Source organism: Lipophrys pholis (assembly GCF_963383615.2).
Source record: "Lipophrys pholis genome assembly, chromosome: 7".
Taxonomy (NCBI): Eukaryota; Metazoa; Chordata; class Actinopteri; order Blenniiformes; family Blenniidae; genus Lipophrys; species Lipophrys pholis.
Genome location: NC_137638.1, coordinates 22,236,596 through 22,358,491, shown reverse-complemented (window position 1 = coordinate 22,358,491; position 121,896 = coordinate 22,236,596). Strand labels below are relative to the sequence as shown.

The following is a 121,896-nucleotide window of genomic DNA, read 5'->3' as shown; positions in this document are numbered from 1 at the left end:
TCCCCCTTGTCCTGTCACTCTAGAGTATTTTGGTTCAAGTTCCACTGCAGCATCCGGCTATGTTGCGGTCTCAGCTTCACCTCCCACTTCCTTTTTTTGGCCCTGACGTGTTTCCGCCCCTGAATTAGAATAAACTCTTTCCACGCTGAAGTTGTGATATCAGGTCGTCTTCCTCCTCTTGTCAGCAGTGTTTGGAAACTAATGAGAGTTCCCCGATGAAGTCAAAAACCTATCTACGAAACCCTCCGTTCCAGACCACGTGACGAAGATACAGAGCAACATCAAAACCAAGCAGAGGAAATGATGAGATCGAAACCAGGGAGGATAACCTATGCAATCTTTAGAGAGTTTATTCTGCTTGAATGACAAGTGAGAATACACATTTATATAATATTGCATTTTGATGAGTCTTCTTTAACTTCAGGTGCCTCAGGATCCCTCAGTCATTGTAGTTCTTTGTGAGGAACTGCACAGTGGCCACAGGCTCTCCCAAATCAAACCTTGTGATGAAAGCCTGCAAATCCCATTTACCTAATGAAGCAAGGGGACACGAACATGATAGATTTTAGTATTTGCAGCAATTTAGACAGGACCGACAAAAGAGCTTGAAGCATCTAAATCCCTCAATTATAACACATTAATATTTCCCTATAGTGAAAAATCCTACATAAACGTAGTCTGTCTCTGGTGCACTGTAAGAGCATTTCTTATGACTGCTCGGTCTGTGTTTAAAGGATCGGGGGCCTAACTGAGCAGCACATGGCTCTGGGATGTGAGTCACTGAGAGCAGCACTGCTGAAAATAAAACATGTTGCTGTAATGATGGAGGTGGGAACGCAAGGACGTATTGGCAAGAAGATATGATTCAATCGCCTGGACTGTTTTTTTTCTTCCCTCCCCTTTTAAACAAACACCAGACGGCCATCCGGCTGGTATGACAATATCACTTCTTAGATTTTGACAACCACTGATTCCCTGCAGCTTCTTCTCCCTTTACAAAAAAAAAAAAAAAGTCACAAATTCACAATTAACATTCCAAGGAAAGAAAAGCCTGCATGCTTTAAACTTGCAAACTTCAACAGATTCTAAAAAGAAAGAGTGTCTGTCTGTCTGCATCTTCATATGTTTGGGTGTGCGTAAGACAATGCTTCGCTGCTTCGCTCTGTAATCCAGGGAATCACTGACATTCTGGTATTTCCGTATGTGGCGTAATTACACTAACAGCTGTTCAAGAATAGCATTGGAAAGTTAATCTTTAAAAAAAAAAAAAAAAAGAAGCCAACTATTGAAATGGTCCAAATCTGCAGAGATTGGCCTCACAGTGAGGGGTCAAATCTGCCTGGATAGAGAAATTTCTGCTTCTGACCTCCTGCTTCAGCTGGTTTACAGGACCGCACTCTGGTTGTTTTTGCCATCAGGGAGACACATTTTATGTCCTCCGGCATCTTAAAGAAAATATTGGAACAGAAACATATATTTTGCCAGTGCAACGCATATAAACTTTAACTATCTCCAAAAGCAAATCAGAATCAGTTGTTCAGACTATATAATCAGAGCAATTCAATTCCATTAAATCCTAAAACATGTGTGTGTGTGTGTGTGTGTGTGTGTGTGTGTGTGTGTGTGTGTGTGTGTGTGTGTGTGTGTGTGTGTGTGTGTGTGTGTGTGTGTGTGTGTGTGTGTGTGTGTGTGTCTGTCCATACACCGGAAGGCTGAGAAGAAAAAGCTTTTCCAAATCATTACTCAACTGTTTTTGCTCACAGAGCATGTTTAGCTCATACGACTGACTCCTTAATATATCTGGATTTGCGATGAGTTCAGGTCAAATTCTGAGCTCAGCTGTGGAAGACGATGAATAATAACTCGGAGAAGAGCAGATGAGTACCCGAATTTCGCCAGTTCCTCTCTGTGAATGAGGATTTCCTGGAGAAAGGCCTCTAATAATCAGGAGAGGGCAATGGAGTCAAGTGACCCATCTGTATGACAGGGCATGGCCCCAGTGGCCCCTCTGGCCTGAGCTTCGGAAGCAGATATTGCACCGCCTCTGCAGATCTCCAAATTTTACTGCATGTTCAAAACAAGGTCCCTCAAGTTTAGTTGCAGTACTTCAAAGTAAGCTGAGGGCCAAACTTAATACTTAAAATAGGAGTGTAGTGGACAAGCCATGCAGCAGATTTTACTCTCACAATTATGCATGAAACACTCAGTCTGTTTGTTTTTTTTAACATGTAGATGGAGAACCTGCATTACTGTGGTGTCAGGCAACATTTCCTCTCACGGAAAATGTCACACTGAAGATCATTTTATTGTAGAATAACGATCAAACGGAGTTAAAACCAGGCGCTGCTTGTAAGGCTTTACACACATAATCCTGTCTAAAGCTGTGCAATCCTTGGGCACAATCCAAAATGAGGCAAATTCATAATATCTGGTTGCTATCACTTCTGGATGCTACCCTGCAAATGCCTAGACTTACAAGTGACCTTAAAATAGGCTGGTGTCTGTTTGTAGTGCAGAGACGTGTTTCCGCCTCTCCCATCTGCCTGCTCATGGAAAGGACAGATAGTGTGGGACCTGAGGGCGATGTTAAAGTCTTTCTGCCTCTCCTTTTGTTTCCACCTTGCTTTTACGTCTGGGTATGGCAGGAAGATCAGGACTGCTGTGAGGTGACACAGAACTGCTACATTTAGTGGTGTGGGCGGTGTCCCTGTTAAACCTCTTACAGTGTCTCAGAAATACTCAAAACCAAGTGATCTTCCTCATTGCGAGTCAAATGGGCTGCAAGGAGACTTTTGCTTAGTGCTCCACAAAAAATAAAAATGCAAGCATTATTTCACGAGGGGGGGGAAATTGTTTTGGGGCTGTCAGAGGCCAGAGGTCAGCCACTGAGCAGCGCCTCTGGAGCAGAGATGGGTCTCGCTCACAGATGCTCCCGGAGAGCTGCTCTGGAGGGCAACTTGGCGGAGGAACGGTGGCAAACTGCAGGGCTGGTAATCTCACAGCTCACAGCAAACTACCAATCTAACAAACATATTCAATAATAGAGTGATATTTTATATGTTGTATGCACGCTTTCACTGCCACATTACAGAAAAAAAAAGGTTTTCTGTTTTCTGTTTGTCCTTCAGTTCCTTTTTAATAGTTCATTTTCAAAGTTTGTCCCGATCAATTACAGAAAAGCATCTCACATCACAGAGCAGCATGCATTAGCAACAATTAGGGTTTTTAATTAACGGGCACAATAAGTAGCAGCTACTTGGCTTATTTTTCCCCCTATATATTTAATACGTTTGAAAAAAAACGGACAAATGTTTCTCAGAGTAGATCTTGGTACTGTGTGAAAATTCACAGCAATTCAACTTAAGCAGGGAGAATGATTGACTTTCTAGAGAAGCAGGAAAAAGTTATCAGAAGACTTGCTGATTAGCTTTCTGTCAATAGAAATACATTTTTATTGTGAATATCTCTGGGAATATCAGAAACAATAATAACTCACCATCTTTACCTTGGACACATTCATTCTTTTAAAATATTATTGGTCCTCGTAAACTTTAAAAAATACTTTGTTTATTGATCCCAGCCGAATGTAATGAAGCCATTAGATATTACCAGGTGGGGGAAGTCAAGAAAAAAAATTCCCAATCTTTCACCCCAAACCTGTCAAGACTCAAAAAAACAAACACATAAACACAAAATGATGCAACCAGCCAAAAAATTCAACACATATAAGTGTTCCTTTAAGGCAGCCGACTCCTGGCTGAAACTCAGGCCTGCTGTAGCAACCAAATCCTGGCTCTCTGACTCCACGCAGCTCTGATTAATGGTAGAGGCTGTGGGTGGGTGGTAGACATGGATCTGCCCATTACCACACTGCAACATTGCAAATGGCTTCAATTACTGTGGAGTGTGCTGAGCTGGCAGTAGGGGCTCTAGGAGGCAAGATGAGCAACGTGTACGATCCAGCAGCTAACACCGCTGCGATCCATTCATTCACACAATGCAATCGTCACATACATCCTCTCCTCTTACAAGTTACCACACACAATAAAAGGGTAAAAAAGTGGCGGTGATGACCAGTTTTTCCATTTTGATACTTCTGCTCTCATTTTCAGCCAATCAATGTGATTTTTTGCACTTGTGGTCCCCAGCACAGTTTTTGCTTCTGATTAAGCCGCAGTAGCTGCTGAGGTTCAAGTCATGAGACTGAGGACTGGATGTGTGAACAGCGTATGCGCAAACTAACGTGTAGGCTGAAACAACACTAGACGGCCTCTCGCAAGGCCTACGGGTTTCCCTCCCAGCATTGTAACACTGTTTCCCTTGACAAACTGACTCGTGGGCACTAAACAGTAGCAGGACATATTAAGGGCTTGCCAAGTGGCTGACAAGTATCACAAGGGCCTGAGCGCCCACGCCTGCCCCCCCCCCCCCCCCCCACCCCCCCTCACCCTGGCACAGGGGCAGCCTAGAATAAGGGACAGCCTTCCTGAGCCAGAGCATTGGGGATTCCCTATGATCACGCCCCTGTTCACGGTGCCAAGAGTGCAGCCCCCCTGTAGTTCCTTGTGTAACAAACCAGCTGTCTCCATCAGTTCACTGACCCACATTCATAACCTTAACGCAGGAGACACAGCAGACTCCCACGGTTCCTGACAACAGCCCTGCTCCACCTCTAATTGTTCACCCCCTTTATTACTTAAGTGATGGTCAGAGATGAAAAGAAAGAAGACAACAAATTTGACATGAAATTGAGTCAATGACTGCGCTACTGGAAGTGGAAAACGATCATTAGGAGTCTTCCACCCACGGCTAAATGCTCTCCCTTTGCAAATCACATCAATTAATGTCATGGGCTATGAGAAATGCTCTCTGTGTCATACCACATGGAGGGAAGACAGACGCTAATAAGTGAACATACTTAACGGAGGAGGTGGGGAGACATGGGATTCCCTCCTTTTCTCCTGTCTGCGCAGGAATACCACTCTCATGGCCATGTGGAGACCAATAATAAAGTAGCAGGTACACCAATGCATCTCACCAAACCAATAAAGACTGTGAACTCAAACATATGAGTTTATTCATGAAACATGACAATACATCAGAGAGCGTCTCTTTCCATGACGCTACATAACACTTATTCTTTTGAGAACTGACCGCACGAATAAAATATTTGATTATCCAAGAGTGAATTTCTGAATTTAATTTCTCAGAGGGAACAGTTTGCAGGAGAGAGGAAGTGCTACAGCGCGAGTTAAACTCATCCAGTCGATTAAGGATGGGTGGATCCACTCTGTTCAATTGCTTTATAATGTTGGGGAAACTACTGTACTGGAGCTGGGAGCAGAAAATGAGTACGCTCCGTTATATTTTGCACAAAAAAAATATTACCATATTCTAAATAGCAAGCTATTATTCATGTTATTGCCTCAGCTTAACCAGCTGTGACATAGGGAATACTCAAACAATGTGATAAGAGTTCATCTCAGTCTCCCCAAATGCGAGTTGCATGGGTATAAATATGACAAAGTACATCACTTCTGACATTTCTTTTGCCTAAAATCTCAACATCAAACAGAGCTCAACCTAATGTGCCTGGACTGTTTGCTGACAAAGCTGTCAAAACTTCAAACAGCCGAGACTGGCAGCTCCACTCATCGAGGGCCGCAGCGCTTGAAGTCTCGAACCGCCCTGATCTCCCCTCAAATCACTGACTGTGACCCGACGAGAGCAGACAGACAGACACGCCTCCTGCGAGGTTCCTGCACTGTGCATCCAAGTGCTCTTGCCCACCTTCCCACAGACTTCGGGGGATGGAAAGGAGTAAGGAAATGCAAAGTGCGAAGAAAACAATAACTCTGTGAGACAAACAGGATTGACTTTTGAGAGACGTGCAACAAAAAAAAAAAAAAAAGAAAATGAAAAAAGAAAAGAAACAACATCAACAGCAATTAAGGTTAAAAATAAATTGGCTGTTCATGCTCGCTGACATGGCTGATAGGGATTTCGGGTTTGGCGGAGGTTAACGAGACGTGGTCAGGCAGACTCGTGCAGGTGTGCGTGGGAGCCAGTAACACTTGTCTTGACCCTGCAGGCATTATCATTGCAGCAGACTTACTCACTAACCTCATTAACATTTCCCTTGTTAAGTTCAAGCTCTTGGAGGAAATTATCTTCCTCAAGCATCTCCAAAAGCTTCAATTAAAATCCTATAATCTTGAAATACCCAAAATGACATGTCCAGACAAAACAAAGCAATCACAGTGAAATCTGGGCTTCCACACGGTGTCTATAATGATAATAATAATAATAAATCCAATCACTAGCAACAAAAGCTCCAGTTGTGTCACACACATGTTTGAATCTAAGGAGACACATAAAATCTATACCAATTTTAGAGGAACTGTTTAGTTTCAAGGCTTTTGCTGTAATCTTTCTATTGCTGATTCAACAACTAAGTGTTGGCAGTTGTGTTGGTCACTGCTGGTTTATGATAGATGATACTGCAGTGGCAAACAGTGCGTTGCAGGCTGAGGATGCTGGTGGAGTCATTACCGCGGGATGACTCCTTATCGATGAGTGACACTCGGGTATTTGGAGGTTGTTCAAACAACATGAACTGGTAGCGGTGAAGTCCGGATGCCTGCGGCGGAGTTGGAGGATGATAATCTGAGCAGGAAAACAAAGAATCAGAATCAGGACAACTTAAATTAGTGAGTGTTAAAATCTTGCAAGACCATATACCAGACCTGAGCATTATATGGTTTGTGACTCCAATTTGAATCACAATTATCATACAAAACATACCAAGTAATATAGACACTTGACGATTCAGAGTGGGTACAGTAAACTACCAGTCCTGTAATGTGATGCTTTTTGATGAGATATATTGAGTAGACAAGAGTTCTAGTTCTTCATATGAGCCCCCACGATAATATACTACGTATATTAAAGAAAAAAGTATCAAATATAAGCTGAATTCTCAGTATTAATCACTCAAGTCCCTGCCATACATAACATTTTTTTTTCTCCAGATTATATTAAACCAAATGCCAAATACATACAACTGTGAGCCTGTAATTTGAGCACTCCAAGGCACTCTGGGTTGTGTGTATAGAGTATAGTTTATAAGTTTCTTTAAGTGTTCAATAATAGGTGTTAAAGTGTGCTTTAATCATCACCGACATTGCAGTGAACATGCCCATCCGTAAAGTGAATTTAAACCAACAGGATGCTGCTAAGGGACCACACACAGATGTGATGGTTAATACTCTTGTCCCAAAGTGGGAATACAGCCCATTCATCTGTGAACCCGAGGGCTTTTTTGCGGGAAGTTTGCATGTTCCACCGATTTATGTTTTTTTCCCCTGTGCAATCTGATTTACTCGCACATTCAAAAAAAAACTGTGTTGGTTTGAATGTGTGTGGGACTGTGTGTCTCCTGTGTGTCTTCGCTGCCTTGGCCCACAGTCAGCTGGGATCAGCTCCAGCCGCGGCGACCATAAGTTAATAAGGCGGTGCAGAAGAGGAATGGATGAATGTAGCTGAAAAGTACACTCACCAGTGAGGGTTGTTCCTTGTATACATCCACTCCTGAGTGCATGTCCCTGGTAATTAAGACACAGAGTCAGCCAGGCAAGTTATGAATGACAGTTTACTTCTGGGACCAAACTTAGAGACCACGGTTTAAAAAAGTGGCCATGAAAAAAGAAACAGTACAATAGATAATTACAATGTTTTCTACAACATGACGCCGCTATTCCTTTAGTTTCCCTCCCCACACAAATACTGCACTCACATTGTTTGGTGGTCAGCCTTTTCAATCAGAGACAGGCTGGACAGGTTAAGTAAGTGGCAAGTAAATTTCATTTTTGAAACATTTCTAACTCTGTACTTCTGGATTTCAGCCACAATAGATCCAATAGATCATCGTGAAACATTTGATCCTGGTAATTAGAATTGTCATTGGCAAAAGTAGTTTTGATGAAGCATCAATATTGTTAGTTTAAAATATATCAGAATTGAATATATAAAAAGTTCTAATAGTAGACATGAGACAATTCCCAGACAGAAGACGGAGGCAAAATTAAAACCACTGAGAGGATTTCCAATTTCCCATATTATTAATTGTATATTAACTCCCTGTTGCCTAGAAACAGAGATCACATAACCTGATGTGAAGAAGAGATATTTTTTTCATAAGCAATCGCTACTGTGTATTTGTCTGGTTAAACTCCCTCATCCTCAGGAAGCACACAGTCAGGCACTTCACACTGCAAATTGCACACAGGCATGTTTGTTTAATAGACTCGGCTATTTACTGCAAGACGGCTGCATCCTTGAGTGGGAGGAAAAGGACTAAATATGTTGTCTGTGAAATGGCCCAAAACCCACTTGAGGTAAGCATGGAAGTCCCCATCACAGGCGCAGAGTATGTGGTCTCAGCACCTATTTCTGTCCTCCTTTTTGCACACACAGGCTCCCCCCTCAGGGTGACAAAGGTACTGTATTGCTCGACAGCAGACATGGACAAAAGACACGCAGGACAAGGGGCTTTGTTTCTCCTTGCTTTTAGATCTTCAGGCAGAAATTTGACTTTGCTTGAAGACAGAAACAGACTTAAGAAATATTCGTCCTCATTTTTCTCTTTGGAGAAGTGAGCATAATCACCAGGGGACTTTGTACAAACAGTAACAAGGCTTCACTTTTTCGTCTTAAAAAAGTTAAAGCATACTCTTTTTTTTTTGGCTTTTGTAACTCCTCTGGAACAATACAAATCTATCCATACCTATCTATCACACCTACCAACCTCTGTTGTAAATCTTTCCATCCAGTCATCCATCCATCTATCTGTCTGCTTATTTTTTCTAAATCCAACATGATGAAATGTAATTCAAGGATGATCACAGTGCATACATTAGTGCCAATTAAAATCCTAAAACACTAAACACATTGGGTCTGTGGAGCTATGCCAAAGTGACTGCAATGCACTCCTAAATTCATTACGACGCATTTGTTAATATAATTTTCCTTATTCATATCTTACTCTTTCCATAAAGAATCTACTCCAGTTGTGAAGCATATGTCGTCTACTGTGCCATCGTCTCATTTATAATCCTGTGACTGCTGCTCAGGACATTTAGCAGTAAGTGGTGGAGTGTTTACACTGACTGGAGAAATTCAGAAGATTAGTTTCAGCTGTGAGTATCTTCAACCACAGATCAGTGAGAAAAAAATCTTTATTTAGAAATAGCAAGAGTCCTGCAGCCTGCAGGATCCAAGCCATTGCCATAGCAACAGGTAGTCAACATTTGAGCGTGCAACATTTTCCCACATCTTAATGCTCGGTTTCTCAACCGTTCTCCATGCCATACCCTTGCCCTTTTAATTTCATTATAATACACTGAGTATAAACAACAGCAAATGAACACAGTATTGAAATTTAGCAAGACAATAAAAGAAAAGTCAACAATATGCAGAACAAACATTATGCATTAATATTCACAAGACATCAAACTCACAGAGAGTACTTTGTGTGCATGCAGGGGTCTGTCTGCTCCAGAGCAGAGCAGCTATCACAGGGCAGGGCAGTGCTCAGGTCATCGACGGCCTCACTCACACTAATCTACAGGACATTCTCACATGGTGGGCGGCCTCCCTCTGGGACCTTACCGTGGGGGTGGGACACACAGTATGAGGGGCTTTGACTACTAAATGATTGACAGCCACTTGCTGTGTTAATTGTGTTTATTAGGACAGGTTCAGCTTAAAGTATAGGCTTTGGCATGAATGTGAGCTTTTCCCCTGCTCGTTGATGAAAATAAAATGCCACAGTGGCACATGGAAACACTGGATGGATGATTGAAGTAAGTCAAACCATACTAATTAAATGCATCTAAAGGCTCTCCATTCAAAATGATTCCTTGTCTTTACAAATGTGGTGAACTGATATGATTTAATAGACCATCAATTTGCTTCTTAGAGCATAAATTTGTAGTGAAAATAAAAATCACACTGGCCACCCTTGTGGATATAAAGAATAAATATACCTTCTTAAATTTACAGCACACGCTTCCTAATGTTTTTTTATTTAAATTTTTTTACATTATAAGATATTGTTAACAGCAAGGATCAATATAAAAAATACTACTGTTTTTGTGCTAGTTGCTTTGAATTTATAACATCTTGCAAGTCTTTATAAGTAGTTTTTAACTGGTGCAACTGTCACACTTAGTTTTGGGCTCAAGCTTATTTAATCATTTAAATCATTTATTATACCTATTTTGTTTGTAAGTGTGCTCTAATTGTTTGTTTAGAATTATATCCTTCACTTAAAAAGAGAAAGCCTGAAAAAAAAAGGAAAATCCTCAGAGGATACCTGAAAAGTTCTGGCATATGATAAAATATATAAATATAATCAAATCAAAAATGATCCTAAAGACTTCAGTACAGACCTCATACACTAAGCGCATATACAACTGAAAATAAATATGATTGACTTGAGATCTTTTTTTGAGTAGATGATACCTAATAACCCAGAGTAATGTACACATGTAACGTATTTATGCCTGAGATCATTTTGAAAAACAGCGATCTTCTAAAAGCCTGGCTACTAAAAACAGTGTACCACCATTTTTGTGCAATATGTAATATTCAACATCAACTATATTTCTGGACTTTGTTTCTCGACCTGAAGATGAAGCCAAATGTTACATTACATAATACAGATATCAGAGGAATAGTAGTTTGTACCACAGTGCTGGACTCTGTGTCGTGGACATGCAGCCTATTAACTGAACATTAACACATGGCTCCCACAGCATCATCCGTTTTCACAATAAATGTGTTTAACTCGAAGCACGGAGTGGGAAAACCAGCATAGCAGCAAAATGAGTATCTTTGCTAGAAAGCTGAGCAGAGCACTCGCAGCTACTGTGTCAGTGTTTCAACTGTTGGAAATTTGCAAGTTATGTCATTTCAGCAGTTGAAAGTTAAAAAAGACGTCATCGCGGCTGTTACCAAGGAACGCTCTATCACCGTTTCACTGTAAAAATATTCTCATCTGGGGATTACAATTTAATTCTTCATGGGTATTAAACTAGTATTGTTTCTTCTATTTTATTATTGACTACACAACACACCACCTAACTTCAGTATAATATAGTTATAGACTGTTGTTTTCACATAGTTAAGCAATTCCGGTCCCAAAAAAGCTAATATGACGAATTTACTAAAATATAGTATGGCCTACATAAAGGTTCTCTCACTTTAGTCCCAATATGACTTCTATGTTCTGTAAAGGATAATGAAATAGTAAAAGTGCCAGTCCAAGTAGTACATACATGAAACACTTGCCTGTTTGTCATCAGAGAGAAACTGTGATTTTTGTTTTAGCAAAGTTTTGATTGTCCTTTACATTTCAAAAAATATGAGGAAAATTACTGCTGTCACATTTTAAAAGATCTGTGTTCTAACATCAATACAACTGAGGGACACCCTCAGTTTCTTTCAAATGCTGATAGATAAAATAACCAGAGTATGGCATAAATTACCTGGGCTGGGTTTTGTCTAACAGTTGTTGGAGGCTTATTTAGTCAAACAAAATGTGACTATGGCTTGGATCCTCATGCTAGGGGAATACCCATTCTTGTATCTGTGATAGTGAATCACACAGTGAGCAGTGTGGGAGAAGCAGCAACTGACGGAGAGATAAAAACTGAAAGCGTCAATATGATTTATGCTGAAGCATAAGGGTGTTTAAATCTCTCGAGTGGAGATGTCAGATAAAACTGGGACATTACTTCTGATACATAGTTAGAGACTACAAGCCAGTAAATGATCAAATGGCGGTGGCAGAGAAATAGTGGCTCTTGATATGTTGAGGCCTGGATGTTGTAGATTTCTTTTGTTGTCAATTCCCTTCTTTGTATGAATTCTAAATGTAGGTTCAACCAACTACGATCATTAAGAAAAATATCTTTCAAGTGTCAGGTTTATTGGAGGCTCTGTAGTTCAGAGTAACTCCAACAGTTCAACGATGTTGTACAAGTCGCTGGAATTTAGTCATGGAGTGAGCTTTCCTTTAAAGAGTACAGTCTTACTTTACGACTGACTTCAATGCACATAACCTTAGTAGGGAAAGTAACTCTTGCTTTCATCAACATGGATGTCTTCAAACGTTCACACAGCAGTATAAGCTCAGCTGAAAATACATCAGTTAGCTGGAAGAAGATGCTCTGTCGACGAATGGTTCCTGAAAAGATTTCTCAACACTACACCTAAGCAAAAATCTATTTAATGTAATAAATATAGCTACTGTGGATATATAATGTTAATATTAGGCACAGTCAGAAAATATTTACTGAGTTACTTCAGAATTAATGAGGTCCTCCCTCCTCCAGTAAACAAAAGTTTAATGAAATATTCTCAGAACAAGAATAACTATGCATCTGTTTTCACTTCTGATGATAGTCATGGACCTTTATAAACATCAGTAATTGTAACAATGCTACTAATATTTTAATAGGAATTAAATAATGGACAAACGTTAACACACCCTCTGGCAATTTTAAAGTCACCACTGAACCAAATCACACGTTTTTGGACTCTGCGAGGAAACTAAAGTATCAGGGGAAAAGTAGAACATGCAAACTCCACATAGAAAGGAACTGGACCTGGATACTCTTGGCGTGAGGGAACAATTCTAAATTCTACATCACCATGTTGCTTTACTACTTCATATGACATCACTGTCAAATATTACTTTAAAATGGCAACTGTAATTCCCAACAACAGCATGTAGATGATACTAAAACCTTTGGAGAGGAAAGTGGAAATCAAAACTGCCCTGTGGATTAAAATGAAAACACAAAGCAAAACAAAACAACAACAACAACAACAACAAGAAAACCCCAACACTCTATCCATCTGCGATATTGTTTTAAGATTATCAGCACTGGAACCAATCTCAGCTGACAATAGGTGAGATACACCATAAACAAGTTGCCAGGAGGAAATCCAGACACGCACAGCGAGAACATGCAAACTCCAAACAGAATCACAGTCTGGACTTAAAACGGGGATACTCTTATCATCTTCTAACCACTGAATCATCTATTGTTTTTTATCAAAAACACTGAAGTTTCTTCATTTGTCTTTGCTTTGTTTCGTGTAGGGACAAGTTACCTCTTCAGATACCAGATCTAAGTTTTCTGTATCCAGCTGTGGCGTTTGGAACGATTCATCCAGCCCCCTCCTTGTTGTTCACTGTGGTTCGGCTTCCCTTCATGTTTCACTGACTAGTTCACACTCTGACTCAAACAACGGCAGAACGCATCTCAAACAACCTACACATCATGAGCAATGAATAATTCTCAAAATCTAGAAAAAGCTGCGGCATAGCTTTCGCTCGCTCTCTCTCTCTCTCTCTCTCTCTCTCTCTCTCTGGGTCACATATCAGCCTGACACTTCAACTACCAATGTTCACTGCAAGAAATATGTCTCTCTCTTCCAAGAGAAGTGCTACCACAGCCGATCTGAACCAATAAATGTATCAAAATTATAATATAATACAAACACAATGAGTGCAGTGTTGACAGCAGCATTATTGTGATCGTAGAGAATTTAAATGTGATAATAAAGGTGGGTGTCAATGCGCCTCGAGCTGGTTCAAAAGTAGCTACAGCACCTGCAGGTTGTCATCGATGTAAAACTGCTCACTGTATGAACATGATCCTCACATTACACATGCATAGTTATCTTCCCTCAATCTTAGGGCAGAAGATGAGCACTGTGTTTGTATAATGTGCCTACATAACTTCCGCTAGGAATCCTCTGACAAGTGCCAATAGGTAGGACTCCACAAAGAGGTGGTGGGTGGGTGCAGGGGTGCGGTTTCAGCAGGAATACCCACTTGCCCAACAACCCTTCTCCTTCTCTGTGTGGGTGAGTGCTTCCCTTTGTCAGCAAGAGTTACTCATGCACCTCCTTGTATATCTACCGCCTCCCCCTCCCTTGCACACCCTGTAAACCCACACCTACGACAATCAGCACCCACGTCCTTCTAATGCAGTTCTGAGAGCATCATTCTCCCTTTTACTTGCAGTCAGGCTAACAGACGGGGAGAGAGAGCATGACAGATGGTGTTCACAGCTCTATTTCTGAGGCTGGACTTGTACCGCCACAGCCACCCCTCCCCTTCCCCCTCGCCTATTCCACTCAAGCCAAGAGCTTATGACTACCTCCTCATCTTCGCCTCAGTAATCAGCCCATTCATTTGCAGGGTTATTGTGAATTAAAACTCTGTGTCTCACAAGAAACCTTGTGGTTTACAGGTTAAACACAGTCCCCCCCCTCAAAGTGAAGCAAAGACTTGACTCACTGCTCAACTATCGCACTTCATTATCTTGAGAAAGAGAAAAAAAAAAAATACACACAATGTCTGCTCACTTTGAATGTACCAGTACAATGTGCAACTGTTTACAGACAAAAGATTACCAACATATAGAATGAGTAGGTATACGTAATGGCTGTTTTTATTCTTCTATCATGTCCAAGTGAACACAAAGAAAGAGGCTGAATGAACTTTGTACAGGTTAATAACAATCAAGCACAAAGTGGGAAGTTGACATTCATGATGGTTATGCAGGAGTTGCTTCGGTGTGAAAGTTAAACAACTGTGCAGTGTGTCAACTCCAGTTGTACAACAAAACAGGTGGCAGAGGGTAGTTTACTTCTGGTTCCTCATGTAAAAAAAAAAAAAAAAAAGAACAGCTCTCTGCTACTCTGGTTGCTTCCAAACTGTCTGGAAATGGGAAAAAGGCACTGTGGATTAAAATAAAAAGGTAACCTGTGGTGGTTTATCCAACACACACGCACGCACGCACGCACGCATGCACGCATGCACGCACGCACACACACAGGAGCCATTTAGAGCTGAGCCTTAAAGGAAATTAGAGTACCAGGAGAAAACCTCATGTTGATTCAATTACTTTGAGATGCTTCCTACCAGGTCAAATGATAATATGCATCCAGGTAGTTGGGGAGGGAACTCAAATAAATGGCTCGGAAAACTGCAGATTTCAGGAACCCTTATCAATAAGAGACACCTTGGGCCCGATGGTCAAATAACAAAATAAACCTAAAGCTATCAACATATGAAACCTTGGATGACACACCCAAAGAGCAATTTCAATACTTGAGTCCTGAACGATTTACAGCCTCGTTTGAAAAATACATCTTGGTAGTTCGGCACTGGCCCATTTCCAGTCCGGCCTTCCCTCGTTCAGCTCGTAGCCATGACAGGATTTCAACATGAGTTATTTAATAAATTGTTTAAAGTGATGTTATCGAAATGTTTTTTTGTTTTTTTTTTGTAATGTGTAATTGTTATCTTGATAGGAGTGTGATTTTCACCTTTTTTTCTGGACTTGCATTTGGCGCTGTTGTTTTTATATGAGCTAAACTAAGTAATGATCTAGGATGATTATCAGCAAATGCATTGCTGCTATCAACAGTAATAAATTTAATGAGGATCTAATCCTCGAGAAGTCTGCGGGAATCTCTTCTTAGTGCTATATGAGGGCACAAAGTGTAAAGTCATGATCACAGCCTTATAAGTTCCCATATGGCAGGCCTGATGTGATCCATACAGAGCATTACTGCATGGACAAATTGAAGCTGACACTATAGGAGACAAAGCCAGTTTGCCAGAGGATGTTAGTTCATCATCTCAGAAGAGCTGTGCAATTCTTCCTCAACCTGTCCAGACGCAAGGCCCCATGCCAGACACACAGCACTGATTCTATAGTCCCACAGGGTTATAGCATGTTCCTGCCAGCACAGGGGGCTCACTGAGCTCGATGTCTACCGCCTTGCTCAACTCTCCAAGTTCAGGCCATGATGCCAATCAAATTCCATGCAGCCTAACTTTGAGGATTCTAGGTTTTTCAGGCTGGTTTATCACAGTAACAACAAATGGTCGATCTGCACCGGTCCCAGATGCCTCTCAAATAATTAGCTTCTTCTCAGTACTGAAAGATATTTGTTGGCTATATGATTCAGGCAAACACAATTAATGAAGATTCTGCATGATTGAAACTGTGGCATTTCTCTTTCCAACCTGTAGACTAAAGGCAGAGAACAGACAACTTTGATCAGATAACTGGTCTATAACTTTCTTCAAAACAATTTCTTAAATGAGCTTTCAGAGTTGGGAAACAGGTCTTTTAATACTGCAGTTCAATTTGCAGAGAGACCTGAATCAGTTCTCGACAAGCATAACATATTGTGATAAGTGCCCATGTATGTAAGTAGACAGGAAGCGCTGAATAATGTTAATAAACCAAACCAGAAAATACCCATCTGAGGTTTTCTGTTATGGGAGCTGTGTTCATTAATTAAAGAAAAACAACAACAACAAATCCAATAATCATAACACCAAATTGACTCTTAAAACAACACAATCAATACTAAGTCTGTTGCTGTGTAGTAAGTTTGAAGAAATGTTACGAGGAGTGACAGTGAACTATACATTCGTTTAGCACATTGATCCAACATAGCTTCACTGTCTGCTGCAGTTAGTGCATTAACTTGCACCAGATTACAGTTTGCAGATTATAGAGAGGTTATTTTTGGCCATTGGAATTTTATCACCAAAGGTAAAACAGGTACTGAACCAAGTTCAGGTGAATTGACTGTTTCTCCTCCATCGCCACGGTGAACCAAGGGGCTCAAGACCTCGTCGCTGGCCTGAGCAAGTCTTTATTAACTTGTCCTCTTCCTCTCAAACACTGAAAGTGACGTCCAGTATTTTTCACTCTACATTGAGCATGTCAGGGAATTATAGCAATTACACGTTTGGTTTTACTTTAGTGTACAAGACCTGATGTGCTCGCCTTTCAAATGACATTAGCTTTAACGGTCCATTACATTGGTTTTTTGCTGTATTCCAATTTTCACACTGATCTTTGTGATTTCATTTTAATATCAACGTAATTAGATTAACAAAATGAACTGTTACATTTCCTGTTGAAATAGAAAAATAATGACCTCAACGGGACCAAACTTTTTGTTATGGTATTTGAGCCAGTGCTGTGTAAAAGCCTAATGGGCTGGAGTCTGGGGTGGATGACTGTTAGAAAAACCTAATGGTGATCAGTTGAGCTGGGTGGATGGGCCTCAGAATTACAGGGTGAAAGCCAGTGGGGGAGTCACCCATGATCTGCTCCAGTGCGTCAACAAATTAACCCACTTAACAATGGCCTGCTGGACTAATGGCTTCAGTAAAGAAACTCATTTGGCTTTAGTAATGAACCTGAGTCGGAAACACAAACAGTCCAGTTATTAAGTGAACTCCAGCCATCACTGACACAGTCTGACATACTAAACCTACACCCTCTCGGTCATGCTCATTAGTAGGGAGATATACTATTACTCAAGTCACTGACTTAAGAAACAGGCCAGCCAAACTCATTATCACACCCATCTATTCAGTCTAATTTGCATACATTACGAATGCATCTGAACAAAGTGGCCATGTTGGTTTGGTCGTCTTTTTCTCAGGGAGCAGATTGGGCCTAACGGGGCAGAGCACAGGCCACAGCGAGAGTCATTTAATAAGCTAATTTCATCCAACCTGGGTGCTGTTCGCCTCACACTGTGTGTGTGTGTGTGTGTGTGTGTGTGTGTGTGTGTGTGGGGGGAGATAAGTATGGGTGCTGATGAGTCTGTACTTTAGTAGTGTTGAGGGAAGCCCAAGCATGAGTTCCCAAGGTAACAGTTTGAGTGGGGGCTGGCTGACTCATTTGAAGGGAATCCTGGAACCTGAACAAGGCTGCCCACTCGCCCCACCCCCAGTTTCATCAGCACAACAAGCAAACAAGGCGCTGACATGTCCCCATGTAGGGCTTCCCACTGACGGGGGTGGCACTGGAAAATCCCAGCCTGAGCTTGCCTACGAAGTAGCAACACAAGACACACACACACACACACACACACACACACACACACACACACACACACACACACACACACACACACACACACACACACACACACACACACACACACACACACACACACACACACACACACACACAGAAAGAAAGAAGCGTGATGAGGCCCTGCTGCTCCATGGTTACAGTGGTTTCTGCCGGCAACGCTAGAAATCCATGGAGATCGTACATGGATGGCTTACAATAGAGCTGTATGCTCACAAACACATCCAGGCACATGCTTGATTTTGATTAATGCATCAAGGGACGCGGGAGCTGTAAGGGGGCAGGAGAGGACGTTTAAGCCTATTAAACAGTCAATATCGCAGAATTAAAATAGTTTCTGAGGTGTGAGCAGTGACACAAAATAAATGAGCATCAAAACGTTGTGGGCCCTGCGCAGGAAGGAGGAGGAAAAAGAAGTGAGAGGTAAAGGAGGAGGATGAAGGAGGAGTAGGAGTAGGTGGACAAGAGATTGAACTTCTTTGCCCACACAATTAATGCAATTATTAAGGAATTAAAAGGAATCAACAGGCGTGTAATTGACCACTTAATTAGTTCAAGGTCAGTCTGTTCTTTTGACTTTGACGCACCAAGGTGCAGCAAGACGGGATCATTTTGGTGTAAACCCTTTCATTTGCAGTAACTGATTAACTATTAAATCAGCAAAATGATTCAGTGGGAGGATGATATCAAAAAAGATAATAATCTGATGCACTTTTATTGAAATTGTGTATTATTCATAGAAACAGGGGCAACATCCCCTTAAAAAACAGATTCACAATTGTAGAAATGGTAGATTTTGCCCATCAAACAAAAAAAAAAAAAAGAGGACATGTACAGTCAGTTAAATTCCTGCTGTTAAGAGTGGCCATTTGATTTGCTTCCGCCACAGTTACATCTGTTGATAACTCTACGGTTCATTCAGTGTCTTTAGTCATTAACAACTGAGAGCGGGTACAAAGGGATTTAAGAGGCAGCATTACTGTTTTGAATCGCTGGATGTTTAATTCTTCTATTATAATTGAGGCAGGAGCGAGACAGAGGTTATGGTAACTGCTGGAAACCTGTCCCACTTCACAAAAAGGTTAATGAACCTTACAAGTCCTATGGGAGATGGAGTATGCTGTTAATTTGACAAACGTGGGAAATAAATGCTTTTATGCTTTTATTGACGGTGACCAATAGCGGCCTTTGCTGGAATGAAAGGTTTTAGTCTTTTAGGTGCTTTGCTATGAGGCAAAACAATAATGTGGAATGCATTTGTTGGAAGAAACTAAGTACATAATTGTTTGAATAGCAATTTCAGGCCAAAAAGCATCTTCATTATTAATTCCTACTTTTGGGGAACATATACTGTGTATAAAATGTACAGTAACCTAATTCATGTTATGAAACATTTGCCTTCATTCTGAATACATTTGTGGGAATGAGAGTTTTTAAAAGAGCTGTGTTTTTTTTTTTTTGGTTTTTTTTTTTTTAAATCTACATATTTCCACCTTCCATTTTATGCACCATTGGTCTGGGTTTCATTTTAAGAGGGCACAAGGGTATAATATACTGACAGCTGGAGAGGAACATGTGCAACAGCGTTGGCGCAAACCTGAATTAGTATGTGGGTTATAGAGGGAATCGTTGCAAAAGATAGCTGTGATACATCTGATCAGGACGGAGGTTTTAGGCACAGGAGCAACTATGTACACAGAGTGCACGATTAAGGAGATTAAAAGGATAATCTTCCCTCCCTGATTCAAAGACACTGACTGAGGCAGGCTTCACAGACTTTCAGTGCAGTTGTAAAAATCCAACCAACAGAGTTCAGACACACAAAATCTAAGTTCATCAGATCCTCCAAACTTCTTCAATCTGAGGTCACACAAAATTCATTACTAGGGTGAACTTTGAGTTAAAATATTGGAAATTATGGATGATCGCAGGAGATATACTCAACAAAACATAAGGTTTTCAATTTATTTCAAAGCAGTTTCCCTTTCTTACATTTGATTATTGTTGCATAATGGTGGCACACCGCAGCAGTGCAGTAGTTCTCACTCTCACCTCACAGCATGAAGAAACAGAATTCTTTCCAAGCTCAGGCCTTTTCTGTGTGGAATTTTCATGTTCTCCCTGTGTCACAATGGTTTTTTTTGTGTAGGGAATCGAGCTTCTTCCAACAACCTAAAGACATCCATGTTTAACTGGCGACTATAAATTTTCTATATGTGTGAGTGTGTGGGCGTCTGTCTCGCTTGGTGATGGACTTCATACTGTGTGCGCCGGGATTGGCTCCAGGCCTTGTGATTCTTACATGGTAGACAAAAAGAGGAATTGTCTTATTAGACCATTCAATTCAGCAAAAAAATATTTTCAGAGATTGATATGAGATACATTTATACAAAGTATGAATTATAAGGAACTGGGTTTCTCCGAAATACACAACCTTTGTTGGAATGAAGTATGATAAAATGGTTTTGGAATAACTGTAGTTTAAACTAAACATTAATTAAAAAATGACATGTTAAAATAATGAAGAGAAACTGATAAAGAGGATAAATATGTATAACAGTTGAAACAACTACCAACCTCAGTTCAGATTTTTAAACTTTACTTAAATATACATCAACCTAACCTATAAGGAGGCCACTTAAATACATGTGATATTTGTTCTTTAGCTTAAATAAATTATTGAATACGTCCTCCACAACTGATTTAAAGTCAGGGAAACTAGCAGATCAGATTATTTCCATTCAGCTTGCAGGAACGACTGCTGTTACGGTTAAAAGAAACCTACGTTGACTGCCTGTAGGAGGACATGAAAAGCAGACAAATTCAAGCACTTTTGAACACTTCATTTTTGTTTTTCCATTTAAGAAGATTAGACAAACATGGGTCCTTTTATAAGCGGATTGAATAAACACCCAGTGCTGTCATTTTTCTGGAGAGGACAGTGCCCATTTCCCAGCAGGTGCGATTGCCACAATCAGGACGGCTCATTTCAAGCTTAATATCAGCCTTCATTTGTGTGCAGTTGTCTGAATGGTATTAAAGCATCGCAGAGCGAGCCAAACAGATACCGTCCTAACCTCATAGACCTGTCTGACAAATCTCCACAAAACCAGCTCTGGTCTTGTTCTTTTCGATACCCCCTTCAGTACAGAGCCAACTCACCCTCTCTGTCTCTCACTCTCTCCCAGCGATACTATGGGCACTGTTTTCCGTGCACAATGTTTGCCAGAGGAACACACAAGTATCCGAGCTCCACAATCCCTCTTAACCTCTGACCTTGGCTTATTGTTACCTGTGAGCAGCACTGTGGCAAACATGTTGTACAAGCACTGTACAGCCCTGCAAGCTGTTTGTGTTCTGCAAGTATGGAGGGCAGGGGAGGAGGGAAGGAAGAGAGGGAGCTATTTAATCCCCCCCAAAGGAACTCCCCTCTCAACCCGTATCGTGAACTCGCAGGCAAATCGCGTTGCTGGAAGGCACACCACACACACACCGCTGTCTTTTTAATTTCATCAGCTGAAAGAAATCTATACAATGCTTTGGAATCCCACTGAGTAGCGGAGAGAAGTGAACTATACAGCACCCTGGAATGTAAACAGGTTTCTCACCAAGTGTAGCATAAAAATACCACAGTGTAACAAACCTCTTGGCTATGATAATGGTCAATAGTACAGATCAGAGGTCTTAGTAGATTTTATGGTTGTTAGTCCTACAGCATATCAATAAGAGCAAGTTGAACAAATCCAGAGAACAATTCAGAGAAAATGCAGCAGTCGCACTGAAATTATTCAAGTGTAACACAGATGAGACATTGGCTTCTGCTGCACGCTTTGTATTGATGGTTGCTTCTTTGCTTTGCCTTTACAAAAAGCATTATCTCCTGAGAATATTAGTGACGCTGTCATTAAATCCCTTGCAGTCACTGCTTGGTAGGGAACAGACAGGGGTTGTAATTAATAAAAGGACGGACTCCCCTATCGTACAATGTTAGTAACTGTCAACAACTTGGTATATTCACAGAAACACGCACAATAACATTTGTCTAATATCAGTGAAACAGTGCCAGGCTCTGAGAAATGATTATTATAAAACTGACAGATAATTGTCAAACTTTTCTTCGTAAACAGTGGTAACTACTCTGTATTGTAAATTCCAGCTTGAAGGTTCCTGGTAATTTGAGTACTTTACTATAATTACACCCAATTGGAGATAATCTACCAGTGACAATATTATGTTTTTTTTTCTTTTACAGTATGCGCGGCAGTATACTGTAGTTGTCGACTTTGATAGTTTAGCATAACTTTAGGGATTTGAACAATCCTAATAAGTACACCGAGTTAGACAGGCCACTATAATATGTGCCAACTTTGCATTCATAGCTGTCACACTTAATTATCATGCCAAAATACAAGAAAGTACATTGGCTGCAGGAGGTCTTTTGTGAAGTCTTTGTTTTTGTGTACAATTAACTGCCAAGCATGCTATATACTTAAGTAAGAGCTATTTTAGGTGAACATAATTGTTAGGGAGTTGTTTTTATCAGCATGCTTCACTCCCCTTCACCGTGCCCCATCAGGAGACACCCCTAAGAGGAAGCGTTGTCCACAGCCGCAGCCCCGAAAGCCCCCCACTAACCCTGACATTTGTTCATCTACCCGCCCCTCTTTCCCCCCCTCCTGATTTCCAAGCCTGCTCTTTTTTTTCCAGCTTCCCCTCTCCACCTCTACATGTCTGTCAGAATTGACCACTTTACAGGGGAACAGGTAGGCAGGCTCCGTCAGTCCCCCCCACCTGTACCCTGAAACACACAAATTTGCACGCAGGGCCGACTGCCAAAGATCCTGCTTTACTGACTGAAGTGGAGGGGAGGGGGGGTATGACAAAGACGACAGCTTGTGTGGGGGAACATTGTCTGCGGCTGCGACTAGAAATCTTTTCAGGAAAAACAGGATTTTATACACAATGGTCGTGGGTGTGAAGAAAGGGGGCACATATTAAAAGAAGTGCCTTTATGTGTGCAGAGCTACTGGTTTTTAAACTGTATTCACATGGATAAGGTCCAATCTGTTCTTTTTTTTTCCCTGTGCTCGGCTAAAGTGTGTCAGACTGGATCAAAGAGGGCTTTCCAGGTTGTCCTTGTTTTCTTGGAGAGTAACTGTGATACATCCAGGACATCATTTGGGCTAAAGAAATAATGTTCATCTACTTACTTAGATGTAGTAAATGTGTACGGGATGTCACATTTTCCTTCGCCATGACGGAGTGACTATATTCCCAGAAATCGATGGGATTTGGATTTCTCCAACACACCATCGGGCTACGTAAAAACTGTAAAATATGCATGATTATGTGACTGCTGCCAAAACAGCATCCACGATTTCTGAGAGAAAACCTTCATTTTCTTCACGCAGTGAAACCTCCTCAATCATCTCACCACAGAAACCACAGCAGGGAGGTCAGTTGTTATAGAGATGGCTTGGTAGGTTATCAGCTACAGTATTTCGTGTGCATGTATGCGAGCGCGCGGTGTGTGTTTGTTGTACGTGGACGGGGGATGGAGCTGACAACCGAGCGGAGGATTCTTATGTAATTCTCCCTTTAGGTGGCAGAGAACAGTGAGAGCAGCAGCCCACACTGAAGAAGAACCTGTTTGTTAATAAGCTGCATGTAAGATAAGATCAGTATTATTAGAGTGTTTGTACACAACACAGCGGCAGTCCAGATGTAGGAAAGTACCGGAGGTGACAAGTGGCAGCACGTTCAGTCAGGAAGTTGGTTCGTCAAATTTCTCTAGTGAGCCTTTCTCCATCTCTTTCACGCACAGTTTTATTTTCTGTGGACGCTGATAACCCACAAACACGCACAAATGAAAGTGTTTGACCTTGATAAAGGTCACACAGCAGCAGAGAGCCGAGAAAAAGCAACAAAAAAAATAAAAAATAAATCCAAACTAACAAAGACTTGCATGACAGAGAGGATGTGAGGAGAGTCTGATGAGGTTTAGTGAGGGGATGACTTCCAAATGCTGAACTCCCTTTAGTACCACCTCTGACATTTGTCTGGCTGAAGTTGACAGGATGAGCACATACTCTAAATGTTAAGCACCTCCAGCTGTGCTCCCATGTTAAGGGCTATTGTTGACTCGTATCGAGGGACATTTCTGATTGTTACAAAAAAAGGATAAATGACCTGCGTGTAAACTTCAGCAGGGCCGGGCCAATTCAAAAATACACCATGAAATATTCAATTCAACAAAAAATGTTTTATACTGATATTTGGCCCTTTATTGTTTCAGTTCAAATTCTATAGAAAGAAACCATTTTCTTTAAGTCCTAAATATATAAGCAGGTGATTCTCTAATATAAATTACTGACAGCAGTCTGTTCTGAACACATAACACAAAGAACATGTGTTTATCCTGCCAGTTTAACTCTAAACAAAGGATGATAACAGGTGTACCAAGTGGAGTTTAGATTGGATAAAGTTGCTTCATATGACTTGAAGCCAGGAGGCACTTCTGTGCAAAAGTTTGTGAAACCATAAACAAGCAAACTGTTAACCTGGGTTATGAGCATGTTTAGCAACTTTGGAGGGAAAAAAAAAAAAAATCACATTAAAAAGGAAAATTGTTCACTTCCTTTGCGCCCACCCCCTTGTCATAAGATATGGATGTCCCGTAAGGTTATTTGTGTTTGCTGGGAAATGAAGTGCTCAACTGGATTAAAAACATACTGCATATGTTTGGAAATCTGTTTCCCTGGGCGTATGAGTGGAGTGAGCGAGCGTGAAGCAGCAGCTTGCGTCTCCTCCAAGAGAGAGGGCAGACACTCTCATCATTAGCCGGGCTACAATGTGCTCCTCTACCTGCTCCAATCTGCACAGCCAGGCTCCACTCTGACGCCAGACAGATGTTCCCAGCACGAGGTGCAAAGTACCGAGAGGGGAAATGAGAGTGAGCAGGAGAGAGGCAGAAGAATGGAAATATTCAGCAGAGTACACAATAAGAGTTTAATTATGAATAATACCAATGGTTCTTTGTTCTCACAATGAAGCTAGCTATGGTTCGCCTGGCCTTTGGGAAATTGTTTTTGGCTTCCATATGGGGGCAGCTGTCTGTCAAAAAAAAGAAATGCTTGAATCGCAACATGCCACAGCACGGATAATTACAGGATAAAGAACAATGCAATTATGTAGGTTTATTTGCAATATTGGATATGTATTTTGCTAAACAAACTCTGGGGATGCTGCAGAGGTTAGAAATGTAATGCTGTCATTTGGTGCCTCTCAGACAGTAATGATCTTCAACTCAAGCTGTTTTTGTAAAACTTGACATGACTACAGATAAAGTGACACATTCAAGTCAGTAAGTGAATCTGCAGAAGAGTTTTCATAGCATACAGTAAAACTGTTCTTTGTGCACTTTTCAAAGATACCACGGTGATGCTTTTATCTCATTACTAACTGTGTTTGCAGCCACAAGTTGCTATATTATTGTTCTAACACTATAAAACACTACTAAAAGACCCATATTATGACAGCAGTTGGCTCGCAGTGTTTCTTAATAATAATTAGCAAAACAAACAACACTTTCCAACTCTGCATGTTTGTTAGGTTTTAGTCCGGTACCACGGTTTATAATATAACAAAAAGACACAATGTAACAACATGCTTTTCAGAACTAAACACTGAATGAAAGGCTGCAAGGCGTTTCACGTCTCCTAGCTCGCAGTTAAAGGACATCTTGAGGTGTGGAGCAGATGATCTCTGCAGGCCACAGAATTCACAAACACAAAGCCAGCTGGTCTGATACAGTCACAATAATTCACTGTTTGTATTTGCCTGAGCAGCAGCAGAACACAGGCTCGGTCCCCCATCGGGAGCTGCTACAACAGAGATGGATGTTAAAGTATGCGTATCCCACGATAACGAGTGCGCTCAACTGTCCAACTGGCCTTCAATTAGTCAGGGGGAGGAAGGTAAACATGTGATGGCTTCCAATCCACAGATCTTGTTATTAACTTTTGAAATCAAGAGGACACTGCCTGATCGGTCCTGTCTTTTTCCTGTTTTTGTTCAAACTATATCTCAGAATCAGAAGAAATATGTCGCAATGTCAAATTAAGAAGTACTATGAGAATGATGGCCGGCAAGCTTTTGCTCCAAGTGCATGCAAACAAACATATTCCACCCAGTATTTGATGATTAGAAAAGCCAATAATTGTCTTTAAAGTTCTTGAAGACTTTGATATTTTAGTCACATTTTATGGTGTCAAAGCCTCAGGAAAGAAATGCCATTCACTTATCAAATCCATAGAAATCTAAGGTGATACATCTTTATTTGAATGGGAATTTACAGCATCACCTTGGCTTTTATAAGAGGAGGAAAACGCGGTTAACTGCAGCACTACTTTACCACTACATATTGCATCATGTCGCCTCATCCAGCAACAAAACTATAACGAGAAAGTAAGTATCAGGAAGCAAAAGTAACACCCAGCGCTGTTTTGATATAAGCTAACTCCATTCAGCTACTAATGATCTGCTTGTTATAGTAATTATTGCTGCGAGAACATACCGGAACATCTGTATCGATTTAGGCTCTGGGAGAGCGGGGAGAGGGAGGGAGAGGCCCACAATCTGGAATACAACTTCGGGAGCGAGACAACAATCTGTTGATGGTTATTTTGGTAATTGTCCATAATTGATGTAAAAACACGGTGTGTTCTGCAGAAGATTTTAAATTACTGTCTCCGTAGCTCATGGGGTCAATGAAAATGGGCAGTTGCGATGAAAATGCATATACAGCATCTAATAATGTGAGCTCCAAAAGAAACTGGACAGCTGGTGAGAGAAGACAAGACACACAGCCACACAGTTTACACTTAATTGGAATAAACTGTTCTTGGCAACCAAAAGTAACAATGTGATAAGTGATACACACATGGGAATAAATACAAAGATTTAACATCTGACATAAACATCTAAATATGACCTGTATTTGTCGGTTACACTGCACAGTCATACATGTGTAAATGGTCATGTAAACACAAGGATAACGTCACTTTTGGTATTTACTGTATCAAGCAGAAGCAAAAATACAGACCCAGATGGACCGACAAAACAACAAACAAAAGACGAAGTAGCAAACATGCAGTGGCCACATATTTATATAAGCAGACATTTGTTTGAACATACACATTGAAAAGCCACTTTATGAGACACAATCTAATGTCATTATTTACAACAGCGCTGCCATCAATTTTGCAAGGTTTACAATATTTCAGTGTTTTCCTCAAAAGGGTGGTGAGTTTACTTTAATTACAGAGGTTGCAGTGGGTGTACCATATTGAAACGTATTCCTTACATTATTCCACACTCTTAGATGATGAAAGAGTTGTAAAATATTTGAATGAAATAAACAAAACTCTATAAACTACTATTCAGTTCAATGTCCCTGTAAATGAATAACTCAATATTAGAAGAGCACTTTTCTTTATTTTTTTTGTTTAAACTTAAATTAAAAATGTACTAACTTATTACTTTTCAAAGGAATACTTTACAGCAGATCATATTATATCGTCATTGTGCACTTGTACCTAATAGATCTTGGACCAATTAGAAACCAGGCAAAAGAAATCTTGTTTAAATTTCTCATTCGATCTGAACAGCAGGAAGAGCTAAAGCTAAGCTACAGGTTTTCTTTTGTTTAGTTTTTTTTTAATAGCATTTTATTTTCCTGTGGAAGGATTCTCTAAACACAGCCAAACCTGAAGTGTGGTGTTTAATTTCTTATCCCACATGAATAAGTATGAAGCTAAAACCTGTTAATTCCTAAGACCTGAAAGTAGTATGGTAATATATCCAGTTTTTAGGAAGTTACAGGTAAGCAGTGTTTTGTGGTTTAAAATGCCTAATTAAATGTAATAAGGGTATTTTGGGCTGCTCCATTTTACAGAGATCAGTACAGCAAGTCACTGCAATTTTCTGTATGCTCTTGTTTAGTTTTTATGCTTGATGCTTCGACCAGGCATCACTCAAGGTCAAGAATCAACACTTAATGAAGGACGCCTTTAAACACTTAGAAATTAAACATTTCAATTCTGGATATTTGGAGACATTCTGACCTATTCTAGAATTGTGAAGCCTTCTACAACTGACACAATCAACAACTCCTTCACCGTAATTAGAATTCTCGAACTCTTTCAAATTGTACAACTCTGACAGATTGTAGAACTTTGACAAAGATTAGAAGTCTAGTGAATTCTATAATTCTCACAAATGTCAGAATTCCAGAAGCACCTCAGTGTTTAACACACCGACGTCCCTCTGGATTCTGTGACTTCCATTAACTCATGGATGGGAGTTTCAAAGAGACAAAAAGGAATGTGAGAGTAACCAAATATGCTCACCTGACGAATAAAGGGTTAACTCAATGCGCCACCAAGGGTGGAACGCCTCCTCATATGTGATAAAGTGCTTGTTATAATTGTTTGTCAATACATCGCAGGGGAAAATCAAATCCAAGTGCAAAAGTAGATCCACACTAAACGTAAAAGCATAAAAAGTTTTAGAACGATTTTGTTGCTCTGCCTGAAGTTCCTCACATTAAATGTACCACTTAGACACAAAGAGTCAAAACCTTTTCTTTTTTAGGGAGGCAATTAGTTATTCCTGTGTTGAGAGCCAAATATAAGCTGGATACTCTTGTCCCCGTAAGGCCCTCACTTGGTAGTACTGCACAGTACAGACAAATACTTCTATCAGCAGGATTTTGGCACCACTGACCCACAGTGAGGAGACACTCAACATATGTTGTCATGGGTAAAGAGCTGCCTTCATAATGCAGCTCTTATACAGGAACTCTAGAGTATCCTTGTGTTAGTGCAGCCCGGTTTGACCAGGGCTGAATTAAAGAAACCCATACTTCTTAACTGTCGATATAGGAGAGGTACAGGCATTAATTATGGAAACATCTATAAACTGGAGCAACGCTGAGTAACCTTGGACTTAATGAATTTATATGAAAAGAAAAGGGCGGATGAAGCCTGCGTGATTTGATGGAGTGTAAATCAAAGTGCTGATCTAACTGACATTTGAACACATGACCCTAAAACCAGCAATGTAAATATCAAACATCGGATCATGGTCCTCAACTTTTCATCCAAACCATGCAAAATTACAGAGAATGAGCTAATAATTACTCACTTTTCTCCTCCGGGGTTACCTATATGTGCTCATTGATAAATTGACCTAAGCTGCTGGCAAAAGCGCCACACAGTAACAATAATCCAATAAATTCTCATGGACACTTGAAAAAAAAACAGAAACTGAGGTTGTGTGATGCCACCTCGCCACCCTGGTCAATTAAACACCTCCCACTACAGTTAGCATCACTCAAAAGGCTCATTAACCCCTCTGACCAACCACCAGTCACGATCAGAAAAACATCCCGTCACATTGGCCAATCCCTACGTGGACAACGCAGGTCAACACCCACACAAGTGACAGGAAATTGAATTGCTAGAGAGAATGTGGTCTGTCGGAACACTAGAAAGACATTTGTTTATTTGCAGCGAGACATGGAGCCAGATAGACTTCATGGGCTGAAAGATAAGACGCAAAGGGGGACGTCTGCTGCAATTTTGTAAAGTGAAAATGACTACTTTTTGTATATCATCGATGTATGCGAGTGATACGAGGTAAATATACTAACAGATTCTAAACAGCATGCAGGAATGTGTCTGCATAAATTATCTCTTAAGCGCAGCACAAATGAGCTGAATCACAAATCCTGAATCTAAGCACATTGTTGGTTTGCTAAAATATATATAACCCAAATACATGGCATTTAGATCTTGGAATCAATGTGGCGTTTACTTAGTGTATAACCACGCCTTATGAAACGATACGGGAGCAGTGATACATTATTGAAGCGTCTTTGTGTGCTTGTTTTTCAGACCACTACTCCTAATCTACTGGGTTGATCTCCCGGTTCCCAGGGGATTATAAAATGTCTGCAAACCTCAAAATATTTGAGGCAATCAACAACTCAACATGCATTTGGCGTTAGAATGCAAGAATGTGAAAACACACAAACGAATGGATAAAAAGGAGTGAAATATGAAGAGAAATAAGGGGATCGGAGCCGTGCCCATTTCGGGGGTGTAAAATATGGAGAAGTGTGGATCATTGGGGGAGCTGCTCTGCCTGGGGGAACAGATGAAGGGAGGACACTCTGCCAAGATCTCTCCACTGAAGGGGGAGCAGAGGGACTGGAGCTCTATGGGAGAAAGAGTGTGCGCCTCGCATGCTGCTCTCCTCAATCTCAGTCTCACACGCCTGCATTGACACGTCCCAGGCTCTCTGCAGCAAAGGGAAATTGTTGCTGACAGGGCCTTGCAAACTTTCACAGCCATTTAGAAAGACTTACTCCCACACTTTTGTCACAGGCATTTATTGCACAAGATACATGATATGAAAAATTAACATTTTTCAAACTTGGCACCCTTTTTTTTAACCAAGTTAGGCTTAAAAACCATTCATAATTTTTCAGCCTTACGATCGGCCCCAGTGCAGATGTAAACACGAGACATGCCAAGTGAGACCCTGAGATTATGAAAATGCACAATTTTCAAGAAGAAAACCCCAACAACAACCACACTCTACTTCATAGATTTTGTACCCTGTGACTTTGTAATCCAATAACAAATACTGCCCGTGTCACCACCACCAAAACACTTTAGTTTCAAAGTGAGAGCAGCGTTACTGTACCTGAATATTTACCACCAACCAGTGCCTCCAGTAGGCAGATGTTGGGTTGGCGCGTCTCGGAGCGTCAGGATCCACCATCGTCAGGACGTATGTCTTTTTCTGCAGGCAGGAGAGAATTTTTTTAAATTTATATATTATTACATTAAACACAGACAAAGTGTTTACAACAGTACCACACACATTGTGATTGGCCCACAGGCAGTTCCAGTAACAGCAGTACTTGATCCTTTTCGCTTTCTAAATGCAGACATGTGCTGTTTGTACACTGGGTTGCCCAAGGCTTGACAGCCATCTTCGCAGTTAACAATACTTAGTTTAAAAACATCAAAACAGAGGCTTTACCTCACTTTCTCAGCTTTAAATCAGTCCACCAAATGCTGTGTGATTTTTTTATTTTATTCATAAAATCTGTGCTTTCCTTTCTCTCTTTTTTTTTTTCAACATAGCTGCTGGTGCTCACAAAGCCAGAAGGCTGGGTTGTCCTTTTATTATCCTGACACATGATCAGAACACAGCTTTAATTCAGCTGTCAAAGCTAAAATGTTAAAAAGTATCAAGCAAATAATCCTAAAATGTCAAAGGACAATAACTACAGTAACTGTGCACGCCACAAACTTATTCCCGTAGCCCGCCAGCTCCCTTTTCCTCTGTTATTCCTTAAACTTTGTATCATTACTGTGACATCAACAAAATGACAACGTTTTGGATCTGATACCAAATCCTCTCGTTAACATATTCACAGTAACTTTCTGCCACTTCCCAAGTATCTTTATACCCCTCAATCTGTCAATGGATAAAGTGAGAGAAAAAGCATCTTAACTAACGCTTGATCACAGTTATTGGACGTTGACTTGGCGGCTTAATTGCCGGAAAATCTTCATTCTGTCTGTCCCTAAAAGTTAGAGAATTATGAGAGCAGATTGAATTATTGCGAGAGCACATTTGTCATCCCTGGTCCGGTGCCCAAAATCTGCCAGACCATATGATGGGCTTTTTTTATTTTGTTCACTTCCTCTACAAACAGAGACATTAATCAAGGCTGTTTCGATCCACGGTGTCCTCTTACTGTATATGTACTTTCAAATCGAGGCGAGACCATAATGATATCAGCTTTAATACATATAAAACAGATGCAGCGTTTCTTACACTCTCACACCGGCTGCCAAATAACGCTGTCGGCGGTGCAGTAAAAGATTTTCAGAGAATCAAACGCTGCCATGTAAACATAAACCTGCAATTCCTGTTTGTTGTGTCCTATCAAGACATTCTTATAGGCCTCTGAAATTATCCTAAGCCGATGTACTTGAATGAGATAAAGAAGTAGTCATGTATTTTTCTGCAGATGCTCATTTTCAGAAGGATTCTCTGCCTACCTGACAAGCAGTAATAAGCGTAAACAACTAAGCCTAATAATAGGATAATACTGTACTCTCAGTGATAGTGCCTGCAGGTAACATCCAGACACACCAGCAACAATGGAGCCTCCTCCACAGCCTGTCAAAAGTGACTCTATATCAGTGACCCCCCCGGGCAGCTTACCAACCATGACCTGTTGCCTTCTCAAGAGTTGTAATCCTCATTTGTACATATTTGCTACCAGGCAAACAAACTGTGATAATGTAGTTACACTAATATTTAAGTCAGACCCTGATGCATTCAGAAATAATTTCAGACAACAGCACGCACACACATGCATACTCACTTGCCACACACACACACACACACACACACTAAAACACACTCAGACTGCAATTTAAGCATTAAATTAAAAATGACCTCCAGTCACAATTACCGTTGAAGGAAATCGCTCTTCACTGGGTATTTCACGAAAGTTATCATGGATGGAGACAGCCTGTATAGGACAGGCTTAGATTTTGTAAAGCCAAATTTAGAACAACGTTAAGTACGTTTCACATTAATTTCAAACTGTCACAACAAAAACAAGGGCTATTTATGGTGGGCACTGAATTTCAATGATTTATGCACATATTTAGTGCCTCGATTCCTACCTGTAAGAATCTGGCTGGTCCAGCTGGCATGGGCAGCAAATAATAGAAGAATCTCCCACCATGCTTGCACTTCACACATTGTGGCATGTACCCTTCTCTCTTATGAGGACATTTTTTTCCTCCATCTGTCAAAATCCACATTAATTACGCACAGATATGTGCGAAAGACTCCAGGGAAAAACAGATGCATATTCTGCCATCTGAAATAATTTATCAAGGCTCGAACAAACTAAATGTATATCAAAACACGTTTTAACAGGGCTAATTCTCATAGCAATATATTGGAAGGCACAGATTTTCTAAAAATATGTTGGAGCGCCTTCGTATCAACCACCAGTACTAACGAGGAAACTTAACATTTGAGCCCTGGTGATAATTTGAAATGTAGGCACTAGTTTTGTACTGCAACCAAGAGAATATCTCATCATCTACATCAGAGCTTATAGGTTTATGTGTATTTGGGTACATACACGGAGGCTACACTGTCAACCAATTTAAAAGTGGAAAAGGTCACAAACTCAGTCTGTCATCATTACTGTGGCTTGTAATGGCTCCAGGGCTTACAGAAAAAATGCATTTTTAACTTACAAGCTCGAGACAGAAACAAAATCTGGGTAGGTGTTGGCCACAGACCACAGAGCTCCGTTGGGTATTACACAGGAGGGGATGTGAGGGCCCCGGGTGCAGGCTGGAGGCGGGGGAAGATTGAGCTTGCACTCTCTTGGGATTAACCTCCCACTGCCTGCTGTGATCACAGCAAAACGGCCCAGTGAGACCACAACTCGACACCAGGCGGCTGGAATTAGACTCTGCAGACGACTGGGCACCTCTGTCATGGCCACTGGTCAGACAAAAGGGTGAGGATCCCTTTTCAAGGACACCTATGAAGATTTTACTCGAGGATGTATTACTTCGGCAATCCTTCATGATTTTATATTAAATACCTCGAGCTTTGGTTTTAAGAAATATTGTTTTATTGTTGTAAAAAGTCAAAAGATGACATGAAACTCCCACTTCTGGCACTGAGTGATTGCAGCACTAACAAAACAGACAATGGTATAGAACAAAGACAAAAGAAAAGCAGCGTCTCTGTGGATGTAAACTACTGTATTACCTTTGAGTGAACTCTGCTGGGGATGAGAATCAGAGAGATGGCTAATCGAGCCCAGCTCTGCTAACTGATGACACCTCGAAGGGCGAGAGTGAGTTAGCGGGAGGGAGGGAGGGAGGGAGGGAGGGAGGGAGGGAGGGAGGGAGGGAGAAGAGGCCCCTCTGTGAGTTTACAAGTTCAGGCTTTATCCCTGACCCAATACCAAACTGTGTCATCCGCGCAGCAGCTGTCTATTAATATATCCATTGCTTTATCCTCCTTGTTCTTCATCTCCTTGAGCCGCCACGCACACAAAACCCACAACGTTTCATTAAATGGTCAACTGTGCTCAGCGCTCGACCCAGAGCAATCGATCCCAAATCCCTGTTTAAGCAGCAAAAACACTTGAACTCGTTTGGTAATTAACAGGTATCTGTGTTGTGATTAAGAGACGGTGATGGCTTAACAACCATCGACTGCAGCTTAGAGCGAGGTTGAAAGATCGATCTGTTAAAAAAAAAAACAGGAAGTGTAAAACACAGCTGTAAAAGTTAATATGTTAGATGATGGTAAAAGTTCAGTCTGAGGCATCTGAGCCCAGTTCTGTTGTTCATGCAGCCACACTAGGTGATAAAGGAATCTAGATATGGTTCACGGTTTGGTATGAAATGAAATTAAGGGGCAACGTTGTGAGGACTTTTACATAAAGGACAAAGTGACAAGGCGTCGCTTCGGAGGCTGGATACCAGTGAGAGCAGCACGGCAGCGAGTGATGGCGAGGTTAACGGTGGTAACACAGTCAGGGTCAGGAGATGAGGTTCATCCATGGAGGACAGGAGGTCAGGGGTCAGTGAGGCAGCAGTAATTGCATCCCGACTAGAGAAACGAGGGGCCGTAGACCCAAAGATGAGATGGAGATAGAAGGGGGAGGGGCTGTGCTGCTCACCTAGAGGTCAGCGACACAACAGGTGAGGCAGTCCTTGTTGTCATTAAAAACAGCACATCCCCCCATCTGCTCATCTGCAGACGCTTGGAGACCCCATTGTTCATCAGACGCAACAATATTAACCCTTTATCGGGCAGGTAGCCATTTTTTGGTAACAACTGTATTTCGTCCTGTGATAATAAAATGAATGAAGATAAATTAAAGTGGTGCTCAACAATGAGATAGGTAGAGCTTGTGAGAATTATGAAAATGGACAAGACTTCATCACACTTCTCATCACAATATTACTTATTACATACTCTGTGTATTTCTTTTTTTTCCTTTTTAGATGAACAAACATAAACCCAGTGTATTGTCCAAATTTTGATTATTTTTTTTGCGTGGCAAATGTGGAAACGCTATTTCTTTACTTTTTACACATTCAATGACAAAACAACAATCTCATTTACATTAGCCAGTGATGATTGCAATATTCAGGTGTTTTTACTTTTGTCTTCATAGTTGTCTAGCTGGACTCTTAGAGACACATGGTGAGATCTGGACTCACACTCCTGAATGCGTCAAACCTTTTCTACAAAAAAATACAACCTGTATAAATAAATGCAACATATGTGTAACTTAGGACACGCTTTCAGCCACCGCCACACTAGAGAAATCTATACATTTAAATGATAGAAATCAGTCAATCATTGTAACGGTTCCCATCTTTAGGATCAGGAGAATCTACTTACACTTGTATTCTTTCATGCTCAGAGCTGTTGGAACAGTCTGTCAGAGGATCTGAGCGAAGCTGAAAGTGTTGATGTCCATAAAACAAATGCAGTGATTATTCTTCACAAAGTGTAGCTCAATAGTTTGTCCTCTTTATATCCAGCACAATATCTAATAGAGACATCAAAGAAAACTGAATGGAGATCTTTTCTTTTGTATTACTAGGATTACTCAAAAGGCTGTTTGATGGAACCTGCCTGAGTCACAGCTCATGCAGCCTAAACAAACAGGCCACTGCTCTTCACAATCTTCAGCGTGCATATAATTGTAAAAATTAAGATGAACCTTGCTATTTGTTGATACAACACAATTTATTGTTTGTAATGTGTGTCGTGTCATCTGAATCTTTTAATACTTTAAATTCAACAGTTTTTTTTTCTTCAAGTGCGTGTGACCTTCTGTTGATCTAAACAAATCTTTGAAATGGTAATCGCAAAGTCAGAGCCGGCTGTTACTTTCTCCTCTAAATCTGTACGTTGCAACGTTTAATAATGATAACAAGTGTTTGGGTCAAGGATTCTGTTGGGTGCATTCAGCACTGACATGCTTCAGCATCACACAGAAAACTAATTTACTGAAAAGATAAGAGGATCATATGAGGACCATTGCTGGTGCTCGCCCCCTAAAAAATTTACATATTTCACCAAGGTTTGTAAAACGTACCAATTATCCTGTCCTTATTGGGAATATTTCAAAACAAACTATATCATAGACACACACACACGCACACACACACGCACACGCACGCACGCGCACACGCACACGCACACACACACGCACACGCACACGCACAGAACACCCCCAAGACAGACTAACAAACCATGAGGTGCCAACGATTGTAGTTTTCAGCGAGATGTTTGATTTTGACCCTGTTTTACTGTGATATGTCCTGGCGTAGTTTAAAGGAACAAAGAAAATGCGACAAAAATGTGATTAATTTTGACTAAAATTCTCATTTCATATGAACAAATTCCAAACTCTATCTCTGTTACCTTGCTAGGATAATTAATTTTCACTCCCCTCTGTTATTTGAACAATCACCAGTGACTAGAAATCAATAAGCTAACAAGTGAACCCAGAGCAAACAAAAGATAAACCCATTGTTAAAAACATGCTCAACAGTATTGCTTTCAATACTGTAAAAAGGTTAGTTTGGCTGCCTCGTTTCACAGGGGTCACAGCAGCAAGTCATTGGAACTTAGCTTTTCCTTTTTTCAAGGTGTAATGACTTCCTGTGGTGATCCTTTAGACATTTAAACCAATCTCTTTGTGTAAAAAATAATAGCATACTATTAGCGCTGAGAGCCAATAAGACTAAATATATTTAGGTGTGATCAGGAAAATGTTTTTAATCCGACACTACTTCATTAATGCTCATGACTCTAGTTTAGAGAGTTGAGGGGTATTATGTGGTATCCTCTCTGTGAGGCATTGAGGGTAACCACAATTTCCTCAGATCACTTAATTTCTTTGATAATGTTCTAAATGCTTCAAATATTTTGAGAAGAAATTCTTTGCACTCTGCTTTTAAGCAACTTCAGTTCTTCTGATACTTCAAATAATTAAAAAAATTTTTTTTTACAAGAGCCAGTGACATTGCAGTTTCTCGCTCACCATTCATTTTGTAGATCAACACAAATAAACGATATGCAAAGAGAACATCAATAGTTCTCAGTGTGTTCTTAAGTGCCTCACACAGAGCGGGCTGCTCACTACCTCCAAACCTGCCTATTTTTAACTCAGCCTCCTCCCACACAGGAATGGAGTGTGAAGTGGCTTATAAATCCACACTTCGAAGAGCCACATGGTCAAAGGAAAGTCACGTGTGGATACAAACGCATATTCTAGGCCCAAAGACAACACAGCTACTCGATCAATGCGAGGTAGCCAAAGAGAAGTGAGAGCGAGATTGAGATTGAGAGAAAGAGAGAGGGGGGGGGGGGGGGGGGGGGGATACAAAGAGGCAGCAGTTCAAGAGGAATTCAAGTAGAATATAAAACTCAAGTTTACATAATTGCATAATCACATTTTCTGTTTGAACATACAAATATGCAATATTTTAATCAAATTAACACATGACAGAAGGCAAGATAAGACAATGTAATATCATTCTTGGCCTACAGAGTCTGCACATTAAATAGATTTGCTTTGTGTCTTTGTCATTTGGTAATCACAGAACAATGTTTTATTTTAGCCTCTAAACCACAGATGATTAAAAAAAAAAAAAAAAAACTCAGCAAGAGCCAAAACGCAGTCCGTTCTGAACTTTGTTTATAAATCCTGGTACTTCTGCTGCGCACTTTGTAACTGCCACGATGCCATAGCTAACAGTGAGATGGTTCACAGTCTGATTGGAGCTTGAGGGGGGTGAAGGAATTAGTAGCAGCCTAAGGAACCATTTCTGCATTTCTCTCAACAGTGAAGACTTCTTTCACCGCACCATGCTTGCGAACACAGCCGTGCTCATGTTAAGCTTATTAGTCACCCTGGATGCGATCTTGCTAGCTGAGGCTTTCAACACTTTCTAGTCGTGGCTTTACACACATACACCTACTCACTGCCATGAAAGCATTTCTGCAAATGCACATGCTCAGACACAGCAACTGCCACTAACAGGTACTCTGAAGTAACATGCGGCCAGGTGCTGGGATGCGAGCCTCCGATCCAGCCCGTGCTAAATGAGGCAAGCAGGGTGTATTTTTGTCATGCAGTTTGGCTGCTGAGAGCACAAGACAGTCAAACAGGGCAAATTACAGCACTGGACTCATATCCATAATTAATCTGTCAAGCATGTCACAGTCAGAGTCACAGATCTGCTATTTCACCACCGAGTGCAGCCTGAAAAACGTTAGAAGGTGAGCACAGTGTAATTACTTCACCTGGATTTGGGGATCTATAGGAAACTATTTCAATTATACATACATACAGGTATTTGGAAAATGTACACTTTCAAAGAGAAAGATAGAGTGGATCAGTGCATGTTTTGGAAAGTGCAGAAGAAGGGCAGACTGTGACGAGCGACTTTATAGTTAATGTAATCTGATGTTATTACAATTTATTCTGGCATCTAATTATTGTGGTTTTAACTAATTTCTCACTATTTTAATTCAGCACAACGAAAGAGGGTGATTGTTGTTTTCAGATGCATGATCAACATTTTTCTTAATCTTTTCCTCATATTGACAGGCTAAACACTGTTTAAAATGCACTTCAAATAGATGAAATAAGTACAAAAAAAAAAAAAAGATTACAGCGGCCACACTTTGTGCAGAACCATCGCGGAGGAGACAGATCCGAGGACGATGGGAAACATGCTGCCATGAAGGGAGCTTAGTTGTAAGCACTCTGACACCCATTCCTATTTGGCCATGGGAGCTGTTAAAGGTGTCAGGGCTGTTCACAGGCACTGCGTGTTTCACCAGCCAAGATGGCTTCCACATTTTTTCTATCATGATTAATTATGGTTTCTGATGGTAGTACAGTGAGAAAGTGTAAATTATTCCCACATTTTCTGGTGCCCTCCGTTCAGTCACTGTTGTGTAGGAAGATGCTATTGACGCCATCCATGGATGGCGACCAAAAGGCATCTACATGGGGTGGCAAACTCTAGTGCCTATTAAGGGGTGGGAGTGGTGGCTGTGGTGGGGGGTGCTTGGCGTGTGGGCTGAACCAAGTCCAGACTGCCAGTTGACAGGGCCGGATTTTCCAGTATGGAAGAGTCTTGTTTCAGTGGGCGAAGCTGGGTGTTGGGAGACCGGGAGAGAGGACTGCCCAGGGCTTGGAAGCTCGAAACAGAATATTTCAAACAGACAAGCACCGTCTGTGTTCCAGTGTCACCAGCCCACCCGTCTGACAATCAGGGCCATGTCATCACGGGCTCTGAGTAATTCAGGGAGCATTCTCATCACCTTAGAAGATGTGGCGATATCAGACGTCAGAGCAGTCAGCAGTCCCGGCAGCGCAAGCGGCATGGAGCGTAAGGTACGGAAGACACAAAGTACAGTAAAAATGTTCACCTACAGGCAAAACATGGAGAAGATGAAAAGCAAAGCTGGGTGAAATGCATCTACAATGCTGTGCTTTGCTCTGAATCCCTTACAAAATCCACAATGTGTCCTCAAAAACACACACTGCGCACGTAGCACAGAAAATCCTTAGTTTTGGAAAACTGGCTGAAATAAAATAATTCGTCTGACAGATCATTTTGTGCGTGTTGATATATTTAGTGCTGTCAGAGAGGACATCACAGAGAATGGCACTTACATCACAATGCAAAAACTGTTATCAGAGGAGGTACAGGTTTATGGTTCAAGGGCTCGTCCATTCATAGAGAACAAGCTCAGCCTCTCTGCCTGACACACTGATAAAGACAGCACAAATAAAACAGCTCCACAGCTCCATCTTTCCCTCTCCCCAAGGGAATAATATATCACCCATCTGAATGTGGCACATATTGAATCATTTCCAGCGTTGATGATTCATTTGAATAAATCAGCCTTTTTTATTTTGCCAACTTGAACTGATACTGAAATAAGGAAAAACTGAAGTAACATTGTTAGATATGAGGAAGGACAGGTGCTAGAGTGTTTTCTATAGGACTGGGTAATCCTAATCCCCTTCAAAGCAACAATTAATGACTACAGCAATAATCTTCTCGTATGTGTTGTTGCAATTCGTTTTTTCACTGTCAGCCATAACCTGCCTACCTCACATAGACCAAATCCAGGGGGATATGTTGCTGCAGGCAGATAGGATCTTATCCTGGATTTGCATAGATAAATGCACAGCAATAATTCAGGTGATGCAAAGGACAGACACACTTTTGACCTGTCATATATCCTCCTTTTGACCATCTGCTATTGACAAACGCTGGTCTCCAGAGTTTAATTTTCAAATGAGTCTAATCCAGGAAAAGGCAGGTCTGCATGTTATGAGCATTGTTTCCTAACAAGTATTGAATATTGAATATTTAGAGAGAAAAAATAAATATAGCAGGTGCTAAAAACAAATAAACAAACCCAAAAAAAAAAAAAAAACTTTCCACAAAAAGCTACGGATGCACAGGATCAGCCTATCGGCAAATTTGAAAAATCAGCAGCTTGTGCAATGAAAGGGTTATATCCGTATTCAAGCTAAGAGACATACTCTAACATACACAGACACAAATCCTGTTGAGCTGAGCTGAGCAGAGATACCCTACCAGCCCTCCAAGGCACAATTAGGATTTCACGGGGGGAAGAAATCTACATTCCTGCACACATGAAAAAAGTCCTTTTTCCTTCCCCACAACAATATCAACTTTTTACTCAAGGAAAAAACCTGAAGCACCACCCGATAGGATTTGGACAAAGACATAAAAAACAAAGCCAGAAAAAAAAAAAAAAAGAAAAATCTAAATTTAAGCTGCACTTGTTTAAGAGAAAAAAAAATATTATGGTTGAGGAAAATCCAGTCCTAAGCCTCCCAGTTCCAATCAATTTCTCCTATTCTGTGCGATATGAAAAGGAGCTACCACTCATGGTTTGTTTGAAGTGCTCGTTTGTGTGGAGCTGCGCTTCGTTCAACAGTGCTTTGTATGGACAGCCTCGGTGTGTGATTTTAACACCTTTCAGACATTCAGTCCAAGCACAAGAGGTCAAGTACCTGCTGGTTATAAATAGAAGACGAGATGCAGCAAAAAGGCTATGTTTCATTTCATGAGACTTCGTCATAGCCGTGTTTTTAAATACAGGCACGCAAGCGTACGTTAATACGTTAAGTTAATACTATCACTGATGGTGGCGTGCTCTCACCTTACTGCTGCCAGGTTGTGATCTGCACACAGTTTTACAATATGTGTCACAAACCTAAAATAGAAGTAGTTAAACAGCAAACACGTTTCCTGCAAACTATTTTTGCAGGTTTTGCAAACTTATGCAGCCAATGAAAGAAAAAAAAAAAATGAAATGACTCCAATTTTCAACTAAATATAACCGTAGTGTGAACAGAGACTAGTGTCTTTACTTTTCCATACACCAGATTTCAATATTTTGATGCTTTTCTATGACGTGGGTTGAAAAGTGCGGCTAAATCCGACCGACTCACAATGATTACAATTTGTGTAAGAAACTAGAACCTTAGTGGAGAAACTGATGAGTGGAATTAAGTCATAATTGACACAAATAGATTTTTCAACCAATTATATCTAATTTATACCTTCTTGAGTTCGAGTTTCTCAGTTGTGAGGATTTTCAGTTTTCTTTTGTCAGACGTAATTGAACTATTTCAAGTTGTCTACAAATAATATTTCACTCTGGCTTAGCCAATGGTGGGGGAGAGTGAGACAACCGGCAAAGAACAGGGAATGGGGAAGCTCCGGAGAACACACACATAATATGCCGGTATACAAACAGTAAAGGAAGGATGCACCGGTTCAAGTTCACTGGTTCAAGTCTACTTCAGGGCCTTTCTACAGTATATAAGGCTTGGATGTTATCATTGTGCATGCTTGGATTTTTTCAGGTAAACAAGTTTCCTTCCACAGTCCAATAAAGTTAACCCTTTATGGGGCAAATGACCATACAACCATACATCTTTATCTTGGTTTTTTTTTTTTTTAATCTAACTCTTGTAATTTAATTACAAATACAGAATACAACACTTTTTGGATTAAAAAAAACTCACCAGAACCATGTGGTGACGAGAATGACACAATACAACTGTGATAGGGTTTCAAAGATGTCTATTGAGAATTTTACCATATCAACATATTTTTTTAAATCTACAATTTGTGAAATATGATACCATTTTGGTCAGTTTAACACCTTCCACCAGATTGTTTTATTATACCCTTCTGTCAAAAATCTTACAAAACCCCAATTGTATTTAGTTTAATGTTTCATTGCACTATGGAATATATAAAGCATAGAACAAATAAACTATTTGAGTAAAAAAAAAAAAAAGAAGAGAAATCATGGAATCCATTTATAAACCGAAATGCATTCAGGACTTTTGACTCATCAAAGTAGCAAGCTTTGGCAGCTTAAACAACTGAACACCCTCATGGCTTTCTTTCTAATATGGAAATCAAATCTTCTTCATAAAGTTCTTCCAACTCTGTTGCAGAAGCTCCTATAAATATGTGGCACTTGGAGGTTGTTTTGCTTTGACTCTTCTGTCCAGTTGAGCCCAACACTCCATGTTTTCAAGCTTGTAATCTTCTTTCTTCCTGATGTGGTTCTGCCATAGCTTGGACTCAAGCTGTTCACACTGAGAAACACGTGCTCTGATTCTGTTGTGGCTTTGGGTCGACCGGACTCTGTTCTTTCCAGAGTATTCCCCACTTTCTGAGAGCCTTTTGCTGGTGAAGGAAACTGTACTCACTGACATCTCATGAGGGTATGGTACCACTGCTTTCATGCAGTCAGAGGGGGTTGTAATTAATCCAGAAAAGTTGGAACACCTGTAAGAATTAGTCATACCGACTGTCAAGGCTTAATAAACCTCCAATGCTGCAGCACAGCTTTAAGTTGTTTACTCATTAACTCCTTTCTTGGACAATTTTTTAGTCTTTAGTAACCAGACCTATTATTTTAACTCTGATAGTTCACCACTTGCCTTTGTACCATTTCAAGTTATACATTGGACTTGAAAGACTTGATTTGTAATATATAACTGTAAAAAAATGCTGTGTTCTAACACTTTTGACCAATAGTGCAATGACAACAAGTGATTTCAGCTTTCATTGTTAAAAGCTTCTATAATATGTATACAATGATAAGCCACTTTTGATAAAGACATTGTGCAGGTGGTTCTATTATGGCGACCCACACACTATAAACCTTTGTATTCTGACACCTTCTATCAGAGTCTGTATGAACTTCTGCAACAGTTTGAGCAACAGTAGCTGGTCTGTTTGATTCGACAACATGGGAGTCACACGGAACCATGGCTGTCCTTGGTCCTGACAAAGGTTCACAACTTTTCTTTAGTTGGACCACTTTTGACAGACCACTGTAGACCGAGAACACCCAGCAAGAGTTGTGGATCCAGTACTCTAGATATCACAGTTTCACCCTCGTTGGACTCGTTTTTCCTGCATTTAACGCATCAAACTTGAGGACAAAATGTTCACTCATTCAGAAATTCTCCCACCCTCGAACTATCTGTTTTAATGTTATGATGGATCAGTCTATTTGTAACAGATGGTATACTGAAGGGGACATTTTTCAGTTTTCTGGTTGTCAAACAGACTGACCTTTGAACTTGGTGGTTAATTTACAGCCATAATTCATCAAAACCTTATCAACCTTTGTAATAAAATAACTGCCTCCTCCTCAAGAAATAAAGTACATTTCATCTTATTCTAAGATAATTTCGAGACTGCTTTCATAGTTCATAATAAAAACTCTTAGTAAAATAACATAAATCATGTCTGTAGGGCCACATTTGCTTTGACCCCATCGTGTCTCATTTAACTTTGACAGACGTTAAGCTAAATACCATGATGACAATAAACGCTCCAACACTTCAGCAACAATGAATGTCTCCAAGCCAAAAGCTTGCAGTTGCGTTAATGAGATCTGGCAAATTTGTTGCCCTGAAGCACATCTTGAAGAGCCAAATAAGGACATTAGCGGCACTTGAGCTCGACCAGGACCTTTTCGCTGCGCGGCCTGTGAAGTGGTGTCTTAAGGAAAACACACTGTGACCGTCACTACTGATTCTCGGATTGTGTGTCGCGGCTGAAGAAAAGGTTAAGCACATTGTCTCTCTGAAAATGCCCCAAATCTGCAGTCAGGCATGAACTTGACGGCCAGATGAATCACGCCATCGCCGCGCTTCAGTTTTCTCATTATCCATACCTCTCATGACATTCACAGAAAGAAACAAAGCACCCTGCCAACACCTACTCTGTGAGAGAGCTCTTTCAGTTCAGCTCAAAAGCTGAGAGCTCCAAACCTCCACACCACAGTGTGGGCAGTGCTGGCAGTGCTGCGTGCCTAAGAACACTGACTGAGTGCAACAGTTGGACTAATAGCAGAACAAAAAAAAAAAAAAAAAAAAGTAAAATGGACGCACAGTGGGGATGGCCACAGCTCCAGAGCTGAGGAGCGGGATGACTCCTGCCCACCTCTCTTCTATTCAGGAGCAGAAGGTGTCCACAATGCCTCTGAGGTCTTAGTGCCATGAGGGGCGGTGAGCTCGCAGCTTCAGCCACTTCAGGGTACAGCAAATCACTTTAATATGTTAAGCAGATTAAGCTGGATAAATGTCTAGATACATTTTTTGAAAAGCCACATAAATCTCTAGTGTTTTTATTTGGGGAGGGGCGGCATGTGAGTCAGTTGAGACGATCAACACAAACCCACCAAAATGCGACGCGATTGGCTGGTGAGAAATTGGGCTTATTTGAGATTTTGCATTTTAAGCTTCTTGAATCTAAGACCATCCCACCTCTTTCTTATTATTTTTAACACCAACCTTTAGGACAACAAAACTGGGGAGAAAACACTGGTCACAGTTTCATGTGCTCGCTCGGCTTAAATTCGGCTGTCTTATCCTGCTTATGCTGATTTTACAGCTTTAATTGTGCAGGTCAATGTTTTTTTGTTCCCTGAACGACTGTTAATCTGCTGGTGAAGGAACTGAAGTAAAAACACAGAAAGCGAGAAAGAGGTTAAAGTTTAAGGCCTCACAAGTCTTCAGTATAAAATTATTTTGTGCACTTTAAAGGTAATTCATTGAAGTCAAGTTAATTGATTAAAGCAAGTGTTCAAATTTGGGATGATGATGACTGACTTCTCTTTTCTGCTATCTTAAGAATTAGCAATCTGAGGGTGTCCGCCTGTCAGCCCGCTGTGTTGGAAATTCAGTGTGAAAACGAACGGGAGGAATGGAACAAATAATGTAAAGGGATTAACAAAACATTTGCATAACATTTTCTCGGCTTCCAAACTACAGGATCAAGGGAATGAAGAGAAAAGGTAGATCAATCTGTACATCAGTGGACCTGATCTCTGATACAATGAGCAGCCTTTTACTGTAAAAGAAAAAAGGGTGCTAATATCTTAATCCAATCACCTGTGTATATACTGTATATATACATGGATCTTAAAAAGCAGAGAAAACAGGCGGACAATGTGGATAACCAAGTTGGGAGAAACAGTGTGAATTGGATGAAAAACCAGAGAAAACTTGAATAGAGCCTGTCTTTCAAAAGATACTTTACTTCCACACTGCCAAACATGTATTAACCTGTTTTTTCTTACACTGTCTCTCCATCCACAGTTAAGACAATAAGACCACTGGGGAGATGAAGGGGATGGCATTATGGAGAGTTAAGCATTATGAGCAGCCCTGAAGCTGTTCTTAAAGAAGGTGAATCAGAGGATTGGGACAGCTGTAACTAAAACCCTGTGCCGGACCACAAATGAGAAGCACAAAAACAATTTGGGCAAAGTGCCACTAAGCCAAGCATCTGGGTCTTAAGCAAACTTCACTCAATCACTTAGAACTTTGTGATTACTTTTAAAACAAAAGGACCTGTCAAAAAAAAAAAAAAAAAAAAAAGTCAATTACCTCAGTTTCAAGCTTAACGCACCACAGTAATCCTGTCCATAAAGTTATGCATAAAGCCTCCATAAACACCTTCCATATGTAAGAAATACTGTATGACTCTTAGAGCAGTGAGTAACACTCAAAGTTTACAGTTCCGTTTTTGCTCCCTGCCGGACACATCCCATTTAAGGAATGCAAGGTTCTCTCTGAGCTGAAGCACGACCAAGTCATCTCTAGATCTTACAAAGATTCTCAGGCAAATGTTAGGATTCTGTGGCTCATATAAATAGAAAATTTAATCTTGTATGTTTGTCTAAGTATCCACAGCAGCAGATGCACTTCCCATGCAGATTATGAATCTCTGTTTGAACAGATCTTGCAGTCAATGTATATGAACTGACGAGAGAGAGCGAGAGAGACTGTGTGAATACTGAATAATAATCAGGAGGCACAGGTTCAGGTGGTATTTTTATTAAAGACTCGATGCTTCTCTCAGTCTTCATATCTGCTCTCGGGAAAATTTAAGATTCAATTGATGAATTTCATACTTGTGGTACATTGTCTGAACGCCCCCCCAACCAAAAAAAAAAATATAAGGGTTGCATTCTTATTCCATGGTTGTAGAAATGTAACCTCTCTATAATATAAAGTTTCTTATATTAAAGGAAACACCTTATCTTTAAGTGTCTGTTTAGTCGGCTTTACATCTCGGACCGCCTCTTTTTCTCAGAGCTTTTGTCAAACGGTGAAAATCTATCATTTTCTCCAATACTGCTGCTCGCATAAAAAAAAAAAAAAACCCTGACCATTGTCAATTGTGAGAGCATCTCAGAGCTTCCTTAATCTGTTCTTATCCTCCCATTGATAATACAATACACTTTCATGGTAATTGAAATCATATTTTACTCACAGCCACAGAGTAAAAGTACTGCTGCCTACGCTTTCAGACCAAATGCAAGGTGAAGGAATACCATGCTGCGGCAACAATAGGGTACAAATGGGCAGCTTAAAATACATATACTGTCATTTTACGAGAAGATGTATGCGTATGTGCCGGGAAGAAGACAACAGACAAAAGGACGTGATAGAAAACAGAAAAAAAACCACTTTGGCTATGAGGTATAAATGTGTCAAGAACAATCTCACTTATCCGCACGTCTCCCTCTCAGTCCTGCAAAGTGAGTGGTTCTGTTTGCACCTGCAGCTGTCCGCATGCTGCACACATGCTGCAAAAGGTGCAAATTATTCTTCCTCTGCACAAGAGTGTGTTGGAGATCTATTGCTCTCTTCACTGCAATGAATATGCATAATCAATCCAGAGCTCTCGATAGCAGGGGCTTGTAATTCTTTCCTCCTCGGAAGCCCACATGAATCATATATGTTGTGTAGTAATGGGCAATGACTGAATGGTGCGGGATACGGGTCAGCTTAACAGGGTGTTATAATGACAAAGGGGAACATTAGCTAAGGAAATAAACTCTCTGAATCCCAGCCAAACATGCTGATTTAATCCAGCAGAGCGAAAAAAAGAGAAAGAAAAAACACCCACCTGATGGCATTGAATATGCAATTAGATGGATATTATAGTACATGTTTCACTTTTTGACCCTTGCTGCCATATATAGGCACGAGTTTACCTCAAAAGATGGCTCCTTGACTCGTGGCTGAACGCAGATCCTCACCTACTGAGAATAAACTCTTCAGCTCTCCGAGCTCTCACATCCCTGACATGAACACCTATCAGGAATCCTGCATGGGTGGACATGTAGGCTTTCCTAGGAATGACAGGGTCTGTTAGAGAGGAACCCCACCCTCGCTTTCTCCAGCATGCCAACACAGAGGAGAGTGGGCAGCGCTGAGACGGCAGCCTGCCGTGGGCACTGCCAGGCTTAAAGCTGCCCTGTCGTCATCAGAGGCTTGCAGAAAAGAACACTGAGATTCACCAAAAAAAAAAAAAAAAAAAAAAAAGAGGAGGGGGATCGTTGCATTTAAATCCTCTCTCAACGCCCCCACATGTTTGAGCAAAGCATAAAAATCATTCACGGAGAGAGAGAGAGAAAGCGAAAAAGAAAAAGATAGAGAGAAATAGAGAGGAAACAGCTATTAGCAGCAGTAAGCAAGCTCAAGAGATCATAGTGAGGCAGCTCTAATCGCGGTAATGGTTTAAACCCTCATTCCATCCACTAGATGCAAGAAATGTCTCCCCAAAAACAAGGCTTTGAAATCCTCCATGTCTAAGAATGTGCCCTGTGGCTATGGTCCTTACTAAAAAAAAGAAAAAAGAAACAACAACTCCAAAAGTGTCTCCAATTTTGGAGTGACTACACAGTGAAAACAGCAGTGCTGTGGTATGTGTTGTTTACGCGAACGACATCACTGAAAGATGACCAGAAAAAAGACTGAAATAGTTTAAATTAAACAATTTGGACACTGAGATTAGTACACTTAGCCGGGAAATCACACACATCAGTGTGTATGTGGATGCTGAAGAGACTCTCTCAATCATATTTATATTTTAGAAAAACAATTTGGATAAATGCAACCAGGCATTTTACAATATACGAAGGTACGATGGCGCTTTGAGATGAAATATTCGCTCAAAAGTTTCCTGGCTGCGCCAAACATACAATCGGACCAGCTGCCACGCAACCAAATATATACAGGTATTTGAATGTTCTTCACGAGTGAGTTCCTTTTTATCTACACTCTTCTTTTCGATCTTTTCTGTGGGCACGAATTCATTTCAAAGGTTTTCTGTCCTGCAGCAAAGTTTGCTGCTTCTCCAAAGAGCCTCCGTAAACACCCTGAACTCACATATCTGTTCCTTTCAGTGAATCAACATTTCCTTTAAGCATTTTGGCATTTGCAGTCGATATTCATATTGACGGAAACAACCAAGACTCAAGATTTTTAAACAGGAGCTGATACCTTCTTTCAGGATTAGGAAACCATTTTAGGGGGGATAAACTGCATAAATCTGTGAAACCTTTAGTGAATAAGTAATGATCAATAGTCACACACACACACACACACACACACACACACACACACACACACACACACACACACACACACACACACACACACACACACACACACACACACACACACACACACACACACACACACACACACACACACACACACACACACACAGGAAGCAAATGTTCTTGTTGTGCTTTTAGTTACTTGCTTCTGGGAAAATCTCTTTATCTTGATCAATTTTCAAAGGCATCTTTTACGCAGCATCTGAAACGTAAGAGAAAGTCTGAATGATCCAGAGAGCTGTCATGAGACAGCAGCTCGGCTCATCGTGTCTCTCAAGGTGAAACGAACTCGAGCTTTGTGGGCCTTCCTGCGTGCAGTTTGCATGTTCTCCCTGGGGCTTACTTGGTGTATCTCTAAATGTAAATATAAATGTAACTGTGTGTGTGTGTGTGTGTGTGTGTGTGTGTGTGTGTGTGTGTGTGTGTGTGTGTGTGTGTGTGTGAGTGCGTGTCCTTGCCCTGTGTTGGACGAGTGACCTGACCAGGGTTTACTCTCCCTTTGCCCCCCTGAAAAAGGGTATCATAGATTGATGGATACATTTTATTATAATTTTTTTTAAATCTATGAAAAGAAAACCAATAAATACCAGAAAACAAAACAATATGCAATTTTAAGCAATTTCTAAAGTCAATTAAGTGTCAAGACAATCAATACTATAAAATGAAAATACACACACTAAGTCTCTCAATTTGTCTTTTACAGTCATGACACAGCATCTTAAACCTTCTTAAATCATGTTCACCAGAGATAAACCGGATCTGAAACACAGGGATAATCAGTAATCGGTCCATTTCCATTGGTCCTGCGTTATTTCTCATTGTCTTTATTTATGAGACTAACTGCAACTGAGCCACGCTGGTTTAGTTTAGTCCCAGTAGCCAACACGTATCCCACTCACATCAAACTGAAGATAGTTTTGAGGCTTCTCCGTGCAATTAGGACTTCTGAAAATGCTCCACTAATACACACGCCAGGTTTTTGTAACTCCCGAGTTCAAGTGGCATGTAGTAGCTCCGAAGTTTGGACACAGAAATCTGCAGTTTTTGTGGCCCTTTGCTTTTGTTTTTGGTCATGAGCACGTATTTAGAGGCAGGTTTATGGGACTGCTGCCCATTGTGTTCCATTACAATTACTCAGCAGGCATGCATCCCGTCCCAGTAATGAAGTGGGTGTTGCAGTGGGTGGATTTGAGCGGCTACTATTCTGTATTCCTGCTACTGGGTACAAGAGCTGAGTGGCAGAGAATAGCAGCAGCGCTGGCAGCGTGGCACGGTGACAGAGAGCGTGGTGGACCAGCCGACCAGCAGCAGAACCACAGGCAGCAAGCTGAGCCTTCAATGCTGTGTGTTTACATAAGTGTCAGAGGAGAAATGGAGAATTACATTTCAAAGCCCAGTAAATAAAGTTTGTATTGATTTAATCTAACATGTAATCTGTTTTGCTGTCTGACACTGATTCTGGCAATAAAAGAGAATCATGTAAGACAGCATTATAGATAATACGACCATACATCAAAAGGAGTTTGAGCGGGAGAAGGGCAATAGATCATGTTCAAGCTGGACTGCTTAGCTCTGAAATTCATAAACTAGCTCCTAAATCGAGGTGGCTTTCAATTTAAGTTTTCAATTTACAGATGTAGGGTTTTCAGCGGCGGTTCTGTGGACTGAGGCGTGTATCTCTTTCAACATTAAAACCACAAACTATGGATGAATAAACACTGACAAATATACAACATAGATTTTCTGAATGAAGCTCTGTCTGTGAGCACTGAGAGAACAATACAACACAACACTGAAGACAGAATACAGTATCATTTCTGAAAAACATGTTGCTTTTTTTCTCTTGATGGGGTAGTAAAGTCATTCAAGGGGCTGTGATGTTGATGTCCTGCTCGGCTTATGACTGTTTCCATGGTTTCTACTTTATGTATTTTCACTTCTGTTCATCCACATTATTGATAAGTCAAATTTGAGTTAGTTTCAATTTTGAACATTTTGTTTAATCATCTTATAATGTAAGAGAAATTAAAGAAAGTTCATTTCTGCTGTTTTCACTCCTTATTTTATGGGCATGATATCGTTTGATCTTCAGATTCTCTGAAAGATCCAAAGCTTTTGTTTGGTGTCTGTTGCAGTTCAGTCTAATCACCTCAAACTCAAGATGGAGATTTATTTTTAAGATGTGTGTTTTTAAAAAAAAATTGTATTCTATTATTATGAGTGTTGTTGTTTTCACCTATTAAAAAAACAACAACAAAAATCACTTGTCAGTGGACCAAAGACAAGAGTGTTAACGACATTACTGTGAGATGACATTTCATATGGCAGAAACTGTAAAACCAGAGGCAACATAACCTTTGTTTAACACAATTGTTCACGCGGAGGATTTCAAAAGATGATGTGCCAGCGCCACCTGCTGGTGGCAGATTACATCAGCAGATCAAATATGAGACCAGGTAATTCGGCAGTGGTGGAAAAGTGTATTAAATATTAGTAATTGAGAACTAAACATTACTACTCAAATAAAACTACTAGACTGCTTAAATTAAGCGCAATCATGAGCAAAAATACTGTTGCAAAAATACATAGATCGTTTAGTTAAATAATTTTATATTATTAGCTATTAAATAAAAAGCAAATGAAAAAGTTTGACTGGTCAAATTATGATCTCAGTTGGAACTTATACATTTGAAAGTAGCAAAGTTATTCATTTGGCATAAGTTGTACTTAAGTATGAGAGTAATTTTATGCTCGAGAAAATTAAATTGTGCCACAGATTACTACTTAATCACAGTAATGTTGTAGCGAGTATTTGCAATTTGTGCCTTTCCTCTTAAAATCATAAAGTAGAAGGTAAAATCATATTCAAAACACGGAGTGAAATTTTAATTATCTATATATGCACACTTCTCACTGATTTATTTCCTATGCCATCACCAATGTGTTCTGCTGAGGTAGACATGACGTTTAGTTAATCCATCACTGCCCTCTAGCGTTAATAAATAGGAAGTGCAAATTTGGCAAAAACCATCCATGCACGCGTCCTCACTTTACGGTCACTTTATCTAGATTGCTTGAGGTCGGGCCAGATGAAGTTGGACGTACCCAGTTCGAGGTCGGGATTGGGTCGGATGGGAACTTTCTAAGTTTGCATTTTCAGCTCCGATCAGTTCCAGCAAGTGTGAGTTGGATAAAGTTGCAGGGAACGCATACCATTGTATGAAATGGAAGGAGCTGTAGCCTACACCAGCTGACATTCACAACAGTCCCCGAATCTATAACATGGGTCAACCCACGCATTCACACCTAAATTATATTTGGGATTACAAATTGACTGAGCATACAGGTGTTTGGCTTGCTGGAGAATTTTAAAATATACACGATAAAAGCACGTGAACAAAGATCAAATTTAGAATGATCATGACATGTTTTGTTTTTAATTCTCTCTCAGTTACTGAAAATATGTTTCTGTTTAAAAATGTTTAACAAATGGGCAGACACCAAGAGATTCTAATGCTAAAATCTTGATTAAACTTACAGTGCCCACAATTAGTATCCATTACCAGTAGGTTGTGTTTTAGAAAATCAACATTTTTAATGTTCTATTTATGAGACAAGATGAATAATAGACTCTCATTTAAAAACCATCACTGGGAAATTAATAATCACTGCTCATATTGATGTTGTGCAGCAGTAGAACAATTTTAGATCTTTCGTGTTCAGCTTTCCACTTCTCTGGGGTGCCACAGTGTTGCAGGTTTTTAATGTCTCCATTCCCCAAAATACGAAAACAAAAGTGTGCGTCATCATGGAGGCCTGCGGAAAATATGACCCCGTCTTTACTATCGGGAGTGTTGGAGCAATGAAATGTGCTGTGTGGCCCTCCAGAGCCGGCATTCCGACACCTCTGCCGTAAACAACACAAACATCCTGACACACAGAGTGTCATGGTGTATCCTACCTCCTCTGCTTCAGAGTAGGAAACCTGTGGGGCTTTCCAAGCTGTGCTGAGTTTCTCTCTGAGTTTCCGCTCCTTTGGGATTATGAGGCATTCTCTGACGTCCAGTTCTGGATAGATCACCTCAAGTCCACCACTATGAGCAATGAAAGATAGAACTCAGCCTACACAGTTTTGTTACGAGATCCATACAAAAGACAGTGAATAGATTCACATCCAAGGGTAAAAATAGCCACAGCAAGCTCTGATTTAACTTTTGCTGTATTGGCGTGCCTCTGAAGTCCCATGATTACATCTCTCTGAGACATTTAGTGGTGACTTACTGACAGAAGGAAGCATCCACAGCGTTCAGGGTGTCTCCTGCTCCCTCAACATGGAAAAACGCTAAAGTGAAGACGGACAGCACCACAAAGGTTGCCAATACAGCCTGTAGAATAATTGTGATCAGTTAGGCAAAGAACAAGTAAAAACCTTTAGTATTGTATTCTCCATTTGAATCCATATGGAATGGGAAATGGTTTAATAACCTCCTCGCTGTCAGGGTCAAATGAAGTCTGTCTGCACTGCATGGTAGAATAGATACATGTCATTATGTCATTCAGCTTTCTAAAAGAATAACTCTCAAACAGATATTACAAAAAACGTTAGGTGAAAAACTAAACATGGAAAATATCTACATCTATTTTTTTTTTTTTTTTAAGGCAGTGCTTCCACTATAAGTAATTATTAATTGCTATATCATTGTCCAACTTTCAAAAACTCTGCCAATGTTTCTTTGGGCAGACTAACAATCGTAGTAGTGCTACTATTGTTTGCTTGGGCTTTCTAATAAACAATAAAGTTGACTTATTTTAATACCTTGTCTTAATAAAACTTTATCTTATTTATTCTCCTTGTATGCATTTCTTAATCAATTAATTTAAATTTATTTATTTGTAAAACACTTTGAATTGCCTTGTGTCTGAATGTTGATATTTATCACCCACATCTTTATCTGTAAATAAAACACCAGGAGGCACTATATTGCACAGAATCCCAGTTTAAATGAAAACGCTGCTCTTCATTTAAACTAGTTGTAGCTTCTGTCTGAATTTATTCATGAACTTCTTCGTTTATGCGTTTGTTTGTTTGTTCATGGGGGAGGGGGGGGGGGGGGGGGGGGGTACGTTACTACATTTAACTAATGCTTTTTTTCTAACTCACGGACTTTGTACCTCCCTTAAAATAGACTCGTAATAAACTGTATTCTAACTTGTTGTGAAATACTAACATAGACGTCAAATTAAACCCTTCATTTGTTTATACGTGCTGTGTGTCACATTAATACATGTCCGTGCAGATACACAGCAGACGACGCTCAGCCTGCCTTGGTCTAAGAAATACTAAATGTAAAAAAATAACACAAGACGTTATAAACATTACCATCTTTTAGAGGAGCTCCACTTGCTGCGTGTGGCTGCAGGTTTGCTTCCGTAATATCAGCAGGATGCAGAAGTTCTCACGATCCGGCTGCAAACTTGTCACATGACATGACAACTCATCACCCAGAAAATAAATAAAACAACAACAAACTGAGTATTTGCTCGTTGTTTATTTAGTAAATAGTATGTACACATTTTCAAGAACACATGCTACAGAATTTCCGATTTACAGCTCCTAAACAATAAAAACAACTCTGAGAACAAAAATACCTGGTGACCAAAGAAAACGTCCTCCAGGCTTTCAACACTGAGGAAACATTCAAGTTTTTTTTTGTTTTTTTGTTTTACTTTTGTTTTGTTTTGTTTATTAATTACTATTAGATTTTCAACCATTTCTGAACAAGGCCTCTTAAACTATGCAGTAGTGATTGTGCAGCATATAATATATTCCTGGTGCTGCTAAAGCTCCCTTTGGTTTGTGCTTCTCTGCAGCTGTGATATTAGCACCCACAACATATGGAAATGGGCCCCGGTGATACGTTCCTCATTATTTATATTCAAATGTTTTTTTCTACTATTTTATTTCTAATCTGACATTGTCTACCTACCTAATGATGTTGCAATACCCTCTAATGCCTTTTTGAATAGAACCTGGTGCTACAAAGCAGTGCAATTTTGTAGTTTCAAAGTGAGACATTTCAATATGCATAGTAAAAAAAACAACCTATATCACTATGCAATAGCTTGTAACATTTGCAATGCCAAGTTTAAATAAGTCATCACACAATAAATATTTACATGTTCGAGTTGCTAAACTTCCAGTGTCCACACTTTCTCAGCATTTTGTAAGGATGCAGACTCAAAAACTGGAGCTAATCAGCATAAAGTAACTTTTAAAATAATGAGACAAATTTGAAATCCCTGCATTCATTTCATGGGTAATATCACAAATTGATGCCTTGATGTCAGAGTCTTTAATTAGTATTGTGTTTGGTGTTCTAAACCCGATGCAGTGTTCAGACTATAAAGCACACGTGCGTCTGTCTCCTCAAATCACACAGCGACTGATTGCTTCAAATCCAAATTATGGATTATGTACATTTACAAATACACACGCAGCCGCCTAGAGAGCACCATGGTAGCTTAAAATATAGCGAAACAAACTAGTGACCACAGTAACACTACTTTACATTCAATACCATACACTACAGTACACTGTACATTAAGGCATGAGGTGTTGATGCAAAACATCCGCAGAATATTCACTGAGAAATGCAATGCACTGAGGAATGACATGCATGTCTATGGACGCATCAGTCTCACCAGGACTGAGGTAAATCTCAACAAGATGGACCCTACTGTTGTTAACCTGTTACTTCAAACTACATGTTGTATGAACTTGGAAAATCTCAATCAAAATATTCAAAATCAGTATAAAGACAAATCTGGTTAAAATTTCTGGTGGTGTAAATTTCTGAGTCTGTGTGGCAAAGGTATTTAAAATGATATTTAATATGTTTAATCAGCAATCCACACATTGATGAAGTAGTTGAGAACAATTTAAAGCTACTGCTTGGAGCACCAGCATTTATCTGAATCCTATATTTTAAATGGCCGACAAGTAAACTATTTCTTCAAGCCCTGATGATGTGGTCTGGTTTTTAGGCCAGGAGTCGACACAAGCAAGTAATTATTGTTTGTCTCTGAATTGATTCATAGCACTTAATCATTTTAAGCTCTTGGTTGGGACCTCAGCGTGTGTCCACTTTAACAATAGTGTGAAACAGAATGACCAATCATGAAGCAAGCTTTTCTCTAACATATGCTGCAAAAGCAAAATGTGTAATCAGAATTTACTCTTTAACAATAGCATGTTTAATGGATGTACCATATATCTTTATAATGATGTTCCTATGAGCACGTGTCTACTTTGTACTGTAATCCTAGTTCACTATGAGTTAACTGCTTATTTGAACTGCCTGTAATTTGCATGTATATTACAGAATATAATAGATGTAACCGGAGGTCAGCACAATGGGTAGTCAGTTATTTTTCAACAACAGTTTGTAGCTGCACAGTAACTATATGCAAGTCAAGTCTATATTCAGTAAATGTATTACTCAGTAATACTATGATTTTGATCACTGCCTGCAGTGCACAACATCAGATAACAGCACATTAGTGTTGCAAGTTACTTGCAGTTCATCTGTTATTTTATACAATATACAACACTAACCATTTTCACCGAGCACCATGCCGACTGATCCAAATAACGCTGTAACAATCAAGTACAATCTTTAACATATACCGTGAGGTGTGTGAAACAAATCAACAACAGTGATTTGATATAAACCTCTTCACAACTGTTTAGGAAATGTTTGAAACATTTTGTGTCCTTCCGGGTTTCCTTTTTCTGAGTATCTGCTTCAGCGTCACTCACAGTGGCATCGCGACGCCACACTGTCTTTGGTGCTTCTCCATGATGCTGCTACTGGAGGTTCTTGTGAGTGTCTCACTGGAGAAAAGTCCCAAAGAAAAGTGCTCAAAGTGTATAGAAGAGTATGGATGAGTTCACCCAGGCATGAGGAGGCCTCCCGCATGTTAAAGTCTTACAAAGCCTGCTGCAGACGTTCGAGGTGGAGGAGGGGGACTTTTTTAAACTAGAATAATTCTCTGAATGCTAAAAGACCACGAGTGACAAAGCTGGTTGTGTCTAAGCGGTCACGTCAGCTATGGAGAGGTTTCTATTGATTCTCAAATACTTTATTTCCAGGATGGCCGTGATCAGATGATGAAACTTCAATACAACACTTAATAACTTGGGGAATGTGATATAAATTTATCTTGAATAAATTCATGACCAACCTAATTTTTGCTGGCTTTTTTCTTTTCTTTCTTTTTTTTTTTTTTTTTACAGAAAAATCTCTTTGATTTTGGATCACTTGTGTTTCAGGACACTGAATGCATTCATGTAAACTAAAGCCCTTTTGTGACAAGAGGCCCCAAATCACAAGATCACAAATATGCAAATGCTGAGTGTGTACAGACTCACAACACGTTTAGCTGTGCAAAATGCGCACAAACATTCAAAAACAGAATGACTGTACAAGAAAAATAGACGTGCCAGTTTAGTTTCTTTCCTCTATTATGCATACATGGCCATATTAAGCAAGGTCAAAATTAATGACTTCCAACAGCTGATTCTGGGCAGGCCATGCTATCATAACATCCTGTTTATGAGCTCATACTGCACACATCGTTTGGTAGATTGTACAAACACTTAAGGGCAAAGTGTTATATCTCTGAGACTTGAGTTCTGTGTTAAATTGCTGGTTGTTGCAGCTGATAAGCAGCACTTGGTTATCACTTCAGGCTAATTGATGATGGTTAATGAACACAGGTGTAAAGTTCTGTGCCAGCAGAGTCCTATTTTAAAAGCTAAAAACAGGAGGTGGAACTGATATCACTATCCATCTGAGTGGATATTTGCGCCAGATATACTGTGCCATATTTCAGTGAAGTCTCAAATATTCAAATCCGAAAACCTAAAGAATAAACCTCATTACTTCAACAGGCAGACTGAGCCGACCTCGCAAACCTCGAGAGTTGTTTGATTGCAGGAGCAAACAAACAGCGGGAGAATACATGTGCCTGAATAACTGGGGCGTACCTTGCCAGCAGTGCTTATCTTGTACCTATTTAAGACTTGTATCCACTCTGGTGTAGTCCGGAGATGACCTGCCCTTACCACGGGGGTCAGATGACAGCAGATGAACCAGAAGAAGGAGAGTTCGAGTTTGGGGAGGATGGGAGGTTCCAGAAGAGCCACTTGCGTTTACATTGCCGTCTCTGATACAGGTAGTCCTCCTTGTCGCGCTCTTTGCGTGCTCTTTGGTAGTGGTCGTCTTCCTTCAGATACCACACGGGTGGCCAGCGATGTTTCTCAAAGTACTCCTGGTTCTCTGTATCAGAACATACTGCTTCAGGACATTGAATGAATAAGGTTGGGAACATTATTTTTTAAACGAGTCCTTGGCTGCATTATAAGATAGTGGATCAATTGATTTAACATGCTTTAACAGATTTCTAACTATTTCCTATGTATCAGCATGTCATCTTGATTTTCACAGTGAATTAGATCTGTGCCGTTTGTGTATGAGCAGATGCATGCAAGTTACCTGTCGACTTGGCCTTCATGTCGCGGGGGAACTTGCGACAGACGCTGTTGTAGTTGGTGCAGATGTGGTGGAGACACCAGCCTGTGAGCTGCTGGGCACCGTGGAACTGTCAACATACAAAGTCCTGTTGTCAGATCTGTGAATGGAGTGTGGTGTGATCGGATGTGTGTGCCTACCATACATGTACATACGTATCAGCATCTCCTCAATTATTTTTTTTTTCATCAAAATCTGAAACCTCTTGACAACGATTAAGGCGACATCATTTAAACAGACATGAATAAAAAAAAAACATGAATACAAAAAATGTTATAAATTTTTTCTAAGCTGCAGCATCTCAATAAGGGTCAGGTCGGTTTTTATAGGTTCTTATTCATACGTTCTATTTCATACATTCGTCTAATGATTACATAATTATTCTTATATTTCAAGTATTGAAGTCATGTGTGGTTAAAAAAAATGTGTTTATTGCATTGTAATCTCCAGATTGTCTTGTCAGATCTAGTCTTTTTTGTAGTTTGTCCAGGTTGATGTTCAAGACTGTGACATCTTTTTTGTGCTTGTGAAGGTAAGAGGCTACATTAAGCTGGGGCACTACTAAACAGAGAAAAAATAGCAATCGGCCTGTTATCCAAATGAGTCCAGTCCTGAATCCTGTTCTTTTTTCAGCCTGCTGTGACACTACAAATTCATGTCTTTTTACTCACTACACTTTCTGAAAGGATGAGGATGAGAGGAAAGGAATCTCACTGAGATGAAAGAATGAAATACAGTAAAAAAACAAGTTTATTTTTTAAATGGTAAACCTGACAAATATGTTCTATAATAATGGCTGGAAGGCCTGTCAGCATTAGCATTTTCAGCATGCAGCCATCATTAAGCGTGATTTTGATAAAGTAGCTCAGTCACATGGCTCCATAATAAAACAAATAGAAATAAAGTTCTAAAGAAGAAACAAATGAATATGTTGCTGCATATAGCATGTAGAGTTTGCATGATATACAATCCAGTTGAGTTTAAAGGGATTCAAAGTACAAAAGAACCTCAATACAAATACAGGATGAACTAAAATCCTGAAGCTGCCTCATTTATCGAAAATGCATATCATTTCAAGAGGTTTTTGTCATTTATTTAGTAAAAAAAAAAAAAAAAAAAAAAACCCAATAGGACTAATAAAATTGTGTTACTTTGGTACCATCTGGTGGGTGGAGAACAAAGTCCAGCTTTCTCGAGCCACTCACCCTCAAAAAATGCCCTCATTAGTGAAAATCCAATTTGCCAAAGCCTTAAATAAGTGTTACACATTCTTGTTTGAGATGATTGATAGGCCACACTACCTGGGCCATATCCAAGTACACCAGCACATCTCCATCAATGTCAGCCCCCATCATTGCTGCCTCCGTCAATACCGTCACTGTGTAGAGCTCTGTAAGAAACACAAGAGGTTGTCACTGTTAACACCGACTTTCAAATTGGAACATTGGCTTTGCGTAATACAATCCTGTACTTCGCAGGGTAAAAATCTATTTAATTTAATACCTGTAAGTGCCACCAGGTGGGGGAGGCAAAGACGATTGGCAAGAACAATGAGCTCCATTGCATCCAGGTCAGATCGTGAACAAAACCGCCCCGTATAGAGATATTCTAGCACAGCCCTCATACAGCTGCGAGTTGTGTTGGGAAACAGCACCTTAGAAACAGCAGCAGAGTGCATTTTGCGATTTAGTACAAAAAATAAAAAATGAAAAATTCAATTAAAGTCGAAACACAAACAGACATCTTAAGAATTATTTGCATTTAGCATTTAGCTCCACTTGAGCTGCAATTGAGAAAAAAGAAAACTGCATGACACTCAAACTGTTCCAAAGCTCATAATTCCTAAATTATAGCATCCCAACTTATAACTAAGTAGAAAAAAAAAATGAATTTGCATGTATAATTTGGGTGTATTATTTGCTGACAAGCTATAAAAATGAAATAAGAGTGTGCCAACAAATGCAGTATGCTCGCAGAAGTGTCTTAATTGTATTGAAACAGATTTGCAATCCTGTAATGAAATTACACTTTGCACATGGCCTTCTGGTGCTCTACTTGGATCAGCACGTCGATTGATCTTTGCCACAGTAGTGGGCTTTGAGTACTTCTGAAGTAATTAAATTTTAACTGCTTCATGAATCCACTAATAAAAAAAAAAACGTTGCTAAAATTCATGCGGAAAGTGTTTCTTACCTCCTTGGTGCAGCTCTCCACAAAAGGCCCACCAAACATAGCTGCCATCCAGTCACAACTAGAGATGAGTAAAGGCTTGTGGGCCATGATGGTCCCATCGTCTAGCTTGAATACAACATCTGTAAATATAGCAACGAGACGCTGGCATCTGCATCCACTCCATTTCAAGCACAAAAACAAAACAAAACAGAAGCATGAAAAAAGAAATTAGGATGATTTTCACCTACCAGAAAAAGTGCCCTTGGCCAAGCACTCCTTCACTCGGTTTGTGCGCCGTACATGGAAGGCTTTGGTGATTTCTTGGTTCATGAAGGCTTCGTTGTTAAGAATGTTTGCCACCATCATCCGCAGGTCAAAGACCTCCAGCAGCTCAGCAATGTGTGCAATGTGCATTAGTTCTTTCTCATTCTCGTCTAGCTGACCAGTGTATAGGTAGCGGAGGACTGCCCGAAAAGGACCAAGCTGCATGGACTGGTCCATGTGCACTACAGTCATGGGCCTGGGGCTGTACGTTACGGGGTCGTCTACCAGCTCCTCCTGGATGCTGACGAAGGCTCGGCTCCACGAGGAGAGCAGTCTGCCCCGTCTGCCCCCTTCAGAGTCTTTCAAAGTCCCGTCACTAGTGCAGGCCCGGAGGTTGGCCCTGTCTCCATCGTCGCTGTTCTCGCAAACGTCAAAGCTAGCAGCACGCATTAGTAACTCTCGGCCAGAGAGAGGACCACGAGCTGGCCTTTCGGTCTCCTCGCTCTGTGTGTCCATGATGAAGAGGTCGTAGAACTTTGAGGAGGATGTCGCCAAGTAAATCTTGTGTGCAAAAATTTTCTGTCGCTCCTGCAGGACCAGGATGACGTCAGCGCAGTGTGGGTCCTCCAGAAGTCCGACTGGATGCTCCTCGGTGGTGGACGGGGGAGGAGGCACAGTGATTATAGGTGGGGGAGGTTTCGGCGGCAGGAAGGGTGCCTGAAGGAGAGGCCGCTGGACATTTCTGAGGTGAGATTTCCAGAACTGCAGGTGGCGGCGAGAGATGAGAGCAGCTCGGATAGCGTTATCAAAGACGTCCTTGACGCCAAACTGAGCAACAACACTGGTTTCATAGTATGGCACTCCCAACTCTTTGGCCACCTCCCGGCCTCTCTCTGGAGGGAGAATCTCATTCGATTTAATGGGTCTGGAAAACAATGAAATACATCAATGACAAATCTAAAAGTCTCCAATAGTTGAAATTGCGGATGGGTAAACCTACAAACCTGGCCAAAGGCCTCCGTGCTCTATTCACTGCCTCCAGGTCTGCATAGCGCAGGTCCAGCTGACAGCCAACCAAGATGACAGGGGCACGGGGACAGAAGTGCTTAATCTCCGGATACCACATAGTCTTTACATGGTAGAGAGAGTTGGGATTGGCGATTGAGAAGCACAGTACCACGACATCAGACCTGAAGAAAACAACAGATAGAAATCCTTTGTCTCAGAGACGAACCAGGTCACATGCTGTTGAAATAGCAACACATCTTTACAGTTTCCTACCTGCCGTATGCAAAACGTCGATCCTTATGATGATCTCCAAAAGTGTCCCAGAGCCGGAGGGACACGCTGACGTCATCCACCACATCTCTGGAGCGCTCTAACACCTAAAGAGAGATTCACACTTTTATATGGAGAAATCCTCACCGATTTTCTGTGAATTGTCTGAATAGCTACACTGATATATCCCTAAATAACAAATTCTGTAATATAAAAATAAAATGTAGTATGCAGGAAATCTGTGAAACTCACCTCTTGGCACACTCTGTATTGGTCAATGGCCCAGACTGTGGGCACATGTGTAGCGAGTAACTGGTACTGAGTCAGTGTGGCATTGCAGGCCCGGGCACAGATGAGGCGGGTCTTTCCAACTGCATTGTCTCCCACCACCACACACTTGATAGTTTCAACGTTTGGCCTCTCATAGTCCATATCAGAATCTTTCAACTGAGACCTGTCGAAAGACACGCAAAAAGCTGCATCAGCACCGGCTGTCCTGAACCACTGTCCCGAACACTAGTCCTCATCTGCACTGCTCATTCTGCCTGCAGAGCTATCAATGGATGGTCTCGTGACTTCCCTGTGCCCATTCACAAGTTCCCTGTCATCGCTTGTGCTACAGAGAGCAAACATTTAAGCAAACAAATCCTGTCTTCACTAGACTTCACAGGCGATCCAGTAAGGGAAAATAATAACAGTCCAAATCAGGCTTGATAGAAAACTGCAGAAAATATAATGCTTGAAAAAGGATTGCCTGAATGTGTTTGTCCGGTACAGGTTAATCGAGGCTGATACAATCCTAACTAGTTTCTGCTGTAATCCATTTAACTCTCTGCAATCCTTAAATGCCCCTCCTTGATTCTTTACTGGACTACAATCCAATTATAGCAACGTTACCCTAAAGCCTCAGTCATGAAAGCCTGAACACATGACGATGAATACAAGTTATCTGACATACATGCAGACACTGTCATTCAATGAAATGGAGGAAAAAGGTAAACAGACCATCTCTGTGTCTTGAAAATGGAGGTGGATGATCTAGATACCCTGACTGGTTTCCAAGGAAACCGCAATCTCTGACATTGTGCTACAGCCTATATGAGATCGTCCTACTGATAGGTTAGTTTAATCCTACAAAGACTAGTTTTTATGAAAATGGTCATCCTGGTATCATAGCCTCACCTTATTTTAGCTCCGTTCTTGTGTGAACACAACACACAGGACAAATAAAACTCTGCCCACAGTCCCTAACTTACGTCATGGCAGCTTTCACTTCCACATCTGAGTTTACATGCTGGAACACCTCTCCTCCATTTCAGTTTCACCACCATCCTTCTCCTTAAATGCAGTACTGCACTTGGAAAATCACAGCCATTCATTGGCACATATTCAGTGTTACCTGCTTATGAATCAGTTCAGCTTGCTTGTATTCTTGCATCAGCCTGGAGCCCACATACCCCCATATCATGACACAGCTGCCCCCCTTTCTGGAGCGTCACTTTTGTTCAGTAGCACTTCAAACAAAGGTATTTGATATTATACATATATGATTAAAAAAAAAAAGGATCTCTCACAATGCCGGTGATATTACTCCGCTTTACTATGATTTTTTTTTTTTTTACCCCCAACTAAAACGGCTCCTTGCAGTTTGTAGCCATTCATAAAAATCAGCTTTTCATTGACTGCACAATCTGCATCCCTATAGGCTGGATCTCACTTTTATTTTAAGGCATAAACAACTGACAGTCCGACCTTAGGCTGGGCCTGGATGACACTATAAAGATACAACGCCTTTATATATTACTCATTCACATGCCCTCTCCTGTAACAGTCTCGGCTTCACTGCGCAACCCACGAATTAATTGACCGTTTTTTTTTGTTTTTTTTTAACATAGTCAGAGTCTAAATAAGCTGTGAGGCTATCATCTGGAGAACAGAGGTAGAGAAAGCCGCAGATATCTGGCATAATAAAGATGATAAAAGTGTGCATATCCTACCAGGAGGACCGAACAGTCCCTCCACCACCGAGACACTAGTCATGAGGCTCTGCTGCATTACATGTTATGTAACGCCCCGTCACTGACTCCTGAGCCTGTTTATCCAGCTCCGAGCGCATCGCAATCAAAAAATAAATAAATAATTGGTGGAAAAATACAACCATAAGGCGTTAAACCCCGATCCGATTCGAGTGGGAATAAACGCTACGGCTCGTCCTTACCGTAACATAAGGAAGTGCTGCATCGGGTTGGTCGATGGACGAGACGAGACGCAGGGATCCATCGGATGCAGCTCGCACCTGACGGCAGCTCGTGTTTAACTTCATCTTCGAAGGTGAAGGAGAAGGCTTGGAAATAGCCGATGTTTTTGTTTTTTTTTCCTTTTTCTTTTTCGGGAAAGGAGCTCGGGATCAGCACGTTGAGTCCCGACGCATTGCCAAAAGTGCGCCCGCCGATGTGAAGCCTGTCGGTGCGCTGCAGAGCTGCAGCCTGGCCGTCATGGAGCCTCCACTTTACTGTAAGGCCTCCCGAGCTAATAATAGGCAGGCGCACAGACCAAAAAAAAACAAAAAAAAACCCCACTCCCCATTCATTACAAAACACTGATCCACTTTAAATTCGAGCAAAACTCATTGCACAGCGCCTAAGCAGCCCAGATCGACTGGCTTCCAGTCAGGCACGGACATGTTCGCAACAATCGAGGACTCTGCATGTTGCTCTGTTTGGCAATAAATAAAGTGCATATACTCCGGAAAGTAACCACACTGGGGGAATAGTGCCAGAGTGGAGTTAAACAATCAGAGTACAAACGCACGCACGCACACACAGGATCACACCTGCCCTCCAGGCAATTCAGAGTGACCTATGATTCTCCTATGCCTGTTTTTCCACGGAAACTAATGACCTACTTAATATCTAAATATATTACACTGACTGACAGATTACAATTGAAATAATTTACTAAATGTTACCCAGTAAACCATATTATCACAAGGTATGGTTTTATTTTACTTTTGCATATTACCATCATTACTCGCACTGTACTCGTATTGTTTCCCAACATTTAGGTCCAAATACATAATCTAGACTACCGATCACAACACATTAGTTTAGATTAGATAAGATTAGATCAGACTGTATTTATTCCATATGGGGAAATTCGGTCATCATAGCAGCTCCACATTACACACACAAGACAGGATCAGTTTCTCCTGTTGAACAGGTTAAAAGGAGCAGGTATGAATGACCTCTGGATAGATGCTCGATTTCATAAATCTTTTTTGAAAAGAAACAAATACAATTGTTTTCAATAAACCTGAAGAAAACAATTAAACAAGCACTGTCTGATTATCAGGTAGTTTGAGTTAAAGCTACTGCATCTATTTCACATTTATCACAGTTGGTGCACATTATCTGAAACAACTGCTGGAAAAAATGTGCTGATTAAAACTGGGCTAATTTCTCATTTAACATTGAACACACGCAGCAATTTCTCCTGTACGTTTGCTTATTTGATAGAATTTTGCAAGATAAGCAGTTTCACATGTGATAAATAAACAAAACGTACTCACCACTCGCAAGTACTGACAGCCATAGTGCACAGACGAAGGAAAGCCTACAAAAGACAGGATTTAATGTGATTGAAGAAGCATTTAACTCCAGTCCAGTCCAGTGTCATGAGAAGAAGTGGCTTCAGAGAGTTTGCAAATTGATTTTTTATCAACAAGTCTGGATAATTATTTGATCTTGGTTGTTTGTGCTCTGAGCCACATCTCTGAAATCACACAGCTTAATAATGCAGTTCAGTGTTTGTTCATCTTAACTTTGTCCCACCAAGAAGATCACATCTCTTCTGACTTTTATAGTTGCAAATGTTTTAAGACATTGGTGCAAATGCTGCACTGCAGAGAAAAATACCTAAAATTGTTCATATCAATTGACCTTTGAGACACTCAGATAAATGTATATGTTCATATAAAAATTAAATAGGGTAGACAGTGCATAGGACCCTATTGAAACCGTAGGGATTATTCTTATATTCTATTACATCCTATATTACATTTAGAGTTGATATTCATGGACATGGACTAGTTCTTTTTAACTTCTGCAGTGTTCAATCTCTTCCACCAGGTGAGGCTCACAGTCTATGTTTAATAAAGTAGCTTTTCAGTTCTGACAAAAGGAAGAATACATTTTTCTTTATGACAAAATGTTCTGTGTAAACACTGAAATCAGAGTACAAAATAAAAGCTTGTATGTTTTCTTTCAGCTATGTTTACAAAGTTGTCTTCCAATAATAATTATCTATCAATCTATCTATCTATCTATCTATCTATCTATCTATCTATCTATCTATCTATCTATCTATCTATCTATCTATCTATCTATCTATCTATCTATCTATCTATCTATCTATCTATCTATCTATCTATCTATCTATCTATCTATCTATCTATCTATCTATCTATCATGATAACCTGCTAATATAGATGAGTACACTGCATGCAAAGTAAACAAAGTATACTACTATTTACTATTTCTGTGTAAAACACAAACAAATACTTAACTGTTTTAGTGTGTGCACAAGTTCTTCTCTCAGTCTGATTGCTTCCGGAATGACAGAAATGATATTTACAAATCCTCTCAGCTAAGTAGGATTGATCATTGCCACGGCTGGGTATTGATTTGCTACACTTTTCTTGAAATTGTGCAACAGTATAGGGGGATAACTGCTGTGTAAGCATTAACCGTACGACAAAGAGTTAAAGTGAACTATGTGCTAGAGTCCAGTCAGACCAGTGTCACCTGAACCTTTCAGATAATCGTTGCTGTCTTTGGTTTTCTGTAACTTTCTCTATGGCTTCTGTAGAAACGGACTGTGAAGCTCCTTTCTCTCTGGACTCCTACTATGTCTCTGAGGAACTTGGCTTTATCCTTCGTGCACCTCTGGTAGGTGGAAAGAGCTCTTCTACAGTTTATCTTTTTTTAATCATTACTCAGTCAGTCAGAGGAATGCGTGCTGCCAGATTACAGCTTGTTGGAACAGAATTGCCATTGGTGCACATTGATACACAAAGAAATACACAGAAACTATCCACACAGTGTTGTTATAAAACCGTTAACTCATAACTGGAGTGCTGATTGAGACCAACTGACAGGACATTTTAAATTTGGCACGGCTCATGTTTGTTTTATTCCCTAATCCAACATCAGCATGTACTTGCAATGCTGATGTGACATGCAAAACAATTTTGCCTGTTTTATTCGCCTTTGCACTGTGACTTCAATGTGAAAATGCAGAGCACCGCTTAAAGTTAAAAATAAAAACGTGACTGTTGTAAATGTGCCCTGTGTGAGTTATTCTGCATTGTTTTTTATGACGCACACTAACCTGAAACCTTCTTGTTCGAAGGATGAGCTTCCACCGTACTACCAGCCATGGATGGATATTGCCCTGCGGGTCCCAGAGCTTGTGCACTCTCATGAGTTGCGCTCCTATGTTAACAAGGTAAAAGGGGGCAATAAACTGCCCGGGAGAGTTCACCGTCTTTATGGAGCCATGCTTCAGGACTGTTATTCCTGTCTAGATGCCACTGCTGAGCAGCGAGTTTCTGCAGAAGCACAGAGAGTTACGGCTGGCCCACCTGGCCCTGGGCATGATGACCATGGGTTACGTGTGGCAGGAGGGAGAGACAGACACAGTTGAGGTAACAATGTGGTTTTCTTTGTGCCATCTACAATCTTGGTTGTTTTTTTGGGGGGTTTTTTGGTCTTTATTCACTTTTATGTTAGGTGCTGCCACGTACCCTGGCTGTTCCATACTGGGAAGTGTCACAGCGGTTGGGACTTCCCCCCATTCTTACTCATGCAGATGCAGTGTTGGCAAACTGGAAGAAGAAAGATCCAGATGGGTGAGACCGTCAGCCTCCTGCAAATGGTTTCATCAGTGTCACATATAAACCTGTCTTTCTTTATGTCGATCTGCATATCTCTGGTTTCAGGCCCATTGATATGGAGTAAGTACATTTACATAGTTTTTCTTTTCATCTATATGTCTAAATGGACCACACTGCTTTGTTGTGAACAAATTGTATTGGTTCATTTTCACCACGAAGGAACCTAGAGATGCTCGTGAGCCTGCCAGGGGGAGAAAGTGTCCGAGGCTTCTTTATGGTCACCTTGCTGGTGGAGCAGGCTGCAGCTCCTGCACTGAGGGTGAGGATGTTTTACAGTCTTTCTACAGTCTTATTGAACAAAAATGTAAAACTCAAAGTGAGCCAAAGTGAGCAACTATTAAATAGTATTAAAAACATTTGAGCGGCTAATTGTTTATTGTACTGTTGATTGAAGACTATTGAGGAGTGTGTCTGTGTTACAGAACATTCCCATTGTGATCGATGGAGTCAGGCGATGTGACACTGAGGCGATAGAGAAAGCTCTGGAAGGCATCAGCCGGTCTATACAAGACATGACTGATGCACTCAAACTGATGCATGGTGACTAACTCATATAATCTTCCTGCACCAAAATGTATCATATTAAATCGTGTTTTGATTAATGTTTTTATCTTAAGAGTACGTGGAGCCTTCGGTCTTCTATGGCATTATGAGGATCTACTTGTCTGGGTATGGGAACGTCTTCATTCATGACTTGGTGGTAATTTCTCTAGAGAAACATGGTTTGAAATTAAGCATTTCATATAGGTGGAAAGACAACCCAAGTATGCCAAACGGGCTAATTTATGAAGGAGTCCAAACACAACCGCTGGAGTATTCGGGAGGGAGTGCAGCACAAAGCAGTCTGCTGCACTGCTTTGATGAGCTTCTGGGAGTCAAACATGAGGACAAAAGCAGTACGATGATTCAAGCTTTCTTCACTGACAGCTACAAATGACTGAGAATGATTTTTTGCAGTGATGATGCAGTCTTTTCCCTTTTTTCCTTCTTCAGGTTCCTTTCTAATCCGCATGAGGAACTACATGCCACCTGCTCACAAGAAACTGATTGAAGACATTTCTTTGCAGCCCTCCCTCAGGAGTTTTGTCCAGCAGCAGGCCACCGAGCAGCTAACGCAATCCTTTCATCTGTGCGTCACAAAGCTGTTGGCTTTGCGCAGCTACCACATCAATGTTGTCAGCCGGTTCATCACTGTACCTGCTGCTCGCGCCCGGCAGCTGCGTAACCAGAGCCAGGACTCAGAGGAAGGGGAGGTGATCAGCAGAGCTCCCACGGCACTAGAGGAGAGGGGCACCGGCGGCTCTGGCATCATGACGTTCCTAAAAACAGTGAGAAATCATACAAAAAAAGCATTACTGTCTGAGACAAGCAAAGGAAAAAACACACTATAATTCATTCGAACTGTCACTATGAAGGATTCAAGAGCAGAGATGTGGTATACATCACTTAAATAACATAAATCAACTATGATTACATTGCCCACTCTTGTATATGTCATTAAACAGATGGGTTTTGGCAGAAAGACAGTGGGGGCCTTTCATTGCTTGTCTTGCATATAGCTGTGTTGTGTCTGTAAACAAGCCTCAGCTTAATAAACACGAGTGATACCAATCATTCAGTCCAAACCATAATTCAAACCATTGCTGTTACTTTCCATTACATCCAACCCCTAATTCCTTCTTTAATCTGAACTTGGATGCCAAAAATGTAGCAGATCTCTGTTCCAGACCTATGTACCTCGAGGACAATTGGACGTTCGACAGCTCAAGTCACTTCTTTCTGAGAAAGTTTTTGTGAAATTCATTTCTATTTGAGGTGTGTGACTTAAAATCGTGGCAATGTTGTACTGTTTTTTTTCTTTTACTTAGAGCACTGCTAATGGTTTGTGAATTAAAATATTTACTGCCAAAAAGGATTTGCTTGTCAATAAACTTTAATTACTGCAGTACCCGATGAAACCATGGCAGGGCACTGAAGGGCAGCATTATAAAGGAAAGTTTGCCTTTAACAATGTATGTAAGGCACCAATAGTTGGTTGCATGCAGGTATTCAACTTTGTTTTTGAAACAAACTCAACCAGACAATAACAACAACAATAATAATAATAGTAATAATGTACCCCTTATTAGTCAAAGAAGTGTGAAGATGTACTTAAATCATCATACAGGCCACAACATGACTTTTTTTTTTTTATCTTAGTGTACAATCATCCTTTGTTGCGACTTAACTTTACAGCGCCGCTTCACAGTGAGGTTGTCATGTCGAAGCACAATGCACAATGCAGCACAGAGATGCATCACTTATCAGAGTAGTTACCTCAGCTCCCCTGTCTTCCTCCTCCAGCCCACATCCAGCCCTCACATGCCCCACTATGCTTCCTGAACCGTGTGTGTGTGTGTGTGTGTGTGTGTGTGTGTGTGTGTGTGTGTGTGTGTGTGTGTGTGTGTGTGTGTGTGTGTGTGTGTGTGTGTGTGTATGTGTGTGAAAACCCGGTGCAATGAAGGGATGGATTGTGGCATGAATGGCTCATGCTGTGTAATCTTCACCATTCCTGGCTTGTCTCCACTGGTGTTTCATTACAATAACAGGCTTGCAAAATCAGATAAGGTGGGACGACGCAGCAATTACACATGACGATTCTTCCCCCCGAACCTGAGTGATCTACTTTATTTGGCAGCCTTTCTTTTCACCTGCTGGTTAGCAGGAAAGACAATGGAAGAGCAGAAATGATAGAACATACCTGCACATGCAGCCTGTCATAATTTTAGCGCATGAGATTATGAAAACAGAAGCGGCCACTTTAGTCTGACAGATGAACACCAACATGGAAGCCAAGCAGTCACTGGGTTGGAAGTCATTCATGCTTTTGTTGTACTCATATTTCAGGCACTCAGACAACCTGAGAAACGGTTTCTCAAAACACGACAAAGTGACCTGAGGTGAGGAGGTGAAAGGTGAACAGAAACTACACGTAGAAGGAGATTGATGGGAGGAGAAGACGAGGGGACAAACAGTGCATTTGCATCACGGGCATCTGATTAGAGCCTTCTTCCACAGCCAAAGTAAATAAACTCTTTCCTTATTGCCATGTACGTGGAGGACTCCCTGACAACCCAGCCATAAACACCAACCATCTCTAAGGATGTTTTTATTGTGTGGTGGGCGCTGGCCCTGCAAGTGTGAACACCTGCTTTAGAAATCATTTGGAGTGTGGACACATTGTTGTGGGGTGTGTTACAATATAAGGATGTATAGGATGTCTGTTGTTTTTATGATATAGTCAGTTTTTGCCTGAAAATATTCAGAGAGGCAAGAGGCAAGTACAAAGGTTCTGTTGTTGCCGAGGATGCACTCGCCAAGAAATTGCTGTAAAGAATTAACTCAGCTGGCTAAAAACGTGATTTTCCTCACAGCAAAGGGCATCTGAAGTCACTCCTGTTTTCATAAAATCTCCTGAAACATCCATATTCAATCTATCAAGGCCGACAGGATTATGAATGAGTGTTGTCCTTTTGGTTAGACAATCGGATATCTGTGCCTTGGTGGTTAACCACAGGATATCCTGGACTCTGTTATTTTGAAACTGAATTTATGATGCTGCCGCTTACCTCAAGCCAAGCAACCCTGGGACCTTTTCTCACCCTGAGAATGAGGATACTCGGTGGCAGAAGGGAGGGACTGATTGTCTTTGGCGTGTACATGATGGGGTGTATCTGGGAATTAGATGCTTTGTGTGCAGCACAGTGGGGAACAGGGTGTTTCTTCCACTTTCGCTCATCCTGACTTCACTATTTTTGTCAAACCCCGACGTCCACACACCCACAAGTCACACATAATTTACTGAACAGACACCATTAGTTAAATCCATGTCAGATGGGAGATCTTTTGATGGTTCAATACAAAAGAATGAATCCGATTTCACGAGCTTTGTAGTGAACAGCTGTATTTCCACGTGTAGCAAAATTACAAGGTAATATTGATTTTCCATCATTTCCTGTGGTTGGTTTATATTTCATGTTGGAACATTACTTTTTGCCCTGTATAAACCACATTGTTGACAAAAATGAGATTTCTCCAATAATTAGCTCTTCAATATTCCAACAGCATGAACTATCCAGAAAATTAATAAAACTTGTCTTGATGGAATATAAGTATAAACAGACCTATTGCAATGCATAATTTATCTGTTCAAAGCTCAAAATGACATAGAAACAATTTAATAATCAGAGAATGCATAAATCACAGTCAAATCTGCTCATGTACATACTGTAAAGAGACGTAATATACTAAATACGATTTTGGTCTTTTTATTTACAGTGTTTGAAGCTGTGTTGTAATCACGTATTTCAGAGTATGACATTATATTGGTGACAATTTGGACATGTCTGCACTGTGATTCTGCAACTCTGAAATATTCTAATTTCTCTGCATCAGAAACTGTCTCACGTTATTTATCCACCGTTGGGGGGAAACAACTGAAAACCCAGAATTACCTAGATCCTGTTGATAAACAGTGACACTGTCAGGTAAAGTTATGCTAGACAAAGTGTCTCTGGTTACATTGAGCTTGAATCGTAGGACAGACGTCAGGCTGATTGCACATTATTGGCGTCTATATCATTTGGTTCAATGTAAATTTGTGGAAAGTGGCTGCAGAAGCAGGGAAGTCAAAAATCAAAACATGATCGTTTTTGCTTGTTACCTTGATCTGTATTTAGCTCAAAATGTAATTGTATCTTACATATTTTATGTTAAATTGATTAGAACTAAAGAACTAAGAGAAGTCTTGTCCACATTGAATCAAACTCTTTGAATGCAAATGGACAAGAAGGTCACTTTATTTACCTTTGTTGATGAAATATTAAAACATCCCTATATACAAATGTCACATTGATCACGTGTTTGACTGGAATTTTTTTATGTATTCTTGTGCTTCAAAATGAAAAAGAAAAGCATAACTGTTATTGTAAAGTTACAGTGAGGCACTACAGAGGGCCTGCTCTAGAACATCAATTTGCTGGTGACATAAATTACAAAAATCAGAGGGGCCCTTGAATATTTTCTGTCCTGTGATCACCTTCAGATTACAGTAAGCCAGCGATACAACAGAAATACTTTCACGAGGTATCACTAAACATAGCTGACAGGCACTGTGTTGTGGGTTTTCAGGCAGACTTGTCAGTGTTTTACTCACACTTTGAACCGAACATCAAACTAAATGTTTCACCTTTCCCATCTTAAACCCCAGTGAGTGAGTCTTTGTACATCACTTGTGTGGTGTGTGTGTGTGTGTGTGTGTGTGTGTGTGTGTGTGTGTGTGTGTGTGTGTGTGTGTGTGTGTGTGTGTGTGTGTATGTGTGTGTGTTCAAGCAGGTCAAAGGCTTTTGATGTAGTCATCTCACGTCAACTTTATCACTTCCTCCCCGCTGACTCGACTGAAACTGCATGCCCACATGAAACCAGTAGAAAAAAGAAGCTGTCATGTTCGCAGACGGCTTGAAAGGCTGCTTTTCAGGTGTAGGATTACTGTTGTTGCACCAGTGTTGATGATCCAGTGCAGACGACGTCACAGACTTGACAGGAACGCACACATCACATCCCAGACTTTATTCTTTCAGGGAAAACTTGTATCACTTTACATTGTATGATAATACTTCATGCTTGACATGGAGACTGACTCAGCCTCGCATCTGATAGAGATTTGTGATGCATCCTTGCAGGCTGGGGAGGGGCAGTCCAGGGTGTTCGCTTGTTCGAATTACACAGTTTCAATGAGTCACCTGAGATAAAACCGCATGTGGATCCATTGTATGGTGCTAAAATTTTACTTTCTAATTGGAATATATGATAACATTTCATTTGAACACATACAATGTGATTCTGAGAGAAACAGCTTCATGGAGGCCGATAACCTGAAGGTTTGTATTCCAGTATGATTAAACAAGGAGACATCTAAAACATGTTTGAGAGTGGATTTTGTGAACCAAAGATGAGAAAATTTTGTTGTTTTGCCATCTTGGAATCAACCCAAAAAAGAAAAGAAAAACAAAATCCTGACATGCTTTTATGTCGAACTTCATCTGTTATGTTTTGTCATTTGCCATTGGAAAGTCTCTCATTTGTTTGTTGTTTTTTTTACAGGTGTTTCATCGAGAGTATTGAACAAGCCAGGGGAAAATGTCAAGTGCAGTACACATTGTCAAGGGACCTTGAATCTTAGAACAAACTTTCCCAGTAATCGATCCTGGTTTTGTGTTCAAGGTTCACACGATGTCCATAGAAGGCATATCGACATGTCCTCATTTCACTCATGATTCAGGGGAAATTCTGCTCTTTCAAATTAATGCTGTGATGCAACAGAGCTTTAAAAAACCTTCTGAAAAAAACAATGCTTCAACAAGTAAATATAATTTTGCAAATGAGAAAGAACAAGACATCCATCCATCCATCCATCCATCCATCCATCCATCCATCCATCCATCCATCCATCCATCCATCCATCAAGGCTGCTTTTGTATGTTTACGAGAGTTGGTGTGTCTGTCTTTATTTGTGTTTAATGAAATTTAATTGCAAATCAGAGATCTGAGGGGTCGAAAACCTTCTTATAGCAAATCCAAGGACCTCCAAGTACAAAAAGTTGGTAACCAGTCTACAGTTTGTGATAATTCTGTGGATTCCTACAAGGGTATGGTCCAAAGTGACAAAAATTCCCTCACAAATTCGATTCGATTTGCTGAATTGTTTCCTGAGATACCTCTACCACACATTTCCAATCTGATTATGACGACTGTTAGAAGAATACATGACATTCAGATGGTTTTCCTCACCGGATTAGTAGAAGCCCACACACGTCACCGCCTTTTGTCTTAAAGGTTAACACAACTTCGGGCTGTGTGACGGGGAATACAGCTCAACCTCTCACCACTGCTGACTCACTACTGGCCCTGCCAGGTGCGAATAAGACAACTGTGATCCCACACACACACTCCCACACATGCAAATGCACTTAAATGAGCAGACATACTCCATGCTCAAATGAGCACACGTGCATGCATGTGCAGACACAACCCTGCTCCCCCGCTGACCTGTAGACAGAGGTACCTTGTGTGTGCGTTTGTGTGTATGTGTGTGTTTACTCCCACTTTCCCCACTTGGCTCTCCTCTCATGCCACCCTATTGTGCTCCTCTCTCGCGCTCTGCTGATTGACTTCCTCTTCCTCTGAGTCGTCGCTAATGTCACCTTCCCTGCTGGCGCCCACACACATAACGTTATCAACAGTTTCTCATCCGGGTTACAAAAATACAGGAAGTTTCCCCCTGGGGTCTCCTTCATGGAAACAAGGAGTCGATCTCTCCCTGTCACAAACCTTCAAGTGCGTATTTCACAAGACAAACTGCGTGGTGAGGGTGTCTTGACTAAACCCTTGTGAATTATACAGTAGGTGCACCACGAGAATAACCTCAGGAAATGGAGATAACATCTGCACTGGGATGTTCACACCTCAGTGTTCAACAACAATACAGACTGGAGCTTTGCCACAGGTTGAGTGACAAGCCAGAAATATAGCAGAAATTAAAGACTGTCTGAAATAGACTAACTGTGGCAGATCGGATTTCACTGATTAATACCGGATTTCAAGCAGTGAGATTATTGATGCTGAAATTCAGGAGATAAATAGTTAAAAGGTAGTGAATCAGTTGACTGGGAGAAAAGAGAGTTTTTGTTCTTGAACCATGCAGCTGTTCAATCATGAACATTTTGTACTGCAGGATTTTGGACACAGAGCCTCGTTTGCTTTTTCTGTATGGGGTAAAGCTCATTAATCCACACTAGTGATGGCTGACTTATGTAAGAAAAAAAAAACGGGACTTCCTTTGGAGTGCAGCTACTGAAAATGGAATGAAAATCCTGCAATGGTTGTCCAACTTCCCAATAAAAACATTCCGCTTCCTCCCAAGCGAGATCCAGACTGATTCGCATGCAGAGCTGAGGCAGGCAGAGGGTGGGCGGCTCCAGTCGGCAGGGGGACAAGCTGGAGACAGACGAGGTCACGCAGGTGGGAGGAATGGTCAGGTGCAACTTACAGGCCTGTAGGGAGACCACGGACATGAGATGTAGCACGTATTCTACCAAGGACAGGAAGAAAGAGAAGAAACATCAATATTTACAGTCACTGCATGATAAGAACTATTTTGAAACTGGTCAAACGGTGGGTCAAGATCTCACGGTGCCTTAGCTGCTACCAAGCAGAAGAGTGAGAAAAATGTGATTGTTTAGATCTGAAATGCACACATCAGCCAGAAACATTGAATTGCTGATTACAGTCCCCCCTCCCACCCCCGCCTCATGATAATACCTTTAAAAAAAAAAAAAAAAAAAAAAAACCCGGTTTGTCACTAATTATACCTAAAGCACTAACAAAGCTGCATTTCCATCCCAGGAAACTTGTTTTGTATTCCCAAATTCTATGAGTGAAGGAAACCAAACTCATTCGTTTATGCATGATTACTTTACAGACATCGGAGGGGTCTAGTGGTCCGACGAGATGTAGGAGCTTTGAACTCCCCGTGAGAGACACTAAAATCTGGGGGTCTTGGAGAGCTGCCGGCTGGCTGTTGTAAAATGTTTGCCGTTGGAAAACATCCAAGAAGACACTTTGTCGCTATCATGCAAAACTATTGCATGACTGATTTTACAGCAATGTCTGTAATGACAGTAAAATTGTTGGATTATATGCTTTTTGTTTGGAATTTGTTTTGCTTGTATTAATCACACCTTGAAAGGTCTGGTACTGTATATAATTGAATATTTGTAAATAAATGTTTTAGGGTGATTTTCTTTTTTTTAAATGTGCTTTTCAGAGGTACAAAGTGTATATACTTGCAGTTAACAAGTGACCCTGAAGGTAAACCTTGCAGCACACAGCCTGGGAATATTATGCAACAACAACAATAACCATTCATCAGGAAAGTGACCATATTCAGAATCACTCTTCCTGTTTGTTCCAAGCTACAAGTGACAAACTGTCAAGAGTCACAGATCACAATTTACGTCATAACACTCGATGTTGAGAAAGGGTTTATACTTGGAGTGATTCACTAAGTTACTGTATTAAACCAACAATGCTATTTTACATTTACCATGACATCTTGAATGGACTTATTACTATGCAAATAAAAAAGGAAAAACCATGTGTGATTTGCACATGAAAGCCAAAAGACAATATGTCAGTTTTTAAACATAACAAATGCAACTAGTAAGTCATACTTAGAGGAGTCTATTCTTGTACTCTATTGTAACACACTAGTACTTAATAATGTATGAAATATATAGTGAAATGTTTTAGGATAAAATCATTCATTTTGATGAGTTTTACACTTTTCAATAGATTTAATAAGATATGAAAATGGATTCTCTGTGCTTATTTATGCTGACCATACAGCATTTAAATGCCTGATACTCTTTTGTGGTTTAGAAATTACATTATATAGTAGTTTGCAAAGTTTCCTGGAAAGGGTTAAACTTAAACCAACACATTTTTCCATGAGTAGTCCTACAGGTTGTCATCGTATTTGTGCATTTGCATTGAATAACTGTAGTTTTAAGTGGGCAGTACCTCTATGGAACCTATCAAACCATGTTATTTCATTAGTCCCGAGAGGACAAGACAAATCCTGGTCACCTTTTGCAATTTGTGTGATGGGTATGCTGTTCTTCAGACAAGAGTGGGCTCCACTTCACTGTAATCAGCACAGTGAGTTCTAAATACCTGCAAGTGTGATTTCTGACCTGTGGTCCCTGGTTGAGACAAAAGTGGAAAAGAAATGCACTCCAGCATGGTGATTAAATGTGTTTCCATAGCCACTTCCAACACTGGATAAAAATATATAGTTTGATTAAAGTCAAACCAAATAAGTACTAACTAACCATTAATACCACATACATTAATGCTTCAACATTATGCTGCTGTTTAATGTTGTTTATTGGGTATTATATTAAAAATCCAACACAAAAACAGTACATCCACAAGTTTATCAAATGTAGCCAGTCCACAGCTCAATTTTGATGAACGACAGTGTGCATCCTGGACCAGTCAACCACATTTAGACAGAATCACTCATTAACACACTTAAAACATGAAATTCAGAGTCACAAATTCACCAAACAAGATTTTCTTATTGTGAAAAGAGTCTCAGAATAAAATGTTAGTATGCGTAGGAAGAACATGCAAACTTCAGAAGGCCCTGAATTATAGAAGGATCCTGGATCTTCTCGCTCTGGGCTGAAGTTCAAACCATTGTCCCACTGCGCAGCTCCATCAAGAACATAAAGGAGCTTACTCTTGTCACTAAATGAGGACAATGTCTCAAGGCAAATTCATCAGAACCGCTGGTTAATCTGCACCGCTGTCAAAATACGGCCGCTCATGTGCACAGAAAAGCTTGGTATGCAGGTCTGTCTAAATGAGAGTGCTTTTAGACCTTTTGTCCTCCCCATCCTGAGGTCAGGTCTTCGCCGCCCACACAGAGTGAGCTTACTTTGCTCGTCTCTGTTCTCAAGGCACTGTGTCCTGAAAAACCATATTCATAAAACAAACTATTACAATTTGTTCTGCCAAAACATGTTCACCTATGCCAAAACAACCAAATTTAGATTTAAGACCTTGTTCTTTCTGCCATGTAATTTACAAAAATTGGGAAGCCAGTGTTAGTTTTTTCAGTGGGCTCACTGCAAAACATATAAATAGATTCTTGCCAAATGTACTTGTTCACTATTTTCATGGATAAAATTATTTTCTGAGAACTAAAATATTTTTAGTGCAAAGAAATCAGAAAATCCCAACAATATTTTTCAAACCTCAGATGCTGTGTCATCTGGATTATTACTGTGGAGTGTAAATATACGGTAGTAGAGCAAAATGTTATTTGAATTTCTGTAGTGTAACAGAATAATTTGGAGTGCTGCTACATAGTCAAAATATCTGAGCCTGTTTTAGATACTCTGAGACGGCCATTGTGCTCAGATATGTGTAATTAACTTCAGCATATTAAGGGGCCACACAGTACTGCAGTGCGTCAGCACTCTCACCTACAAATATTGTGTTGTGTTAATGTACTTCAATCATGTCACATATTTCCATCTATTCAGATAAAGAAGAATGAATCCCTTTCAATCATGTTATCTGAACATATTTCTGATGTGTTAACTAAACAACTGCTGAATGAATGAAAAGAAATGAAAAACAATTTTTCAGACATGTGAGAATTGACAATAACAAAACAGAATAAATAAATAAATACATACATACATACATACATACATACATACATACATACATACATACATACATACATACATACATACATACATACATACATACATAAACAGACAAACATAACAGAGAAAACCAACATGGAAAAAACGAGTAAGAACCATGTAATAATATAATAATGACCCATAATATCCAGAAAAAGGAGTAGGACACTGCTTGGCTGATTTTTTTGGAGTATAGTAGGAGGGTCTTGTGTGTCTGGCAAACATTCGGGTTAAAAAATAGAAATTGCTCAAATGAGTTGCCGTTCACATTTTCAGACTTCAAGTGCCACCTTGGAAGTTCTTGGCACTCAGTCTGGGGTTTTTAAACTGTTATTTTTATTCCCATTCATTCCTATGTGACTTCAGTCCAGGAGTTTCTGGCTTCTACACACAACTTTGCAGGCTTCCTCTTCCATCCATCTGCAGGATCGCACGCTGATGGCTATTGCTCTCCAATGAAACAATCATCCCTAAATAATTCTGTGAAATGATTCTTTCCTGTGTCAAGACAGCGTGTCTGGCCAGAGCTGATCCAATAACTTTAAATGGATTTGAATGTTAAGATTAGCTGTCATGTAACAGGGTTTGCCATTTTCTTCTTTTCATCTTTGGAGACCTATATTGAAATAAGCAGTGCAAGCGGCAACAGACATGAGGGAGAGGAGAGTATTTTCTGGCAGAACAACACAGACACAGGAAGTAAATCCCCCGCAGTAGGAGGTGCATCTTCGCTTTTCAACACCAGTCTTCAAGCAGGAGAGGTCTATAAAAAGTAATTACCCTGAACAGGGTGTAGTAACACCGTAGTGCACTGTGACTCCATCAACACGCCCAAATGTTCGAGATGGCCGTTGTGACATGGAATGAATCTGACGTAAACACGGAAGGACAAATACTAGCAGGAATGGATGAATGAATGAATTGAATTTCCCGAAGCAATTGAACAGGCCTGCCTAAGTAACATGAAAACATCACTGATAATGCAGGTTGTATTGAATTTTAATATACCCAGAAAGCTGTTCATCCTCTAGCATTAAATTAATTGTCGAGAGGAGCGTAACATAAGAAAAAACAACAACAGGACATTCTGTCCCTGTGCAGTCCCAGTAGAAAGGCAGATGTACTTTTATTGAGCAAATTATCCTTCTGCACAGTGTCCTGCTGTGAGTGACGCTTGTGCCTCATCTCCACTAAAGAGCTTCAGCAGTGTCGCTGTGCGCCCAATGACTTTTATGGGCCTCACTGACTTTTTTTTTTTGTCTCCCTCTCAGCTGCATCATGTGCCAGTGGAGTGGGGATTTTAGCTGTGGCTGGTGACGCTTGTCGTTAAGATTTTCGAGAAATGCGATAAAGAAAAAAGTTAAAAAAAATATATATATATCGATAAATGATACACAAAGGTTTCGTTCAAGTCAACTCAAAACCGCAAGCAAGTATTTTAACTTGTGGTTTGTAAGCCAACCAGATCCCCAGAATTTCCAAGAAGCACTAAAAAATAGTGAAGATTTAAACACACTTAATGGCTGTGCCTCTTAATGAATAGGAAAAGTCTGGAAAATGTTTCTCCATACCTGTGTGTGTGCGAGGAGTTTAGAGGAATGAGCCAAGTTATTGAAAAAATGTGAGAACCGGATTCTAAAGTCCTCGCTAATGGATAATGGGGCAGGATGCTCTGGTGGTGGAGTTCTCACCTGCTGGCCTGGCACCAAGCAGACCCAGGAGAAATTATCACACACCAGCTTGAATTAAAGGGTCTCATGCAGACAAGCTTGTCCCATTAACAGAGGACTGCGGAGACATGCATGTCCCACCATGCTCTTGTTGTGTCTGAAGTTTTAGGGCACAACGCTGGAGGCCAATTACAGGCTTTGTAAAATGATTTAGGTGGAAAGGATCTGATGTTTTTTATGGAGCGTTTCAGGCTGAGGAGAGAGCAAAACTAAATTTGTCGAAGAGAGAAAAAAAAAAAGGAAAGGGGAAAAAAAACCAACTGGGAAATGGTTTAACTAGTTTCAACAAACACGTATTATGACATAAATTTCCTGCTACTGTGTGGATTTTTCCCCTCTTAAGGCAACTAGGGGACCATGTTGTGTTCTTAAACTTACACAAGGGCCAACGCTTTTCAGACTGTAGAAACAGACATCTTGAATAAGGCTGCTCTGCATTCTGGTCAGTAATGTCAAACAATAGTGCTTATAGACATTGCAAGTAGGACAGCACAGTGGTGCAGTGGTTCAAGCTCCTGCTTCATAGTGAAAATTTCCCACGTTTGAGTTTGAATGTTTTCTCTGCAACCTGATTTTCTCCCAGGGTCCAAAAGCAAGCAATTTAGGCTAAAGCTGCAGGTCACACTTTAAAGCCTGTAGGTGTGAGTGCATGTGAGTGAATCTCTCTCTCTGTATTTGCCCTGATGGACATAAGTCAGCTGGGTTTGGCTCCAGCGCTCTAGGACCCTGAGCTGGTTAAAGTGGTAGAGAAGACGTATGGATGGATGAATGGATGATTGAAGTATTTCAAGCTTAACTGTCAAAATTCTGATGATCCCCAATGTTAAGTTGGAAACAGCCATTTAGAAGATGGGTGGTTGGTTGTACACTGCAAGTAAATAAAGGGTACTTTTGAGAAATATAACAAAATATGGTTGTTAAGAATCAGAATAATTTAAATAATTAAAAAAAAAAGTATGAGTTGCTATTCCCATACAGACATAACATTTTGGGCTGAAGCGCTCATGCTCGTGATGCAATGCCATCTTCTGGTCTGGATTTTTTTTTGGTCAACAGTTTTGACACTTTTTTGTGGATCCCGACAAGAAAAAGACAACATGTGCTCAAAATGTATTAGCAGGCCACCCAAGACTTAAGACTTGAAGGTGGACATCCCCTTCTTTCTTCACACATTGTGTATTATTTCCACAATACTACTTCTATGCCTAATGTGAGCTGTGAGATCATCAGATAAAACATGTGAGAGATAAAACCCCAGACCCCAAGGAGCCAGTCCAGGTATACTCAACTCAAATGAGTGCCAACATGTGCAACCGAGGAAGTCTGTGATGACTGTTAAGTTCATACTGATGACAGGATGTTCAATAATTATTTTTAATGTGACTATAAGGGATTTTCATAGGGGAGGTTTTTCATCACAGTCACTTTCAGTATTGTCTTAGCATATGACTAAGGTTTTGTATCCGTGTCTGAAGAGTCGAGTTCGCCTTTCTGCCACTGAAGCCACGAATGGACTCATATTGAAAATGGAGTCTTCGAATCTCACAGCTGATGTCAAGAGTAAGATAGAAGGCTATTAAATCTCTCAAGGGAAAATAATGCAAATAAAGAGTCTGCAGCTCTGAGGGAGCTGATAGCATTTTTCCTGTGGATAGGAAAATGGAGCGGGCTCTGTCCTACACCGCTGGTGGGAACGTCTGTCAGCAAGCCACAGCCGGGTCACATTAACTACCAGTTTTCCCACAATCTGGCCTTTATTAGAAGGGCTAATAGCAACCCTAGAGTCAGGTAGATCTGAACTGCCCCACAGAGAGAACACGGAACACTGCCTAATTCATACAGGACGGTCTAAAAATATCAACCCGTGCATGACACCACGCCAAGGAAAGCAGCCAGTTCCTCAGCTATCACGGAGGATGTTACTGATCTCGGGTCTGCCGAAGGTGGTCGAGCAAATATGAGCATCAGAATCAGACGTTTTAGAAACAACAAGAAAATGTTTGGCAGCATTGTTTACAGTTCAAGAACAGGACAAAGATTTACAATAAATAATAGTGCAAAACAAAAGTATGGGGGGTTTATTGCATGGGTGTGTGCGTGTGTGTGTGTGTGTGTGTGTGTGTGTGTGTGTGTGTGTGTGTGTGTGTGTGTGTGTGTGTGTGTGTGTGTGTGTGTGTGTGTGTGTGTGTGTGTGTGTGTGTGTGTGTGTGTGTGAGAGAGAGAGAGATAATGTTTCATTTCAATGAATGAATGAATGAATGAATGAATGAATGAATGAATGAATGAATGAATGAATGAATGAATGAATGAATGAATGAATGAATGAATGGTTTATTTCTGGTCATATTTCAACACATAGAGAATACAAACACTAACAGATACTGTTCACTTTAACTGACCAAAAATAAGAAAAGGCTGAAACCAGTGGCCTAATGATTTATTTCACACATGTAAATCATGTAATTTTTTTGTAAATATTTACACATCTATATACTCTATTAATGTACCTCCATCCCCACAGCTTCACTGTCGATAACCTCACTCATACCACACATGCACACCAACAGCAAGCATGTTGGAAAGGAATCAGAAGAAGTCATTTATTTAATCGTAACTTTTCTTCTGTGTCCTAAGTTATGATTTAATTTGCTCCTACATCCTATACAGCCTGATTCACCACCTATAGTATTCTTTCAACAGTTACATGTTGTAACCTAACTTCTGTTAGTATTCTACGCGTCTCGGATGTACACTTACACACATGGCGACCTATGAACATACAGAGTGGAAGCAGAGGTGCTCTGGAACCTTCTCAGGTCTATCAGGGAGGATGCCAACCAGCATCGCAAAATTGAAACACTCGGAGTCTCTTTGTACTTCCAAAGGGTCACAGCGAGAACATGTTATGTCAACAAGCCCTCCAACTCTCTCTGTTAAGTCCGAGGTAGGTGGGCTTCCCTAAAAGACAAGTGGCCTTATTTTATTGTTGGTCAGTGGTAATCTGTCTGAGAGTGGTAGTGTTCTGTTGTTATGTTCTGTGCCACCCTCACCACCCACTGCAGGTCCTTTCTGTTCTCTTCTATACAGCTTCTGTGGCACATAGTAGACCAGGAAGCTCTGTATGTCTGAGCAACAGAAGTGAATTCACAAAGAAAGAGGAGCTTCAATCTACTGTGGGCCCGTTTCACCTGACGGGAGAAGTGCGTAGTAGTCCATGTGAGGTCAGCTAAGATGTGTAGACCCTCTTTACTTCCTGGCCATGTCTGCAGAGGGATCAGTGGGCGTCAGTTTGGAAGTCCAGTATCTTTGTAGGTCGGCATTGTTAATTTCCAGGTGACCCTCATAAAAAGAAAAAAAAAAATGCTGATTCTAAAAAAATTGTTTTTTAAATGGTAGTGGCATCAACAAATTTGACTTTGGTGGTTCTGCTAGAGTGGTTGAACATTCATGAGTGAAAAGTCAGTACTCCCTGTCCTTAGTTTCAGTTAATTTCTGACAAGTTAGTAAAACGTTACAGAAATCTTCCAGAGCCAGAGCTTGTGCCAACATTGAGGTGACACAGTGAGCCAGAATGAGGCTTTGAGGCTCATTTGTCCGGCAGTTTTAACATGCAATGTGGCCTCAGTGCGGTTTGGTTTGGAAACAGATCTGTGACTCAACAAGAGCTCACACACCAAACCTTCGCACTCCTAAGCCAGAGGAAAGCACCGCTCCCTGTTGCCTTGTAACACTTCCACCTTATTCATGTTGAGTCACAAAGCACAACAGGGAAAGATATTTCTTTTCTTTTCTTTTTTTTTTTTTTTACAAATAACTCATTCAGGTTTTCTTGGAAGCGGCGTTCAACAGAGATGAGGTGCAGCTCCAAGCTTCCACTTATCACTTCCAGGTTTTCTTTCATTCAGGTGCCAGCTACAAAGTGTTGAGTGCTAAAACTGCTGCACTGTGCCACACTAACACCCCAAAGAACCATTAAAAAAAAATAAAAAATCACAACTTTCCCACTTAAAGACAAAACGTCGACCTCTGACATACTTTATTACAACAACACGATAGTGATGGGGATATAATGCACCACAGTAGTTATTTTTCCAAGTTAAAAAAACAACCTGTTGTAGATTCTTTTAAATGATAGATGGTATTGTAATAATGAGAGAAAAAGAGGCCCTAAAACAAATATCCAGGAAAGTCAATAGTAGCTTAAGTTCACCTTGAGTGAATCCAAAAGTAAAGCATTATTGCATAATTTTCTTGAAAAACCAAAAGCGATAATAGTAAATAGTATGTGATAAATGCGTGTTTAATTCTTGTTATTATGCTTTAACCTTGATTAGTTTATTTCCATCATTTTAATGGACAGGTCACTGATTCCTTATGGGCCTCACAGGTCTCGCCTTTCCCTAAGATGTACATCCATCTGGTCGCTGTCCAAGTTGGAGTCAATCGTCCGCCCTTCACATGGTCAATAGCTGCAACTCAGAGCCACCAGGGACTCTGACCACGCCACATACAATGGTTCAGTTTTCAGCATCGAGTAAACAAGGGATGTAGCTAATATTATCTGCACAAAGATAGACTTTCCAGAAAGTGGAGCACAAAAAAGCAGCTGTGCATCCTGGGAGGACTGGAAAGAGCATATGTGGGATGCTGATGAGTCCCAGTATGAGCAAGTGAGGATTGAACTGCCCTCCAAACACATGGGAACTAACTTAAGTGTGAAAAGGGGAAGATGATTTCGCAAAGACTGAAGGACAAGTCGTTTGAAGTGTCCATGACGGATAGTCTCTATCCTGGAAAGGCATCTCGGATGCTGGTATGAATCTACGTGTGAATAGAATGCGCAAAGGAAGAAACACCGGATAAACAATACAGTAACAGCAACAGGAGGAAATGAAGTCAAGTGAACGGGAAGTGCAGCAGCTTCCCGTTCAAGATGTAGATAATTGGTGTTAATGATTCTGAGTGCAGAAAGGCCGGTTGTTCACAACTTCTCGGTATTTATTCTCATTTATCAGTAATTCTCTGAAATATAACAATGTGACACTTTGTCATTTTAGGCGACATGAGAAAGCTCATGTTCCAGCCACAGTTCGTTTGCTGCTGTTATTTCACCCTCTTCTGGGGTTGGATTTTTGCAAATAGTTTTATATTCGCAATAGTAAAAGCCAGACCTCGCACAGGAGACAAAGAAATTGTGTACGTCCTGTGGCAGTAAGTGGGACTAGGCTTCATATTGAGTTAAATAACCGACATGTTCCAGGAAGGTTAGCTTAAAATCTGCTGGAAAACCACAGAAACTGAGAAACTGAAATAAATACCAGATTTTTACACTCAATTAAAAACATAAAATTAAAATAAAATAAGCAGCCACGAGAATATGTGAGTGCCCTGCTGTGCAGACTTGATTTCCCGCGGATGGTCTGGTATTATCATAACTTGCAGAGCCACATTCTCCAGGACCAATATCTCATTTGGTGGTGATCGCTTTCAGCACAGACTGGATGCATTAGGCAGGTATTAATGATGTTTGGGCTTTTTAATAGATCATTCCTGCACCCATGCACTCACATCAGGGCTGACTTTGGCAATAATTCTCTGAATGATTCTGTCTGGCCTGTTTTATGTTTCAAAATTTTACGTCCTTTGCGTGCAACTTGAGGAGACGTCATCTGAAGATTAAGGGATTTCTCACTGTGATCTCAGCATCACTCATAGTAAGTAGTATCACCTCAAAGAGTCCGAGCCATAAAAGATGAAGACATGAGAAGTGCAAGCAGAAGCAAAATGATGAGACTCGGCTCGCACACGGGCTGGCACAATGGCAGCTTTATGGCTGCTCACAGGTGGCCCTTTAAAGTTTACAAACATCCTCTATAAAGCTCCGAAGTGACTTTGTACTGACTCATCTTCACCAGCACACGTCCCCGTGTGCACCTGCATGATCACACACGGGGGCTGGTCATGCCGGGCATTGAAAGAAGCGTGAAATGCACACGGGACACACATCTGTGTGTAATTGACTTGAACTTTCCCTAAAAAGAAAAAAGTAAAAGATCATTGTAAGTGTTGGTTGTGCTGAAGAGTGCAGTTGTTATGCCCCCCCCCCCCCCCCCCCCCCAAAAAAAGACAAGCTATAGAAACAAAAACAATGCGAGAAGAGTTTCTCCAAACGGAGTTGGTTATCATCAGAGATGTAACAATGCTTCCCAGGACCTGAGCTGTTTACAAGCTCATGAATTTCTCAATGGAAAATATTTGCCCCCAACAAAGTCACCGCCAGTGTTGTTGGGTGTGTTACTAAGTGCACGCCTCTGCTTTTCCACATAAAACTCACTCTAAATTGTGCAGTTTTCAGTTAAAGGTCCTCCGAATGATCATGTTTCCTCCTGTTTGGTATCTGTGTGCTTGTCTGTGTGTGTTTTGGACTTACACCGGAGAAATGAGAAAATGCTGAAAAATTCTATTGTGAATTACGGTCTTGCTTTTCTGCGGTCTTCTAAAATTTTGGGAGTCAGGATTAAGTGTCTTTTAAATTCCTTGTCCAAGATTTTCTTTTTAGCACAACGTATGACGTCTGATATAATGCAATGTAATGTAATGAAATGGATCAACATCCTTATATAACTCAATTTTCACTATACCGTAGTCCACTGACTCTTCTGTGTGATACTTCTTGTTGCTCCTTCTATTTTCTCATGCATATTTGTGTTGTTCTGTTGTCACCTTGGTAAATTCCTTTACAAATGAAGTTTAATTGATTAATTGATTGAGTTGATTTGAGAGATTAGAAACTCCTGAAAGGAAGGCTGAGCTCCAACAGCAGCGTTATCTTTCCTGGCGCCCAGCTGAATGGTTGAATCAACCATATCGACATGAGGATGTAGTGATCAATCCCACCTCGTGGTCAGCTCCGCTGAGTGCAACCCGTCGACACAAATGACGACGAGTTGTGAGAGCTGGGTGGGCCCTCGTCAGTTAGTTTCAGGCACCAAAACCATTTGGTTAGGTTTAGGAAAACATGACGATTACGACAGAAAATACTTGTTTCTTTCTTGTTTCCTAAGTAGCAATAATAAACACCTGATGTCACATTGGTGAAGCAATAAAACTGGTTAGCTTTGTGGCTGCATGTGCTCTTTACTCTAATGTTCGGTGTTTTTATTAAAGTATGTGATGTGACATATCTGTGTTGCTTGTAAGAGACATGGTTTTAAGTTTATTATTGGCATAGTAATAATTGTTGTTTTGATACTGTGTATCCTGCGCTTGTTTCATTTGAGTACTTGGCAAAGTAACTGTGATATATAGCTTGTAAGCTCATATTTGAAATATTGTCTGGAATTTTGAATATGGTTATGATCTGCATGGGCTGAAGAATGTTGGTGTTTGTGTATTTCTAACATGTAAGAGTGTCCAAATCGTATTGTTTAGGACTTTTAAATGAACAAAAAAGAACATTGCCCTCATTGAGAATCTCTGTTTTTAGCCCAATCTGCCTTGGAACAAGAACTTTCATTGTCCATATTTTGTCACCGTCCTGTTTAAATTGCTTTAACCATATTTCCAAAGTTGTTAAAAAATGTCCAATTTTAGCGTTTGGGGATTGGGCTTAATAAACAACATCCATTCTTTTGGGCTCACAGCTTTTGAATTCACCTTGTCTAATATTTAAAGTGAAAAAAAACAACAAAACATTTTCATTTGAATCATTTCATTTTTTGCTGCCATTTTTCACAGTAATTAAAAACACATTTGAAAAAAAAAATGGACTTTTATAAATGACAAATGGATTTACTGAATATTTCTGTTCATTGCCTGCAGAATTTGTTGCCATGTGCTCCACATGCCGCATACCAAACATCTATAAATATGCAAAATATTCCAAATGTTTATACATTTCAGTCCCGGATTTGTGTCCCTGATGTTGGGCACAGGCAGATGATATGAAAATAGTAACATAATGTGGATCTCTGAGGTCCATCAAGGATGTAAAAGATTGTCCCTGATTATAATCACACTTTGAAAACGCCTCCGGGCCAGCACAGTCATACAGAAAAAACTGGAAGAAAATCCACTTGTTTCAAATATAACTCTGAATGACGACCCACCGTGCTGCCAGCTGGGTATGTAAACCATTACATCTTGAAACTGCAGGGGCCCAGAAGACTTCACTGGGGTCCACTGAGGACATTTACAGACACGGTGGTTTACACATTCCCGACTGTGCACACAGTCATTCTTCAATTTTGCTTTCCATGCAAGCACGATCGTTTATCTGTCATCCCAAACAAGAATGGAAATACATGTACAAACAAATACCAGGAGGGTACATCATAGATATTATCGATGGGGTCTAATAATTAACCACTGCGTCAAAGTTTGGAGAGAGCTCAGGTTGTTCATTGCAAAGTCAAACGAATTAATCAAACCTTTATGGTGACTTCAGTATGTTTGAATTTGAGAAATAGCCCACTGGCCTGTTCTTTGCTTAGACATCCATATTTTGCTAAATCTATGATTATGACAACACACATTAAAACATTACTGCTCAGGCCCTTTCATGAGCTCTCCAGGCTGGCAGCTCAGATTGAAAATGTCCCGGGGAAGTGCAAAGGGAAGTGAACGTGGATTTGCCAAGAATGCTCACATGAAAGGTTACAAGGATCCCTCTTGTTTTCGTTATTCGTCCCAGTCACTGTGACTGTTCGATGTGGTTTATCCGGCAAAGTTATATAAACCCACGGGACCAAAGTGCAGCAGAAAAGAAGTCATTAAACAACGCTCATTTACTTTCCCCTTTGACTCAAACATATACACCAGCCACGCAAGAAAATACCTTGAGCAAGACTTTCTTGTCCCCTTTCTTCTATGTCTAATGGTTGTGGACAGTGGGGAGTAAACCGGCCTCAAAGTTTCCAAAACAGGTCAAAGGAAAAGAATGAAAGACGTTGGGAGAATGTGCCAAAGCCACTCGGCTCAAGCTTTTCAACCACTGATCAAGCATGTCTGCTGGACATGCAACTGAAAGACGAATAATCAATAAACAATTTGCTAATTATAACTATGTGTGGCATATTTCCTTCTTCAATCTTCATTCCTACCTCCTTCTACTCAACATGAGAACGGGCATGCTGGTAAAAGGCTGAATACCGACTCTTTAACCACTAGAAAGTTAATGCCACAATACTCAAGACCAGAAGAACAATTATGATAATTAAATATCATCACAGTGAAGCACAGCTGTGTGTAATTACTCCATCGTAAAGCAGCAGTAAACTGTGAAAAGTCTCACTTATAGAGACAAATCCACATAATATCACCTCTTAAAACAGGGTTTAGTATCTTTCATTCATTGTTTTTGGTTTATGCCCACAGCTTTGGAGTTTGGGTTTAAATTCCCTAAATGTTGTTACAGTGGGCAGCAGCATGTTTTCCAAGACAAGACCTTGATTTTATACTTCCTGCCTAAACACTAAATGACCATACAAAGTATCTGGTAAACGCACTGGAACATTTAGACACTGATATTTCCCTCAAGAATCGGCGGTGTACAAATTGGAGCCAAAGTCTTGAGTATAATGTGCAACGTATTGGTTTAAATCCATTTGAAAGGTATCTCAGTATTAGCAGCTTAGTGAGAAGGACAGGGAGAGAGACAGTGGCTCTGTATGTCTCTAACTGTTTTTAGTACAACAGAAATTTGTAGTATAACCATCAGATATCTGTAACTTCATCAGTAATTACATGATGCAGATCAGTTACTTCCCTGTCACATACAAAAGGTAGAACAAGTACAGTTATACTGTAAGTATGCCTTTTAAACTTGTAAATAAACTAAAGGTTGCCTTGCGAAAGTTTCTTGTGCACGTCCTCTACCCAAACAGCACTGAAATAGAAAAATCTGACAACGTGGATATGCAACAACAGCAGAAATAAAAGCTCTAGATTGTGAAATATAATACACATGAAGTGATTCACGTTGTTTGAGCCTATGTGTAACACAAATGAACTTAAATGTTAAAGTTCTTGTTCTGACTGCATGCTGACCCAAAACGTTTTGCAGTCTGCTTTCTCATAAAACTTTGACATCCTGGAAAATATTACATCCCATGAACAATGGTCGTTAATCTCCTGGGTGAATCACTGTTTTGGTATAATTGAGTGATAAGACAGAAAATAACTTGGCGTGTCTTCTCTGAGTGTATCAATTGTCTTCATGTCACCTTTTAATTTGCCTGCTTTATCTCCCATTGGTGTGTTAATATCCGTCCTGCTGCGAGCGGAGACAAAGAGCAGAGGCTGTGACCCAGCCTTGCCTTGTTTGCACTTCCACTGCTGATGGATTGATGGAAAATGCAACGTAACTTCACCATCTTAGCCAGTTGCACGTGCAGGGAGATACACTTAGCGAACCGAAATGTCAATTCTGTCAGTGGAATTGCCACTGAAAAGATAAAATAAACAGAAAACCTTCACATATGGTCAAAGGATATTAGCAATGACATTTTTGGCTTTTGGCGGACTAAGCTTACACATAGTACTTTATAAAGAGTTTAAAAAAAAGAAAAAAAAGAAGCACTGTCAGGCTCTTAAAGGCAGTTTGACAGGACACACAGCAGATCACGGACACATAGTCTTGCCAGGATACAGCAGTATCTGTTTGGATTAATAGCCTCTTTACAGATTTATATGAGGGCAACCTTCTGTTCATGCCACTAACAAATAACAGATGTTTTTTGTTGAGTACTGCTGTATGTGAATAGAAACCTAAACAGGGTCTATAAAATGCGGTTCCAAGTATATGGTGTCCTCACATCCCGGGTTTAAGATTCAAGTCACAGCATACAGTTTTGTTCTTTGTAGAAAAATCAAATGCTGGGATATAAATGGATGCTGAGGTAAGTCGAGGATCTAAACCGCTGTCACAGTGAGACAGCAGAAAAGAGTGAATAGGCAGCATTGTGCAACAGAGCCTTGGAGAAGATAACTTCATCATGAAAGTTGCTCTCACCCTGCAGAGGGAGAAAAATGGCCTCTATTGACTGACTTTATTTATAGTCGAAGGAATGAAAAACGATGAGAGAATAAAGGGAAAGAAAATCCTTTATACCAAGTATATTGAATTAAAGCTTTTGACCGGGTCTAATAGATGTGAGATTATTTTCTTTTTTATGATAACCTTTATCTAGGACTGTGAATTACAATTTATGTAACGCCTATAAAAATGATGAGAAAAAGGTGGGAAAATGAGTTATTTAGTTAGAATCCTGAGCAGGTGGCACTGCTTCCATTAAACTTTATATGTTTAAAATTATATAAAAAGCTGTAAACTCACATAACACTGCGTGCATATACTGATTTTATCATTAGTATCGCATAAGCACAATGGAACTGAAATGAATGGATTTAAATATAGCAAAGAAAAAAATTCATTTATGCAATAAGCTGTTGTGGCAGCAGCTGACCCGCTTCAAGGAGGATTTATTATTTCTCATCTGGAGGAATTTAAATGAAGGCCTCTTGGCAGAAGCGAGGCAGGTTCACAAAGCTTTTCAACGTGAAAACAAAAAGAAAACCCCCAAGAAAATTAAAAAGACACATAAGAAGATAAAATACATCAAACAGGCTCTTTATTTTCTCTTTTTTTCTGTCCGCTGGCAACTGAAGAACAAACTGTAAACTACTATAGAGCATGAACAACTTAAAAAGTTCATATGGTGACCTTATAAACTTTATTCACCAGTGATTGGCAGGAGAGGTGGTGAGATCGAGCGCAGCCTGGACAAGCTGTGGCTGTGGCTATAACGCAGTCACTGTTGTGGTAAACGATGGCGAGCCATAAAGCAAAGCTCTCTGTTTTACTGGTCTGGCTACTTCCCCACTCCCACCTTTGGTCATGAAGTCTGAGTCATGAAGATCATTCTGGATCGAACAGTTGAGATGAGCTTTCTATCCTGGGTTGGGATGCAGGGTGAGAAGTGATGAGATGAGATGGTTCACGCATCTGATTGAGACGCATCTATGTTGCTGTTTCTTGGAGAAGTGCCAGGCATGACCAAATAGGTCAAAACCTCAAAGGATCTGTGATCTGATCCAGGTTACATATGCAGACAATCTGAGGGACGCCGTAGAGGTTGTGGCTTTATCAAGGACGTCTCAGCATCTTTACTTTTCTTAATTCGACCATTACGGAGAAATTACGGTGTAATCTCACCCCAGATTGCCTTGAAGAAAGACTGTGGACCCCCTCTCTGAACTCTGGTTACAGTGAAGCCAAACTCCGGTGGACACACACACACTTTCCAAAACATTAAAAAGCAGGGGCATTCTAAATGAAAGCAACAGTCTTATTGTTCCTATCATGGTCTCATTTGACTTTGTGGACAGATGTATTTTGATATAAACAGGGTATATTAAAGTTAACTATATCTGGTTGTGTTAGTTAGATCTTTTTCATGTGCCAGTGTTGGCCTCACATAGAAACTCTGGCATTATACCACTTCATTACAAATGATGTTGTGCAGTATATGCACTTAATCTGTTGGAAACACAGAGACTGCAGATGTTACATTTAAAGGAGGAAGACTAATTGTGAAGATTTTAATGTTACTGAAGCACAGGCAGCTGCACGATCCAGGTTTTCCATTACGTCCGAGACATACATGTTGATCTCTTGACTGCCCTTCAACAATTCTCACTCTTAAAATGAGAGCTACATGAACATTTTTTCTCTCATACCTTATAAAGGTGTGCTCAAAATCCACTCAGCTGCTAATTTGTAGAATGTGTTCACAAAACAGTTGCTTAATTTGTCTGTCTGTCCTTGGTTGGGCAGATAACCCACAAAAGACAAACCTGGCCCACAGCCATTCCCAACTAAGCATCTAATTTGCCAGATATGGTACTTAGTACCCAGGCCTAACCAGTAACATGGCATATCAGCTTACCGGCTGGTCCCAGGAGGTTGAGTACGGTGAGGGAGTGGGCTGTCACGAGCCCACAGAGGGCCAACAGAGCTCCTGGATCTAGGCAAGCTTCCAGCCCCCAGCACGCACACCAGCCCATCTTCCTACCCCCGGGGTATTCTCACTGATGGCTTAGACTGGCTTTTCACTGTGCCATGATGCTTTCATTAAGCTAGTTTATTCCCTGTTTTCCACTGCTGGGCATGTCTCCCATCTGCGTTCACTCACAGCAATCAGCCAAGCTGCCGAGGCACTGGAGGACGTGGAGGCTGTATTTCAGTAAAGATGCACGGCACTTTTACTACAAATCCCATTGCTTTCTCCCTCATCCATTGCAGTGGTTGTGTGGTTTGTGCGTCTGCCATTAAGCCAGTGGGCTGCAGCGGGGTAGGACATTTCTCGCCTGTTATTTTTTGGGCTTCAAACTTGACTGTATAAAGGCGGGTCAGGGTCTGCATTGTACATCACTGGGGCAGTGTAGCAGAGTGGTTTATGTTGCCAGTGAGTGAGCAATTATCCTTTTGTAATTACCAGCATTGTTACTAGTAATTTCCCCTCTCATGAACACTTTGCAAGATCCAAAACAAGTTATGTAATCAGTCTTAATTGAACAATTGATAAGTGAAATACGCGCGTTTAGCTCAAGCAACGGGGATATGTTAACGGAACAATGAGCCTGAATTGACAGAGAAAACATTTACACTCAAACAACTATGTGCAATTTTTAGTGGGTGCAGGATTCCATATTGTGCATCTAAATTGTTTTATGTTCTTGTCTGTCCAGTTAATTTGAACCTCACACTGTTTGTCAAAGTGTTTACTCTATTTATAATAAGGTATTTCTTTGGCACATCAACCCCAAGATCACTTTTTATTTATATAGATATTGTGTGCTTGTGTGTTGTGCTGGTCATCTGGTGGTTCTGTTGACAGTTTGATGGATCCCTGTTTCCATCAGTCCAATGTGCTGAAGACTCCTCCAGTGAGACATTCTACCTACGAAGTTGCTCTGGATGGAGGTCAACCACCTCATAAAGTGCCACTTATCAAATGTGAAATCAACCTTATTTGCAAGAAATGACACCAATAAACCGATTACAGTAAACAAAGGGCTTTACGTCAACAAAAAAGGACAGTGACAAATGCAGCATGAAAACTGAATATAATATGAGATCATTAAAAAAGGTATGGTAAATGCAATAAAAGAGTTAAACATGGAGGTGGAAAATAAGGAATGGTCGACTAAAACAAGTTCAGAAGGTGAACATCAGATGTGAATTACTAGCTGCGGTTGGATGCTTCATAAATAATCTGACTAAATACCAGTCTGATTAAAATCTCATCATGTCTCTGTCTGACTGAATTCACCAAATGTGATTACAATCATGTTCGGTTTGGAGGACGTGGTGTAATCACCCAATCGGATGATGATCCAATCAGAGTCCATGGAAACGACACGTTGGAGGGAGAAACTCCAGTCTTGTTTTTCAAAGATAACAATGGATGGATTGTCAAAATCAGTCCTGGTATTATATTTAAGGTGTCAATTAGAGCGTTTTTATTATTCCCATTTAAAGAAAACATCCATTCTGCCTTCTTGTCCAGTGCTTTAAGTCATATTCCTGATGCATTTCACTGCTAACTGTCTTTATGAGTGTATCTGAGTTGAGATGCTTCTGACCGAAGAGATGCACCTGGCATGGAAAATCTGTCTGCATTGACAGGCAGAGGTTGTGTACACTGGTGCCCACAATGCAACAGCACCATAAACATCCTGGCATCTGGCTCATGCTCCTGTGATGAGCTATGCACAAATTGAATTGCCAAGTCAACATTCACTGAACGATGTTCAACAGCCCTGGATGAAGTCTACGTGCATAACTCTGATTAATCTAGATCTGATGAATACCGTACGACCATTGAGAAACACCCCAGTATCATAAATCGAAACCACAACATCTCTGTGGATTGAAAACTCTGCTCATTAGTTAAATGCGCACACAACACATTTAACTACATGGGAATGACAGGAATGTAGCGACCCATCTATACCCCCTACCCAAACCAGGGTCTGAATCCCAACCCCGATCTGTCCTCCCTATCCTTTTCTCTCCTCTATCCTCTATAGCAGAACGCCTCCACCTCTGAGCCTGGTTCTTCCTGTTAGAGGTTTTTTCTTCCTTTCCACCGTCGCTCACGCTTGCTCATGTGGATTTGTTGAGTTTCTCTCTGTAAAAAGCACTTAGAAATAACTGTGTTGTATTTGGTGCGATATAAAAAAGCTGAATTTAATTTAATTCTTATTTGTATGAAGCACAAACAATGAAACGTTATCAGACGAAGAGTACTTTCAGGATTATGTATTACTTTAAGATACTATTGACAAATGTATTCATTGATAAATCTTTAAATAACAATAAGCACTTTAAAGTGCTGCTTTTGTTCAAAGTTGGAAAACAAACTTTCAACCTGCAAGATCTGTAATGTTTATTAAAAATGCCATGACATTTTTTTTTTCTTTGACAACATATTTTTAAACAGTACAGTAAATATCAGTACAGAAAATTGTACCAAGTTTTTCTTGCAGCATCTCGGCATTTCAAAGCTTTTAATGATCCAAGGAAAGGTCTTGATACTCAGCCCTTCCTTTGCTTTAAGTATGCTCCTAAATTAAATGATTAAATATATTGAGTTGTATTTGCAAGTTATTCATTTTCGATAATTTGTTCAGGACAAAACAAAAACGCACCACTCAACTTCAAAGCTTCAAACATTCTTAAAGATGCCAGATATGTAGGTTTTCATCAGCTGTGTACAAATAAAAGTCTGACAACAACTCAATATTTTTCTCTGAGATTCTGTGAAATTTGCTTTTTATTGCTCATAAAAAAAACAAAAAAAAAACCAACTCAAAATTAATGATTAAAAGTGGTGTTCAGCTGTAAAAAATAAACTTGGTACAAAGACAGTTTGAGTGATTCGGTGATGTTAAAGTCCAGGTTGGTTAACATGAAACATGTGTCCTCTCCACAGTACTTTTATTGAGGGTGGCATCTTAAAGCAGCAATCAGGACGGTATGTTTAGCGAAGCAATTTCTTTATTTCTTATTTTTTTTATTTAGTGTCGTTCAGACTGAAAATCACAATTTTCTGTCCTTGACTTTTTTCCAAATGCTTTAGTCTCTTGTTACATGTTTGGAAAAATCTTTTCTCCGAATGAAAGCCATGAAATCATTTTAGTTGGCGATGTCTGTAAATCGGTAAAAGTGCTGTGGATGACGATTTATTGGGTAATGTAAATGAAAGAGTGCGTGAAAGCCCCACACAAAAGAGAAACATTTGATTGGAGAAAAAAAAATCACACAAGCTTTTCATAAACTTCCTTCAGCCTATGTGAGTAATGGTTGCATTAACAAGAACACCAAACAAAATGGGAGCAACTTTGCCAAATATTCAATGCGTTAAAGCAATACTGGACAGGACTGAAGCAAATCACGGAGAAAAAGTTAATTGTGATGACGCACAACACTGCAGAACTAATTTCTCCTGTTTTCATAACAATTATCAAATCAGGACTCTGAAATACAGCGTTGCTATCTCTCAGTTACCGTACAAGGAAAATAGAGCGCATGCCACAACATGTTGTTTTCAATACTAAAGTCATTCTTAACTTTTACCACATAACTCTGCTCGCTCCAATTATTACAAGACAATTCACGCTTACAATCAGTCACAAATGTTTTTCTGGGGATGTGTGCTAATTTAACTATATTCAAAAACTTCAGTAATACTTAAAGGGACTCCTAACTGAAAACGTAGTGGTATTTTTGGTTAAAAAGCACATAGACGCAACTTTATTCAGGATATGTTTGTCATGGCTGAAAGGAGCAATTGATGGACCTTTTCTTTTGCTCGTCAACTCTATATGCTCTCTGCTGGAGCCATCCGGAAACTAACTGCACCAGTAGCACTGGTGCTGACGTGACACAGAAGCTACACGATGGTGTGGCGGTTACTACGTTCACCTGACAGGCAGAATATGCCAAACTTGAAGCTGGGCCTGGCGTTTGCAAGTTCTCCCTGTGAATGCATCGGTTTTCTCTGGTCGCTCCCACAGTCCTGAACAACTGCTTGTCGGTGTAAAGTGTGTGTGACTCTCTGCGATGGACTGAGAACTTGTGAACCAGTTAACATGCTGACCTGCACATATGAGCACTTTGTAATAAAACTCAAAATAAGAGAAAAGTAAATTAGAAGATTTTTTTTCTTTTTTTTAAGCAACCAGTTACTTTTTTATCCCCATAACTTTTGATGCCACTGAGAATGGGATTTGACTTGAAGAGCACGTAATTCAATACACCACAGGTGCTGCATGACCATCATAGCAATTCACTTTCATACGTATACACTGAACATTTTGAGAGCAGAGTGTGCATGTAGAAATATGGTAGAAACACACAGAGCAGGTCTGGCTGCCCTTTGAGTGGAAAAGCTACATTACCACCTCCCACAGGCAAGAGCGCATGTAATGCATGGCTGAATTTCTGCCACGAACAAGGGAATGTTAAGTAATTTTATTACGCTATGAGAAACAGCTATTGCCACCACAACGAAACAAATAATTAGGTATCTGAAATCAATAAATAGACCGAACAGTAACTGGGTAATTTCATTTTTCCTGAATGCCAAAGGCAAGTCGTTGTCCAACCCCAACTGCTCGTTACTGGGAATTAATGAGTAGGCTCCATTTTTGATGCAGTGTTATTGTCGGTCTGAAGGAGGCCTCAAACATTTGAATAGGATACTCTGGTGAGCTGCTGCAGCGACTGTACGCAAGATAGGGAACTTATATTAGGGCTACTACTGTGCAGCTCATAACAGATTAAATCAGCGATGGTATTAACATGCAAATTGAAAAAAGGGGCAGTATTTCCTGTGGATTAACTGCCACTGCTTGCGACAATGTATAAATGCTATTCTACAGACCTTATCGCACAGCTGTATGAAATACAGAAGCTGCATGAGTACATGCCCGCGGGCATTCCGGGGAAGGTCTCCTCTGGTTTAGTCATACAAGTCATTAAAATGTGCTGTTGGTCATGATTTAAAATAGATTCAGGTACAATCATGACTCTGGCCCAGCAGGATTTATCAGGATGGAACAACGTTCCAGGACGTCAAGTACAAACATACACATTTAGAATACTGCTACAAAAATGATAAAGGCCTTTGTCAGAGATGGAAAAAACTGTTAATTTGCTTACAAACTGACCTGCGTTTGATCTCTGTTATTTTGCAAGCATGTCTTTTTTTCTTTTTCTTTTTTGTTGTCTGTTGCCAAATTGGTTTTCTAACAGTTGAATGAAAATGGTTTGGTGGATCTGCAGTGTTTTGAATAACACATTTAAATATAGACATGTTGCAGTATTGCTATTTCATTTGGCTGGAACAACGTAAGGCTCATTCATGCTTGAAGATGCAGATACATACTCTGTAAACACTTTAACTGCCTTTATATTGCCTTTATGCAATCCACCAAAAGACACAGTTCTATAACAACATACTGGCCAAATACCCAGAAGAAGGGTAGAGTTCCTTATTAGAGAGATGAAGAAGGTCAATGATAACTATACAACAGTGATGGCAGGACGGAGCACGAATGTTGATGCTGAGTAGAAGGCATCATGTGAGGCAGCATTGCAGGCCGCGGTGGTCTCTCTTTGCAAAATTGAACACTGCCCCAACAATAACTGATACTGATACTGCTCCAGTGGTCTGCTTCTGTAAGCTTCCAGGAGCTGACAGGAAGACAGATGACAAGAATGCCGAGTACCGACAGATTGGCTTTATTCTTATCCAACATCGAGCATTTATGATCACATTTTTTAGCATTGTGATTAAATTAGTGGCACTGTTACATTTACTAACATTTCAGTCAGGTTATGTCACTTTGGTCATACGTTAAAACAGCTGCAGAGCTGCAAAGCTGCTGTCTCCAAGCAAACACTTAGCTCTACCCATCTGTTACCTTTAATTTTAAAGAACTTACTGACCTGTCCAGTGTCTGGCGTCTACTTCACTTTTGATAAATTAGCATCTGCTGCTGTTGATTGTCTCTCTAAGTTGTTTCGTTGTTTCTTCTTCTCGGTTCATAAATCTATTGCTCTAAACAACTGCAAACATCCAGCTAACAGAGAACGTGTTCCTCCCACTGTGTAAGTGCAAAACTACATTAATACAGCCAAGTATGCTTTAATGACGGATCCTAATTGAGAATATTAGACGTCATGCGTGAGTTTTTTCAGTCACTGGTAAATTAAATCCACTACTCTAATCTTAATAATGTGAAAACTAATCCACATTATAACCCCTAAAGATCTTGTAAATTTGTAAAAAAAAAAAAAACAACAACAAAAAACCCCACTATGAACATAAAATGCCTTCTTGTTTGCACAATGCACTCCTCAACAACACAAAAAGGATTATCCATTCCTCTATTTGAGTTGGAGCTTGTGGAGTCATGCTGTCAGTTTTCATATGTGATGAGTTCTTTGCATGGTTCTCATCATGTCTCAGCTCTTTAGTTTCTTCATGGAACCTCAGAGCATATTTGTGGTAGCTCTGAATTTGCCAAACGAGTCCGTGTTGCAATCCCCGAGTCAGTGAGCTGTGGTTGTGGTTGTGCCTTGGCTTTCGGTGCACAGCAGTGACATGCTCCCGTCAGTCATCAAGGTGTAATTCAGTCGACGTCCCATGTTCTGGTTAGACATTGCCCTCTGAAGCAGCTTTTTTGAGGAAATAAAGTAGTGTTTACCACCGATGCTGCTGCTGCCTAAAAAAAAAAGGGGGGGGGGGGGGGGGGGGGGGGGGGGGCTCAATCACTCGGGTTTTAGAGACATTTAAAATTGAGTAATTGAAAACACTTGTCTGTGTGAACGGATGTGGGCACCCCTCCAAAATGTATTCCTGAGATGCCTGGGCTGGAGTCAGATCCAGATGGGTCTGAACTGAAACCAGATGGCTGGGTGCAGGGAACACAGCCTAGGTACGACTGCATGCTTCATATAGACGGTCTCCTGATGAGGTACACGCACAGTGATTTAGGTTGGCATGTGGGTGTGTTCAAAGCATTAATGCACAGATGTAAAAGTGTGCTTGGGTGATGGAATGTAAGAAGGAATTACCCTAATTAGCTAAAAAAAAAAATCTGAATGGTATAGTTTAATTCAATGAAATTTATGAGGGTGTTACAGTTAGTTTTAGTTTTCAGAGAGCACAATGAAAAACCTGTGCTAAAGCCCGAGTCAAACTAATAAATAGAGAAATTCTCAGCTGTTCTTAAGCTGACAATTTGGCTTGTGGCGTCCAAATACTGGACTGATTGAAAGCATTCGATGTTCAACTAAGGAGCTGGGACACTGGCCTGACAGAAGGAATAAATCATGGAAAACGCAGCACATCTCAAAATGTGCTTTTCATATTTCACTGTATTCTTGAAGTGCATGTTCCAGAGGTCACTCGGCAGACTTTTTTTTTCTTATTATTTGAGTATTGTGAGGATCTTCTTGAATTTTCTTTCTGGACTGAACATACAAAGGTGTCTTGATGTAACGTATGCACGACAAGTGCTAAATTATCTCATCATTACACTGAAAACACAGCTGCTGCACCAAAACTGCAAACACGCCTGTGCATCTGAAGATAGAAAAAAAAAAAAAAAAAAAAAACAGATGGCAGGTGGTTTAAATAGCAAATGTAACAAGGACCTGTTACATTTTTCCCCACGATTCTGCTCAGGGAACTAAACTGGACCGATTCACAGAGGTCTGTGAGATGCTTCAGCCTTTGGGAAATAATGTGTGTCTGATACATTTAATGCATCTAAACTGAAGCTTTAGCAACAACACTGACCACGTCAGTCGGGAGAAGTTATTTGAAGGACCTTCAAAAGCATTCCCATTAAAAACATTTCCAATCAGCTTCAGATGCTTGCAACAGAAAAGCGGAGCAGACAAAACATGCTGACATGATGTCAAATACACAATTTGTTCAGTTCTTTTATATTGTCATTGGGCTCTCGATCCGGGTGAGCCATGTCCTTTTCCCTCCTTGAAGGGAAATTAGTCATTGCAGTTGGTGAAAATATGGGGTCAGCTACACAACACCACGAGGAGAACAAGAGCTGAGATATAGTAACTTGCTCAAGGACACTTCAGCTGCGCGGTCGCTCATAAGGTGAAGTAGCTTCACTACACAGAAAAACAGTCCATAGAAGCAGAAGCACCGGTAAGTATTTCCATCTACGACCTCATAAACATACGAAGGTTGAATCACAAACTGGGTCACACAAGATGGACTAACATGCTACAAAGTGGCTGCAAAGGTACAAGACATGGAGAGACAAACTGACAAAACGGAGGACGGCACATTTCTACACACAGGGACAGTAAAGCTCTCAACAATCAAGGGTAATTAGTCTGAAACACAAGACGGACCAACAAGACAGCTGGCGGAACACATCAGATGCAAAATATTTTCAGTTTTTTGTTAATCTGGTTGAATCCTTTCCAAATGAGGGATCAGCATGGAATGTTTGCATAAATGTTACAACCCTGGGTCGTTGGTGGAAAAAAAGCTGATGCAACATGAAAATATGAGATGTAATTCTACAATTATAACCAAAAACTGTCATAAAAGAACCAAACAAACTAGTGCCAACAGAATTATTTGGCTTACAGTTAATCAGAAAATGGACAAATCTAAGGAGGCTTGAGCAAAAAGGCAGAGCTAGAACTACATTAAAACGAATCAGTAACAATTAATGGATCAGGAGTAAACAAAATGGAAAAGGAAGGAGATACATAGAAATACACTAAGCTTCGTACGTGTTTCTAATGCCTTGTACAGCATGAATCCCACAAGTTTAGCCACAAGCATCTCTTGCACAAAGCCACCAGCAGGCTCTGCTCCTCTCTGAAGGAATGTTGCTTCCAGGGGTTCAAGAAGGCCGTCCATTATGCTGATCAGCTGTCTTCCAGGTCCACGGTCACACCAGGATCTGTCTGGCTCTCCAGCAAGGTTTCCTCCAGCAGCCAATGATGTTCTGGCATGACTGCGGCAACCTGACAACAGCTAAGTACATGATGTTTAACAATAAATAAGAGATAACCTGAACAGATTGATGCAAATGTTTATAAACACCAAGAATGTCATTGCATGCTGTGCACTATAATACTGGCTATATGAGACATGCACACATGATCCGTCATCCAGAAACTTGCCAATATTCAAGCTTGCTGTGTTCCTTCATAGTGGTTTGCCATTTTTCACAAAGCTCCGACGGTTGGAAGTAATCCACCGTGCCATTTACTTGGACTCTGATTAGATAATAAACAGGGCTGAACCACCTCCGTCGATGTGCTCGAAATTTCATTTGTACAGAGCAAATCTAATCAGAAGTGTTTACACGATGCAGATTTAATCTAATTGAATTTGACGTTATTCAGTCATTGTTGACTGCAGTCAATGTGATTACTTATGGTGTATGTGACCGCAGCTACTGACATGGACTCAGATATCAATCACAGCATTAAAAACACAAGCAACATGAACATTACCCATAAACCATGAAACTAGAATCAGAGAACAGCAGAGACAAGGGATCAGTTTTCCTTTGGAAAAACCTAAACATACACACTTAACCCTAACAAGATGTGAACATGAAACAAGCAGAGCCCAGAAGGAAACCATGATGGGAAAACTCTGTGGAAATAAAACTAAAAACCCCTCATGAAGACTGAAGACAAGACACAATGCAAAGATTTTGCAAATCCAAGAGCCAATAACCTGATTTACTAAGATCCTGAGTCAAGCTCACACAGATTGATAACATTTTTGTCTTGCGTGCAATATTCACTGTTTACATGAAAACAATCTACTGGAAACGGTATCGGTTACGGGTTCATTTACCTGCATCCACCGTGAAGCGAATGAGCGCCGAGCCCCCACAGCCACAAAATGAAGTGTGATACCATAGAGTGAGACGTGTTGGAGGAGGAAGCTATCAAACATATTGGAGTATTTCAAAAAAGATTTCAAGACCTAGGAAGGGGTACAGCATAGAAAATATCTTACGATAAAGTCTGGAAATAAAAGTCGTGAGGGTCCAGCTCAGGAAAAGACTGGAAAAGAATCTGAGAATCAGTTTTCACTTGTATATTCAGGCAATATCAAGCTTATGGGAAAAAACTACATCATGGCAGTTTGTTTTATGAACACATTTGATTGATTGGCAGGAATCTTGTCTGTTATAAGTATAAACTTATTGGCTACAAAGATTAGGATAAAGGTTTTACTATTAATTCAGAGTCACTGTGCTCAAGTATGGATTAAATTATAAGACTTAATATTTCGCTCCTCCCTTTTATAGGGGGCACCACACCAAACTGTTGCAACTTGCATTGTAGACTTATTTGTTTTTCAAACTGGAGGATCTTCCCACTGCAACTGGACATTGAACCACCGTCTCCTAAACTCAGGATGAAGGCTGTGCTGCTGACAGAGGCATGGGTAAGAAAATGAAAAAAAGACTGATAAAAATACCAGTACCCCAAAATACTACTTAATTACAGTAATGTGAGTATTTCGAACTTATTACTTTCACCCTTGCAAAAAGCTTTGGAAAACACAAGATAGTTCTCTAAAATATATGCTGGATTTAATACTTTGGACAGAAACGCCTCGGTGAAAACAACTATAAAAAGGTGAAAACGAGCTTGTGAAACATGTATTTCACCCTTATGATGACAAGTATTTAGTTTAATGACGGGAAGGTGAAGTTTTCTTGTGTGAAAATCTGAATCGCCCATTTGAGTACTGTATATGTCATATATTAATTATGATACTTTTACATTTTCAAACCCTTATCCAGTAACTTGAGCATCTCACATTAGGGGGGGGATTCATAGTCATTAACTCTGTGCAATGTTTTGGTTCACGTTTCTGACTGCAGAGCGGCAGCATGTTTTCATTCCAGACTCCAGATGTATAACCCTGCTATGCTACTCGTACTGGATACAAGTTCAGGAATGCAGATCCTCTGAGCTTTTTGCATGACGTTAAAGTCATGCATCCATCTGTCTGTGGCAAAACACCATCCGTTTGGCCTCCGCGGAAGAAGGAATACATTTGGCACTAGTATGAAAACAAACTGCAGCATTGCACCTTCTTCCTCTGGAGAAGGGACAATGAGTATTTTGTCAGTCAGGATCATGCTTCTTGTCGGAATTGTAAATTCCACAAGCCCACAACAAAACGAGAGCTCCATCCACAGCGGTGCCTGCTAATTTCAGCCTCTATGAGTAGCGAATACCACTCACAATAGTAAATGGGTTTAGCCGTTCACTGCGCCCACAGAAACCAAATCTCAGTTTGGCTGCTCCACTTCTGGTGTTTCAATAGACTTTCCTCAAACAATACACACTCATAACTGTGGTTTTAACGACATGATTAGATTTATAGAGGCAGTTTCAGAACTTCAAAAAAAAAAACATATTGTTATAATGAAGTCGACTTCTCAGCGTTGTGAGAACTTTATGGAGAGTTGAGTGTTTCATTTAAAGTCAGTACTCGTCGGCCTCTTCTAATGGCGGATGGAACAAAACCTACAGATCTTTCAGTTATGACTCTGCAGAGCTGCTACCCTCAGCCCACCCAAAAAATGTAACATTAAATTAGGTGTTACTCCCATGTGAAGGAAACATCTACACGTCATATATCAAAGTACAAACAATCCTACACGGAGGGAGAAACACACCATCATCAACATGCAAGAAACTTTCCAAATGTCCCTTGTTGATTTCGATGAAGCTGCAGTTCAAGACTAATATGTCTGACCAAAGTCCCTCTAGTGGACACAATGCTCATACTGCCCTTCAGGTGACATTCTGCAAGACACTTCCTGCATCTCATAAACGCGCGATTAATTTGCTTGTGCTTGATAACACATGAAACTCCCATTTATTACTCCAGTTTCAAATCTCATAATCTTATAATTATGGGGAGAGTTGCTGCCAGACAAACAGATAAATAAGCTTGAGGCAAAATTCAACTCAGACGAAATGCGAACTCCAGTCGTGGAATCAGATCATCCACCTCGATGGAAATTAAGCTGCAGCAGGACTTTTTTACTGTATGGATATACTCTGTAACATATTTGTCCTTTCAGTGAACTCTGCCCTCTATTTCCAGCACCATGCCAATGTTGCCTGTTTTATTCCTGAAAACAAGGTGAATCACCTTCTTCTACCTGACAAAGGAATTCATTATCCTTTCTCCCCCCCAGAGGACGCACAAGTTGTCTTCTCAAATGTGTTTGTGGCATGGCGATGCTCCAAAAAGGAAGAGAGTGTAGTGATGTGCTAACAAGGGTGAGACTGACTCCCAAACTCATGAATAAACTTTCGATTCACGTCTTCGGTTTCACCCCCCTCCACCCTCCACCCTCCCACCCCCCCCTCACCCCCATCCCCCAACCCACACCAGTGAAACAGAAATGTGGAAACCATAAATAAAAGAGCTGCAGCATATTCATTCGAACCATCTCAACATCTGACTCAAATCTTACATCCTTCACATTGTTCTTTTTTAAGGAGTGCTGACATAACCAGCAGGAACGCCGTCTGAGCTTTAACATACTGTATATCACACCTGTACGCATCTGTAGAAAAGAGAGCAGTCGTCACTCTAGAAGCTTCTTTTTACCATAACAGGGAACAAGGCTCAACATTGAAAGTGACAGTAATATAAAAAAAACAACAAAAAAAAAACAGGGAAGACTGTCTAAAACTGTCTATATTAAAAATCATCAAGGACATACCCCAAATAGACTAATATATAGCTCTCGGACACGCGACTCACGTCCTTCAAAGTCTAGCTCCACAAAAACTGTTTGTGGCAGATGATAATAGCTCATGCAAAAGGTTGTTAAATTTATATTATCTTTCCATTTCCAAGGCCGTTGTTCAGCTGGCACGGGTCCATGTTTAAAATCCCTGGCAGAGACAAGGTGCCAAAAGCTTGACATCATGCCCAGCTCCTGACAACGCACGGGGAGAAATTAGGGCGATAGCAAAGTGACTGCCAAAGACAACAGGGAAATGTGCACAGGAAAGGTGAAGTTATTTGATGGAGATGCAAAGAAAATATTGAAGGTAATCTACTTAATGTGACAATTTATGCCTGGCACACAGAGTCTCTTGACAATGAGGTGAATCTGTGTCAAAAGGATAAATATTAACCTGAAATATTATCAGGAGTTAGAAAGAAGTTTCTGGCTTGCATCTTAAATGTCCCACATAGTGGATAACGTGACTTTTCAGCTTCGACAGAGTCCGATTCTGTCTCAGATTGTTAATCCTGGTCCATGGATTGAGAGGCGTGAGGCCTCTGTGATGAATGATAACTGACCCACACATCATCTCCTGCATTACAGCACGTGCAGCTGTGTGTCAGAGCGCTCCCAGCCAACATTTTTGCAGGTTTAGTAAGAGGAAAACAGTCAGCAGCAACCGTTCACATGTCATATCAACAACGTAGGTCGTTTATTTCCATATTGAATAGATTCCATAAGCCAAAGCAACACAGGCGGCATCATTAGGCTTGGTTCAGGGAAATGTCAGAGTGATAAAGAAGACACATCATTTGAATATTTGGGTTGATCTTTGGACAAAGCTTAACTCTTTTATTTGACAAAAATGTAGCTGAAGTGTTGGAGTTTTGAAGGGATTTGCATTTGTTGGAAAATTGGTTTGGGGAAAAAAAGGGTTGTATTTCCCACCTCAGGAGCATTCATATTTTCAGCGAATTGTCCACTTCAGAGGATAAAATTGGTATATGGCACCTTAGAAAAATATCATACCTAAAAGTAAACTATTGATGTACATGGTGAATACAAATTTGTGGCTGTTAGTTCAAATGTGGTAAAAGAACAATATGCAATTTATTGATGTAAGAATTCAGAAAACAGGAGTCAGGATGGGTTACCACTGACCTTTAGGTACTGGTGTAAATATCTGTCCTGAAGTTAATCAACTTGTCTGTTTAGTTTAGTTATGTAAATCCAGCCTCTAGACAAGAGGTATCAAAGGTGAAATCAGAGCATAACCTTCAGCTCCCGATGGTCAAGTGGAATGAGAAAGTCTAAATTTACTTTAACAGAAACATTAAAATGTTTTAAAGAAGAAGAAAAATTCAACATAATGCTACTTTAATGTCTCTTTGTATAAAATAGAACACAATGTCCACAAACCACACCCTGTATTTGTGACATGTGTTTTCTCATAAAATTTTGTCCCTTCCCAAAATCCAAGCAACTACCTTTGGATTTTCTACTGAGGGTCCTGTAATCCTGGCTGCTGTGGTTTTTCTCCTCAGACCAATACTGGATTAAATCTGCAGCATCTTTCACAAATTCAAGCTCACAGTATGACTCTGGTACTGATTTGTTAAGTCTTCTTCTTTTTGGAAGAAGAAGACCTAGCTTTAGTCTTAAAAAAACAACTGGACTTGGTTTTGAAGACGTTTCAATTCTCTTTAAATGGGCTTCATCATTTCAGACAAGACAAGAAACTGAATGAGACAGCATGAGGTGGATGACTCAAAGTCTTCACATATGTGATTGCCACCCTTTGCTTATGTAAAGCAGCTCACCTGCACCTCCTAGCTGGCTTAGCAGTCACTGAACACAAATGGACAAACCAGATTTTTTACCAACATGGTGACAATAAGCACACGATGGCTCATGGTTTAGTTTAGAAAGCAAGACAGCTAGGTTAGGTTATGAGTTGTAACCCTTCACTAAAAAGCATCAAATTAAAACACAAATAGCTTCAATGTGAGTTTTGTATTGTAAGTCTGCATAGGGATCTAAACTTTAGATGTACCTTTAGAAACACAGGTGGCATTGTGTCCACCATTATACCTCCTGCCCCCTGACACACATTGCTTCTGTCATTATTAATGAGGCAGACAAAGATGACCATAAATCCATCTGGCAGGTGTGGTTGGGCCTTTCTGACTCACATCTAAAGCCCCGATAAAAGACATGATCTCAGTCTGCTTGCAAAGCTCACCTGGAAACCATATGCAACAGTGCTGACGAAACCTATTGTTTCAATATAGCTCTTTGATCCTGTTCTTCAATAATATGTTTAACAATATTTTAAAATATATGACAAAGGAAGCTGCTGCACAGTAGGTAGAGGTTAGTGTTCCCACCTCATTGCAAAAATATCAAATCAATTTGGGTGCTGCTCTGTGTGGAGTTTGCATGTTCTCACCATAATGTCTGTGTGGGTTTTCTCCAGGATTTCCCCGCAACATCAAAAAAGAAAAATGCATTTAACGTTAATTTAAAGATGGATTCAGTGATGGTTGGAAATTAAGTGGCGTGCACAATCGTGTAGTGGAAAGCACTCTTGCCCCACAGGTGAGAAAATTCCAAAATCAAGTCTGTACTTCGGTGCTGTTCTGTGTGGAGTTTGGATGTTCTCTCTGTGCATGTGTGTGTTTCTTCCAGCCAGTCTTTTAGTTTCTTCCAACAGTCCAAAAGGAGGGAATTGGCCCTATCATTGCAAGGCAGGTTGGCCTCAGTGATGAACACAGATGAGAAGTCAAACTAATACAGAAGCTTTCAGAATCATTATAAAAGTTCGAGTTGCACTTAGAAAAAAAAACTGACATTAAAAAGCTCCTATCAAATAAAATGCTCAAATCAAACGTCGAGAAACCGGATGTAGAGCTGTGTGATGAACAGTGTTGGGTCATTGTATCAATTAGTAGTGGAGCGACTGGGACCACGGCTCTGAATGCTGCGTTCTGATTGGTCGAGCGGCGGAGCTCGTAACGCGCAGCGCTCCCATATAAACCCGTGCAGACTTGACATCGCTGCTATCTGTCATGCAAGTCAAAAGGATAGTGAGGAGTCCAGTGTAGAGAAATTGCTGGCAAACCTACTTGTAATATCCTACATCCTACATTGATCCTATCCTTTTTTCTTTTTTTTTCTTTCTTTTTTTTTTTTTTTTTTTTTTGCACTGCAGAATCTTTTTTTTTTTTTTTTTGGAGCGTCACTCTTATGATTTACTCACAAAGCGGGAGGCGTCCCTTTACATTTAGTTGTCTGATCTGTGTTGGGAGGACGATGCCTTTGAGGACCGGACTTTTCCTCCTGATGGTGCTGAATGCATCTGCATATGAACTGGATCAGAACGAGTCCTATTCGCCCAGGAGAACACGCTTTTCTGCCAATAGCCCTTGTAAGTAACACGCTGGTTTTCATATACACTATTTATGTAATGCACACCCTTACCTATTTATGTGGGGATTTTTTCTTCTTCTCTATCATAAAGATTTGGCCTGTGCAGCCTTTTCTGTGTAAAATGAGCGCGTGGATTCGCGGAGAAGGCTGCGGGATTAACGCGGTGCTTTCTGCCGGTGTCCTGCCGGCAACAGATGAGCATGGAGCTTGCAGCTGACACCTGAGAGTGCAGGCTGTGTCATGCTGTCAGTAGCTTTGGCTGCAGCATTGTCATGGACTTGGAGCAATTATCCAGTGCAAAAAATTTTTATTTCACGAGGAGCTTCACTGTGCAAGGTTGAAGTCAGAAAAAGAAGTAGGTTACACCAGTGTGCATTTAATTCTCAGCATGAAACAGGGTGAGAGAGAGAGAAAAAAAAAGATAAACTGCTTGTCACTGGGGCTGTGCCTTTTTTTGGATAAATGCATGTAATCATATCAGGGTAGATTTCTGATGAATTCATGGCAATTTTTTATGTTCTACTCATCAAGACAATACACTGCATAGCATTAATCAGCATGGATTCTGTCAAATTTGGACTTTTCCTCTTTAACACAAAGGTACAGCTCAGTGATGAAAGCCAGTGGGCGACAGGGATGCTCATTCCTTTCTGCAGGAATTGCTTCATCATCATAAGATAAGCAGCTCGGTCTCTGTATTTTGAGAGCAATCTCTGGTCCCTGATGGCAGCCAGACTATCTGACTGTGCAGGTCAACATGGGGCCCCAGATTCAAAGGCTGCCAAGTAGGCTTATTAGGCTCCTATGTGACATTTCCTAATGGTTATTACAAAAGATTTGAGTCAGGCTGCTTGCCACTTCACTGGATTTGCAGATGAGGAATAAAGAAGGCCAACTATCTGGACACCATGATTTACAGATTATGTTTGAATCAAGATTTCAAGGCAGCCACATAGACTGATCAATTTTGGACATATGGATTGAAAGCCTGAATGCTGTTGTGTGTGGGGCTCTTTCAGTGATTTTACTAAGATGGGGATTGGGGTTGCTGGTGGGTTAATCAGCATATTAGGTATTCCAGTCACGTGACACTCCTAAAATGAGCATTTTTCTGAATGCACACTTATCTGAATGTAGATTGGATCATTTCTGGACATTTGACAAGACTCTGCTTAATCTATAGTTGAAAATATGGTGTTTTGTTGAACACGGCAGAGATAAAGTGCACAGAGACTGGAGCTGGTACAGTATGGCTTATGTGTGCACAAAGGATACATGTGCATGTGTTTCTGCAGGCATGCCAACAATTTTCAGGAAACTCTTTGGTATTTCTGGTGCTGCTCATCCAAGTGCTGCTGAAAAGAACCAAACAGTGGAATATAAGCCCCTGCCAAGAGAAAAGTGCAGTAGTGCCAAACAGTGTCTGAGACTCTTAGACTTGTAAGGTGTCCAATCTCCAGTCAAGTCACTGTTTGCCCTGAGTGACTGTACGTCTTTTGTGAATCACCAAAGTATGAAAATTATCTTTTGTCCGCTGCATTTTTTCGCTGAGGCCCTGGCAACCCCTGTGTTAATGAGCTCAGAGAGTGTGCAGTGATTCCCACTGAACCCAGTGTTGGCTTCCCTGCTGACGGTTCATTCTCTGTGCCCACAGCAGATGTGGCACGCTGTCTCAACAGTGCCCTCCAAGTTGGCTGCGGAGCCTTCGCCTGCCTGGAAAACTCAACTTGTGACACAGATGGCATGCATGACATCTGCAAGTCCTTCCTATACAGTGCTGCTAAATTTGACACTCAGGTACTCATTCTTTATTCTTCCTCTTTTGCACAATGCACATGAGCCATTAAAGATTATAGTGGATGTAACTGTGAGGGCCTAAATCGCACTGTTGTTTGTTTCACAGGGTAAAGCATTTGTGAAGGAGAGCCTTAAGTGCATTGCCAATGGCATCACCTCCAAGGCATTCCCCACCATCCGCCGCTGCTCCACCTTCCAAAGAATGATATCTGAAGTTCAGGAGGAGTGTTACAGCAAGCTGGATATCTGCACTGTGGCCCGATCTAATCCAGACGCTATTGGGGAAGTGGCCCAGCTACCAAGCCACTTTCCAAATAGGTAAGAGCTTCATGAGCAGATGTACAGTGTGATCCATCCTAAAACCAAGCTGATTAAAGCTAAAACATCATTAATACATGCCAGTTTGACTAACTCATCTCCCAGAATGCAACTGTATTGTTTTACATGTTATATTGTATTTTGAGCAGTTTCATATGCATCCACATTCAATGTCAAAAGAATCAAACCGGTACATCAAGCCAGGATGTTTTCATTTCTTTTGTTACTTTAAAATATGTAGGATTATAGCTGTGGTGTGGATATAAAGGAAGAGAAAGATGGAGCCCACGGCTTAGTGGAAACTGAACCTGAACTGGTCACTCCCTTAGGGGATGGTATCGCAGCATAAAGCAGGAGTACAATAGCACAAAAATACCACATGATCCCACGGCTCCACATCTTCATGCTTTTTTTTTTCTTTTTTAATTCCAACTCGCCAACTCAACAAATTGATAATCAGGTGCTTTGTTGCTTTAGGTTTTATGGGAAGCTGCTACAGAGCCTGATGGACTGTGATGAGGACACGGTGGATCGTGTCAGGACCAGCATGGTGTCAAGGCTGGGCCCAGAGATGACCATGCTTATTCAGCTGCTGCAGAATAAGCCCTGCCCCTCCACTGCTGCGGCTGCAGCTGCCGCCGTCCCAACTGGAGTGGAGAGCCGTGGGAGCTGGCGCTGGTCCATGGGTCCCCATATGTACAAGATCCAGCCTAATCTGCGAAACAGAGACTCCGCCAGTCATTTTGGGAAAAAGCGCTCTGCTAGTGACAGCTCCTAACTTTCTCTCAGATTTAGAAAAAAAGAAAAAAAAAAAAAAGAAAAACTCCACACACTCTTGAAAACATCATGAAAGCTCCTCTATTCCCTGGGGGTGGTCAAATCCTTCCTCTGCTAGACTGGAAGTTGCAGAAATGTGCACCTCTAGGGAATGCCGGAACGCCCATTGAGTCGATATCAGTTTGATTGTTGTTAAATTCTATATCCTACACTTTAGGCTTGAGAGAACTCCCTCTTCCATCGACTGTTTTCAAATATGTCCGCTCAAAGTTAGTGTTGAACGTGTGGCTGTTGCATTTGCGGCACGGTCCTGTTCACTCTTCTTTACATCCTCCAGCAGAGATAAATCCTTAAGAAGTCTTTTGATGCCAAGCAAAAAGAAAAGAAAAAAAAAAAACAGCCATAGTGGTTCATGCCTCTAGAGCACAAGCCAGTACATTAAAATAAAAAAAATAAAAAAACACAATTCCATAATTCAGACATGTGTTCATGGATATAAAATCTGTAGTTGGATATATTATTGGTGCATTTTTAGGAATGGGAAATTATTGGTAGATAATATTTGATAATATATCTAATATTTCAGCAGTGAAATGTTGAGCATGAGATGTGGAAATGAGTTTCATAGCAATTTTACGACACTAACATAACACTTAAATGTACTGTATACTGAGTTGACAGGGACAGCCATAGCTCGCCCTCGAAATGAGAGTGCTCATTATGGAGTGAGGTCTGTAGAGGTTTCATGATAACCTTTGAGAGGTTACCTTAAACTGACCAAAAAACTTCAAACTGCCCTGAATGCTATTCATGAAATACCAAAATTGTGTATAGCTATAGCACTTATATATATATATTTTTTTCTTTTCTTTCTGATGGCGTATGTTGCCATTGTCATGTGTTTGAAATCATTTTCCTGCACATAAGGTCATGGCCAAGTCTATCAGAAAAAAAAGTCCTTTTTTGCATATCTTGTATCCAGACACTTGCAATGCATAAGACTGTTGAGCTCTGCAGTATATGTGGGACCATGTTTAGTGGGATCTGTATCCATATTCCTAACTGAGTGTGAAGCAGTCGTGTATGTGCAGTAGCTGATTAGCGCGTTCACCAATGAGAGTGAGAGCAGCCATCTTCTTGAACTGATGATCATCATTCTCTGAGGTGAATCATGTTACATACACACTGGCTTCCAGTGTCAAGATGGAGAATGACTATTTAAAAAAAAAAAAAAAAGCCTTGTTGGAATGATATTTATTTTCCTACTATATTATTTAATGTTTTTTATTTTTATTTTAATGCATTATTGTAGTTTTAATCCGTTCACAGACTGAAAAAGCAGTTCTGTCATGGCTCCTATTTAAACATGAGCTCTATGCCAAAAAAAAAAAAAAGAAAAAAGAAAAAAAAGTGAGCTGACACTGGTGACTGAATGGGACCCATGTCATGACTCTGTGCTGGCCATAGGGGAACAAGGTTGGTCATTCAGGTCCGGTGATTTATTTTATGGGTGTTACAAGGGACCACAACAAAACTAAGTTTTGACACCATTTCTGGTTCTAAAAGGCAAAAAGAAAGAAAAGGCTTGTTTCTGCAGCTGCCATATGCACATGCTCAGAGCTATAGGTTCGTGCACAATATTCAAGAGTGACCAGGTCATATTCAGAGTGAAGCAAACACCAGCATCATGTGCTGCGTCAGAGGACAACCCTGTGATGGTTTATGGTTCTTCTCACAAAGTAGAGCAGGGAATGGGACTGACATCTTAGAACCTTATCACTGGAGGTTAGAAATATATTAATAGCTTAAGGTTAAGGATTACATACACTTTATTTGCTCTCGACAAAGACATATTTGGCATTTAAAGACTGCCATGTCATTTCTAATATCACATTCATAACATACAAACTCCATACAAAGTGAAAGTGTTGGCTACTTTGTTTTTGCTAATCAGAATATGTGCTTATTTAGACTGAATCTCAGGCTTTAGACTATAAATAGACATAACATGAACCCCTTGATTTACATCATCACTGGTGACTAAGCTGTCGTGAAATGTGCTCACCATTCTTTGGGTGAAACTTGAGATTTTATATCCCTAAGACATCGATATGAACAGAATGAGGTGGGGATCCACCCACGAAACGGCCTCCTAAAGACTAATGAGTGAAAACAGGAATTGAGTTGAGTTTAGTCCTCCTTTGAGATGTTTATCCACGTTGATATGGCTATTTGTTTTTATTCCAAAACCACAAAAAGATACACATTAATGTAACAATACTCGCAGTACATTTTACCCATCAAAGTAATCATCTATTTAATGGCCTTTAGAGATCTAGACAATCAGTCAGCAGAAGCAGACATGTCTCACATCATGATTAGAAGAGCTAAAAGAAGCGAGCAGGTAATCATCCACGAGTTCTCAACAACATTTTACCGTCAAATCAGAACCAAACTGCAGGAATCAAACTAACAAATTGCAGAAAAAGTAGTGAATAGAAGTAATTTAGTACAGAGCTGTGGTTGCTGAGCATGGTCTTCATGCTGGTGTTTGCTTTTATCTGTATCTTGCAGATAGTGGTTTGGCACCATGAGGGTATCAGATCTAATCACTGGCTTGAGTTAGTCCGCAGTGAATTAAGGAAAAATATGTGTGCACGGTGAAAATGCAATATAGAGATTAACTTTTGACCAGGGCTGGGTTCACTTCAGTTCAATATTGATTCATTTTTGGTAATTACTTCTACTTTGCAAATTTTGTCATCGTCTGAATTCTTAAGAAAAAAAAAAAAAAACAACTGTAAGAAATGATTACATTTCTCTTTTGTTTTTTTCTTTTCATTTTCAAGCTGACTTTACATTGAAAATTGAACCCAGCCTTTCTTTGAAAAAGTATGTCTCTATATCATTCTGGATTAATGAGGTTGAAGCACAGACCAGAAAAAGAGATGTTTTATTTTTCAGTGTCAATTTATTAGCTATGTTAAGATTTCCAAACTATGCAATAATCACACACAAAGGATTCACAGCAACATGGAAATTGACCTTTATTTCATTCAGTGCCAGGCGATGCTGCGTGAATAAAGCAGCAGTGCGTGTGCTTTCATACTGCACTCACAGTGTGAAGGCATTGCTCCTCTATAATGCTTTCTGTTCCTGTGTTTTTTGTAAACTCTTCTGTTCTGTGAATATGATCCTTTATTTGCGTGCGTGTGTGCGTACGCGCTTGTGTGTGCATGGTGGGACAGCTGTTTTGAAGGAATCACTTGGGAAGTTAAGAGATATAGTCACACTGTAGTATATCCTTGCTTATATTTTATGTTCATTATGCACTTTGCATCTTAACCACTATAAAGGGCATTGAAACATTCAGTACATTTGCAAATGAGGCATATTTTATTTAGAGTGGAGATGAGTTTGTTGTTTTTTTTGTTTTTGTTTTTATGCATCCTGAAGGGTCAGGGCTTCTTCATGTACTATTGATACATATGTCTGTATCTTAGTTGTTCATGGGTAAATCCAAAACCCAACAGCTGCTGCTAAACTGTTACTACCCTGTATGATGCTGTCTGGACGCTCCTCTCCTGAGGCCGCTCTGATCTGTCACCACACAATGAGCTCAGCATCAGTCCACATCCACACATCTTTATGTCTATCCATGTCTTCATATTTATTTTCTATGACATCCCTTGTATCAAATATATTTGGCAAGGGCAAATTGACTGTTTCCTCACCAGGTAAAATGTAATGGTAATTTCAGAGAATGTACCTGTATACTGAATGTTTGTTTTAACTAGGAAATGCCCAAGTTAGACAACCAATGAAGGCTATTAGGACAAACAAAAGTGAGACAAGCAAAAGGCTTTTCATTTCTTTCAGTGTCAGATTTCAAGGATAGGGTGCTCAAGGTGGTACTGGAGTATATTGTTAAATTGAATCCATGGTGAGTTTTGTGAAACTGTTCCCGTCGATCCCAGAGACTAAAATCTCCCTCACTTCTGGCACTTCATGGTACTCTGTCCTCTCAAGACTTGAAATAGATTGATATATGTTGTTGTGCTTAAACAAAATCAAAAAGCTTCAGTGACTAGTAAAGTTTATTTTGTATTCATATATAAGTGACAGTTATTTTACTATCAGAGTCAAAAAGTTATTGCAGACTTTAGGAGAATACTGAAGTCCCTGATACAGATGCTATGTCACGCATGATTGACCCTTGTGAATCACTTGCACTTTAAAATATACCCATACACATATATGCCCATACTGTGTATATGTTTGGGTTTTTTCTTCTGTACTGAAAAGTCATGAAAGATACAAATGCATCAATTGTGTGTCTTTTGCTGATCGGAAATAAAATATTTATCATATCTGGCATATGGTATGAAATATGTTGCTTTGCTCTTGTCTCACTCATTTGGACTCATCGTAGTTTGCAACCAATATAAAGCACTCCAGACCTACATTTTCCCCAGATCGCTTCTAGGGCAGGCCTCTCTGGAGAATTTCAGGGAGGACACTGCAGCAAGAAAAATCTGAGGGTCAGGGACATGCCTTTTCCCAGGATTATTTATCGCTTTTTACTGATGCAAAAAAAATTATTACTTTAAAAAATAAGCAGGGTAAAATTTATTAAAACATACATTTTTAGTGCTGAATTCAATGCACAAATTCACAATATAAACTTTAGTGCAGAACTATAAGTGGAACAGCAATGACTAAATATAGATTCATCAGCTATTAAAAATTTTTAATAATCCCAGTAGCTTGAGATCAGTTGTTCTTATTTCTTATAGATCCCAACAATTAGTATCAATACTGTCTCATCATGTGAAAAAACGTGAAAACTGACATTCAACCAAAAATGACACCTTCTGTGGTGTGGTTAAAGTTCTGTGATGGGGGGATGAGGTTGGAGACGTATAGGGGGCTCATTCACCAACACTTTAGAACATTAAACATTTGGAAAAACCTTCTAAATTGCAGTAGTGTAATCAGTCAATCTACAATAAAGCTTTCAAATACATTGTTTCATGAATGAAGGCTGATAAAGAGTAGGTTTTCATCGTCTGCATCACAAGTAAGCTTGGTTGGAGATGCATTAATATAAAAAAATACATTTGGAAAACACGTACAGCTGCAGATACGTACAACCAAAAACATCTGAACAAATGAAGTCACGTTTAAAAAAAAAAAACTATTATTTTCTGGTGTGTCAACATATTATGAAATAATATGAGAAAAGGTATGGAGAACACAAGAAATGTATTCGGTCTGACAGCAAAATCTACAAAAACAATGTGTCACCCATGGCACCTCAATAATATGTATAATCGTGAGCATTTTTATTTATTCATATTAATTGATTTACCATTTATTTTCATTACTGTTTAGTTTTAACGGCATCACGTAGCTCATGATGCTCCCTGCAAGCGATCTGACTTTGCAGACAAGTCATTTCAATTCAATTCATCAAATTGTATCATTAATTGATTCCAACCCACTGCCAACATAAGAGGTTTTCCTTTCATCTTCTATACACCTTTATCCAGTTCAGGGTCATGGTTTGCTGGAGCTGATCCCAGCTGACTGAGGGCGCAGGCAGCGGACATCCGACAGGTCACCCAAAAACGCCATGTGGCAAACACACAGAGACAGACAGTGTCATGCACACGGTCCCAGTCGCAGAGGCACCATTTCGCTGTGAATACATGTTTTAGGTCTGTGGGAAGAGAAGCCATGCATGCACAATACACAGGGAGAACATGCAATCCCATATAGAAAGGACCAGAGACCCAACTTGGACTCCGGCCATTCTAAGGCAACGTGCAGCCCACAGGAAGTCTAATGGAAGCGGTGTTTCACACTGTTTTTATGACATGATGAAGGAGCTTCTCTGTTAAGCTCAAACCATTAGACCAGAACGTTGTTGTGGTTCACCACATACCCTCGGTATGTGTGACCAATCCCGAGGGACCCATGAATTGAAGCTGAAGGACACTGAGAGCACCTCCCGATGAAAACGAACTTTCTTAAACTTCAGCACAAACGAGCTGAAACTGCAAAGTGACTGTTTGGTTTGACAGCCTGAGGAAAAGAGGGGGCAGAACGCAAGAGGCTCTGTGGACGCTAATCTCAGTCAGAGGGAGATATAATTTCATGCCTATTTAGAGAAGAGTCCTGAAGGGCTTTCTCATCAGCCGCTATCCAGTCTCATGGATAGGTGATGCAGCAGCTCTGCACACACACATTCTATCATCTCCATCTTTAAAGAGACATTCGCTCTCAAACTCATCAATGAGTTTTAGCACAAGCACGATGGACACTGTGCAAACACTCGTGATTTTCCCCAACAAAAATCTGCCTCTCTGGGTGTCTCTCTGCCCAGTTACACAGATGCAGTTATGAAGGGGGCAACTTTTAAAAAGGCAATTTGAATGGAATTGCTGCTTTCGACACAGAGAGGAACATCTTGTTGCCAGGAAACATTTGCACAGATTTCTGACCCTGTCTGTTCACTTTGTTGCCTGTTGCTTGGACTGCTGCCGAGTGTATCACCACCCTGACAATCACAAGCAGAGTAATAATGACTAATGACGTCATTACAATATCATTATGCAGATGCAATTCATACCATCTGTTTTTTTTTTTTAATTAATTTGATGTTGCTGCTTTTTAAACCTACTGTGTTACATCAGACACATCGTTATAATACCTTCTGCCTTGAAATCATGTCGTGTTAAACCTTCTGCACGTGTCTTTAACATATATATGCCTGCAATCCACACACAATAGCACCATAAATGGAAGCTCTTCTTGTGGTGTAAAACAGCAGACATATTCACAAATGGTCTATAGGTGCTGAATGCCCTCCTGGGGGTAGATGTGACCTTACGGTCTGTGATTATAAATGACCATCAAGCTCCTGCTTCCAATCAAAACTGCCATTGTTTGTCATTGTTTTAGCCTCTTGATCACACTCAGAAGGAGGAAAGCAATGAATCCATAGTGCATGCGTAGTGTCAGCAATTTGATGGGACAAATGAACAATGCACTGTGGTTAGTGCGGTACAGCAATTACTTCTCCCCTCTCCCAGTGTGTTTTATATTCATTATGTCCTTCTCTTTCCCATGAAACTTGTGGCATATTCATCAGCAGTGTGACAAATTAGATGTGCAGTGAAATGGAGTATGACTGAGCGCAGTGGAAGATTAGATCCACTCCAATCTTACCCAGCAATCACTATCCCTTCATTTCTGTGGGGAAATACCCAAGGACGGGAAAGAAAATTAGATCAAATTTTACCGAAGAAAGAGCTGGAGTGGCAGGGGAAAGAGATGAAACAGAGCATTTTCCATCTCTGCCAAAGCATCTCTCTCAAAGCATTTGTCTTGGAATCAAATGCAAGGCAGCTTTTTGGCTCAGAATACACCGCATGAATCAAATTATTAATCTGCCCAATAGCACAGACAGCACAGGTCAATACATATGTCACCAGAATGTCCCACAACACTATATGATTTGTCCTCCTCATGTCGCCCCGGCCAGTGAAACTAATGAAGCCAACAGAGCAGTAGTCAATTACTTCAGTAGTGCAGCTGAAATGCTCTTGAATGCTCTCACAGAGAGCTTTCTCTCAGAGCTCTTTCACAGCGCACCTGACTATTTTAACAACTCTGCAACCCAACTCTGTGCACCACACAGGTTCAACCAGTAATCATCAGTCCTTTCAAACACATTTCCCTTTGCTTTAGCTTGCAGCAGAGATAATTCGCAGCTTTCCTTGATGCCAGTTGTTCTCTTGCCTTCCTGTAAGACCTGGAGGAAATGCTGTGACTACACAAGAAGCACGCCTACACAAGACTGGGTCACAGATGAAAAACTCACGTGTAAAATCTTCCACAGAAAGCATTCACATTTAGTTCAGATGTCAGGAATACGCAGCGAACAAGATGGGCCTGAGATGTGCAGCCAATGTGTGTCCATTTGGTTTTGTGTCAGCCCAAAAGCTTTCAGGACCACGGGGCTATTTATCCATCGTTGGGTTGTACATTTTGTGCTCGGACTATAACTTTAAAAGCAGTGCAATTAGATAATAATACTCTCAGTTTTGAGTAATTCATTCTGAATAAAAGCTTCTTTCAATTTAATACAGTATGACAGAGACATCTAGTGGCTCCAACCAGGCTACACTCTGAGGTCTTCCTTTATACTGCACACAAAGCATCAACTCACACTGGTTT

The 121,896-nt window shown here is 40.4% G+C and overlaps 4 protein-coding genes across 7 annotated transcripts; 2 read left to right on the top strand and 2 right to left on the bottom strand.

The window, feature by feature from the left end:
• Positions 1-326: 326 nt before the first annotated feature.
• pebp4 (phosphatidylethanolamine binding protein 4) lies at positions 327-54,667 on the bottom strand. Of its 2 annotated transcripts, XM_080468417.1 has the most exons (8): positions 54,550-54,658; positions 53,655-53,690; positions 53,451-53,554; positions 53,131-53,263; positions 30,768-30,866; positions 7,559-7,604; positions 6,553-6,666; positions 327-531 (listed from the first exon to the last, which is right to left on the bottom strand). In XM_080468417.1, the coding sequence occupies exons 1-8, from the start codon at positions 54,550-54,552 to the stop codon at positions 440-442; spliced, it is 627 nt and encodes a 208-aa protein (XP_080324543.1). In that variant the 5' UTR covers positions 54,553-54,658; the 3' UTR covers positions 327-439. The 2 variants fall into 2 exon arrangements, with proteins under 2 accessions (XP_080324543.1, XP_080324544.1); XM_080468418.1 differs by lacking the exon at positions 53,655-53,690 and having other exon boundaries at positions 54,550-54,667.
• A 2,794-nt stretch (positions 54,668-57,461) lies between these two features.
• Positions 57,462-65,151, bottom strand: rhobtb2a (Rho related BTB domain containing 2a). Of its 2 annotated transcripts, none has more exons than XM_080468411.1 (10): positions 64,695-65,151; positions 62,729-62,930; positions 62,480-62,583; positions 62,203-62,388; positions 61,183-62,123; positions 60,956-61,074; positions 60,266-60,416; positions 60,064-60,152; positions 58,727-58,832; positions 57,462-58,510 (listed from the first exon to the last, which is right to left on the bottom strand). In XM_080468411.1, exons 1-10 carry the CDS (start codon positions 64,754-64,756, stop codon positions 58,305-58,307), a joined length of 2,166 nt encoding a protein of 721 aa, XP_080324537.1. In that variant the 5' UTR covers positions 64,757-65,151; the 3' UTR covers positions 57,462-58,304. The 2 variants fall into 2 exon arrangements, with proteins under 2 accessions (XP_080324537.1, XP_080324538.1); XM_080468412.1 differs by lacking the exon at positions 64,695-65,151 and adding an exon at positions 64,474-64,504.
• Positions 65,152-67,267: 2,116 nt separating this feature from the next.
• ido1 (indoleamine 2,3-dioxygenase 1) lies at positions 67,268-70,337 on the top strand. Of its 2 annotated transcripts, XM_080468414.1 has the most exons (10): positions 67,268-67,422; positions 67,886-67,981; positions 68,061-68,180; positions 68,266-68,384; positions 68,475-68,489; positions 68,589-68,688; positions 68,852-68,969; positions 69,047-69,098; positions 69,177-69,325; positions 69,423-70,337. In XM_080468414.1, the coding sequence occupies exons 1-10, from the start codon at positions 67,330-67,332 to the stop codon at positions 69,818-69,820; spliced, it is 1,260 nt and encodes a 419-aa protein (XP_080324540.1). In that variant the 5' UTR covers positions 67,268-67,329; the 3' UTR covers positions 69,821-70,337. The 2 variants fall into 2 exon arrangements, with proteins under 2 accessions (XP_080324540.1, XP_080324539.1); XM_080468413.1 differs by lacking the exon at positions 68,475-68,489 and having other exon boundaries at positions 68,061-68,392.
• A 40,049-nt stretch (positions 70,338-110,386) lies between these two features.
• On the top strand, positions 110,387-114,026 carry stc1 (stanniocalcin 1). Its single transcript, XM_080468416.1, has 4 exons — positions 110,387-110,758; positions 112,415-112,557; positions 112,664-112,875; positions 113,353-114,026. Exons 1-4 carry the CDS (start codon positions 110,578-110,580, stop codon positions 113,651-113,653), a joined length of 837 nt encoding a protein of 278 aa, XP_080324542.1. The 5' UTR covers positions 110,387-110,577; the 3' UTR covers positions 113,654-114,026.
• Positions 114,027-121,896: the final 7,870 nt, after the last annotated feature.

Excerpts from the sequence above, each read along its gene's own strand:
- pebp4 (XM_080468417.1), bottom strand. Across the intron at positions 53,264-53,450 it reads GTGGATGCTTCCTTCTGTCA|TGGTGGACTTGAGGTGATCT; the intron begins GTAAGTCACCAC and ends CATTGCTCATAG. Across the intron at positions 30,867-53,130 it reads CCTACTCTGAAGCAGAGGAG|AAAAAGACATACGTCCTGAC; the intron begins GTAGGATACACC and ends TCCTGCCTGCAG.
- rhobtb2a (XM_080468411.1), bottom strand. The coding sequence starts at position 64,756 with ATGGATCCCTGCGTCTCGTCTCGTCCATCGACCAACCCGATGCAGCAC. Across the intron at positions 62,931-64,694 it reads CAGCACTTCCTTATGTTACG|GTCTCAGTTGAAAGATTCTG; the intron begins GTAAGGACGAGC and ends GTCTTTCGACAG. Across the intron at positions 62,584-62,728 it reads AATACAGAGTGTGCCAAGAG|GTGTTAGAGCGCTCCAGAGA; the intron begins GTGAGTTTCACA and ends ATCTCTCTTTAG.
- ido1 (XM_080468413.1), top strand. The coding sequence starts at position 67,330 with ATGGCTTCTGTAGAAACGGACTGTGAAGCTCCTTTCTCTCTGGACTCC. Across the intron at positions 68,970-69,046 it reads TGCACTCAAACTGATGCATG|AGTACGTGGAGCCTTCGGTC; the intron begins GTGACTAACTCA and ends TTTTATCTTAAG. Across the intron at positions 69,099-69,176 it reads ATGAGGATCTACTTGTCTGG|GTGGAAAGACAACCCAAGTA; the intron begins GTATGGGAACGT and ends CATTTCATATAG.
- stc1 (XM_080468416.1), top strand. The coding sequence starts at position 110,578 with ATGATTTACTCACAAAGCGGGAGGCGTCCCTTTACATTTAGTTGTCTG. Across the intron at positions 110,759-112,414 it reads CTTTTCTGCCAATAGCCCTT|CAGATGTGGCACGCTGTCTC; the intron begins GTAAGTAACACG and ends CTGTGCCCACAG. Across the intron at positions 112,876-113,352 it reads CCAAGCCACTTTCCAAATAG|GTTTTATGGGAAGCTGCTAC; the intron begins GTAAGAGCTTCA and ends TTGTTGCTTTAG.